Source organism: Emydura macquarii, unplaced genomic scaffold (assembly GCF_026122565.2).
Source record: "Emydura macquarii macquarii isolate MOO-44397 ecotype Brisbane River unplaced genomic scaffold, CSIRO-AGI_Emac_v2 contig_1876, whole genome shotgun sequence".
In the NCBI taxonomy this organism is placed as follows: domain Eukaryota; kingdom Metazoa; phylum Chordata; order Testudines; family Chelidae; genus Emydura; species Emydura macquarii.
Window position 1 is genome coordinate 25,496,949 of NW_027132013.1, and position 144,179 is coordinate 25,641,127.

At 44.6% G+C, this 144,179-nt stretch overlaps 2 protein-coding genes and 2 long non-coding RNA genes across 10 annotated transcripts in view; 3 read left to right on the forward strand and 1 right to left on the reverse strand.

Moving 5' to 3' along the window:
- Positions 1-23,119: 23,119 nt before the first annotated feature.
- BUB1B (BUB1 mitotic checkpoint serine/threonine kinase B) lies at positions 23,120-67,408 on the reverse strand. Its single transcript, XM_067558009.1, has 24 exons — positions 67,280-67,408; positions 66,020-66,178; positions 65,100-65,159; positions 64,676-64,820; positions 62,279-62,475; positions 62,002-62,180; positions 61,653-61,852; positions 59,952-60,046; positions 57,861-58,087; positions 57,153-57,265; positions 55,820-55,965; positions 55,441-55,493; positions 54,918-55,028; positions 54,575-54,659; positions 54,034-54,136; positions 50,434-50,720; positions 48,241-48,428; positions 38,403-38,549; positions 37,398-37,510; positions 36,940-37,101; positions 35,775-35,917; positions 31,374-31,545; positions 30,690-30,796; positions 23,120-23,618 (listed from the first exon to the last, which is right to left on the reverse strand). The coding sequence occupies exons 2-24, from the start codon at positions 66,157-66,159 to the stop codon at positions 23,429-23,431; spliced, it is 3,363 nt and encodes a 1,120-aa protein (XP_067414110.1). The 5' UTR covers positions 66,160-66,178; positions 67,280-67,408; the 3' UTR covers positions 23,120-23,428.
- Positions 67,409-105,870: 38,462 nt separating this feature from the next.
- On the forward strand, positions 105,871-107,326 carry LOC137159699 (uncharacterized). Its single transcript, XR_010921698.1, has 2 exons — positions 105,871-106,041; positions 107,257-107,326. It is a non-coding gene; the product is annotated as an uncharacterized lncRNA (long non-coding RNA).
- Positions 107,327-109,315: 1,989 nt separating this feature from the next.
- BMF (Bcl2 modifying factor) lies at positions 109,316-136,107 on the forward strand. Of its 7 annotated transcripts, none has more exons than XM_067558010.1 (6): positions 109,316-109,451; positions 112,742-113,062; positions 114,269-114,432; positions 115,661-115,914; positions 129,678-129,775; positions 135,827-136,107. In XM_067558010.1, the coding sequence occupies exons 2-5, from the start codon at positions 112,747-112,749 to the stop codon at positions 129,739-129,741; spliced, it is 798 nt and encodes a 265-aa protein (XP_067414111.1). In that variant the 5' UTR covers positions 109,316-109,451; positions 112,742-112,746; the 3' UTR covers positions 129,742-129,775; positions 135,827-136,107. The 7 variants fall into 7 exon arrangements, with proteins under 7 accessions (XP_067414111.1, XP_067414118.1, XP_067414116.1 ...); XM_067558017.1 differs by having other exon boundaries at positions 112,742-112,837; XM_067558011.1 differs by lacking the exon at positions 109,316-109,451 and adding an exon at positions 109,484-111,917.
- A 7,330-nt stretch (positions 136,108-143,437) lies between these two features.
- LOC137159700 (uncharacterized) overlaps positions 143,438-144,179 on the forward strand; it is a 5,931-nt gene continuing 5,189 nt past the window's right edge. The window contains exon 1 of the long non-coding RNA XR_010921699.1: positions 143,438-143,562. This is a non-coding gene — a long non-coding RNA (uncharacterized lncRNA). The remainder of the gene's footprint in view (positions 143,563-144,179) is intronic.

Genomic DNA, 144,179 nt, shown 5'->3' on the forward strand with positions numbered 1-144,179 from the left:
AGCACCTGGCTGGTCCTTCATTGGCCCCAGCTGCCCCTAATTGCCCCCGATGGTACTTAGTCAGTCCACAGGGAACAGAGCCCTGAGCATTCTTGGGCTCACATACCTCCCTTCCACCACTCTCCTGCTGTCCTCTGCCCTCGCTATCTCACAATATACACTTTCTTATCGATTACACAGTACATTTAAATTTTGTATCTATTCACTTACAAATATAGACATTGTCCTATCCAGAAAGAACAACAGTGATAATGGTCGTTACATACATGCAGACACACTTTAATCACTCTACATACATCAAGGATCCTAGGGCTACACTCGAGGTGGGAGTAGGGTGGAGGAAGAAGGGGGGTCCTTACAGATAGGAGGAAGACAAGACAGAATTTCTAAAAGAAAATGTGCTGTTCTCATTGGAATTTAGAATCACTGAGAGGACATCTGGCTTCCTGAGCCATCGGATGTTTACACTAGCCCTTGTCCTTGAAGCTCAGGTATACTCGTTGGACGTTTAAATGAGTTTCAACCTACAACTTGTTAGCTGAAAACAGCCTAAAGCCTTACAGCTCCCTCCTGTTTGACAAATCGAACCCATAAGTGAGATATGATCAATTATCTAGATACTTTGATATTCATGATCTATTTTAGGATTATACGGGGGAGGTGTTATGGAGAGGGGAGGAAAACGGGGGGTGGAGGCAAGAGTAGAAAGCATAGTAAAGTTGTTAAGCATGTGCTTAAAATAGCAGCACATACACACAGGTGAAAACAAGACAAGACGAGAAGCAGCAGTGGCAGCTAGTTCCAGGATAGCCCACCAGGTGGATGAGGCTGTACGACGGGCCAGAAGTCGAATCTTCCAAGCGGGTTACAATCTGGGTGGAGAGTTGGACCTTTACACAGCTTTAGCAGTGTTCTTATGAACGGTGGCAGACACAGAGGTAGCAGCAAGGACCACTTTAGCCAGCAGCTCCTTTGCTATTTGCACAGGGGTATTGTTCGGATATAGATTGCCATACCACCAAGGAAGTGTTGTCATTCCAGTGAAGATGTGGCCGGGCAAATGAACGTCACCCAGAGTGAAGGAGTTTGTAATCAGTAGACACATGGAGGAGTTGGCTGGACACTGCAGTGGGCCGTAGTTGTAATATGATGCAGTGGCCGACACTTGAACAGCAGTCTCAGCATCCAGGAGAGGAAGGATAGTAACAACCACAGAAGAAGGAGTATTCAAAGGGCGGAGGGCAGAACAGGAGCAAATAATATAGTCAGCAGTTTCTGTACAACAGTCTGAAGTTGTTATGAGCATGCCGCAACTTGGGGAGGGAGACAAAGCCAGAAAGTCCTATTCGATAGACAGTGTTGTTAGACACATAACCAATAGATTTAAAATAGAAAGAAGGAAAAACATGGGTGGGGATAACAAAACAGTATGTAAGAAGAAAATCAAAAGAGGGGGTGGAAGAGGTTTCAGAAGGTAGGGGGGAGGCAACAATTATCTGAGCAGATATACTTGCCAAGTTTGCAAGGGCAGAGGAAGAGAGGGTATGGGAGGGGGAGAAACCAAGGTATATATTTAACGTGTTTTCTTTTAACATATTGAACAAATCACGAACTAACATATCACAAGCACATCCCTTAGATTGGGATATAGTTACATTGATTATGATATCGGAGGATTTTTTAATTGCTGTATAGAATTCATCCATGGCTGCATCAATAGCAGTGAAAGAGTATAATAAGCCAACATTGGTGTATTTTAGGGCCTGGGTAGTCTGGCTTTTAACCTAGGCATTGTAAGATCTATCCATATTGGCATTAAGCGAGTTTATCATGGAATTTAAGCTTCCAAATAGTCCCTCAATGTCATTGAGGATGCCTCACTTTTGTCTTTTTACTGCATGGGTGCAAGCAGTATATTGGTTCACTAGTAACTTTAACTGTTTTTGTAGATTAGGGTGGTCGAAACATACATTTTGTAATGGTACAGTAAACTTAGACAAATCATATTTAACTTTAACAGAAACCATAATTACATATGTAGAAGTGTCTTATTAGATCCCAAATGGATAATACCAGCAGGAGGGGTGGAGTGGAGCACAGGGCAGAGTAGGAGAGGGGATATAACCACAGGTAGTCAAGTTATACCATCTTACATCCAAACATCCCAGGCGTCTGACTGGGTTTGAACAGTGTTCTTGGCAATACCATCCCTCCATTCCAGGTTCCCATACCAAAGGTGAAAGTTTTGTCCATCCTGCTCCTAGAATTATTCTTTTTCCAAAAAAAAGTTGTATACCGTTTTCAAACCTGTATCTACAAATACAGGTATAGTTTCCCAGACTGGTGGAGCGACTGTAAATATTCTGGACATCAATAGTATTGTCAAAGGCTATCCAGAGAAAGTGAGGTTGGTCCTCTCGAGGGAGAGGGACTTGAAGGGTTGTTTCCTTGTGTTATGTTCTGAAAATGGAAACATTCGGCTGGGCCTGGTGGACAGTCTATAGTGTGGATGGGCGGGCAGTTCTTAGGGTTGAAGTTCCAGGTACAGTTGTATCCGGCATATTTACATGCAGGTAGTCGTATTCTGCTCCCAGGGGTGGGTAGAAGGGGTGAGGCTATGTTATAATCTGAGGGGTGGATGGGCCCAGGAATTATGATGGATCCCTTCCCCGTTGGGAAGTAAGCCACACATCGGGTTTTTTTACCCACTCACCGTCTCCCCCTTTGGGAAGTTGCATGTATTGGCCAGCCTTGAGGCAGGTGTCTTGCATGATTTGGACTACGGGTGGTTTCCAGGAGTATGTGGCATTTGAGGCCCAGGAGAAGGATCGTTAGGAGGAACTACATTTTCACCTGAAAAGACAAAATTAGTGCACAGAACGCATATTAGATAAACTTTTTTATACAGCTTAATTCTGGTTTTGTGTACCCATGTTGGGATTCCTTGTACTTTCACGGATGTAGCTGTATGGGCCAATACCATATGCGGACCTGAGTATTTTGGTTGGAGTACACCAGGATTGTATGTTCTTACCATGACCTGATCTCCCTCCTGTACGTCCATCCAGGAAGGAGATTCTAGGGATTCCTGAGTTTCCTGTCTGTCTTTGACAGTCAGTCTCAAAGGCTGCAAAACTTCATTTAAACGTTTCATGTATTCCCGTGCAGTATCAGAAACCAGAGGGAGGGGAGCCGGAATTACACATCCTTCCCCCAAAGACATGGTCATTCCAGTAATGAGTTCAAAGGGTGAAACTCCTGTAGTGGCATTAGGAGTTGCCCTCATCGAGACAAGAGCCGTGGGTAGTTGAGCCACCCAGCTAGTTCCTTGTAAAAGTAAGGCTTTTGTGATTTTCTTTTTCAGTGTCTGATTGGCTCATTCCACTAGCCCAGAGCTCTCAGGGTGGTATGTACAGTGAAATTTTTGTCTAATGCCTAGAGCAGAGCAGATTTCCTTCATGATTCATCCTGTAAAGTGGGTTCCCTGGTCTGAGTCCACTGAACATGGTAAGACCCATTGAGGGCAGAATTCATTGGCCAGTAAGCGAGCCACTGTGTTGGCATCATTTTTAGAAGTGGGAAAAGCTTCAATCCATCAGGTGAAATGATCAATTATGACCAGGCAATATTTTTTTCCTCTTATAGGTGGTAGGGGGCCTATGAAGTCAATTTGAATCTTTTGCATAGGACTCGTGGGTTGAGGCTGGTGTCTCATTGCCACTTTAAGCTTTTTGCCTTCATTACATTTAGCACATACAAAACACCGCTGACAGTAGTCATGTATTTCTGCTGTCATCTTGGGCCACCACTATTTTCCCTTGATGTAGTACAGCATAGCTTTTGGGTTCAGGTGGGTTGGTAGGTGATAGAGATCACAAAGGTAAGCCACAATTGATTTAGGGGCTACAAATTGCTGATCCTTTGTGACCCAAGTGTTAGCATTATCAATTTTACAAGCATTTTCAATCCATGTCCATTTTTCCTCTCTAGTGCATTGTTCTTGTATTTCAGGTAGTGAAATTTGCTTCAGGTCAGGAGTTTGGGTGGCTGCCACTTGGAGATTTTCTTGGAGTATTGTTGCAGCCTTTTTAGCAGCCTCATCTACAGCTGCATTTGCAAGAGAAAGGCGGTCATTGTTTCTGGTATGTGCCTTGATCGTAACCACAGCCAGCTTAGAAGGTTTCTGAACTGCTTCCAATAAGCCTTTAATATACCCCCCATTTTTAAGAGGGGTACTGAATGAAGTGAGGTAACCCCTATTAGTCATAGAATCAAGATAGTCATGAACTACCCCAAATGCATAGCGACTGTCTGTGTAAATGGTAACAGTCTCGCCTTCAGCCAGAAGGCAGTCCTGTGTTAGTGCCACTAATTCGGCTAGTTGAACCGGGCAGGAAAGTGGCGAGGAACCCGAGTGCAGGCATATACCTGACAAGTCGCAAACTGCCCAACCGGAACAAGGTTGACCGGCGACATAGTATCGGGATCCGTTAACAAACAAAACAAGATCAGAAGAGGGTAGTGGCTGTTCAGACACAAGTTGGTCCTGTATAATGGTGTCCTCAGAAAGAAGGCACTGATGAGGTTCCCCTGTTGTTGGCATTAAGGTAGCAGGATTAAGAAAGTTAGAATGTGCAATTGTAATGTGGGGGCTTAGAAGGGTGCACTTCCACTTGGACCATTGTGCTAAGGTGACCTTTGAGAAGCGGCCCCTGTCCAAGATTTTGTGAACTGCATGAGGCATGAAAATTGTAAGGGGGACTCCAGAAAAACAGTTGTAACAACAGTAACTGTTGTTCTTTGAGATGTGTTGCTCATATCCATACCAATATAGGTGAGTGCACGCCAGCGTGCACTGGTTCCTGGAACTTTTTTCCCCCTTAGCAGACCCCATAGGGTCGGTTAGGTGCTCCCTGGAGTACCAAGCTCATGCCATGGTATATGAAGCACCGCCAAACCTATGGGCCCTCAGTCCCTTCTTTCTGTCAACTCCGACAGTAGGGACGGAGGGTGGGTGTGGAATGGATATGAGCAACACATCTCAAAGAACAACAGTTACTGGTAAGTAACCCTGTTTTCTACTTCAAGTGATTGCTCATATCCATTCCAATATAGGTGATTAAAAAAGCCATGCCTTGGAGGTGGATAGGAGTTACCGGTGAGCGGCTCTCATCAGCATGGCTCTGCTGAATCCCGCATCCTCTCTGGCCTGCTGCACGATGGCATAGTGGGACATGAAGGTGTGCACCGACGACCAGGTAGCGGCTTTGCAGATGTCCTGCAGCGGTACTCTCTCCAGGAAGGCTGCAGATGAGGCCTGGGCTCCGGTTAAGTGCGCTGAAACAGCCCCTGGAAGAGGTACATTCGCTTGCTCACAGCAGCACTTGATGCAAGCGGTGATCCACGCGGAGACAGGTGAGCCTTTCATCTGGTCTGCCACTGCAACGAACAGCAGCATCGACTTCCGGAATGGCCGTGTCCTATCGATGTAGTAGGCCAGGGCTCGTCTCACGTCTAGCGAATGCCATCTCCACTCCTCCTCCAAGCCGTGCGGTTTTGGAAAAAACAGGTGGAGGAAGATATCTTGGTTATAGTGGAACTGGGAGACCACCTTAGGCAGGAAGGCTGGATGGGGTCTCAACCGCACTTTGTCCTTATAAAACACGGTGTAGGGGGGCTCCGAGGTCAAAGCTCTTATCTCGGAAACCCTCCTAGCCGAGGTAATGGCCACCAGGAAGGCTACCTTCCAAGAGAGGATGAGCAGCGAGCATATAGCCATGGGCTCAAAGGGGGGCCCCATCAGCCTGGAGAGGACCAGGTTTAGATCCCAGAGAGGCACCGGGTCACGGATCTGCGGGTAAAGCCTCTCCACCCCCTTGAGGAACCTGACTGACATGGGGTGGGAAAACAGGGACCGCCCCTCTAGCGGCTGGTGGAAAGCTGAGATAGGGAGGTTAGTGCCAAACCCTGGAGTTTCAGGTGGAGCAGATACTCCAGGATTGCCTGAACACTAAACTATTCAAACTATTCAAACAATTAACAACAAAGTCAGGAAGGGGATTGCTACTTGCGAAAGGCAAGGGGCAGACGTTCCAGCTACTGTCAATGAACGGAAAGAAGGAACTGGGGGGCCCGTGGGTCGGTGGCACCCTATGTACTACGGCATGAGCGCGGTACTCCAGGGGGCGCCTAAGCCAACCCTATGGGGCTTGCTAGGGGCGAAAAAGTTCCGGAGACCAGTGCATGGGACGTGCACTCACCTATAATGGAATGGATATGAACAATCACTCGAAGAGAGAACTGAAGGACATAGCCCACTGAAATTATGCCAAGAACCCAGCAGTCCGATGTAATCTTGGCCCATTCAGACAGGAAGGGAGCTAGTCGGTTGAGGATGGGACGGGGGGAATCCTGGATGCAGATTGGAACGCCGCCCCTGGGTGCACCTTCAAAAGGATTGACACTGGCTATTGGATCACCTAGTCGACCCCTGTTGGCCGGCGCCTCCTAGCCCCCTTATTTCCCTTTGTCTTTAGGGGGCAAAACGAGGAGGCTGGTATCTTTGCAGCTGGTGCTGTGGGCAGAACTGGCGCCTTGAGGCCTGCGGTGTATAAAGGCCCAAAGAGTGGAGTGTGGCCCTTGAATCATTCAGACCATGCAACATCAGTCTGGTCCGAAAAGAGGGCCGACCTGTCAAAGGGGAGATTCTGAATAGACTGCTCGACCTTCTGCGACAGCCCAGAGAACTACAGCCATGAACATCGACGCATGCCGATCTCCAAGGCCATCGTCCTCCCTGCTGAAACTGCTGCATCGGAGGCTGCCTGAAGCGCCACTCTAGCCACCATGCTGCCCTCCTCCAAGATAGTGCTAAAGTCCAATGCCTGCTCCTGAGGCAAGGCCTCCCCAAATTGCCTGAGGGAGTCCCAGAGGTTGAAATTGTACCTGCCCAGGAGAGCCTGCTGATTGGCAATGCAAAATTGCAGGCTTGCCATTGAATAATTTTTTCTCTGGAACAGGTCCAACTTTTTGTTGTCCTTGTTCTTGGGGGTCGAACAAGGCTGGCCCTGCCTGTCCCACTCATTGGCAGCAGCCACCACGAGGGTAACTGGAGAGGGATGGGTGAACAAGTACCCGAATTCCTTGGCCAGGACACAGTATTTTTTCTCTGCCCGTTTTGAAGTTGGGGCCACTGACAATGGTGTCTGCCATAGGGCTTTCACTATTTTCAGTACCCCTCATGCACAAGCAGGGTGACCCTGATTGGGGTTGCTGCTGCTAGCACATTGAAGAGGCTGTCCGATGCCTCTTTTAGCTCCTCTGCCTCCAAACCCAAATTTGAGGCCACCCTCTTGAGGAGCACCTGATGGGCTCTGAAATTGTCGAAGGGCGCTGATGATCCTGGAATGACCACCTCATCCAGGAAGGATGATGAGGAATGGAGGGGCATGGTGGGAGGCAGCATCCCCCCCTGCTGTGAACGGGCCCCAGCCGAGGACCCCTCCTGGGGGTCAGAGCCCTCTTCGGAGGCTAAGTCATGGGCTCTCTCTATGGCCACCAGTGCTGACTGCACCCCAGAGGACTTACATGAAAGGGTCCCTGGATGCACTGGGATACCCCAGGGTCCCCAATATGGCCACTGCACTGGCCACTGTCCTTGGGGCCAACCAGGAGCTGCTGGACCAGGGGGTTGCTCGTGTACCCTTGCCGGGCGGCCATATCCTAAATGGTGACCTTTCTCTCAAGAGGAAGCAGACTCACTGCCAGATGACCATGGTGGGGCAGCTATCAAGTCTCCTGTAGTGCAGTGTCACAGGGTGGGGGCATGATGACCTGATCTCTGGGTACTCCAGCGCTCCAAAGATCATCCTCTCGGCATTGCTGAATTTGAGGATGATGAACGACGGTGCCGTTCCTGTGACTAAACACCAGGGAGCTGGTGAATCGTGCTCCGACAGAGAGCAGGATCGATTGGAGCGGTGTCTAGGGACCGACAACTTGTGGTGCCGCTTCCCCTGTGGTAATGGCTCCTTTTCTGGCGATCAGGTTCTGCGCCACATCGGTGCAGGCGAACTCCTCGGTGCCCAGGAACAAGAGGGGCGCCGGCTGCCTTACTCAGAGGGCCCACATGAGGACGACCTGGATCCGTGCTGCCTTCCCCAGCTCACATGTCTCAGTGCTGGGGATCAGGAATGGTGCCGTGACCTTCTAAAGTGAAGGTGTTCCACCCCAAGGAGTGCTCCGGTGACCGGGAGCATCCCCTTGGAGACCAGCACCACGATGCCTCCGCATGTAGCGACCGAGCTCTTGGAGACGAACATCTCTGCTCAGGGAATCGTCAAAGCCACTGAGGGGGCCCCAATTGCAGGCTTTCCCCTGGAGACTGGCATCCTCTCTTTTGATGGAGCTGGAGGCTGAGGAGAGGGTGGCAAAGGCAGGGCCATCAGGCTCCTTGCCACCTGGAACACCTCTGGGGTCAACAGTGCTGGTAATTGGAGAGGTCCCCGCCCACTCCCCGGATTTCAGGGTGGCTCTCGATGGGGTCGCACTTTCAGGTGGCGAGCCCTTGTCCCATCGACCCTCTGTTGGCTGCTCCCATAGCAGTTCCATGTTGGATCCTGCTTCCTCGGGCTTCAATGTGGGGAAGCGGCCCCGCTCCACATGCTGTTTCTTTTGCTTCTTCCTTGAGGATGAGGAAGAAGTCTGGTGCCGCAGCGAAGCAGTCACCGACTGGGCGCTTTATGCCGATTCCATACTTGGCACCAAGGCGGAATGTGTCGGTTCAGAGGCCAGTCTGAGTGCTGCCTCCATCAGCAAGGCCTTCAGGCGGATTTCCCTCTCCTTGAGTCCGCAGCCTGAAAGCCTTACAGATCTTACACTTATCCTTGTAATGAGCTTCCCCCAGGCACCTTAGACAACTGTCATGGCATTCGCTAAGAGGGAATGGTTTTCTGCAGGAGACACAGGGATTGAAGCCCGGCAATCAGGGCATGCCCCGCTTCTGGCAAAAGTCCTAGCCGGGACTAGCCCTACACTATCTACAACAATTAACAACTATTTCCTACTAATTAAGAACCAAAACAATGAACAATTAACAGAATACTGAAGGATTTGTAAAGCACTTGCAATGCAAGCAGAGCAGTTCCAGCAACCATCAAACATGGAAAGAAGGAACTGAGGCATGAGGTGCTCCATGAGGCACCCCATCTGACCCTACGGGTACTGCTGAAGGAAAAAAAGTTCCGGTAACTGTGCACGGAGGCGTGCACACACACCTACAATGGAATCGACATGAGCAAGCACTCAAAGAAGAACTGATGGCTCTTCAAGATGTGTGGTCCCTATCTAGATTCCATACATGGATACGCATGCACCCCATAAGCCGGAACTGTTTGAAGTAGCCTCAGTCAACCCACGTGTGCATCATGCATTGGCCATGTGGTGCGTCCGAGGTCTTATGAAACCACATGGGTCGACCCCATCAGTTCCCTCTTACCAACAGGCACAGAGCCCATGGCAGAAGAGATGAAGGAGGGTCCAGATAGGGACCACACACCTCGAAGAACCATCAGTTGCAGTAAGTGACTTCCCTTTATTCTTCAAGTGCTGGTGCCTATGTGGATTCCATGCATGGGTAGTGTAATGAGCAGTATTCAGTGTGGAGGTGGGAGTGAGGGCTCAGTAGAAGTAAGAGTGTGCAGGATTGCATGGCCAACTGCCACATCTGCTGACTGAGCTATGGCATAATGAGCAGTGCATGTGTGGATGGAGGACCATGTTGTGTTTTACAAAATGTCCTGCCATGGGACATCTGCGAGGAGGGTGGACATGGTGGCTTGTGCTCTAGTGGAATGGGCAGTGATGCCAGGTGGTGGAGACTCGGGAAAGGGAGTTAACCTGATGCAGAGGGAGATCCATTTAGAGAGGAGTTGGGAAGATAGGGTGTGGCTTCGGCAGTGTTCCACTATAGTGAGAAAGAGTCTGGGCGAGGTTCAGAAACCATGGGTGCACTGGAGATAAAAAGCCAGTGCACGACAGATGTTGAGAGAGTGTAATGTATGCTCCCTGGTGGAGGAGTGTGGTTCAGGGTAAAAGGTTGGGAGATGAATGACCTGACTGGAGGTGGAACGGTGAGGACACCTTGAGGAGAAACTTGGAATGGACTCATAGGGAGACTTTGTCCTTGCGGATTACAGTAAAGGGTGGGTCCGCCCTCATAGCTGCCAGTTCGCTGACTTGTCGAGCAGAGGTGATGGCCACTAAAAAGATCACTTTCATGTAGAGATGGGTGAGGGAGCAAATGTACATAGGCTCAAAGGGTGGCCTAGTGAGAGCTGAAAGGACAAGGTTAAGGTCCCAAGGGGGAGTAGGTTTCCAGACCAAAGGGAAGGTGTTGAGAAGACCACAGAGGAATGTAACAGAAGTTGGGTGGCTGAAGACAGAAGCCATCTATAGGTGGGAGGAAGGTGCTGAGCACCACCACATGAACTCGAATGTAGGGTGGTCAAGGCCCAAAAGGCAAAAGCTGAGGAGATAGTAAAGGATGGTTGATATGGACACAGTATCTAGGAAAGAGATGGTGGGATACCCACTCCATGCAGTGTCTCCATTTGGCTTGATAGCATGCCCTGGTACAGGGCATTGGCTATATGTGAGGATATCGTGTACAGGTGAGGAGCATACATTGTTTATTTGCAAGCCCTGTTCAAATAGCAGGCTGTGAGGTGAAGAGGGTCCAGGTTGGGGTGGCAGATTTGGCCATGTTGTTGCATGAGGCAATTCAGGAGAGAGGGGAAGACAGGTTAGAGGTCAGGTTGAAAGGCGAAGAAGATCAGTGAACCAATAATGGCGCGGCCAGAAGGGGGCTATGAGGATGATGATTGCTCGGTCATGTCACAATTTGCAGAACACTTGTGGGAGAAGCGGTATGGGTGGGAAGGAGTAAGGTAGCTCTGGTGACCAAGGGAGGAGAAGCGCATCCCTGAGAGCACCTTTGGAGCAGAAAAGGGGAAGATTGTGATCGGTAGCTGTCATGAAAAGATGCCAGTGTGGTGTGCCCCATTGGCGAAAGATGGGACGAAGAGTGGGGTTGTGAAATTCCCCCTCATGGTTGCAGTAAAAAACAAGGTTACTTACCAGTAACTGTTGTTCTTCGAGATGTGTTGCTCATATCCATTCCAATGTAGGTGTGTGCGCGCCCCGTGCACAGATTCCTGGAACATTTTCCCTAGCAAGCCCCGCATGGCCAGCTCAGGTGCCCCCTGGAGTGCCGCGCTCATATCGCGGGATAAAGGGCGCTGCTGGCACCGCGGGTCCCCAGTCCCTTCTTTCTGCCAACTCCGACAGTGGGGACGGGGGTGGGTTTGGAATGGATATGAGCAACACATCTCGAAGAACAACAGTTACTGGTAAGTAACCTTGTTTTCTCTCTTCGAGTGATTGCTCATATGCATTCCAATGTAGGTGATTGCGTAGCCGTACCTTGGAGGAGGGTAGGAGTTATCGGTGACCTGCTCTTGACAGCACGGCTCTGCCGAACCCTGCGTCCTCCCTCGCTTGTTCCACGATGGCGTAATGCGACGTGAACGTATGGACTGATGACCAGGTCGCTGCCCTGCAGATGTCCTGCAGGGGAACCCGCTCCAAAAAGGCAGCGGAAGAGGCCTGGGCCCTAGTGGAGTGTGCTCTTACCGCACCTGGGAGGGGTACCCCTGCCTGCTCATAGCATTCCTTAATGCAGGCAGTAATCCACTTGGAGATACGCTGGGTGGAGACAGGCGAGCCCTTCATCCTGTCCGCCACCGCTACGAAGAGCTGTGTCGACTTCCGGAAAGGCTTGGTCCTCTCAAGATAGAAGGCCAAGGCTCGCCTGACATCCAGCGAATGTCCTCTCCTTTCCTCCTCCGACCCATGGGGTTTTGGAAAGAACACAGGAAGGAAAATGTCCTGATTACAGTGGAACTGAGACACCACCTTAGGCATAAAGGCCGGGTGAGGCCTCAGCCGGACCTTATCCTTAAAAAAAAACGTGTAAGGGGGCTCCGAGGTTAATGCCCTCAGTTCGGAGACCCTTCTGGCCGAGGTGATAGCCACCAGGAAGGCTACCTTCCATGATAAAAGGAGAAGGGAGCATGTAGCTAAGGGCTCGAAGGGGTGGCCCATCAGCCCATTGAGGACCAAGTTGAGGTCCCAGGGTGGCACCGGGTCCCGCACCTGAGGGAAAGTCCTCTCCACCCCTTTAAGGAACCTTACCGACATGGGGTGAGAGAATAGGGAGCGGCCCTCCAAGGGTTGGTGGAAGGCCGAGATGGCCGCTAGGTGTACCTTGAGGGAGGCCAAAGCCAGGCCCTGCAGTTTAAGCTGCAGCAAGTACTCCAAGATGGCCTGTATAGGGGACAGGCTTGGGTGCAGCCCTCTCCCTTCCGCCCACCCCGAAAACCGCCGCCACTTAGCTTTATATGTGAGTTGCGTGGACGGCTTCCTGCTGCCCAGGAGGACCTGTTGAACCTGCATGGAACAGGCTCTCTCTCCCTCCATCAGCCACAGAGTCTCCAGGCGGTGAGGTGGAGGGAGTCCAGGTCGGGGTGCAACAATCTCCCATGGTCCTGGGAGATCAGGTCGCACCGTCTGGGTAGCGGAATCGGTTCGGTGGTGGAGAGGTCGAGCAGCATGCTGTACCAGTGCTGTCTCGGCCACGCTGGGGCGATCAGGATGATGTTCGCCCTGTCCCTCTTGATCTTGAGGAGAACTTGGGGCAGGAGTGGGACGGGGGGAATGCATACATTAAATCCCCCGTCCAGGGAACCAAAAAGGCATCGGACAGAGAGCCCGGCTCGCGACCCCTGAGCAAGCAGAACCTCGGGCATTTCCTGTTTTCCGCTGTAGCGAACAGGTCCAGACGGGGAGTACCCCACCGCTGGAAGATGAAAGCCACCACGTCCTGGTGTAAGGACCATTCGTGGCGGGGAGAAAAGGATCTGCTGAGGCGGTCCGCCTCGTTGTTTCGTACCCCCGGGAGGTGAGAGGCAGATAAATGAAACCCGTGTCTCACCACGAAGTCCCAGAGGCGAATAGCTTCCTGGCAGAGTGCCGAGGAGCGTGCCCCTCCCTGCCTGTTCACATAGAACATGGCTGCCGTATTGTCTGTGAGGACTTGGACTACCCTGCCCCTCAGGTATTGGAGGAAAGCCTTGCAGGCTAATTGGACCGCTCTGAGCTCGCGTACGTTGATGTGCAGAGCTCTCTCCTCCGGTGACCAAAGCCCTTGGGTGCCCTGGTTGTGAGAAATATGGGCTCCCCATCCCCGATCGGATGCATCTGTGATGAGCATCACAGATGGGGTAAACTCTTTGAAGGGAACGCCCGTCATCACTTCCCTCGGGTCCCTCCACCAATCGAGGGACGACAGAACCTGTGGGGGAACCAGGACCATTCTAGTTAGAGAATGCCTGTGCGGTACGAATACCGAAGCCAACCAGCTCTGGAGAGGTCTAAGCCTCAATCGTGCCAGTCTTACTACATATGTAGAAGCTGCCATATGTCCCAACAGCTGCAGGCAGTGCCTGGCTGTCGTCATGGGGGACAAGTGGAGATCAGATATGATGGCTGCCATTGCCTCAAACCTCGCTTGAGGGAGGAAGGCTCTGGCTTGTACCGCATCCAGCCTGGCTCCAATAAATTCTATACATTGCACCGGAGTAAGTGTGGACTTCTGCTCATTAATAAGCAACCCCAGTCTAGCACACAATTCGCGTGTGAGAAGCAGACTATGCTGCACATGTGAACTCGACCTCCCCCTGATCAACCAGTCATCCAAACAGGGGAAGATTTGAACACCTCTACGGCGCAGGTGGGCCACCACCACGGCCATACATTTACTAAACACCCTGGGAGCTGAGGAGAGCCCAAAGGGTAGGGACTGAAACTGATAATGGCGTCCCGCTACCACAAATCTCAAAAACCGCCTATGGGCCGGTAATATTGAGATGTGGAAGTATGCATCCTTCAAGTCCAGGGCGGCATACCAATCCCCTGGGTCAAGGACCGGAATAATAGTGGCGAGGGAGACCATACGAAACTTAACACGCCTAATATACTTATTTAGGCGACGTAGGTCCAAAATGGGCCTAAGGCCTCCCTTCGCCTTGGGGATTAAGAAATATTTAGAATAAAATCCCCGGCCCCGCTCGGGCACTGGGACTTCCTCCACCGCCCCCAGCACGAGGAATGACTCGATCTCCTGCACTAGGAGTCGGACCGAGGCTAGATCCCCAATGGGGGACGGCCTTGGAGGGGTGTTGGGGGGGGAGGCTGTAAGCTGGAGGGTGTACCCCTTGGCAATCACCTCCAGAACCCACCATCCGTAGTAATGGCTTCCCATTCTATAAGGAAAGGGCGAAGCCTATCCGCAAACGGCCGGCCAAGATCCCAGAGAGAAGGAAGAGTACTACCCTCCTGCTCTGGGTCAAAAACGTTTATTAGATTGATTACCCCCTTTTGCAGGCCCCTGCTGGCCCCCGCAGAGGACCCCTGACGGCCTCCTCTGCTGGGACCGCGGTAGCGCTCACGACCCCTCCTCTGCTGGGCGGGTCGAGGAGCCGGCCTGGGCGGGGGTGGTGGTTGCCTCTGGGCCTGAGGTCTGGACTGCTGCCTGGAGGCCTGAGGGGTATACAACCCGAGTGACTTCAGGGTGGCCCGAGAGTCCTTGAGTGCGTGGAGTTTGTCGTCTGTCTTCTCCGAAAACAGACCCAGGCCATCAAACGGCAAAGTCCTGAATGGCCTGCTGAACCTCCTGGGTGAGGCCAGAAGCCTGAAGCCACGAACAGCGGCACATCACGACCGCCGAGGCCATTGCCCTACTGGCGGTGTCCGCCGCGTCGCTAGCAGCTTGTAGCGCAGCGGTAGCCACCACAGCCCCCTCCTGGAGGACAGTGGAGAAATCTGCCTCCTGGTCAGGGGGCAGCTGGGAGGCAAACCTCTGCATCGAGGCCCACAGGTTCTTATTGTATTTCCCAAATAGGGCCTGGTGGTTCGCTACTCTAAACTGCAGCGCCGCAGTAGAGTAGATCTTCCTCCCGAATAAGTCCAGCTTACGGCCCTCCTTGTCCTTAGGGGTGCTACCCTGGTTCCCCTGACGGTCCCTCTGGTTGGCCGCATCGACCACCAGGGAGCTTGGCGCGGGGTGGCTGTAGAGGAACTCAAATGGTTCCTTGGGGACGTAATATTTCCGTTCCACCCCTTGGAAGTGGAAGGCAGGGAGGAGGGGGTCTGCCAAAGTTTCCTTGCGATCTTCATGACATTGTCATGTACTGGCAAGGTCGCCCGGGAGGGACCCAGAGAGCTCGAGGGCCCAAAGAGGAGGTCCTCCTCCTCGGACATGAGCTTAAACTCCATGCCCAAGTTCTCAGCAGCCCTCTTTAGGAGGTCTTGATGGGCCCTGAAATCGAACAGGGGCCCCTTACGGTCCCTTGCTGCTGCCTCATCAGGCGAGGATGAGGAAGAGAAGGGTAGGGGTGCAGTAGAGGGTCCCTCCCCTGGGTCCGAATCCTCCGAACCCTGCTCTTGAGCCTTAGGGGCCGGGGGTACTGGGGGGGCCACCACCGATTGTAGTGACACCGAGCCCTGGGGCATAGGGGCATTCCATGGTCCCCAATACGGCCACTGCCAAGGGCCCTGGGTCCACCCGGCGGCCTGCAGGGAAGGCTGATGCAGCCGCACCGCCTTCTTATCACTGGAGCCCCCCGTGCGCCGCTTATGTCGCCGGCGTGTGGAGCGGTCCGACGAGGACGACGTGGACCGGTACCGACGTCTGCGGTGCTGGCGATACGAGGAAGTCGGGGACGACGACGACGATGCACCAGACCTGCCCCTGCGGCGAGAGGACTTGCGGTGCCACTTACCCCCTCGAGACCGAGAGCAGTGCCGACGATGGCGACGCTGAGGGGAGTCCAGTCGCCCCGATGTCAGTGCCCGGGCCAACACCGGTGCCGGGCCCATCGGTGCCGGAGCGGGCAGCGGTGCCGAGCCCATCGGTGCCGGAGTCAGCAGTGCCGCCAGATGTGAGTCGCTGCCTCTCGAGACGGCCGACAGTGACCTGGATCGGTGCTGGGACGGGCTCCGCACCGAAGATTGGGAGCCCGAATTCCGGTCCCTGCTCAGATCGGAGCTGGACCTGCAGCTCCGGCGATGGACTCAGGACCGCCCATGGTGCCGCGGTGCCGAGTCGCTCGACGACCTAGAGTCGGAGCTCGGAGGGGAGCCGACGCTCTCCACCCTCCGTGACCGTCTGGAAGGAGACTTAGATTGGGATCATCTCCAACCACCGGGACCACCCAGTGCGGGTTTGCCCCGAGACGCAGGTCCCTTGTCCCTCGGCCGAGGGGGGGACGGAGGCATAGGCAAGGCCATGAGGGCTCGTGCCGCAGTAAACGCCTCCGGCGTCGACGGCCCTTGCAGGTGCACTCCCCCACCCCCAGGAGTCGGGGGATGCAGCCTGCGCAGAGACCCCGGTGCCAGAGTAATCTCTACGGCCCTTGGCTGGGGCGTCTCCGTACTCCCTCCGCCCTGCGCGGGCCGGGGGGAGTCCTTCGGTGCGGCCAGGGGCCGTGCCGTCTTCTTGGGCCCCTTCGAGGCCCGCGGCGGTGCCGAAAGCGGTGCCGGTGGGGGGGGGCGCTCCGCACCGACGACACACTCGGTGCCGACGGAGACCGGGACGGCTCGGAAGCTGGACGGAGCGCCGACTCCATCAGAATTGCCTTTAGCCTCGCGTCCCTTTCTTTCTGAGTCCGAGGCTTAAAGGACTTACAAATTTTGCATTTGTCTCGACGGTGTTCTTCGCCAAGGCACCAGAGACAGCGGTCATGCGGGTCACTGATCGGGAAGGCTTTACCACACAAGTCACAGTTTTTAAAGCCTGTGGAACCCGGCATGACTTCCTCGTAGAAGGAACCCCGTCCAGGGTTCTAACCTTATCACTATAACTAACTAACTTATCTAACTATATAACAACTAAAGAACAACAACTCTGAAACAGTAAGAAAAAACTAGGGAATGAGCTACTTGCACGCAGCAAGAGGCGATAGTTCCAGCAACCATCACAGGCGGAAAGAAGGAACTGGGGACCCGCGGTGCCAGCAGCGCCCTTTATACCGCGATATGAGCGCGGCACTCCAGGGGGCGCCTGAGCTGGCCATGCGGGGCTTGCTAGGGAAAAAGTTCCGGGAATCTGTGCACGGGGCGCGCACACACCTACATTGGAATGCATATGAGCAATCACTCGAAGATAGAAGGAGCAGTTGAGAGTGTCCTGAAGGTTGTTAACTTTACCCGGTAGATGGATTGTATGAAGTATAACAACGTGTCATAAGCACCAATTCCACAGGTGGATTGCCTCCAGACAGAGGTCGGAGATCTGGCTCCGCCTTGTTTCTTTATGTATATGGCCGCTCTCATGGTGTCCAAGAGAAGATGCACATGTCTGGAATGGATGAGAGGAAGAAGCACTTGACAGGCATGCTGGACCACTCATACTTCTAGGATGTTGATGTGCATCCTTGCTTCTCTGGTAGACCAGAGGCTTTGGGCCATGTGGCCCTCTAAGTGAATGCTCCAGCCCATGAGTGACGCGTCCATGGTGAGGGTGGTGTGGGGCGTAAGAGGGTTGGAGGAGGTGCACGCCATGACCTTGCACAGGTTGCACCACCATGAAAGGGAAGTTAGGGCAGGAGGAGGATCGGTTCCAGTCTGTAGGGTTGGTGATTGATATAGAAGCAACCGAGCGACCCGTGCTGTGGTCAGGAGCTCACAAGGGGCAGAAGTAGTTCTGCCGTAGGTGTGCAAGGAGATAGTCAGCCAGGCATGTATGGTATCAGGGGCATGTGCAGTACTGGGCTTGAGAGGCTAGATGGACCTGGGTCAGTGGATGGAGCCAGAAGCTCTGGTGGTGCTCCAGTGACTGAGGCGGAAGATGACCCTGGTCAGTGATGGTCATGCTTAGTCTTAAACTCCGCTTTAGATTTCTTCGGAGGTGGTGCTGATGGATTAGTGTGACTTCTCACCAGCCTGGCATGATTCAGGAAGGTAACACTGCACTTGGAGACGGTCCCTCCCAAGGACCCATCCTTGTGCCCCTGGCTGTGCTGCTTATGAGCACGGTGGGTCTTCGCTGGTGCCATCAATACCACCCTAGCAGGTGAAGCACTCACTGACAGTGAGGCTGGTTGCTACGGTCGGCCTGAGTGCACATGTGGACACAGTGCTTCCTCCATGAGGAGCTTACGCAGTCTAAGTTCTTGGGTCTCCCAGCTTTGATAGGAAAGATCAGCAGATGGAGCAATGGGCGATGACACTGGTCTCACCGAGACAATAAAGACAACACTGGTGCTCCTCATTCTGAGGAGCATGAGCATGAAACACCGTTCTTAAAACCAACTTGTCTGGGCATAGTCCCCCACAGCTGGTAGGATGCCCCAGACAGGGTAGAACAACAGGAGGCTAACTATGCTATGACCATTCCCTATAAAATTACTAATGAAAGAAGCATATAAAACAATAAAGCTTTCCCCCCACCCCCGATGCAGATCAAAGGACAAAGAGGAAAGATGTTCCAACTCTGGCCATGTGGCAGTAAGAGGGAACTGAGGGGGCTTCAACCCCACAGTCTCGTAACACCTTGGATGCACCATATGGCTGATGGGCAATGCAGACACAGATCAACGGAAACTACTTCAAACAATTCTGGCTCCAGCGCATGGTGTGCATGCGCACCCCCATATGAAATCCACATAGGACCCAGCCCTCAAGGAAGAACTATTACTTCCTTGCACAACTGGGATGAGTGAGCTTCTGCAATAACCTGCACTGCTTTGTTCTGAATGTGAAGTAGGAAATATTTAAGAGCTAGATGGACAACTCTCAACTCCACTACATCTATATGGAATGCCTTTTCTAGAAAATGTCAATGATCTCAACCTGATAGGCTGTTGAGATCTACACTCCCATTCTTGGAAGCATCCAAAGTGACTGTTATATGATGGAGTTCAGGGATGAATGACACCCCTTACAGAACATTTATCAATATGTCCACCATGTTAGAGACAGTAGAAGTCCTTTCAAGACAGACGATATCATGACGCTATCGGTGCTTGATCTGTAATTCCAGCAGCATTGATTAGTGTGAAGTCTCATTCTGCACCTATCAGAAGGTGTGACATATTGTTGCCAAAACTATGAGACTCAATTAACCTAGAAAAAAAAATTACTTTTTGAGGCGGTCTAATAGATAGGGCAATTTCCTGCAATATTCTGGCCACACCTTATTGAATTAAGTATTTTAGGAGCTCATTGTATTAAAAACAAATGTTTACATGGATTATGAGACAATCGTGTCTCCTAGATAAGTTACATACAAATGTAAGTCTTGGGAAGTGTTATGAGCTTTAGAGGATTAGTTGAAACAATGGGCTAAGACAAGAATAAAAAGTTTTAAAGTTAACATGGTTTCCCCTGAAATCTCTAGGAGGAGCTCATTGTGCTCCTCCCCCCATTCCTCAACCTGATAGACTTGCACCCACCCATCTGCAGAGCTTTGATAGGTTGTTTTTGTTTTTAATCTGTCCTTATGTCACAGGTGATCAGCAGACAAAAGTTTACTGCTCAGGGAGAAAGGTCTCTTCAACTTCAGATCTGCCATGGAAGTAATAAATGAAACTGAAAATGGGTCTATAAGCTATACTGCAAAAAAACTTCTCTGAACTACTCAGCTAACCTATTCTAAGTCTAAAATAATGTAAACAGTATACTAAGTATACTAGCTTAGTATACTAAGCTAAGGCACTATTAAGCAAAGGATCAGAATCTGAGGCATCTGAAGAAGTTTGTCCATCTGCTGTTGTGGTTGGAAGGAAGTGAGATGGCAGGATTGCTATGCTGACACCCCCGCCTCACACTCAGAGCTGTCAGAAATTCTGAATGGAGGGGCAAGGAATGTGTAACAGTGTTCTAAGCATTGCTATGAGAAGGTTCCCCCATGTAGGCTGCACAAGCCAGCACATCCCATGAGTGGAAATATGCAGAGGACATACAAAGAACCACCACAGTTAAAAGGCCAGTCTAGTTTCATTGACCAAACTGACTGACACGCAAAATGTAAACAGACAGTATAATGGATGAAAAGTAAGTTTTACAATTGGTTTAGCTTTAATCTAAAAATGCAACTAATAACCCACCTAATTTTTAAAAGGTTTTTATTATTTTATTGTATCCCTTCAATTAAGATAGCAAAAATTCAGTGGCACTAATGAACAGATTGTGCTCTTACAAAAGATAATTATTGTACAGTATGATAAATGAAACTCAGTAGGTCGGAAACAGAAAAATAAGGAACCAACTTTATAGTTAAAAGATATAAAATTGTCTGATTGTTCTTGATGGGCCCTCAAGCAGGCTGGAAAGTGCTGACTAATCTGCCTGGTGATGTCACCCTGTAACAGCACCAGTTTGAGATACAAATATATCACACGTACTTATAACTCACAATACAAAGATGATACATACATACAATCAATATTATCCTACTTAGCATACTATAACTTGTCTAATGATACATTAGATGGCATATCTTCTAATATCCATTGCAATTTTGGTATTAATATTGTAAACGATCACTCATATTTCAGACAGCATCACATTAGGCAATGATTTAGGTAACATAAGTGGACAGACACTGAGCTTAGTTTCCCTAGCCTTTTGTAAAGCCTGTTTGGTAACTAATCCCACTTATTCCACAATACCAAGCATAGCCATACCTGACAAAGTATCAAAAACAATAGCTGCATATTACTGCTGCTGAATTGCTCCATGACCTCTTCACCTTATCATGCTCCCAAATTCACTGAAGATCTCAAAACACCAGTGCTTTTAGAACACTTCTGAGTTTGTGCATATGATGGAAGGACAGAATTTGCAGCTTTATCATGATCTGAGTTTTTGGTGTGTTATTGCACCCTTGAACTATACAACTTCTTTTCAAACCATGCAACAGATAAGTACTACTTGCTAACAATTTTTTTTTGTTTTGAAGTCTTTTGGGATATGAAACATTATCTAATTTTGGGGGTTGCTGCAGGCTCTCTTAGAAAAGATCCATTTCAGTGTTCTAAGTATGCTCTTAGAAATTGTCTAACAAAGTTTGATTTTAAGCTCTCCCAGCCTGTTGGCTTCATACAGCTTCTTTTAATCCCTCTCTCTCTTCTGCTCCTTAGTCACTAACCATGTTTTTACTCATTCATACTGAGATCATCAGATGGAAGTCATAAATGCATATCATACTAGGATTTTCTGCAATACTTGTAGGTTGGCAAACTAATCTGTTCATCATCATTTCACCTGGTTGCAAACACAAGACTATAATCTTGATAGGCCCTAGAAAGGCTGAAAGCAGCATCCTTTAACTCAGTTGCAATTGCCTAAATTTAGGATCAACTTGTAAACAATAGCTGAGCGTATTCAGAGCACACAGAGTCCAAATCACTTTTCAAGAGGAAAAGTAGCTGGAGAACCCAACATATTACATTATTACTCCACTGGAGATTTTTAGACTAATTTACTTAACTAGGTTAGCATTAAGATGATTCCAACTCAGCTTGGTACTAATTTTTATTAGGTTTTGAGGTCTTCACCACACAGAGAGGAATGGGATAGAAAGAGGAATGAAGGGGGAATAACTGCATCAGATTTATATTATATGCTATTTTCCTGGGGTTACAAGTCAACTTTGTCATTCTAGTTGGAGGCCAATAGCATTAGTCACCAGTTTGCACATACTATTGAAGTATTTAGGTGGAAAAAAGTTATTGCTGAGTATAGCCAGACTGATTTACCTTCAATTCAGAGTCCTGAAACTTTGATTTGGACATTAGCCATTTTCAGCTATCTGACCCACTCAAGATTAACACTACTGAGAACTTGGCCTCAGTGCTAGTCAAATGGGCCCTAAACAGTTTTAAAAAGGGACTCTAGTCAAGAAGGGGATACGTGTTTGTGGTTGCTGAGGTAGTTGTTCAGAGGAATCAGACTGACACACTGATACCCACTGGGGATGGCTGAAGAAGTTAGACCTGCTTAGATGGCATGACTCCAGGTAAGACAGGCATGCATATAGATTGTTTTAAAAGCCTCTTTCTAAAGGGCTTTATTCCTACTGCTAAAATGAACAATGCTTGCTTTAAGAAGGCAATTTGGTCACTGCATACACATGACTGGTCAGACTCGAGAAGGGAAGAATCATAGGTAACAAACCCAGTCAACACACTGGGTAAGTGTGCTTGGTCCTCAGGGTGCTGTAGCACAAGACCCAGTCCAATAGTAGGAGAATTGTAGATTTCCACCCCAGGAGAGCTAAAGGCAAGAGGCAAAAGGCATGGTTATAGGGCACACCTGTTTCCCTTTTCCCATCTCTCTGAGACAGGTGCATGAGGGAGCACTCCATATTGCGTTTCCTCAGGTAGCACTTTCTCCTGTTTGTGTCACAATTTGTGTGAAGGTTGAAAATGAGAGGGCAAGGAAGTGAGACTCCAAAGACCTTTACATGGAAAAAAGGTGCAAGTACAAAAACAAAATGAGAGCAAGAACAAATGAATTAGCCCTGCTGTCAGAGACAACTGCTGGTGATTAGCCAACTGAGCAGAGTATAACTCCCAGTGCCCCCTATCAAAAGGTTAGCATTACTCCAGCCTCTCACCAGAGAAAGAAAACCCATGAGGGAGGGGTTAGCTGCAATATCATGCTAGCCACTGGAGTCCAACACAGCAAATAAGCACTCATGGGTTACTAGAGCAGTCAACTTAGCCCTGCACCTTTCTCAGTTGTAACTCATCCATTTGTTCCACTCCAATAATCCATGAGTGTTTCCAACTGGAATATCAGCTCAAACGGGACTAAGAGTCCAAAAAGCCCTGGGTGGTAGTGAAAGCCATCTATAGGACAGACACCTGCATCTAACAAAATCATGAACAATCCCCCAGTTAGTCAGAAATGTCACTCAGATTCAGATCCTATGACTCCAGTAACCAAGTCAAATACATTCTGAAGACCATTTGGCAGTAAAATGTCATGAGGCAGATTTGCTTACAAAAAAACGTATGTTTATTACTTAAACAGTGATTAACAGCAGGTATCCAGAACAGAACAAAAAGACAGGACAAAGGTGGAGGAACTCATCAACGTGCTGCAAGTATTAAAACATACACTTAAGCAATCGTACATGAGGCTGGTTGGCAGAGAACAGTGTGTTAAAGAAAATGGTAGAACATCATCATCTGTACATATCTAGTTAAACTGATGCATTAAGTAGCAACTAGACTAACTCAAAACACATTTATTTAACAAGTTCTATATAAAGTATTGAAACAATTGCAGCCAGTTTCCATGTTTAGAGGAAGTTCTCCAAGTTGAAAGTTTCTCCCATTCTTGCTAAGGCTTCACACAAGCATTCTTGGAAAGAGCTGTCAAACATGCCACTCATTTCCTCTCTTAGTTCCCTCAGCATAGGCACTGTGGACTTACCATCTGCATTCAGAATCCTCCTAAAGAATTTATTCCACAAATCACTGTCAACAGTCCTAAAAACACACAAAGCAGTTTTCAATGAGAACAGCATCCATCCACATGACAGCTCCACCAGGATTCCTGCTTTTATTCAGCTCTGCATGCCCTGTAAAGGCTCTGCAGTCTAAAATAATATTTAGCTCCTCACTCAGATAAGCATGTGTAAAGAAAAGTGAGGGAAGCTGTCAAGCTTGGATACTCAAGCCCTTTATCCCTACACCAATGGACTTATGTGCAGAAACTAGACAAAGCCAACCTTAGCATTTCTGAATATGCCTATGAAACTCTTTCACCTCCACCTGCCCCAACATATTAACATTAACATCTATTGACCATTTTACATAGGGTGAGCCCGAGGATTTTGGGAAAGGTTAGCAAGATAATTCCTTGATGCATAACCAAACTTGGCAGATCCCTTTCATGGAGAAAGGCTGGATGTGACTATTGAGGAACCTCAAAATATTCACCAGCTTAGTTGTAGGAGCAGCAGAGCTTAGCCAGGGCCCTGCATAATTACCAACATTTAACAGAGTTTGCAAAAGGACAAATGTCAAAATAAGCTAGTGGCCTGGATGCTGGTAGAAGCCTCCATTCAGCCCATCTACCAGAACAATGTGAGTGCATTCTGTGTAGCCAAATGTTTGTGAAACACTAGCTAATTGTCACAAGTCCCCATTTATAAAATACAGATATTTAAAAAAAAGGTTGAATGACTTGACTAAGGGCACAGAAGGATCAGTGTTAGAGATGTAATTCAAATAAAGGAATCCTTTGCTCTTCAGTCTTGTGAGGAAGTACACTAGATCATGCTGCCTCATGCTATTGAGGCATTTCCTCCTTCAAGGTAGAAATTACACTGGCTGTTCAAAGGATATGGCTCAGCTGCAAGCAGCTGGCTGGATGAGTTTAATCGCAGCCAAACCATCAGCAGCAGTCTGGACAGCACTGTGCCCCACAACTGTGAATTGACATGAGGTCTTCTAAAACAAACAAACAAAAAAAAATCTGTGGGTATATTCAGCCCAGGAGGTTGGGCCATGGAGACTACAAATAATTTGGGAACTTTAGAAAAAGATCAGTGGTAAATATTCAACCCTAATGATCCATTTAATAGGTTTACAGGACAACCAATATCAGCCTGAACATTTCCAATTTCCCAGAGTGCCATGGTGGGGAGGACAAGGGAAACACACTTCTGAGAGATTCATGGGCCCTGAAGGCCAGCTCCTGAACTAGAAATGCAATTGAAATTTGCTTTTGATAAAAACAGCATTAATTGTACATACTAAAATCTCCTGCCCTTATGTTAATAGTCAACTCAAGGGATTCTTAAAGATGACAGGAGAAGAAATGGTTCAAACTTATAAGTCCTTACCCAGACACTCTAGCAATATAATATATTCCAGCTTTTCCTACACTTTTGTTACCAAATCAAGTCAATAAGTTAGGAATTTGAGTTGTCTATGGTTTCAGAGATTTCTACTTCATTAAGTTTCATTTTTCCTCCAAGTCTAAAATTCTGTGTGGGGTCTGGGAATTCCAAACTTCTCTGTACTTCAAGAAAGTGGCTCCCTCAACTCAACATTTTTACCACATCACTTACCCATTTATTTGGACCGAAGTTTTCCTAATCAAAATACCTCTCCCAGTGATTTTTTAAAAGGGAACTAAACTCTGGGATCTTGTGGGGCCAAGATTCCAGCATTCACCACAAGCTTTCTTGCAAGAAATTCATTTTTCCCTTTTACTTCCCGCTCCCCTACATGGCCAGTGCACTTTTCCAGGAAACCAATCTCTAATTATTTCTCTCTAGTAGGTTCTAAAACCACTTATGGCACCTTTGGTAAAGAGGACAGAATTAATGATGCCTTCATCCTCAAAAAGCCACATCTAGCTGCTAAAAGCACTTGCATAAGCTCTCTCCTCACAGGAGTTAGAAGTATCACTACCACAATGCTCCTGACCCCATGCTTGGATGGTCACATGGGACCATACTCAAGACTAACTAATACCCTCTGCTGAAACTTACTAAAATGGAAGTTTTTCCATCTGTGCAATTCTTTCTAAGGGCAAAGGGTTCCTGCAGTGGGAAACTGGTGTTAACAGCACTCTGCAACCACAGAATGTGTTGGATGGTCCAAATAATTACAGAAAAATGTAGTCAGTATGCAAGAACAGGACATGTTGAGTTAGTCTTCTTTGGCAGATTCTGACATCCAGAGTGTACTGCCAGAATGTCTGACAGCAGAGAGCAAAAGTCAACCTGCATCAATGATTCAGTCATTAACTCCCCTTCTATTCCTTCTGCAACTAAAACACTCAAAAGAAGTGAATTCATCACCAACTGAGGGAGCTGTGGGTAAATGGCACCCATAAGTCCAGTGTGCCTCTCTTCAGAGAAAACAGGGTTACTTACCAGTAACTGTTGTTCTTCAAGATGTGTTGCTCATATCCATTCCAATATAGGTGAGTGCGCGCCACCGTACACTGGTTCCCGGAACTTTTTTCCCCTTAGCAAGCCCTGTAGGGTCGGCTTAGGTGCCCCCTGGAGTGCCGCGCTCATGCCGCGGTATATGAGGCACCACCGACCCTACGGGCCCTCAGTTCTTTCTTTCCACCCGTGACGGTTGCTGGAACATCTTGCCTCTTGCCTTTCGCAAGTAGCAATCCCCTTACTGACTTTGTTAATCATTGTTTGAATAGTTTAGTGTTCAGGCAATCCTGGAGTATCTGCTCCACCTGAAACTCCAGTCAGCCACCCCAAAGAGGGGGTCCTCCTCCTCGGAGAGCTCCTTTAGTTCCAGGTTGAGGTTGCTCACCACCCTTTTTAGGAGATCCTGGTGAGCTTTAAAATCTGGCAGGGGTTCCCTATGATCCCTGGCGGTTGCCTCATCAGGGGAGGAGGAGGATTGTGGGAGGGGCCCAGTAGAGGGTCCGATTCCTCCTCCGCAGAATGGCCCTTGGCTGGCTGGCTAGGTGGTGGTGGGGTGCCGGTTGAACCACTGATGAAGGGACAGAGACGGTGCCCTGCCCCATCTGAGACCCCCCATGGTCCCCAGAATGGCCACTGTGGCCATCCCGGTGCCAGCATCGGTGCCAGCTACAGTGCGTCCCGGCGGTGTGTGCGGGACCCTGAGCCGCTGGAGTGGTACTGGCGGTGTCTATGGCTCCTGCCTGCCTTCGTCAAGGATCTGCTCCGTGAGGACCTCGACAACAAGGAGCGCCAGTGCCGTTGCATGCGGTGCCAACAGGGAGGCGTGCGGCTCGATGAGCTGGAGTACGACCTCCGCCTCGGTGCCGAGGTTTTGCAGCGGCACTTCCCTTTCGGGGACCAGGAGCGATGCCGGCTGTGCCTCCGCGGTGCTGAGTCCGACTCCGAGGAGCGCAAGCGGCTGCGCAGTGCCAATGTCTGCGCCGCCAGTGCAGAGTCTTTCAGCACCAGGATCCACACCAGACTATGGTCTGAGGATTGGGACAGGTGCTGTGCCTGTCTCTGCAATGTCGGTGCCGCTTCCTCCGGCAACGGGATCCGTGCCGGACTGGGGTCTGGGGATCGAGACCTGTGCCATGGCAAGGGACTCTGTGCCGGGGAGCAGGAGCTGCGCATCTCGCGCAAGGCAAAACTGTAGTGGTGTCACCTCAAGCGCGAAACTTCCGGTGCCCTGGACCATCCTCAGTGCCAAGGAGCTTAACGACCCGGAGTCGGAGCTGCGAGGAGAGCCTGCACGCTCTACCCTCTCAGCAGTCCAAGTCTCCCTCCAGACGGTCAGTCTCGACCACCCATCAGGGCCACCCGGCATAGGTTTACCCCGAGACGCTGGTCCCTGCACCCCTGGCCGAGGGGGTGGAAGGAGGCGCGGGCATGGTCATGAGAGCATGTGCCGTGTGGAACTCCTCTGGTGTCGACAGCCCTTGCAGGGGCGCTCCCCCACCTCCAGGAGTCAGGGGGAGGCTCCCTGCATGGAGATGCAGGTGCCGGAGTAATCTCAATAGCCCGTGGCTGGCACATCTCCTGACTTCCGCCAGGCTGCACCCGCAGTGCAGGGGAGTCCTGGCGCTCGGTGCCCTGGTGCTTCTTTTTCTTCGGCGACAGTGACTGGTGACAGGTCGACTCCAGTGCCGGAGGAGCATTCCGCACTGAGGAGATGCGCGATGCAGTGAGCTAACATGCTGATTCGGAGTCCAGGCAGAGCGCAGACTCCATCAGGATAGCTTTCAAGTGTGTGTCTCGCTCTTTCTGTGTGCACGGCTTAAAGGCCTTGCAGATCCTGCATTTATCCTTTCGGTGATGCTCTCCCAGACAGCAGAGGCAGTGGTTGTGAGGGTCGCTCACAGGAAAGGCTTTGCCGCAAGCAGCGCAGGACTTGAATCCAGTTGTGCCAGGCATGGCACAACCCTAAGCCCCTAAGGGCTTCTTATCTAATCTAATGCTAATACTATACTTAACAACTAACTACTTAACTGACTTAATTCAACGCTACAATAACGAACAGAGTTCAAAAGGGGAAGGCTACTTGCTAGAGAGCAAGAGACAGACGTTCCAGCAGCCGTCACAGGCGAAAAGAAGAACTGAGGGCCCGCAGGGTCGGCGGCGCCCCATATACCGCGGCATGAGTGCGGCACTCACTTATATTGGAATGGATATCACTTGAAGTAGAACAAAAATTCCAAGGAATATTCTTCTATGAAACCTGGTGCAACAAATCGCCACTAAGAAGATTAAATAGTGCTTTCACATTGTACATCTGAAGCTAACATAATATATGAAAAATATAAGTACTGAAATATATCTATTGACAAACCATTATATGCAAAGTTAAGAAAAATAACTTTTTCTGCTGTACTACTCAAGAGAAGGATAGATTTTTCAATGCACATTGAGAGGCATCACAAAATCTAGGTGGCTAGAGGCAACTCCTAATTTGAGAACAGGTATTGCAGTATCAGTAGGCGATATGTGAATTAGCATGGCAATACTATATCTAAGGGCTGGTTCACACTGACCGCATGATTCGGCGGCAGTCGACGGGAGTTACGCAAACCACGCAAAATAGTTTGCGTAACTGATGTCGACTGCTCTGCTTCCCTTCTGCGTGCTGTTCTCACTGCACTGAGCCGACAGGAACACTGCTACCTGAGGGGGTGGACATACTCAGTCGATTTCCTGATCAATTGAGCAGGTCTCACTGACCGCTCAAATCAATCAAGAAAGATCGATTTGGCGGCCGCGATTTTGCCACCGTCAGTCTGAACATAGCCTTTGCAATAGTTATGTAAACATATGCAGAGAGGCCCAAGAGACAACCGGTGCAATGAGCAGAGATTTACTTTCAGAACAGGGAAAGTGAGCAGGTGAAGGAAGAGCAGTCTGTCCACAGAAGTGAGTCCTCCAACTAGTCATTAAAATAATGCCCAGGTGAAGGAGATGTTAGGAGGGGGGAACCCTCAGTTCACCAAAAATTGTGACATACTGGTATGAATGACTACCTCTGGTCATCTTTGGAATGGCCTTTGAAGATGCCATGAAATGGACACAATTGAGGTATAGCAGAATAAATGTTTTCCAGATCCCGTTTAGTGGAAAAAGCCAAGAATGCCAAGTGGATAGCTGCTTATCAGCAAGATCTGCAGAGGAGATAGCAGGCAATAATTTAAGTGTTGACCTTTGCAGCAGAAAAATATTTTTCTGCTAAAGAGTAGTTCTAATCAGTGGCAATAGGGACATTTAGTCTTCTGACCACCTGTGCCCAATTTTCATTAACAATTTCTAAAGCAGCAGGCAGAAGAGAAATGGTAACTGAACTAACTCTTCCACAAAAACAGAGAAAAACAAACTAGTTCAAGTTTAAGTTCAAACCCACACATAAGCAGGTCCAAATAAAGAGGGCTCACTGTTAGCTGGGGACTGTGCATGAGACTATATAACTGCCTCAAGGATGGGTACTCTCAGAAGGGCTCTCAAGGCCCAACATAGGAAGAGAAGGACCAGTCACTGAAAAGCGTATTGGGAAGGGATAAGGTGGAAGGCTAAAGAAAACCATCATGGACTTTTTGAACTAATGTTGAGAAATCTCTACTCAGAGACAGCACCTAGGCAGGAAACCATAACTGATACAAAAAGACTGGAAATAATAGCTTGGGACCAGCTCCAATGCTCATAAGACTGAATGGCTGGTTCAGCAAGCTGTAAAGTCACATGAAGGATCGAAGGCCTTAACATAAGCTGCCCCTTTTCCAAGAGACTTGACTACAGGAGGTGAAGAGGAAAGCAGGTTCTTGCTGCCTAGAAGTTAACAGGTAAGTGTGCAAAGGGCAAATGCCCATGCAACCTTATTTCTGCGCTTAGGTGCATGCACTATGCTACAATCTTTAAAATTATATTATATTTCGCCTCCTCCCCCGACAAGACCCCTGAATCAGTCTCCTTCGTCCTGCCCACCCTACAGCATAGCACACTACAGTGTGAAAAGCCAAAAACCAAACTGGTTACAACTCAGAATCATGCCCGCTTATTAATGTGTAATTCCACCCAGCCACACCTTCAAATTTGCCAACCAAATCAGAGGGAGTCTAAAACGGTGTAACTCATTAAGAGCACAGAAAGGGGGTGTAAAATTATGTAACAAATTAGGCCATGCTCTAAATTACAACCTCTTTCAGCTTCTTGGTGAATAAATTACTAATGTGTGAGGGAGTCTAAACTGTTAGGGAGCGTAAAAAGGTGTGAAAAAGTCCAAGAAAACATCATGAGTCCGTCTAGTTCTATTACAATAAAAAAAGTCCACTAGATTCAAAACTGAATCCTCAGTATATGATGCCTCCTATATATGTTACCTATTTGCTGAATCATTTCTACCTACTGCATCTGAGGAAGTGAGCTGAGGCTCACGAAAGCTTATGCCTGCTGAAATTAAATGTTAGTCTTTAAAGTGCCATAGAACTCTCGTTGTTTTTGCTGTAGCACTACTGTTACCAACTAATGGGATAAATTCAATGCTCCAGCTTTGACAATAGCAGCAACGCACAGGTGAGGGAGAACATTAACCTGCCTTTACCTACCCAGAGATTCCTGATGAAACACTTACTTGGAGAAATTTTGGCTGATTTTCCAGAGGGAATCTTCTTGATAAACCTGGAGGTGCTCCCCGAACAACATCAAATGCACTATATCGGCAATACCAACCAAATCTACCTGCAACCACAACAATTAATATTAGAAAATTGCTTTTGCTGATCTCTGCAGCCATTTCACCATTATTCCACATCCACTCAATACAGTGCAAAAACATTTTTAGTCGCTATAGTGCCACTAGAGATGTCCTACAACACCTTCTCTACCCATTAAACCTGCATTATGGCGTTTGTGAGGAGGATTTTCCAGCAAGCTAAATTAAGCAAAGCAAAATGAACTTACTATAGGAAGCAAAATCCTTGTTTAACATTTCAAATTGAGACAGCAAGTCTAGCCATTCATAATGAACTCTAGCTGTGAGATGAATGTAAGTATATAACTGCCCCAGATTAATACTGACAATTTATTCAGCTAAGGTAGAATACACAGGGTCCAGTTGAAGAGTTTTCGTTGAAGTGTTATGATAGTTGTGAAAGATCTTGCTTAAATTTGATAAGATCTATAAAAATAGACCACACGTCCAACGAAATTCAGTTTAGAATACTAGCTCTCTCAGCCTCCATCGCCTCTCTTTAGGAAAGGAAGATACTTGTCAAGGGGCACTCATAGCAATTACTCTGGGTTAATGTGTACTCACCTGATAAGGAAGAGAGCACTTAGCTAGAATCTGTTGTCCGTGTTGGGTCTGAGCTATTGGGAAGCTGTTGAGTAAACTCACTCTAGGCTGCAATCTCAGGTCTAGACTGTGAGAGAAGTCCACTATCTTCAAAGCACTAGTAATCTCATTATTAGCAAATGGATCACACATCCTGAGGAGAGAATTCCAAGGAAATATAAAAGGAAGCAGTATAATTTCCTGGTATTATCTTGCATTGCAGGTGACAGTCTTAGCCATGCCAATGGCCCCCTCTGATGGTTAGTTTAGGAACTGCTACTAAAAAAGGCTTAACTCTCATATCATGTGTAGGGCTCTACCAGGTCCAGTTTAGTCAATTTCACAACTCTAGGATTGGAAAATTGGTTAATTTCATGATTTCAGATGTTTTCATCTAAAATTTCACAGTGGGAGGTTCCAAACCAAAATGGGGTTGTTGTGGGGGGCAGGACAGGGGTGTCACAAATCTGTTGTACGGGGCTGTGATCTCCCCTGTGCTGCTGGGTCACCCCAGATCAGAAGCCTCCTCTGGCTGCAGGAACCTTCAGGGCTGCTCTCCACCCCTGGAGCTTCCTGCAGCCAGGGAAGGTACCAGAAGTGGGTCAGATCTCCGTACTGCTGGAAGCGCCCCAGCCCGGCTAAGACTAGCAGCCATGTGCTCCCAGCAGCACAGAGTTCAGATTTCATTGGGAAGGACCAATTTCATGGTCTGTGATGCGTTTTTCACAGCCATGAAATTGGTAGAGCCCCTAATCATGTGGGTTAACTGGAGGACTGAAACTTAAGTGATGATACTGGCATCTTCAAGCTTGCCTACAAGGGATGTAAATTTCATTTTAAAAAAAGGTAACTGTTTAAATTTAAAATTATATCAGTTAACCATTTAATAATTCAATCATTCATTCACCTGGCTCATGAGGGCAACTTAATTGCACCAGCCCTTAGAGTGTTTGAGGCTAAGGTATGCGCTCAAATTCTGTATGGAGCGGAAATATGAGGATGGAACGATCACACAGGAATGGAAGTAATTCAAAACAAATTTCTTTGGAAGATGCTTGGCTTCTCAACAACATTCCAGCTGCTCTTCCTTAGAGAAGAGACCTGCATGAATTCTATTCTGTCCAAAAGCACAATACTGTAATATTGATTTTTGAGTTCAGATTCATAGCATGCATCCACAATGTTTGCCATGATTATGTTTAGAGGAACAGCTCAGTAGGTCTTTTTCATGCAAGTTTAATTGGTTAGAGTATATGCAAAATTCTGTGTGTGTTCGAGGCTTTTTGGAATTGGAAATGATTAAATTTAAATCCCTAATCAAATTGAGATTAGAGGACATTAATAAGTAGCTAGACACGGCAGCTGTTTTCACTACAAATAAGTCACCTTGGTTTCCCCTTGTTAAAAAGGCTCATGGATACCAGATATTTAGACAGTTTGTCCAATAACATGTTAAGGAGGGCTTTTAGAGCTCTCTGATTTCAATCTATGCAGACAGCTTACTTAGAAAGTCAATATACTGGCACTGAGAAAGGTAACCACCACTATCCCTGTGGCTCTGGGAAGGTGGATCCCTACCCCATTATTATATATATTGTAATTTCTATTGCCACTTGAAGGTCAAAATGGCTTTCCAAGTTTTTGTCCTGGATATCTTTTTCTACCACCTCTCAGAAAATAAAATATTTATTAGGAACTGACAACATATTTGTGATCTGAGCGATTGCCCTATTTGCATGGTCAGACAGTAAAATAAGGAAAAGGGACGTGACAGTGATTATTATATGGTTTCACTGGCTTGGTTTTTTTAATTTGTATTTATGTGTATTTTAATATTTTAAAATTCTGGATTTAGTTTTAAGTTTTACTGTAATATATTGTGATTTTGGCCACAAATAAACTGGCCTATGGCAATGTTGCTATTAATAAATTTGACTCGTAATTATGAGCTCACCCACTTGTGCTAGTGACTTATCAGTTGAAAGTGACAGAGGGGAAGACAGACTTGGGTGTATTGATTGATCACAGGATGACTATGAGCCACCAATGTGATGTAGCTGTGGAAAAAAAGCTAATACAGTCCTTGGGTGCATCAGGAGAGGTATTTCCAGTAGACATAGGGAAGTGTTTTAGCACCATTATACAAGGTACTGATGAGACCTCATCTGGACAACTGTGTGCAGTTCTGGTCTCCCATGTTAAAGAAAGATGAATTCAAACCGGAACAGATGCAGAGAAGGGCTACTAGGATGATCCAAGGAATGGAAAAATCTACCTTATGAGAGGAGAAAGAGCTTGGCTTGTGTAGCCTAACCAAAAGAAGGCCAAGGAAACATATGATTGCCCTCTATAAATACATCAGAAGGATAAATACCAGGAAGGGAGAGAAGTTATTTAAATTAAGTGCCAACGTGGACACAACAACAAATGGATATAAACTAGCCATCGATAAGTTTAGGCTTGAAATCAAAATGAAGGTTTCTAACCAGAGGAATGAAGTTCTGGTACATCCTTCTAAGGGGAGTAGTGGGGGCAAAAATCTTAACTGACTTCAAGACTGAGCTTGATAAAATTTATGAAGATGGTATAAGGACACTGCCTACAATGGCACGTATCCCATCTGCGACTGCTAGCAGCAAATATCTCCAATAGCTGGCGATGGGACAGTAGATGGGGAGGGCTCTGAGTTACTACAAAGAATTATTTCCCAGGTGTCTAGTTGGTGTGTCTTGCCCATATGCTCAGGGTCTAACTGACTGCCATATTTGGGGTCGGAAAGGAATTTTCCCCTGGTTCAGACTGACAGAGACCTTGGGTTTTTTTGCCTTCCTCTGCAGCATGGGACATGGGTCACTTTCAGGTTTAAACTAGTGTAAAGAATGGATTTTCTGTAACTTGAAATCTTTAAATCATAATTTGAGGATTTCAGTAACTCAGCTAGAGGTTAGGGATCTGTTATTGGAGTGGGTGGGTGAGATTCTGTGGCCTGCAATGTGCAGGAGTCCAACTAGATGATCATGATTGTCCCTTCTGACCTTAAGGTCAAGGAGATTTATCCAACATAAAAAAACATCGTCTTAATTTGTTTTGCTGCTAAGGAGGCATTTGTTTTTCCTTTAAATTAGTTGCATATATGGGATAAATACAGACTTATGTTTTTACTAATCATTGGGCCAGATTCTGATCTCCATTATACACCAGTGTGCATCTAGATTAACTCCACTAAAGTCAATGGAGTTACTTTTTTATATCAGTGTAGATCCACAGTTACTTCACTGTGCTGGTGTGACTATTCAGGATTTATGCTGAATGCAGAGATCTTTATCTGCAAAAAAAAAAAAAAAAAAAAAAAAAAAAAAGTTCCACAACAAACACCACCTAAAAAGTTCACAGGTGAAAATGGGGTTTTGCCAAGGAAGCAATCCAAAAGAAGCTGGGGAGGAGAAAGGGACAAAAACTGAAATTGCTTGAATGAGTCATTACAAAGTACAGATGTTCCTCCATAGCTTCCTGCTTTTGAGTTTCATGTGGGAGTTTAGACAGCAAGGCCCAACAATGAGGGGGATGAGCTGAGGAATGTGCAAAGAAACAATTCAGCAACAAGGTGAGGGAACTAAGCAACTGCAAAGGGAGGTTTCCTTCATCAAGAGCTTGAGGAGAAAAACTGTTGTCCTCTGAATCAAGTTAGACCAGGTCTACACTACAGCGGCACAGCTACAGCTCTGCAGCTGTGCTGCTATAGCACCATAGTGTAAACGCTTCCTACGTCAATGAAAGGAGTTCTTCCACTGATATGTAAATCCATGTAGGTGAATAGCCAGGTCAATGAAAAATATTCTTCCATTGACTTAGCTACATCTTCAGTGGAGGTTAGGTCAATCTAACTACGTTGGATTGGGCAAGAAATTTTTCACATTGCTGAGTGATGAAACTACATCAGTCTAATTTTAAGGTGTAGGCCAGGCCTTGAAAGCTGGCTGCAGACGGGAACTAACTAATCTACTTCTAGACTAGAATATTCAGATGTTTTTTAAACCTCTGCCTTCTAAATATCTTTTCAGATATTTAATCTTAATGGCAAGTTACATATCAAATATGTGGAAATAAAGTATTGGAACGCTACAACAATAGTATGTGAACTTGCTAATTTTAAAATAGTAAAGAAAATACTCCATTATATAGTTAGGAATATCCCTTTCCTTCATATATGGCTTTTATAGATTTCCATATCAACTTTCCGAGCCTGCTGCCCTCCTACTCCTGAAATACTGAACCATGTCACTAGTAACCTGCATAGAAGAGAGGGGGTTATAACAGCACAAGTCTCAGGACAGAGACTGAGTATAATGCATTATTTCAGGTATCTGAAAAGAGGCAACCAACCTGTCTCCTAGGAAGACAGCCTCTGGACACAAGTTTCCATGGACAATCTCTGCTTTGTGTAGCTTCTCCACCACATCCAGAAGATTGTAAACAACCAACACAATCACTTCCTTAGTAATGGCTTTACAGCACTGGATAATATCCTAAGGACAGAGAAAACGAATATAAGCTACTGTGGAACCATTCGGCTGCCAAGACGTAGAGCAGCAGCCAGGAAAAATCCTATTATACAAGCTTTCACTTCTTGTCAGCTCTAGGGAGAAGCCAGGAAGCTTCTCCAATTCAGCCCTCTTCTGTCAGGGACATACATGATTAGTTTTCCATCCAGACGACAAACCCAGCAGAAGTTAAGCGACTGCAAGTCCTTAACAGACTCTGCTGATAAAGAATAGCTGAGGAATCTGGGTGGAAAAAATGTTTAACTGAAGGCAGGAGTTGGCCTTTATATTTTAAATCTTGTATATGCTAATGCTCCAATTGTGTAAGTCAAAACCATGTTTAAACATAAGCCCTTCTAGCATGATGCTAACTCTACTCCCCCTGGCCAGCACAGACTAGGAATCTAAACTAGAGAATTCTCAGGGCAGCAGCTAAAGACCTGGATGACACAAACACTAGTTATGGGTGGCAGTGGTGGTGTGATTCATGTCTCAAGTCGCTACTGCTGCCTCTGGGATCAAAAAAAAAAAAAACTTTACGCCACATCTACACAGGAAAGTTAAGACAAGGACAACTAAAGGAGCAAAGTAGCCTTAGCAGGATTAAGCTACAGCAAAATCCATGGCCATTTTACTTGTGAATAAGAGCATCCACATGAGGGTTCAAACACACTTCAATTTATGCATATTCACTTCACACCTTTAGTTGACCTAGCCTAGCTTTCCTGAGTGTTCCTGTGTAGACATGCCCTTCGAAATTGGGGAACTCCTCACACTAGGAAACAAAGCACAGCAGTGAGAATGCTGTTTAGTTACCATCTTTATAACTAGGGATCTTCATATCAAACATGCTTCAAGATTGCATTTAGACAGGGCCCTATGTTTAAACTAACATTCCAGGTTCCTTGAATCTGCTCTGCATCCAGCAAGTACCCAGTTCTCCAACTGCTAGTATCTATGCTACAGTTCAAATCTTCCTAAGTCATACATAGGTTGTTTGCACTGACCCAGAGAGTAAAGCGATTTATCTCCCTATGCAAAATAGCACAGCCATCCAGGTATAAGAAACAGCTGCAGTTCTCACTGAAGTTTTGGTCAAAGTCAGTACTCAGACGCTCTTGCAACTGGAGTGTGATATAGAAATCCCAAGGCACAGGCTGAGAATACACCTATAAAAAAAGGTACATTTAAAAAAAAAAAAAAAAAAAAAAAGCAGTATGAGTTAGGGTTGAAGTAAACTTAAATGCTCATCCACACATACTGCTCAGGAAGTCTCTTCTCAATGTTCTGAGAAATCAGACTACGGAGAGCCAGAACTGCTATTCTATAGCAAGAGCAAGGTGCAAGATCTAAAATAATTTTCTACTCCAAATTCATTCATCTGCCATGACCAGATTTTACTCCACTGAGAGCTGATAGTTCTAACTTTTTAAGGTTCAGGTGTGCATATGGTGACAGGTCCTACCTTTATTGCAAACCCCTTTGCATCTAGCTGGGCACAGTTGGATAGGACACCAAAGAACATCTTGTAGTCTTCATTGGTCCAGTATTCCCGTTTTATGCAGTAAATTTCACTCCCTATTGTCAAAGTTTAAGTTTAGAAGAGATCACTTCAAATACATGTATGGAGAATGTGGCAAATTTCTGTGTTATTTTTATGACAAATATGAATGATTATTTCCCCATTCACTTTTGAATTTGGCCTATTAGGACTGAAGAGGTTGGCCATGTAGGCATATCTAGGTTGGTGTGAAAGAACTGTCAACATATGACTGGGAGTTACAATGGAAGACCAATGACAGGACATTAACCAAGGCAAGTAGAACATTTGAAAATTCTGTTTCATGCCCTAATTATGCTGAACTGGGGTGTTTAAACCGTACTAAGAATTCTGCTGCCCAGTACAGCAGGAGATACTTGAATCCTGGATGCTTGCACAAGACAGGCTGAGTGGACTGCCCGTATGGACATGCCAGTTTTGCTTTTCCATTCTAATCTAAGGACCCTAAAATACTGTTATTCCAGTATTTATTAAACTGGAATTTAAAAAAAAAAAAAAAAAGAGTGCCCTGCATTGCTGAAAATATCTGCTGGTTGCATAGCTCCAACAGGGGTAAGTCTCTGAGAGGAGCCTAAACTAATTTAGGCTCACTGAAGTAACCATGGTGAGAAAGCAGTGTTGAAGTCAGAGGGCCCAGTTTAGAGCTGTAAGTCTCTCCCTTGCAAAAAAAGTGGAGGTGTAGGGCTAGTGGTAACTGGATATACTCCCAGAGAGACTGTACAAAGGTTGCCCATTTGGATCCATAACATGTCCAAATTAAGATCTCTAGAGCAACATGCTACACATGAACTGCAATATCTAACTTCCAAGTTATTTTTCAAAAATTTACAGTTAAGTTTTTCCCTTCAAAGTGGATTCCAAAGCCAGTTTGAATAGAATCCCAGCACAGTAGGGTCTCTTACTGCTTACCCAGCTCTATTTCTTTCTCCAGCTCCATCACAGGCATTGACCCATTCTCTAAACAAAAATATGGAGAATTACTCAATGAATCCGGCAGAGGGTCCAATAACCTTCTGCGTTGCTCTGCATTCCACAACACTTGAAGAGTGTCATCATCTAGAAAAAAAAAGTAATATAGAGTTACAGCTGGGTGGGGTTCAGATGTAGATTCTGTCTACAAAGCCAGGAGTTGTGATTAGATTAGGGAACTTGGACATCATGAGACTTTGCTTATATTCCTACTCTGCTACCGATCTTTTGCAATATCACTTTGGGCAAGTCCACTAACCTCTTACCCATGGTTTCTTCTTCTGCTAAGTGTACAGAGTAACACTTACTCACCTGTGAAGGTACAGTAGACCCTCAGAGTTACATACGCCTTGGGAATGGAGGTTGTTCATAAGTCTGAAATGTTCATAATTCTGAACAAAACATTATGGTTCTTTCAAAAGTTTACAACTGAACATTGACTTAATACAGCTTTGAAACTTTACTATGCAGAAAAAAAGCTAACCATCTTAACTAACCATTAACCATCTTAATTTAAAGAAACAAGCACAAAAACAGTTTCCTTACCTTGTCAAATTTTTTTTGAAAAACCCAAAAAACTTCCCCATTATATTTCTAGTAGTTTACGTTTAACGTAGTACTGTACTGTATTTGTTTGGGTTTTTTTGTCTCTGCTGCCTGATTGTGTACTGCCTGTTCCAAATGAGGTGTGTGGCTGACCAGTCAGTTTGTAACTCTAGTGTTCATAACTCCTAGGTTCTACTGTACTTTGAGATTCTGGGATGAAAAATACTAAATAAGTGCAGATCATTTCATCAAGGCTTGGGTCAAGTTTTGTACTTCTTAAAAACCAAGACTTAAAACTAGGGTTTATTTGAGTTTAGGTGCATTTATCTGAACACCATAAAATCCAGCCAGGACATGTTTCTAGAATAGATCAAGTTTGTGAATTTTTAACTAAAATATTTACTGGAAATTAAACCCTTCTTCCAGGCCATGAAAAAACTAAAAAAGGTTGCAGATGAACTCATTCAGTCACATCTACCCATAACAGCGTTAGTTTGTTTATAGTAAAGTTGGGGCCACTAAACCACTTTGAACGGTCATGAATCTAGACATTTTCTATTCTACAGAGAAAGTATACAGGAAGAGTGCAGAGATAGGGGCTGAGATTCCTCCTCCCACCCACTGGAATATAGAGAAAATTCGGAGGGGGGGGGGGGGAAGGGTGGGGCGCGCGTGAGGAGGAAAGAGATCCGATCTCATTCAATAGTTCTTTTCAAACTGAAACAGTTTGAGAGAACTAAGAAGAGAGAAAAATTGACCATCTATGATTAGGAATAATTCTATACAACCGAAGAACGAGACTGAACTAGATGATTTTGAATAAAGTCTCCCCTGATAAACATGCATAGCCATACAGATCTAAGGGCCTTTTAAATATTAAGCTCCAGAAGAGCATTCAATATTTTTCAGTGTTCTACTAAGCTCACTGGCACCAATTCTAATTTATGCTTCCAAAAAACAAGGTTACTTACCAGTAACTTATGTTCTTCGAGATGTGTTGCTCATATCCATTCCACTATAGGTGAGTGCACGCCACCCTGCATGGTTCCCGGAACTTTTTTCTCCTTAGCAGATCCCGTAGGGCCGGCTCTGGTGCCCCCTGGAGTCCCACATGCATACCATGGTATATGAGGCACTGCCGGCCCCTACAGTCCCTTCTTTCTGCCAACTCCAATAGCAGGGACGGAGGGTGGGTTGTGGAATGGCCATGAGCAACACATCTCGAAGAACATCAGTTACTGGTAAGTAACCTTGTTTTCTTCTTCGAGTGATTGCTCATGTCCATTTCACTATAGGTGATTAACAAGCCATACCTTTGGTAGTGGGCCGGAGCTACCAGTGAGCTGCCCTCAATACGGCTCTGCCAAATCCAGTGTCCTCACTCACCTGCTGGATGATGGCATAGTGGACCACGAAAGTATGCACCGACAACCAGGTGGCAGCTTTGCAGATGTCCTGCAGGGGCACTCTCTCAAGGAAGGCTGTAGATGAGGCTTGAGCTCTGGTTGAGTGCACTGTGATGGTTCCTGGAAGTGGCACCCTTGTCTGCTCGTAGCAGAACCTGATGCACGATGTAATCCACGAGGAGATGTGCTGGGTGGAGACAGGTGACCCTTTCATCCAGTCAGCCACTGAGACGAAGAGCTGCGCCCATTTCCGGAACGGCTTTGTACGCTCGATGTAGTAAGCCAGGGCTCGTCTCGCATCCAGCGAATGCCATCTCCTCTCCTCCTCCAAACGATGCGGTTTTGGAGACCCTCCTAGCTGAGGTAATGGCCACCAGTAAGGCTCTCTTCCATGAAAGGATGAGCAGAGGGCATGAAGCCATAGGTTCAAAAGGGGGCCCTGTGAATCTCGAGAGGACCAGGTTGAGATCCCATGGAGGCACCGGGTTGTGGACCTGCAGGTAGAGCTTCTCCACCCCTTTCAGGAACCCGACCGACATGGGGTAGGAGAACAGGGATCTCCCTTCTAGCAGCTGGTAGAAGGCTGAAATGGCCACCAGGTGAACCCTCAGCAAGGCCAGTGCCAGACCCTGGAGCTTTAGCTGGAGCAGATTCCTATTCAGGCAATCCTGGGGTGTGAGGCGTGGCAGAATACCCCGGGACTCCGCCCAACAGGTAAACTGCCTCCACTTAGCCCGATACGACCTGTGTTGATGGTTTCCTGCTGCCTAGCAGGACTTGTTGGACCTGCATCGAGCAGGCGCTCTCTCCCTCCGTCAGCCACAGATCCTCCAGGCTGAGGTGCAGGGAGTCCAGATCCAGGTGCAACAGGCGACCATAGCCCTGGGAGAGAAGGTCGTGCCACCTCAGGAGCTCCACGGGCGGGGCGATCGAAAGGTCCAGCAGCATGCTGAACCAATGCTGTCTCGGCCAGGCCAGGGCGATGAGTATCACATCCACCCAGTCCCTCTTTATTTTCAAGAGAAAATTGGGCAGGAGTGGAATGGTGGGGGGAAACGCATACATGAGGGCTCCCATCCAGTCAATGAGGAACGCGTTGGATATTGATCCGGCCTCGCGACCCCAGAGCGAGCAGAACCTCAGGCACTTTGTGTTCCAGGCTGACACGAATAGGTCCAATTGGGGAACACCCCAGTTCTGGAAGATCAAAGCCACAACCTCCAGGTGCAACGACCAGTCGTGGCAGGGTAGAAATGACCTGCTGAGGCGATCCGCCTTGTCATTCCTCACTCCCGGGAGGTGAGAGGCACTCAGGTGGAAGTCATGCCTCACAGCAAAGTCCCACAGGCGGATGGCTTCCTGGCAGAGGGCTGAGGAGCACGCTCTCCCCTGCCTGTTTGCAGCCATGTTTTATATAGTGTTGTCCGTCAGCACCTGCACCATCCTTCCCGTCAGGAATCAGAAGAACACCTTGCACACTAGGTGAACAGCTCTGAGCTCCTTCACATTGATGTGCAGGCACCTCTCCTCCCTTGTCCAGAGCCCAAGTGCCTAGGCTGGCACTGATGTGAGCTCCCCATCCCACATCCAAGGCATCGGAGATAAGGGTGACCAATGGGACCTGTTCCCTGAATGGGACGCCCTTCATCACTGCCCCGGGAGTCCACCATCAGTTTAGGGAGGCTAGGACTGTGACCACCTGGTCCAAGGGGTGTCTGCTCGGCACATATGCCGAGGCCAACCACGCCTGAAGCAGCCGAGCCTCAGCTGAGCAAGCCTCACTACGTATGTGCAGGCCGCCATGTGGCCTAACAGCTGTAGGCAGTGCCTGGCTGTTATTGTGGGGCACTGGTGCAGCTGGGAGATGATGAGAGGCCATCGCCTCGAACAGTGGTTGAGGGAGGAAGGCTCTGGCCTGGGAAGCGTCCAGGGTGGCCCCACTGAATTCTGTGCGCTGCACTGGGGTTAGTGTAGACTTCCGTTCGTTTGTGAGCAGTCCCAGCCTGCTGCACATAGAGCAAGTGAGGGTCACGCTGTCATGCACATGGGACCTGGACCTGCCCCGATCAACCAGTCATCCAGGTAAGGGAAGATTTGCATACCTCTTCATCTCAGGTGGGCAGCCACTACCGCCATGCATTTGGTGAATACCCTAGGGGCTGACGAGAGGCCAAATGATAGGGCTGTAAATTGGTAATGGGCACCAGCCACCGTGAAACGGAGGAAACGCCTGTTGCTGGGAAGGATAAACACATGGAAGTATGCATCCTTGAGGTTGAGAGTGGCATACCAATCTCATGGATCCAGGGAAGGGATAATGGAGGCTAAGGAGACCATGCAAAACCTGAGTCATTTGATGTATTTGTTTAGACGACACAGTTCCAATATGGGTATCAGATCTCCCCCCACCCCCTTCACCTTGGGGATGAGGAAGTACCTGGAATAGAACCCCTTCCCTTTTCTGTCTTGGGGACCATTTCCATTGCCCCCTTGTTGAGAAGTATGTCACCCTCCTGCAAGAGGAGTTGCTTATGAGAGGGGTCCCTGAAGACGGATGAGGGGCAGGGGGGAGAGGTTGTCGGAGGGCGGGGGGTAAGATGTAAACTATAGGGCATAGCCCCGAAGGACTATCCCAAAGACCCAGTGGTCCAACATGATGTTTGCCCATTTGGCGTAGAAGGGCCTTAATCTGTCTAGGAAAGGGCGGGGTGGATCCAAGGGGCGGCAGAGGGGTGCCACCCTCGGGCACACCATCAAAATTGCCTTTTCCAATTGCCCAACCCCTTGGGGAGGGCCGAGGACAAGCTGGGGGCTGATTTCACCTTCTAAATCCCCCGTTTCTATCCCTGCTCCTGTAGGGCTGGAAGGGTCTAGGCCAGTGTTTCTCAATTAAATTTGGCCACGGAACCCTTTTGAACTCCATAAATAATTGCGGAAACCCCCAAACTCTTAGCAGTCTTCAAATGTCGAAATAAGCAAAGGTCAGCATTTCTCACTTAAATTACACTTACACTGGATACCCTCCGCCGGAAAATCCGAGACATCTTCCCTTTTTCAGTGGCACAGAGAACAGCTGCTCTCAGCGGCGCGGAGAACAGCTGCTCTCAGAACCCTAACAGTGCTCCCGCGGAACCCCAGGGTTCCGCGGAACACCAATTGAGAAACACTGGTCTAGGCGCAGGCCTTGGTTGCTGCTGCACCTGGGACCGTGACTGCCGCCTTAGGGTGTGTACAGGCCCAGGGAGCGACGCGTCCTTAAGACCATACAGCTTCACATCGCTCCGATCCGAAAACAGGCCCAACCCATCAAAGGGGAGGTCCTGAATGGACTGCTGCACCTCCTGGGACAGCCCCGAAGATTGCAGCCATGAGCACCGTATCATGGCAAAGGCCCTACCCACTGAGTCTGCAGTGTCACTGGACGTCTGTAGCGCCACTCTAGCCACCATGACTCCTTCATCCAAGACAGTGGAGAAGTCTGTGGCCTGGTCCTGGGACAGGGCCTCAGCAAACCGGCTGAGGGAGTCCCACAAATTAAAATTGTACCTGTCCAGTAAGGCCTGATGGTTGGCAATCCTGAACTGCAGGGCTGTCGTTGAATAAACCTTCCTCCCAAAAAAGTCTAGTTTTTTGTTGTCCTTGTTTTTGGGAGTGGACCCTGGTTGACCCATTGGTTGGCTGCATCAACTACTAGGGTTCCCGGGACCAGGTGGGTGAATAGATACTTGAACCCCTCAGCCGGGACATACTTTTTTTGGCCACCCATGATGTAGGGGTGACCGAGGAGGGACTCTGCCACAGGTCCTTGACAATTTTAAGGACCCTGTCATGGACTGGGAGAGCCACCCTTGCTGGGGCAGCTGCTGCCAGCACATTGAAGAGAGTATCCTCATCCTCCTCTAACTCTTTAACCTCCAGCCCTAAGTTAGAGACCACCCTCTCAAGCAGCTCCTGGTGCACCCTGAAATCTTCCAGTGGCACCATGTGGTCCCTAGAGACTGCCTCGTCCAGGGAGGAGGAGATCTGCCAAGGTGCGACCTGTGGCTGTTCCCGCCCCCCCCCCCCCACCCCATGATGGTCGGGGGCACCCAGGGAGGGTCCCTCCATGAGGTCCGATTCCTCGTCTGAGGAATGATGTCTACAGGCTTTGTCCAGTGCGGGAGGCACAGACTGAACCCCCAATGAGAGGATGGAATGTGGTCCCCGTCCCACCTGGATGCCCCATGGGTCCCAATAAGGCCATTGCTGCAGCCATTGGCCCTCTGGCCAACCAGTAGCTGGCTATGCCACCGACTGTGGCACCTCATGGGGGCAGCGGCTGTCCTTACGGCTGTCCCGACAACTGCCCCCCTTACGGGACCCCAAGCCACTGGAGCAGCTGTGCCGAGCCCTCCCTCGGTCCTTGATGCTGCTCCATGCCGGGGAATGCCATCTCGACGCCTCCGACTTCAAGGACGACGAGGACCTCCTCTGCGAACGGTGCTGGTGAGCGAAGGCGTGTTCTGAAGAGCTCAATGTACTTGAACGCCGTCTCGGCACCGATGACTTACAGTGACGTTTGCCCTTCAGTGATTGGGATCGGTGCTGCTCAGAGCTTCATGGTGCCAAACCCAACTCCAGTGACCAGGTTCTGTGTCGGGGACCCCGCGGTACCGGATCATTTGACAGCAACTGGGTTCTGCGCCACGCAGGCGAATTCCTCGGTGCTAGGCTCTCCGACAGCGTCCAGGTTCTGTGCTGCCTACGGTGCGGGCAAACTCCTCGATGCCAGGGATCGGGAACTGGAGCTGTCCAAGCCCAGCCTGGCGGACCTCGACCAGTGCCACCTTCTGGTCTGCGCTGCCTCCGATGTCAGGGACCAACTTCGGTGCCGAGAAGGGGACACGTCCTGAGTCGACACAAACCAGCTCGACAATGCCAACCTGGAGTGACTGCTAGGGGAGCGTCCTCGCTCTACCCCCGGTGGCCATCTGGTGGGAGACATTTCCATCCTTACCAGGGGTCTCCACCGCCCTTCAGGGGAACCCAGCACAGGCTCGCCCCAGGACACTGGCCCCTTCTCCCTCAGTGGGGGGGGGAGGGGCGGAGGTGGCGTAGGCAAGGCCAGCAAGACTCTTGCCGCCTGAAAAGCCTCCGGTGTCGATGGCACTGGCAGGGGCACTCTCCCACTCCCAGGAGTCCAGGGAGGCTTCCTGCCCAGAGATGCCAGCACGGGAGAAGACTCAACAGCCGTACTTGATGCATCTCTGCACTCGACCCTGCCCTTACCGGCGGCATAGGGGAGTGTCCGCGCTCCGTGCGCTGCCTCCTCTTCTGCACCGGTGATGTTGCTCTGTGCCGAGTCGATGTCGGTGATGGCAGTGCACTCTGCACCGAGGATACACTCAGCGCTGAGGTAGATAGGGATGGCTCGGATACCGGGAGGAGCATTACCTCCATTAGCAGGGCTTTTAACTGGATCTCCCGGTCCTTCTGGGTCCGCGGTTTAAAAGCCCTGCATGTTTTGCATTTGTCTGTCCTGTGCTCTTCCCCCAGGCACTTAAGGCACTGATCATGGGGGTCGCTGAGCGGGAAAACCTTCCTGCAGGAGGCACACAGCTTAAATCCAGGTGACCGGGGCATAGCCCAGCCACTCTAAGCCCCTCAGGGGCTTCTATCTAACTAAACTGAACACTACTTAACCACTACTTAAACTAACTAAGGACTACGAATAACAAAGAGTTCAAACAATGGGGAATGGTACTTGCAGAGGGCAAAGCTAGTTCCAGCAACCATCACAGGCGGAAAGAAGGAACTGAGGGGCCGTAGGGCCGGCAGTGCCTCATATACCACGGCATGTGTGCGGGACTCCAGGGGGCACCAGAGCCAGCCCTATGGGATCTGCTAAGGGGAAAAAAGTTCCGGGAACCATGCACGGTGGCGTGCACTCACCTATAGTGGAATGGACATGAGCAGTCACTCGAAGAACAATATTTTTATCACTCTGAAAATAGTGCGTCACAAAGAAAACTTTTGGAGGCCCAATCCTGAGATTATTAAACTTCCATGGGAATAATTGAGTTTTTACTCAACAACTATTCAGTAATTATACTAATAATTCAGGAGCTACCACGCCTCAGTCATTTGGAGTGAAATTCACTTTTTGTACCTTCATTATAAGGCAGTTTTTCAGGTGGACGATCTAAAGATTTAGGCTCTGATCCTGCATACTAAATATGCATGGATGAGCCCTTATGCCCATTCAGAGCCCCCAACTTCACAAGGGATTCTACACAACTGGAAAAAGCTGCTTGTGTGAATCTAATTTACTGTTTTAAGCCACAGTCCTGTATCTAGTTTTAATGTAACTTGCTTAGGAACTTAACAGGAATGCAAAGGTTACAACTACAAAGGTTTTCCTTAGAAAAAAATTGATATTTCCTGGATTCATTTGAAATATTTAAAAAATATATCTTATCTTGACAGGATTCTTTTCCCATCCACACGGTCATCCCACATCCTGGGAATGCCTTTTAAACAGTGATGCCTAATTCTAGAATCAGACAGTGATCACAAAAGGCTTACTAGTAACAGACTTTGGGTATGTCTATGCTGCAGCTAAAAACCTACAACTGAATGTTGTAGATGTTTGAGCTTGGACTGGAGCCCAGACTCTGGGACCCCATGAGACATACCCTAGATGACCTATGCCAACAGAAGAATGTTCCCAATAGCATGCTAGTAAATTTACTACCCACTGACTGAAGAGTAACAAGCAACTTAAATGCTTCTGCCTAAAATCAATGGAAGATATGGATGCTCAACACCTTTGGAAATATAGCCACTTTATATGAATTTAGGTATCTAGCTATCCAGACCCAATTTTGAAAGTTTTGGCTTACTACAACACGAGATTACTCTGACTCTAGAAGTGTCGTTATAGCCATGTCAGTCCTAGGATATGAGAGAGACAAGCTGAGGTAGGGTAATATCTTTTATTAGACAACTTCTGTTGGAGAGAAACACCCACCCACCCCTCTTCTTAAGATATCTTTCCCAGATCTGAAGAGCAGTTCTGTGTGGCTTTAAAGCTTGTACCTCCCCCTCATCCCACAATAGAAGTTGGTCACAAAAGATATTATCAGATATCACAGTTTGTGTTTTCCATACCAACAAGGGAAGAAACAGTCAACTTCTAGTTCTGATTCTAAGAGCACAATAGTTGAAGTGGGACTTAAAGGGCAAGTTTAAGGCCTGAAATTTCCAAAATAAGTTTACTAGATTTCAGGTTGGATGGTGGCCTTTCAATATCCCAAACTATGGCACTTTGACTACTTTCCTGTAAAGACTGTTCTAGAGCCTAAAAGATCTTTCCTATAAGGATTGTCTACCAAGAGTTATTTATTCCAGAATAAATAAACTCTGATTTATTCCAGAATAAAAGGATCCACACAAGGAGCTAATCAGGAATAGTTAATGCACTTCAAATTCACATCTACCTTATTCTGGAGTAGCTTTCATGTGTAGAACAGCCCTACATTTTACATTTCTTAACTTCATCCCATTACTCTTAATTATATCCCATTATACTATCTTAAATGATGATCCCTCTTCCCCCTCAATATTTAGATCTTTCAAAATTTGTTTTATGTATATACCCCACTTACTTAGCCTAGTTATAGAATCGCACAGCCCACTGCATAGACTTGAACTTATAAAACCATAAAGTCAATGAGACATTTACACAAAAAACAGAGCACAATACAGGACCTACATACTGAAGAGACTGTAGATGAGTTCAAATCTAAGACACCCTGTCTCAACTGAAATTCAGACTTGGTACTTACTAGTAGGGTCTTCACTGCCTCCAGTGTCACAAGCCATTTCAACAGGCAGACTCTGAGCCAATTCCAGTTTCTCAGGGATATGCAGGTATTTAATAGTGGAGATGTGTGTAACAGAGGAAAGAGAGGCGCCTGAGGAAACAGAGGAACCAGAGGAGTGGGTGTCTTCCTGACTTGCTTCCATAATTGGGCTGTAAATGAGAAGACTATTAGCTACTCAACCTTCCAGCTGCTGTGGTGCATAAATGCCATGCCCTTAGCTACAGAAGTATGCCAGACATCCCCAGACTACTCTAGTAAACCAGTGTTTCTCAACCTCTTAAATAGCAAGTACCCCCTAACTTATTAAAATTTTAATAAGTACCTCAACACTCAATTTTCCACAGGATTTTATACTTACAGACTAATGTGAGCCATATGTTGGAAGAAGGGCTAAGTATACAAGCCATGATATGACAGATGTCAGATCTAATATGGGTAGGGTTACCACCTTTACACCAGGGGTGCACAACTCAAATATGTACCTGGGCTAGAGGTGATGTTGGCCAAAGCTAGGAGGCTTTGAGCTGCATGCCAGTGCTGGGGAATATAAAGAGCTGTGCCAAATTTCAGGCCATAGATTTGAGAGGAGGAAGGCGTGAGAGAGAGACAGGGAAGGAGGGCAAGAAAGAGAGAGAGACAGACAGGAAAAGAGGGTAAATGGTGAAATCTGAGGCTGCCATAGCTGTCAGCTAGAGCGTGAAATTGACAAGTTTTCTGGGCACTGGGTTTTGAGACAGGGTGGGGACTGCCATGTGAGCAAGTTGAAAGCAGCTGCTGCCTGGCTGCCAGCCCAGGAGGTGGGCAACTACCACCCAATCCGAGCTGAAGCAGAGGAGGCTTCCACGCCAGCTGGGACCCAGGGATGTGGGCAGGCAGCTGCTGCCCGTCTTCAAGCCAGGGCAATGGAGGCTGTCCCTCCGCTCAGAGCCGGGGCGAGGGTGGCTGCCACCCAGCTGCGAGGCCAGCTCGCAAGACGCAGGAGACTACCACTGGGCTCCCACATGGGAGGTGGGACCTGGCAGGAAGCAGAGGGCTGCCGCCCACCTTCTCCAGAAGCTGGGGGCTGCCGCTCGCTTCCATCTAGGAGCTAGGACTGGGTGGGAAGCAGGCTGCTTCTGCCCAGCTTCCCCAGAAGTTGGCAGCTGCCGCCTGCCTCCCCTTCCCTCTGTTTTTCCCCGGGTACCCCGTGTCTCTGGGGGTACACATACCACAGGTTGAGAAACTATGTAGTAAACAATGAATCAATTCACAAGCCCTTCTCATCCTGAAATGGAGATGGGACTAGCCCTCATGAGTGGAACCATTAATATATTAACAAGTATAACATGAATTGGTTATTCTCCCTTAATCATTTTGGTTAATTTTACTCTAGCTTTAATTATTTTAGGCACATAGAGCATGAAGTTAAGCATTCCAGCAAAGTTGTAATTGTTGGCTGAGCGCTAAATTCTCTTTATTGGTGTAATATCTCCAAGAATGGCAAAATGCAACCCAAATCCTGGATTAAGCTGGAAAAATAATGTGTTAAGTACACCCAGCTCTACTAAGAATATATGTTATACCTAATCTTGGGAAAGAGAAGAGAGAGACTCCCAACAATCAAAAAGACTCAAAACCAGGAAAAGAGGTTATAAGTAGAGCCCTGCAAATCTGTGGATATCCACTTTATGTCCGGGAATATCAGTGGACCATTTCTTGCACAGTGCATTCAGATGATGACAGAAGTCAGGACCTCTGACTTCTGGGGCAAGGCTGGAGGAGCTGCCAACCAGGGGTGCAGGAAACAGCTGATCAGCTGTTAGGCTGCTGTCAAGGCCCAACAGTTGATCAGGTGGTAGGCAGGAGGGACAGTTGGAGGGTGGGCTTATCCCTGGTAGGCAGGAGGGCGGGGCTCATCAGCTAATCAGCTGTTAGGCAGGGCTCAACAGCTGTTTGGGATGTCAGGGGCTCAATAGCTGATTGAGGGCTGCTGGCTCCAAAACAGCTGATGCCAATGCAGATAAATCTAAAAGAGGGAGGGCGGATTGCAGGTCAGGTGAAAGTTTATTCCTGCAGATGTGGATTGGATGCAGATCCACATATATTTGTATCCACACAGGGCTCTAGTCATAAGGTATTTTGCTCTTGATGGAGATATGATCCACAGAGAATTACCTCAGTTTCTTAATGCAAAGAGTTTCATTGTAGATAGCCTCACAAACAGGGATTTGCTGGCTCAGAGATGTGCTTTTAGGCTCTGGACACTCTTCCTTCAGGGTACTCTCTGGATCAGTAGGAGGTTGGATTCTCTGTGCCACTATGCCATGGAAGGGAGTTGATGCCAAGTGGGCCGCCCTAACAAAGTCACAGGTATCTTCTGGGCTGGGGCAAAGTGTTTTGTTCTTGTAGGAGCCGGTCACAATTGCATCTTCAGACAAGGGTTCAATTCCATGGAGCTCATCCTGAAACAAGTAAAAAACAGAACAGATTGGGTGACAATTACCACCTAGCCCCTGCATTTTTAGTTTTTGGTCTTGAACAGTTTCCATTAAAAAGCCTGTGACACATAAAAAGCCTCTGAAGGCATCTATCTCATGCTACTCTCCAACACAAAAAGCACTCACACATAATGACTTGTTACTCATTCTTTAGCTTCCTTCCTGAAAACTTACACATGGAAGACTACTAGATGGCATTTGTTGATTAATAATTTAAACTGTATATCATTCTGCCAATTTATTCGCAAATATACAACTAAAGTTTGTCTTCATTTTAATTTTTAAACCCAGATCACCTCCTCCAATGCACTCTGACCCCTTTCTCACGTCTCTTCCACTTCATACTATTCCCATAACCAGTCCAGTCACCTGATCATCCCCTCCTCCCACTGCACAATCAAAATGTGTATTTCTCCCCCCTTCTGGCTCTTCTCATCTTGGATTAAAGGTATCTCTGGCACAGGCTTCATATGCTCCTCCTATATCAATGTTAATTCCAGTTGGGTAACTGAGTTTTGCCTACCTAGATTTATCTCATTTCTATTAGATATGGTATTTTCTTTCTGTCCGGAGCTAGTTTAACATAGTGTTGCTGTGAACGGTTTAAAAAAAACAAAAAACCTTACTACCTTTCAACTCAGAAGTGGGTGAATTTCAATGACTAGTAAAGTGATCACTGAATAAAATTTATTTCCATCTGAAGCGGTGTACGTTCTGTAGACATTATAGAAAGTTAAAAATCAAAAAGTATGTCAAACATTAAAATCCTTCCCAACTCAAAACAAATCAGCACTAAAAGCCACTAATGCCTCCTGATTTCCAAAGTCCTAAAGATCGCCTCAATAATCATTCTCCAGCTCCTTGCAACCTTTGACACAACCAGTCTCCTATTTCTCCTTGAGTCCTCAATTTCTTTGGACTTCCAGGACTATCTATTCTTGGTTCTCCTATCTCGCTGATCAAGCCTTCAAGATTTCCTCAGTCCTCCTTTTTGGACATTATTCCTGAGATAATTCTGCACCACTACATGGTCCCGCACAGATTTCTTTCCTTCCCCACAGAAGAATGCTTCTCCATCAGAAAGTCAAAGTCACAAAACTGGTTATGTGCCCCCCTGCCTCTCTCCAGCATGGTGGTGGGGAGCACTAGCCACTGGCTGCACAGAGGAGAGAGATCACCCTGCAGCCCCAGCCCCTGGGACACAGACTCAGGGGGAGGCTGCACCTGATTCTGACATAGCAGAAGGGCCAGACCTGCCCCAGAGAGCTATATCCTAGGGGGGAGGAAAGACAGAAGGGTGATCTCCCACCTCCATGCAGCCAGCAGCTTATGTTCCCTCTGCCATGTTGGAGCCTCCACATTTATTTACCGACAAATAAAATTTAAAACAATTTTTTTTTGTGGCGCAAAATTCTCTCTGGAGTAGGACATGCCCTAGGGCAGTGGTTCCTAACCTTTTTACTAAAGGTGACCCACCAAATGTATTTTTGTCTTTTGGAGACCCCTATTATTCCTACTTCCTCATCTCCCCTTCCGTCTCCTCCTCCCTTCCTATCCCTCTAGCCCCCTGCTCCTCCCATGACCCCTTTGCTCTTGCTCTCCCGATCCTACCCCCTAGTGCAGCCCCAGCTGGCCCCTTTCCCCCCCATGGCCAGGCCACAGTCCCCACCAGGGTGCTGTCTGCTTACTAGCTCCAGCTGCTTCCCCTGTACTGTTGCTGCTTCCTAGATTCTGCTTTCCACTCTGCTGCCTAGAGGAAGTGAGAACAGGATCCAGGCAGCAGCAGCATGAAGGAAATGGCCTCTAGGCAATTAGCAGGACAGAGAAAGGCTGCTGACTGACTGCTCACTGGCTTTGGCTGCTTCCTCTGTGCTGCTGCTGCCAACACCGCCTGGATCCTGCTCCCAATGTCATTGCCTGCTGCTCTGGGTAAACAGGAACAGAAGGGGACATTCCCAAATTGCAGGTTGTGTAACACTGACCTAAAGGCCAAGCCTTGATCCTTGCCATTAGCCTTCTGGTTGCCCACATCTACAACCATTGTTTATCATTTTTATCCTTTCTGCCTCCCATACTGTACAGGCTCCCATACCTCCTCAGAGATGTCTTACCACTTACAAATGACAAACACTGAAATTCTGATCTTTCTTTCAAAAGTATTCGCTTCCTACTTTCTCCATCATTGGTGACAAATCCAGTTTCATTCCTATTGCTCAAAATTACAACTTTGGAGGGTCTTTTACTCTTCCCTTTCCTTGATATCTTGGTTCTCACCAAATCTAAATGCTTTTTCCTCTATCACACTGCCAAAAAAAAAAACATTCAGCCAAACTCTGGTTCACATCATGGTTCTGTCTCATATGGACTATGGTAGTCTTATCTACTCAGTTTTTATGGATATTCACTTTTCTGCTCTTCAATCTATCCGACGTTCAGTCTGAATCATATGCCATCCTAATTATATTTTCCTCTCCTCAAATCCCTTCACTTGCTCATTACCTACTTCTGCATAAAAGTTCAAACTCACCTTGACTGCTAAGACACTACTCAACTCTGTCCCCTGCCTTATCCTTCACTCCTCACTTCATACCTTTTCTCTTCTCTGTTTCCCTTCTTGCCCTATCACCTTTATCTCTTTTCAATTCCACTTTCTAAGCTCAGAGTTATCCTTCTCATGCATCAGCTGTCCTCACTCTGCCCACTTCTTTAACCTTGTTTTCGGTCACCAACTTCCATTTCTGTACAGTATCCTTCTCCTCCCTTGCCCTGTATCTCACTCCTTACTTTAAAATCATCAGAACTTTTATGATTTGCTTGCAATACAAGTCATTTTTGTTCACTTCAATCCTCCCTTCATCTACATTCCATGTTTGTCCAATTTGACTGTAAACTCTGAAACAAGGGGTAGGTCTGTTAAAGTCTTATGGCACTATTTTAATGACCATTACTTATAACTGCATGATGCTTTAGGGGTTTTTTTTGTTTTTTTTTAAAAAACGCATTCCTCACCCCATAAAAGCTGCACTCATCTCCTGATCATCCACCTCCCAAGATAAGGCTAAAAGAACAAACAAGTCTTGCAATGTGATCTGAAGGTCACTCCAGGGGCTGGCAAACCAGAGAGAAAAACCATGGATCCCTTCCTGAAAGTATGGAACTGCTAGTTCCTATCAACGGCTCATCAGTTCAAACACTTCTATCACACCATCACCAAGTTCGGCAACAGCGCATTCTACACCTCCTCCTCCAAGAGCTGATAGAAGAAATTTCTCCTTACGCAGACTTCTGATGGTATGTTTTCCTTGGCAGTGATACTATCTGAAGGTTTACGAATAGCAAGAGGACGTCGGGCACTTTTCTGTCGGTGGCCTGCAGGATGACTAAATGAAAAGGACATTGCATTAAATATTTACATAAATAACTGTTGCTCTCCAGAGGCTTATTTACTTTGCTTCCTTTTAGGTCAAAACTACAAACCAACACAATAAACTACTTATCAAGGAGAGAGACAATCTTGTTAAGGTGGTATATTGGGGGGAAAGGGGCAGTGCTGTGCACCGCAGGGAGGGAAGACAATTGTGTGAAATTATGAAAGGAAAGATTTAGGATGAATATTGGGAAATTTTTTCCTGAACAGGAGGTCATAGGCAGTGGAGTCTCCCAAGAGCAGTGAAGTCTATGAGATAAAACTAGACAATGTATAAAAAGGGATACTATCACAAGTAATCCTGCTGGTAGAAGGAGTGGCCTGGGGGTAGTCTAGGCAATTAGGTGTTTTACTCCTTCCAACATAGAGAATCACTGAAAATGTATATAACCTGGCATTTTGGTTTTCTGAAGCAGACGATTCATCAAATATGGAGAAAAACTTAGTAGGATCCAGTGAAGGAGGGAGATCTGCATCTGGAAGAGAAAACAGACTGGGTAACAGACATATTCCCCTGCACTGCACACACGATGCTGCTTAAGACCTACCTAAGACACAGCTCAAAGTGCCTGTCCTAACAGGATGCATGCTTAAAAGCACCCTATTTAAAACACAATACTGGCTCATAGCATTAAGATAGTTTGGTTTTGCCATGTTAAAGAAATTCGGAAGATAAAAGCATAATTCTTCATGAGCCAGTCTGCTCGGTCTAGAATTTTCTTTATAGCTTGTACCTTTTTTCTTAAGTCTGTTCTCAACTTTCTGCTCATCCTGGTCATCCTCATCATCCAAAAACACATGGTCTCTCTGGATTTCTGAGCACACAGCTAGAGGCTGGGTGACCTCTGTCAATAAAGAATAGTAATCTCACTTCTGACTGTCAAGAAATGAGTAGAATAGACAATGTTTGAGAAAAGGTATTCTCTCAGCTACTACAGTCCAACTGTAGAATACTATCAACTTCTCCAGAAGGCACTCTAAGGTATCAGTCTCAAAAACAGTATGAAACACTAGAAATGTACTAAGGAAAAGGAGGAAGGATCCTCAGCTACTAGATCTGAAAGTCTCTTTAAATAATCACATCTCTTAACCAACAGAACACTGAGCATGCGAGGCCCTTGAACAAGACTAAAGCCGTTTATGATTAGCATGTACTTTTCATTATTCTAATCCACAGTTATTTGCTATTCATTTGAATGACCACTTCACATCGATACAGCCTTCTCCCAAAATGATATCAATGCAAACAAAACTTACCCTCGGAACAAGGCTGTTCATGCTGCTGAGCATTTTCTGCCAACTGGGACTCACTGTGAACAAGATATAGGCAAGTTTTTATACATGCAGACGTGCCCCAACTAGACTTGGTAGATGAACAAGCCAAACACAGCCAGCTGTAAACACACTAAAATGGTTATTCTTCCTCAGACAAATTATTAAAATCCTCTGAAGATAGATCTCTGTGTTAGCCTCTGCACAGAATCAGGTATCAGGGTATATTTGGAAGGAGGAGATTGTTTTTCCAGAAACTTGGGGAAAGAACTAAGCAGGCTTCCCAGCAAGTGACCCATACTTAAAAAAAATTAGTGAGGTACAATCTCTCCACCTCCTGCTCCCAAAGCAAATCTCACACTACCTTTGCAAGTGAGGTGGTTTCTTCACAAAAGATTCTGTAGTGAGTGCTACTTCGCTGGAGAACACAACTCTTTCGTGTGCTTTAAGAGGCTCTGAAACTCCAATCAAAACCGATTCCATTCTTGCAGGCTTCCTCCTCTCTGTTGGCTGTGACCCTCAAAGGGGGATGGCAGAGGGGAAAGATAAAGCACTCAGTGAGCGAATTGCAAGCCATATTACACCAACTTCCAAAACTGCACAGGATAGCAATAGTTTTGTGTGTAGTTAAAGGCAGGGTTAATTGATCAAGAATTTAAATAATTATTTCAATCAGAAAGCAGAAAGCTGATTTAAAACAATTTTAATCACATTTCCTGTTTGCATTTTATTTTTCTAAAGAAAGGTTCATTCTCATTTGGTGGTATAACATGCTGATTTTATTATTTACAATTAAATATAGTTTTTACACTAAATTTGGTACTTGGTTAGCCAGGAGGATACAGCATAACTACACACATTTATTTGAGCAATTACATAGCTTGATATAGAAATTAAGAGTAAGAATAAATGTAAGTTTTCATTGTTAGAAAGTGTATTTACTAGATAACTGTGTATTCATAATTTGTGTCAAGCTGCATTTGAATGGAAGTTCAAATTCCATTTAAAAATGCACAAACAGCTTGTGTGTGTGTGTGTGTGTGTGTGTTAAAAACTACCTTAATGCATTGGATACATAAAGGAAAAAAAGTGGAAAAAAAAAATCTCTTAAGCTTTTCAGCAAATTACTAACATTTGGAAGAAAGTAAAACACTAACGTTCACGTCACTGTTAGGATTGAAAATTATATAAAATTTAAATTTAGTGCAGCATATGGACATATTATGCCATATTTATAAAGCTTGACACCAAAGGTTAAAGATGTTTTCTCCTAATTCAATATATAAAAAGCAGCCTTTAAATAAGTTAGTGGTGGGCTCTTTCATTTAGTATATTTTTAAAACAATTTTAATAGAAGCTCAGGCCTTAACATAGGTTATTAAATTTAGTTTTACATTAGTTTACTTTTAAAATAATTTTTTTTTTAATCTGATTTTTTTTTATTTAAAGCCATTAATTTTTATCCATCCTAGTTAAAATAAACTGAAAAAGATACAAAAATATTTCTCTCATCTTTCCGTTATTAGGGTGGTGGCCTTATGAATTATTTATACCAAAAGATGTAAGTATCCCTTCAGAGTAAGAGGAAGGAAACAGTACTAGCCAGATAAAAACAGAGGAGTCACTGTTCCATTAGAACTTACATTTGTGCTGATAGCCTACCTGTATAGAGGGCAAATAAACAGGAAAGAAGTTACCTGCTCAGATGGTCTCTGCTGCTGGTCATCATCTTTCTCTTTTAGCTTCTTCTTCAGCTCTTCAATCCTCCTCTGCATCTCTGCTGTCTGCTGAGCTATAGCCTGAAACTCCTCTAAAAAAGGAAAGCCTAATTAAAGTATCATGTATTCCTTATAAAGTAACCTGTAACCAAGTCCAAACTCTGCACTCGCCCACTAACAGACACCACATCCTCTTGTAAAGAAAAAATATTTCCCCACCCTACTTCCCAGGGAGTGGTATTTATTTAGGCTATTAACAGAACCAAAGAGGACTACGTAGGGTAAAAAGCCCATTTGTCAAACAGATCCACTTAAATCTCTGCTTTCCCTGGATAAGCCCCTGTAGTAGAGGCAGATAACACACATTCCTGGGAACAGCTTGAGGAGGAGTGCTTCACCCACAATGGTTCACCTGTTAACACTGAGGAGCCAGCGAACCTCTTTTTCCCCTCCCCATCCCATTAAAGACCTCCACATAAGTCTTCTCCATAGGTTTGTATCTTCTTGGTCCTCTGTTGCTGGTTTTCTAAACTTAGCATCAACAGGTGCTAAGCGACAGTCACACCTGCTGCTTTGCCTTCACCACTAGCAGCAGCAACAAGGGAGGCTGCCATACCTAAGGGAAACCTCAAGTGTAGTTTTCTGAATCAATCTGAAGAAACTTCAGGTCATTCCATTGATTCATACCTTCCCTTTTCTTTTTTGCTTTCTTTCTATATATTTCAGCTCGGATCTCCTCCAAGGAGAACTCCTCTACTCCAGCGTAAACTCGCTCTTTACAGTACATTGCCATTTCTTTCTTCTCCTGAGCGTCCTGTTGATGGTTTTGGACCCGTTGTAGTGGATCCTCTTCCTTCCCAGGCTTCCGAGCACTTAAAACACGATTTATGCTGGGCTCAATTTTGCAGGGAGTACTAGAGAACAAGAGATAGTTAACACTCAGCACATAGCCTCAAGAATGGGGAGCATGGAAAAACTGAAAGGATCCAGTTAAATTCAGTACAGCCTATGGGCAACATCATCAGCTCATGAAACAGAAAATGCAAGAGGAATAAATGGAATGGAACTGCAGAAAAAGTGCAGATATTCATAACTGAGCACCTAACGGTAAGTGGTAATGATGAACAAAAGCACCAATAAGGCCCAGCCAAATAGTATACAATATGTGTTATAGCATGTGTATGTTCTGGATTGGGAGTTTTTGCCTTTAGCCTCCAGAGACCCTTCTGGATATATTTGCCAACTGCAGCTTCCTGTCACCAATCACCTGCCCTATTTTGTTATCTAAACAAGAAAAGTAAACCTTAAAACAACAGCTCCAACCTCTACCACTCCCAGCTAATGCAGATCTATGAACTGAATTTGTGAAATCTGTTTAACTCTGTGCAAGATGATGCTTACTGAAATTCTAGTAGAGAGAGTTCTGTAGAAAAGATCCTAATGTGGAGAGTTAAAATATGTTAGTATCATCTTAATGTGAAAACTTAACTGAGACACAACTGAGGCCAGCATGTAGATTGTGAAGCATGAAAAATATAGGCTCCACAGCTGGGTTTGGGCAATTTGTTAAAAAAATCAGCTAAATCTATTTAGGGCCCTTGACTCAAAAGCTTTTAATTGTGTTTTTCACTCTGTCAACATGGTTCCAGTTAAACTCTTTCAAACTGAGTTTGGTTGACCAATGCCCAAAGCATGGACGGAACAAGACAGATTTGTCTAGGCTGTTCCCATAAGATATAGTCTCATCCAAAATGGCTGGCTAAACCATTTACAAAGTAAATTTGGGTGAAACCATGCTTAAGATGTTTCCCGATTCCCTTTAAACATAAGTGTAGGCAGGGCCATACTGTGCAAACAGCAAAGGTTCAGTTTATACTATAGGCAACAACCATGTCAGGGAACCCAACTATATAGCACCACGTGACTTTCACAACAGGTAAGACATGTTAATGTCTTTAGATAGACAGGACCTTGCCTTGTTAGAAAGGTGTTCCTGGATGATGATACACTTTTGGACACAGCTAGGTAGCATGGTTCAAGGACATGGCTTAGATTCCATGCACAACATACAAAACTATGAGCATAGCTACACAGTGCAGTAGTGCACACCAGGGGGCTGTGAATTCTAATGTGCATCAACATTTTGAAGACCCTGATGGAGCACACTAAAAGTTCCCTAGGGCGCATTAACGCAGTACTGTTCACACCTCTCTGCACCGTGTAGACAAGCCCTTAGAGTCACAGAAAAAATCTGTGCTATAACCAAGCCCTTGATGCGGTTGCTTTTGTATTCTACACAGTCAAAAAAGAAGCAGTGTTCCACCACCTTCCCTATTGCAAGATACAGTTATGCTTGCCACAGCTACCACCAGTCACATTCTCCAGAAAGTAAACATCTAGTATTTTTTTCCTCCTGTATGAAGCAATAAAAACATCAGGGGCATTTACAGGCATTTTAGTGAGCAATGCACAAGTAGCAAGTTATTTTCAAGCCAAGTGACATACTCCACCACACTTGTCATGGAAACTTTTTGAAAGCTTTTTTCAAAACAAAACCTCTTTTTAAGTTGACTCTTAAGTTCCCCAAAAAAACACTAGGAAACATAGCTACAAACCCGGGTAAGACTTGGACTGCTCCCTACCACCACACAGACAAGAAGGCTATAAAACTTACAAAGTAGACTTTTGAGAGTTCAAGGCAGCTGTATCCTTCTCCCCAACGCAGCCAGCTCGCACTACGAGCCTTGTCAGGATAAAAAAAAAAAAAAAAAAACTCACATGACTTGTTGCTGTGCAGACTCCTCCACATATGGGGTAAAACTGGGCAGCATACAGGGCACCTCTGCACCAGAGTTCATGTTACCGTGAGGACGCTGAGTAAGCAGAAACCCAATGTTAAAATAAAATTTAAAGCTGCTGAGACACCTTCCCCCCATAGCCTGATTTGTTCTCCTTATCCTTCTCTGCCTAGACTTTGATGTCTGCAATGACAACCCAGCCTTAATTCTTAAAAATCCTGCATCCATAAAAACCCAATACTTCTCCAGCGCTTCAGTTTCCTTCTGCTATGCAGTCAAGTTACATATTTCCAAATGGCCATCAATGCTTCAAAAAACAGCAACACTTACCCTTTCTCCAGGTCTCCAGATATTCCATAAGGATGCCTGCCCAGCTGGACATTCTAATTTCTACTCCTATCTCATTTCCAGAGATGCTGTAGTCAATACCTTATTTTGTCAATACCTTATTTTTCCCACTTTTCGCCTCAGGTTACCAAATTACTTCAGCAGCAGCATCTCTGTTCTCAGCTAACTGTCTCCTGACTTCCCCATTTCCTCCCTTGCAGATCATGAACAGAAGGACCTATCGAGTTAGCAACCTTTATTTCCCTGGATTTAATTATAAGCTTCAGATTCTGTCAACCACATCCCATTCACTTGGGCAAACAATCTAGCTATGCAACAGCTTTTCTCTTAATCAAATTGCCCTTTAACTAGTGGCAATTCTTTTCTCTGAGTTCCCATAAATTCAGTCCTTTGCTCTTTCTGCTTTTTCCTTCTCAGTTGTTTCATTTCTAACAGTATTCTTAACCACTTTCACACGGATGACGCTCGGGTGGTCATAATTTCTACTGCCCTTTGACTCTTCCACATCTATTCTCTCCATCTGTCCTAATCATGTCACTCTGGTACTGGAGCAACTGAGGTCATAAGTGTCTATATAGACAAACTTTTGACTTAACTTCAGCTGCCCTCAGCTAACATCTGAGACTAAACTGCTTCTTTTCAGAGAGGCACAGCCTGAAACCCAACCTACCACCTGCCTCTCCCTATCCATCTGCAAGCCTCCGTCAATTGCTAGAGTACTGCCTCAATGCAACTTCTCAGACCAAAAGCATCAAGATGGTATCATCATCTTGACTGTCACCACTCCTAAGTCTCAGCTCTCCAGATAGCAGACCCATGGAATGTTATTGACCATCTTCCCATGCATATAAAGCAGCACCACATTCTCAAGCTGTTCCACAGGTTGTGCTGTACTAAACCATTTTAACCACAGCTAATTAATCTTCTGCTTTGCTCTCATCATATATAATGGACTAACAACAACAAAAAACCACACACACATATATACACCCCCACCCCCAAACTTCCTTCCCATCCCTTTTCCTACCCCACCCTGTGTCAGCTTCTCTTTCTTAATTCCGTGCCACCCCTAGCTCCATAATAGGGTATGAAATCTCTTCTGCTGCACCTTCTAGTTAGCAAGAATTAGACACAGCATTAATTTGTTGAATAAATTCACTGATTCAATGGCATGGGGAGCTTTCTTATAACTCAATGGAGCTATGGGGCTGTGAGTAGAGACAGGGAGATTTTATAGGAAGCTATAGAAATAGCCTGGCTTAGCCTCAACCTAAGCTTTCTTCCTTTTGTTTTGTTATTGTTATGCGAGTTACCAATAAAGCGAACTCCTTACCCTGCCTGAGTTCCAAGGTCCTGCCTTCAGTTCGTTCTCCTTGGCCCTTCCTATTGGGGGTGCTGCCCATGGCTGTGGTATATGTATAGGAAGCTCAGCTCCAGAGACTGAAGCTGCGTTTTCATCAAACACAGCAAAATTTGGGCCATTTGACACCTGTTGAGAGGTTGAATTCTGGAGGCTTTGGCCTCGGTTTGGGGCTAGAAGTAAATAGGAGATAAGTTGTAAAAGAACAATGCAATAACACAACTACAAATGTCTGCTATTTGCCTACTATACTCAAGCATATTTTTAGCATCACAAGATTGCTGGTTGTCAATAAGCATAAGGATTGACCAACTGAACTTACCTTTAAGAGCATCTCCTACCCGACTGATTGGGGCTCTGACTTTTTTCTTCCCCCTGCCTTTCAGTTCTGCCAGTGAATTCCTTTGGGGTTCAGTGGTAACAGCAAGATCCAACTCCTCCTCCTCCTCATCTTGCTCAAGTCCCAGCAGAGTCTGTCGAGACACACGGGCCTGAAACTGCCTGAAGTGCAGAAATCAGTGTGAATTTCACTACACAGGGTGCCTATTCAGAGCTATATAAAACAAATAATTTCTCCTCATTCCAGGGGCAAGTTTTACCTGTGATGGGATTGTAGTTTATCCTGAGGCTCCACCCTGCGCTGAAGCCCCTCCTGGAATATTAAATCTGCTTTCTTATAACTACCTCTTGCCTCGAGCGCCTCTGCCCATGTGATGTAGAATAATGCCAATGACGTGCCAATTTCCTGGCTGTGTAAATATGTGTAGAGGTCCAGTGGTTCGCTACAGTAGTTTCCCTGCAATAGCCCAGAAATTTCAGTGGTTTTACTGTACCAAGTTAAAAAATTAAATTAAAAAACAGAAACTAGGGGCCAACTGCTGTCCTTTGATGCACCTGCAAGGCTTCCATTGTTTTCAATTCAAGTCCCACAGGAGCAGACCCAAGGGTAGACATAGCCCTTCATGTTTAAGAGAAATAAAGTACACAAGATGAAGAAAGCAATCCCTAGAAGATTAAAATACAGTGCTGAGCAAGACTGCTATTTTTGCCTATGACTCCATGCATATCTTTGATGGGTGATTGAGCTTTTCACTTAATTCCAGCCGACAAACGTACACAGGCATATTCTCTCTCTCTCTAATTTTTCTTTATAAGAGAGTCTGAAAATTGTGTAAGGTGCCTGACTAAGGGTCCTGGAGGTAGAAGTCCTCAGAACAAGCACACACCACTAGCCTGTCAGCTTGCCATTTTAGGAATGGAAGAGAAGTGAGAATAGAGACAACCTCTAGCGTTAAGAAGGGAATTCAGGATTTATACTCAATTTGGTACCAACTAAGATACAAATTGATGATAGTTTTGACATTGAATTGAATGGGCATCCTACAGTATCAATTGTAAAATAACTCCCGAACCGAGCTAGATTCAGACTGATGACGTACAAGCCACCATTACCGACATTAAGCCATCCAGATCCAGCCCCCATAACAAATGCACCTTGTAAAACCAGCAGAACAGTGCTAATCAACATTTATTTTGTTAAAATAATTTTAGGTCTCTATATTTTGTAATTTGGTTTAGATAAGTTACACAAAAAGTAGAACCTTTCCTTCTGCCTCAGAAGCAATCAAAGCTTTTTACTGGTCTGACATTTACTGCTTTCCTTCCAGAATGGTGAGGAGAGAAGTTGTTATTACTGTAGCACCTAGAAGCCTTAATTATGGGCCAAGCCCCCACTGTGTTAGAAACTGTAGTCACAGAACAAAACAAAAAAGAGACAGTCCCTGCCACAAAGAGCTGACAATTTTACTTATTCATTCTTTTGTTACATTACAAAAATTGTTACATTAGTTTTGGAATTAGCTCCTTTTCATTATAAGGCATGAGTGGCAACCACTCACAATGTAGGATTCTCACTTCATCTTAAACTATAGATACTGGACAGTTTCAGGATCACTCATTTTCCTACTTGAAGGGACCACTGAAATTATCACTCTGAAGGACTGGGAAAAGGATATGAATTTTATGAAGTGTCCCTGTGTGATACTAGCTAGAGGACATTATGCTTCTTCCAGGAGTAAGGATCTTTCCTAACAGAAGGCTTAGTCTCCCCCTACAGGAGTGATGCATGCAGGAGAGAAGGTACTAAGCAGTAGGTATCCAGTTATGGGAAGCACCAAGCACTTCAAAGGATTTGCTGCCTCTTAGAACACAGGGCACATACAGTGGAAAATGAGCCATCAAGAGGGGCCTGTGGACTGCTGTTGCATATGATACACCTGTGCCTTTAAAAAAAAGTAAGTTTATTTTTTTTTTAATGTTTTTACCTACTATTGTTATAAGTTACATTTAAGATGACTAAAGAAAAATTTTCTTTAATTTTTTTCCTTTCCATTTATTCTGTGTTTTCAGTTTCACTGTCCGTTTCCTCTGTTTGTGTAGGCCTTTCATTCAGCAATAGGGGACAGAAGAAGCATGAAAGAAAAATATCAGAGGATAAAAAAAAACCTACAAGTAATTCTGAGGCCTAGGGGCAGATATAGTACTTGCCACTTTATATACCCCTCACCCTTTCTTAAAAAATAGACTAGATTTCAAGTCAGCTATATTCCTTTCAAAACTTCTTCTGGTCTGTTTAATTGATCGGAGAAAATCAAGATCTATCAGTCTAAAGAAAGTATGCAGTTTTTCAAATTAATACTTCTGAAGAAAGCCACGTACAATTTCCGTATAGCTGTTCAAAAACTGAACACTAGAAGACACCTGAAGATTCCATCAGAAGAGCGGTATTTGAATGACAGATTGGTATATGAATCCTATGTTGTGAACAGCTATCATGTGCCTGACTGATGTGCAGAGAACTAATCCTAAATTTGCACTGCTAGAGTCACAGAATGCACTGTACAAAGAAAAACAGTTCAGTCATGTCCAAGTAGCACCCAAAGATTTCAGAAAATGCTTAAGAAAATACCTAAGAGAACATCTAAAAACACACTCACAAACTTGAGCCAGAGACTGAGGTACCGAGGGTCTTTGTAGTATCTTTGCTGCTCATTCAGTGCTTTTACAGCTCGCTCCAGCACCGCTGAGAGATTGCTCTCTTTTCCTCCTTGAGGGAACGTTTGCTCTGTCCATTTGATGTACCTGTAGATGGTATAATAGAGGCATCTTAAGTTCTGTACAGTATGAGGAGAACTGAAGAAAAATTAGGTTTATAGTACTGATTAAAAAAAACCAGCCCATAGGTTATTAGAACAAAAAGCATTTAACTCTTACACCTTTCCCCCTCCCCCATCAATGAACTTTCTGTTAACAAAATGAAGGCACTTTATTTCCTTCTTGTAACATTCCTAGGTGGAACTCTGCAATTTCCAACTATTAGAGATTTTACTGTCCCACTCTAGCAAAATTAAGATAGCCTACCTGTCCCAGACATCCAATGGATCATCTCCAGAGTAAAAGCGGATTTCAGATTCAAATTCCCTAGAAAACATAATGTGATACATAATGTGATACATAGCAGCTGAGTTACTATAAAAATATAGTTAACTTGGCAGAAAACAAGATCTTCACTCCATTCATATCACCATGAATATTTCTTCAGACACAAAATTTGTTGTTTCTCCTGCAATAGGACTCAATCCTGCTCCCACTAGTGTGAAAGGAAGTAAAATTAGACTTTTGGGCACAAAATGTTTTCTATTGTTAAATGTCAGAAATAACAAGGAGAGGCAGTGGAACAATCTTTTAATACACATTTCCAAAAGTTACTAACCTGAGAGTCGCATGGTCCCACCTAACAGAATTCTTGTCTCTGCTGTGGGAAGTTACCAGGGAGTGAAAGATAACGAACTGACAGGAAGCCCATTTTGATGGATTATTATAGTGGAGAGATTTTTTTTCCTGATAAGTAGCCCACCTCACTAGATTATCATGCTAAGAGTTGTGCCTTCCCTGTTCAGTGGTTTCTTTTGGAAGATTACTATCTTGAGGAAAAGCAGACGGGAAAAAGAAGGGACATCCTTCCTGTAATATTTGGATATTCCTCTTTAAAAGAATATTCAGATACAACAAATTTTTCTTAGTAATTGCAATTTAAATGTTCCACTATTGAACCATGAAAGGAATTCCCTCTGACACCAGCCCTTCATCTATACATTGCATAGAAGGCAAATTGTCTTTGATGCCTTTAGTGTGATGCAGACAGGCACAGCAGCACTAGTAAAGATTCACTGATTGCTGTTCTGCTATATCTACACTCTTCTTACAGCCAGGAGACTAGTGGTGGAAACTCAACAGAAGGTATAGAAACACTGATAAAAATAGGTCACTAGTTTACTCACTGTTTTTGCTGCTGAATAGCTGCATGGCTGGAAGTCTCCTGTTGAGCCAAGACTTCCTGCAAGGTAGACATGATTCGCCCCTGTCTCAGGGGCTGCACATTCTCTTTACTCAGCTCCCACTCATTCCACTCCTGTGACATGGTGACCCCTCCTTAAACACTGCAGCAAGAAAGTAGACAATAGAGGAAGAAGGGTCCAGGGCTTAGGGTGCTAGCCTGGGACTTACTTAACAGACCCAGTTCTCTGCCACCAACTTCCCATGATCTCAGGCAAACCACTTACTTCTCCCTGTGCCTCAGTTCCCCGTGTGTAAAACAGGGATAACAGCACTTCCCTGTGTTGCAGGGGTGTCATGAGGATAAATGCATTACAGATTGTGAGGCGCTCAGATGCTACAGTAACAGAGGAAGAGCCAGATAAAATACCATGGCCTCCTGTTATACTCATATTAAAGTTGCAACTAGAGAAGAGTGAGGAGGGTGACAGAGAGGCCCTTGGCAGGGTGCCAACTTGTTTACTTGAAACCTTTTTTTTACTCCTGTTTAAATTTTCACAGTTGCACAAAATGATGGGTTTTAAGCAGTTTGATTTGTATCAACGTAAATGTTCGCAGTTGCAGGAAATGATGGGGGGAGAGGCTCCGACCCCAAGTATTTAACGACACTGACAGACAGCGCTTTGGAAGGGTTCAGACACACACACGCTCAACAATACAGGACGACACCAGCACCACACACAAACGAAACAGCCGTCAGGCACCAGCGCTCAGGCAGCGCTTCTCTTGCTGTGCCTCTCTGTAAGCATCAGTAACGAGCGACGGAGATACAAAGCGAAATCCATGTTTGCTCATTTGGTGGCAATTACCAATACCCCCGCCTCCGGCCGGGCAGGGGCTGCCTGCGCTAGTGCACCTCCCGCGCCCACCCGGGGTGGGTAGCAGCGACGAGCCACCTCAGCAGAGAAGGGAGGGACTGAGGTCGGGACTGGGACGACTCTGGGAGGCAGCTCAAGGGCCTGTATCGCCCGGGCACGCGCAACGGCCCGGCCCTTCCCGAGCGCTCGGCCCCGGCCCACCCCGCTGGCCCAGCAGCAACAGCTGTGCCGGTCCCCAGAGCCGCTCTGCCTTCACTGCTCCCGGGAGCCGCCCTCCCCGGAGCCGCCCCGGCCCCCCCAGGGCTACTGTCGCGCCTGCCGACAGGAGCCCTCACCGCCAGCGCCCGCCCAGCCGGGGCATCAGCCGCTCGAGCCGCGCTCACCAACCTAGCGCGGCAGCCACAGGTCCCGGAGGCACTTAACGGGCCGGCGAAGCAGCGCCTCCGTATCCAACCTCTCAGCGCAGCCAGCTTGCTCGTTTCGAGAGTTTAAACTTCAACTGCCACCACCAGCCTCGGCCCCATTGGCCTGTTCCTAGGACCACAGACACCTCCGATTGGGCCCTCTGGCGGCAGGAAGCTTCGCGCGCCGGAGCGGTGCAGTATGGGAGTTGTAGTTTCCCTGGGCTTATTGGCCCCTTTTCCTTGGGGTAAGAGGGGGGGCTCCCCCAGTCCAAGCCCTGTGCAGTGGGAGTGCGGGTTATTTATGGGTGCTTCTAGCCCCATGATCACAGGGCTTAGGCTGACCTCGATCCTTAAGTCAGCTCAGGCCCCACAAAATCACTGGTCACGCTCTGGCCATCAACTAGCAGGGACAGCATCAGTCTGAGGCTTCCTCGCCACCGAGGTGCAAGCTGTGCAGCCAGGTGGCGCAGCGACCCTCCTTAGCCAAAGTTGTGGGGCTGCTTAGGAGTGGTGGGGGTCACGGGGTGGATGGAGGTGAGGGGCTGAAGCTGCGAGGTGAGCAGGAGAAAGAAAACAAAATGCCTCCACCTCAGCTTTTCTAACGCTTGCTCTGCTATGCAAGCCCACCACATCTGTTACTAACCACAAGGGGAAATGTCAAGAACAACACCAGGAACTGTATATGGTCTTTATTGATCTGACCAAAGCCTTTGATTCTGTCAACCGTGAGACTTTATGGAAAATCATTTCAAAGTTTGGCTGTCCAAGTAAATTTACCACCATCGTAAGACTCCTCCACAACCAGGCGACTACCTCCATCCTGTGCAGTAGCTCTACCTCTGAGCCCTTTGCCATTTGAACTGGCATAAAATAAGGTTGTTTACTGGCACCCATTCTCTTCTCCATTTTCCTAGCAGCTATGAAAATGCTAATCCAAGACCGTCTGCCAAAAGGCATTGGCATCCAATATCGGACTGATGGCAACCTCTTCAACCTCTCTTGCCTCCATGCCAGAACTAAAGTAACATCGACAACAGTAACCAAACTCCAGTACACAGACGACTGTGCTTAGTTGCACATTCAAAGGAGGACCTACAAACAATCCTTAACTGCTTCTCTGAAGCTTACAAAAGCCTACAGCTAACTCTGAACGTCACCAGCCTGCTTCTGGTCAATCATCAGACCCAGCAAGGAAGATCTACATTGACAGAGAGGAAATGGAAAATATAAAACACTTTGTCTACCTTGGCAGCCATCTCTCACAGAGGGCAACCATAGACATCGAGATTCAGCATAGAATTTGCTGTGCCAGCCTTACCTTTGGAAGACTGGGTCACCAGGTGTTCAACAACCATAGCATCAGAATACACACTAGACTCTTAGTATACAAAGCAGTGGTAATACCAACTCTTTTCTATGGCTGCGAGACCTGGGTGACCTACAGAAAATACCTGAAAAACCTGGAACACTAGCACCAGCACTTTCTCTGAAAGATCCCCAACATAAAGTGGGAGGATTGCCGCACTAACATCAGTGTCCTCATGGAGGCCAATATCATCAGCGTTGAGGCCCTGATTATCCAGCACCAGCTGAGGCGGAGCGGGCACTGTGTGCGTACTCCTGTTGCACACCTACCAAAAGAATTGCTGTATGCCCAACTCACCAAAGGAGAAAGGAAATGGGGAGACCAAAAGAAATGCTTTAAAGACATCCTCAAGACAAACATCAAGAGATGTGGCATCAACATCACACGCTGGGAAACAGGAGCACAAGACAGGGCTAACTGGCGAAGGCTTGTCAGAGAAGAAACGATCACTTTTGAGGAAAATTGCCTCGCTCTAGTCACAGAAAAACACCGGAAAAGAAAGGACAGACAACTGTCATGTAGCAATCGTGGCCTAACCCTGCCTCCCAACAACACCTGCAATGTCTGCCAATGAGTCTGCGGCTCAAAGATCGGAGTCCTCAGTCACCAAAGGACCCATATAAAATAAACCTGTGAAAGAGATCATCCTTGACCTTTGAGGGATCACAGACAGGTCCCAATGTCCCTCGATTTGAGATAACTTACTGTCCCCAAAATAATATTGGACTGGAACAGCATCAAGATGTATTGTGGCTTGGTGATGTTGCGCCACCACAGCTCTGTGATATTATACAAGTATGTCCCTCAGGACAAAAATAAAAAGGTGACTACCCTGACATGACTGGTTTTCTCATTTTCCCTAGAACACTGAGCCCCCTTATGGAGTGAAGCATAGAAATTAGAGAAGGAAAAGACCTATGGGATCATCCAGTCTTTCACTCTACCAGTGCAGGATTGCTCCCTACAGTACCTTTCTAGTGTAATATGCTCAATGACATTCACATATATGACAAAGTTAGTCCACTTTTTATTGCTTTTATTTTGTAACCAACATTTTTTTTAAATTTTTATCTGAGATTTGAAAAGCTTGACTTTAGTTCTTTAATATTGTATAACTCCATGCAGGCTCAGGGTTCCGAACATATTCCACTCACTGTAAGTGCTATACTTTGCATAATTATCATAGTGACTCTTTGGATTTGTCTGTGACAAACTAGTAAACGCGAATATAAATGAGCAGCTAAAAGGCTAGATACATAAAGGAGGTGCTATAATCACAGAGATCCAAAAAGCAGTAACATTACATAACAAACCCCACTTTTATCATACTCCATAAATATCCCCCACCTCATGAAGCAGCACATCTCCCATCCAAAAGACACTGTCCTCTTTCTCTCTTCAGCACCCTCCACCATTCCCTGTATTTCAGGGAAAATGAGGCAGTTTAGGAGCCTTGGTACAGATTGAACAACATAAATCCATGTTGTAAACACTCTGAATCACCAAAGATGAAAGCAGTTCTACAGCTTGGCAGGAAAGGGAGATGGGCCTCTTATCTAACCAGTTATACATTGAAAACCAAGACAATTAACCATTTAAGAGATGAGAAATTATGAAAATCCATAATAGTAAAGTATGGAATGTTTATCACAGCAATGTGATTTCACTGAGGTCTTGTCCCAGTATAAAAAGTGATTTCTACTGGGACAGTTTTCTCTGGTTTGAAACCCACAGCAAGATATTTTTACACTAGTGCAGTACATCTATATTAGGGGCCTGATTCTCCACTACTTTGCCACTTGCATAGTCATTTACATTTGTGTAATGTAAGTGCAAGATGGGTACAAAATGCTACCATTCAATCTAATACCATTTTACACCCACCTTGTACTCATTTTATCATAGCTGGATTGAGGCAGTCCAGGACCCTTAACACAACATGACACAGGGCCCCATGTGGTTCCTCACTATGGCCACCCCGCCTATGCACTGTTTCTTTCTTCTCTTAGAGAGGCAGGGGCAGCAGCATGGTACCCTTTCCATCTTGTTTCCAGAAATGACAGAAGCCCCCCTCTTCCCTTGAGAGCAGTAAGGGGGCAGCAGTGGTCCCATTTAGCACTTACCTCAGAAGCTTGCATAAATGGGACAGGCCAATGCCCTCTGAATTCTTGTGCCACACGTAAAGTACTGATCTACTGGGGTAATGTTGGCAGAATCCCCAGAGCAATGAGTCTTGGAGTTAACACCACAGCGAGTTGCAAAGGGAAATTCACACCTCTCAGGACTGTTGTTTCAGGCTGTCTGCAAACTCAGGTAGGTGTCCCTGCATTGGTTATCCTCAAATATTTTGCAAGCTTTTCTTCCAAATGCAAGACGGCTAGAAACTTACTTTTTTTAAGTGACAGATAAGATTATTATGTAATCATAAATCTATAATGCTTATGTCTTAATCCACCTTGCATTGTTCATAGGTGGAAATGAAAATACAAGATGTGGGACAGTGATTGGTATAGCTAGACTGGGTGAAAACAACCTATATTTCCTCCTAATTTATCAGATCTCTTTTATTCTTCATCTCCAGTTCCAAATTGGAGTTTGTTAATTTATCTTGTTTAATTTAATTGTTTGTCAGTTGAAAACAATTGTCCTCAACTAGACTGAAAAATAGAAATGGTCACTAGATGATGCTGTAGCACAGTTTTTCTCTCACATGATAAATTTGGACTAAAGAGATAGAGCTTTATTCTGATTTTAGAATGGCACTACACCATCAAAAACTGAAATTGCCTATGTCTGTGAAAGGCTAGCAACAGCCTTTATATACAAGTGCTGTTCACTGGGATACTGCACTCATCCAAAACAAAAGTTAAATCAGATAGCACATGCCTAATGCTCAGGTACTTGAAGAACTAAAGAAAATATGTAGTATAGTTTGACCAAAAGTAGGAATTTTTACCCCATTACAACAGTTATTTGCATATTTTAAGAGCATTATATGTATATACCATACACTTGCTGGAATAAATGACACAGACGAGCTTTGTCAAACACTAATTACAGTAACAGTACTTTGGACTAGATATTTTGGACTAGATAACCAGAATGAGGCAGATGGTAAATAAAAAAAGCTGCAAACAGACATTTTTTTGTCAATTTAGATAAGGGTTAAACATTAGGGATATGATGAATTTGTATAAAGTTTTATTTGTATTCAAATCCTGCTTTTCAGAAAGTATTTGGAATCACACAAATAATTATTCCCTAAAATGTGTGGATTTCAGATAGTCTCAATGTAAGCTTAAACTACTGTTTATTAGTGTATATCTCTCTTACAAAAACAATAACACCCCACTACATTAATAGAATGTTAAGGCTGAAAATACTCAAAATTCCAGAATTAAGATTGCTTGTACAACCTTAAGTTAGCTCAACCGTGTATGCATAATGAAATAGTACACAAATAGTGCACACCTTTCAAGTCATGAGCTCTCCTCCTGATGCTGCCCAAGATGGCCATCCATTACTCCAGGAAGAGGAAGCTGGATGTGGGGGTACTCTGTGTGAGGGGTCCTGTTTCCATTCCCTTGTACAGTCATGCCTCTGGGCAGTGTATGTTGACTCCCTACATGACTTTGAGGAGTGCTGAGCACTGTCCAGGGTTCTCTGCTCAGTGTCTCCCTCTGGTTCTCTGACTTTCAACCTTTGATTTCACTCCTGCCCAGTTTTTTCTTTGCTGTCCCACATGCTCATTTGTGGCCTAGGCTTAGTAGTTCCTCCCCTTAGCTGAAGGGGTGAGTCTTTAATTTTGCATGGGCCTAAACCCACCTGTCCCAGATCCACAGAGTACACACCTTTCAACTTCTGCAACAAATAAGACGGGGATCCAAGAGACAAAGGCCTCAGTCACTACCTAACCCTGATTCATTCATAGACCACTGTCCATCTGTGCGCTGACTGAGGCAGACACCCTGTGGGAAAAAAAATGTGATCATGTAATTAAAGACTACGTCATAATGCATACATGCAATGGGGCTAAATTAAGGTTGCACAGGCAACCCTTAATTCTGGAATTTCCTAACTTTTGAGTGCTTGACTATGCAACTTTGTAAATTTCTCATTAAAAAAAACTTAGAATTTTTTATTTTTTATCATGTAGAACCATATTGACTCAGAGCCACAGCACAGTCTGCCACCACTTGAGCTAACAGAATAGTTATAGAAGGCTGTTATCTTCTATATAGATCTGCCACTAGAGGGGAATGGAGACACACACCTTATCATGACATTTCACAGCTATTTGCTAGACAGTGAAGAAATGATGAGACTCGGGAATAATGGGCTCCTGGGATGTTCCAGGATTCAACCCAAATCAGTAAGAGTTTGCGGCACCATCTGCCCTGAAATGCTGGGTATGTTAAATGCCATGCTGCAGTGGCTCACAGCCCTGACTCCAACAGCCAGTCTACAAGCATGCAGGTCACACCCTGGCTTCCATCACTCAATTACCTTTTGAAGGGTGACCCCAACACCTCCCCCGGTCCTGAATCTCCCCAGAATTGTCTGTCTGTAGAGTCCAGCCCTCTCCAGGAACACTCACAGAAGTTATTAAGTTTGCTGCTGCTTTAAAGAGACAGCAAACAGCAGCTCATTCATTTAATTGGGGTTTGACAAAAACTTTTACTTCAATCAAAGCACTGAATGGGTTTATAGTAAAAATAAAGCAAGTTTATTAAACAAAAGATCACAGGTTTAAGTGATACCAAGTATGAGGAATAAAGATAGAAAGGGTTACAAACAAATAACCAAAATAAAAATAGGCTTCTAAGACTAAAACTTGATTTCAGCAAGTTACAATCTTTGCCTAAGCAGGTTTCTCACCTATATTCAGTGCCCAGAGACTGTGCCCCTCTTGGTTGAAGGATTCAATGTTCTATGATTTCAAGAGCTCTAGCCCCTTTAATCCTTCAAGTGATGGATACGAAAATGCCTTTTTCACTCCACTTCAATCTTCCCAAAGTTCATTGACCTGGCTTCAAGAGGCAGGAAGTTTTCCTTGGGGTACAGTCTCCGTCCCCAGTTGAGACTGTTAAGTGGTCAACCTTCCCCACTTGCTCTCCTGATGGTTTTGTTTACATTGCATATAAATGTGGATTCATTGTCTCTGCCTGATGATCAGGCTAGACAGACAAGCAAATACACATTCCTTTGTCTAGGGCAGACTGTGCTTGTGCATTCTTGCAAAACACACTTTAAGAACATGATTCTAGCACATCCCCATAACTCAACCCTATACAGATATCATGCAAAAACAAATTAATAACCAGTGAATTATTAGTTTTCCAGTGATATATTGCATGCCACCTTTTGGATATATATCATAACAACAGTGTGTTAGGTGTAATAAGTATATCAGGCCTGACAAGAGTTGCTGATAGAGCAGTGCACCATCAAGGGCATTTATATCACAGCTTCACTTCAGGTTCTGTAAGGGAGTATGTGCTAGTGACTCAGATCCTTCTGCCTCTGTCACTGCCCAGCCTCTCCATGTTGCCTTCTGATCCTCTGCCCCCTCCTGCTGCTCTCTCGCAGTTCCTGCCCCTCCCGTCCCGCCACATTCAACTCCTACATCTGTCCCCTCCTCATTCCTATCCTCCACCATGGCTTCTGCCTTGTCCCTGTCTGCCCCCTCTCCTGGATCCTGCCCCTGTCCAAAGCTCCTGTGCATGTTCTCCCATGTCCCTAGTCCTATCCTTCCTCACTCCACAACTCCTGGCCTTCCATCCTCACTCCTATCCTGATCCCAGATTCCTGCCCTTCTTCCCCATTCCCCACTGTCACGCTGGCTGGATTGGGGGGGGGAGGGCATTTATTATGTTATTTAACACCAATATGTCAAAATCATAGTAATTCATGTGAGATATGCCATGCCAGGGACTGTTAGAAAGGCTATAATGTTCTAAGTAAGATGATAATGTTTATATTCATGTGTTATATGTGTAATGGAAGTTATGGATATATTTGATATATCTGTATTTCAAATTGTGCTGTGTCTGGGTCACACCCCAGACAGGATGGCTGCAGAACAATAGCCTGCTTAATGGCCCATTAAGAGATCCACAGGTACAAGGGGCCAGGGGGAGAAGCCAGGGATATACCTGATGAGTCACCAGGACTTACTCATGTGACTCTGGACTCCATTTTGGTTCCTGCAAAATTCCACAAGCAGCATGGCACAGACCAAAGGACATAAAAGGCAGCTGCCCGGGATCTATTTTGTCTTCAGTCACCAATCTTTAGGCTGTCTTTCAGTCATCACCTACCTCTGGATCAACTCATCTACTGAAGCTGTGAAACAAAGGACTGAGACCCATCCAGGTACTGGATGTACACCAGAGGGACTATACAAGCCTGCAAACTCCACAATTCTTCTAGAAACCTAAGATATATGGACTTCCAAATCAATTGTATGTATCTGATTGATTTAATCCTTTAACATTTCTTTTACAGTTTGTTTCTTTCTTTTTATAATAAACCTTTAGTTTTAGTTACTAAAGGATTGGCTGGCAGCAAGATCTAAACTGATATTGATCTGGTACTGTGGCTGACCGTTTGGGGTCAGGAGGAACCTTTCTGGTAAAGAGCATAGAATTTTAAATAACTGGTCTCTATACTGGACCTAGTGGCTGATTGGGAGCAGAGACTGGAATGCAGTAAAGGGGGCTGTGTATCTTTTTATTCTGGCTTCTTGATAACCAGTGTGGGGAATCAGAAGCATTGTTTGTGGCTGGTTGGGAAGTCTGACTTCAGTGTCACCCACCAGTGTTGGGAGAATCTGCTCTCCTTTCACAGCCTGCCCTGACCTTGGCATTTTCAGGTGGCTACCCTAGGCCCGGAAGGATCACACCCACATTTTCTGACCCCCGGCATTTGCTCCAACTGCCTCCCCAGCTCTTATTCTCCCTCCCCTCCCTGCTCTGCATCTCTTTCTCCACAACCTGTTTCTCAAACTTCTGTATTCAAGACCAATCCCACTGCGTAGGAAAGATAGGAAGTATGAAAGAGACCCCCTAACTTACCCAGGAGATCTTCAGTGATCTGAAACTCAAAAAAGAGTCCTTAAAAAATGGAAAATAGGTCAAATTACAAAGGGTGAATATAAACAAACAACACAAGCATGTAGGGATAAAATTAGAAAGTCTTCTGTCCTCAAGTCACCAGGGCCTGACGACATACATCCTAGAACATTCAAGAAGTTGACTGAGGAGATATCTGAGCCATAACTTATTATCTTCGAAAAGTCATGGAAGACAGGAGAAATTCCAGAGGACTGGAAAAGGGCAAATATAATGCCAATCTATAAAAGGGGGAATAAGGACATCCCAGGGCATTACAGACCAGTCAGCTTAACTTCAGTACCCAATAAAGTAATGGAGCAAATAATTAAACAATCAATTTGCAAATACCTAGAAGGTGATAAGTAACAGTCAGCATGGATTTGTCAAGAACAAATCGTGTCAAACCAACCTAACAACTTTCTTTGACAGACCTTATGGATAGGGGAAATGCAGATGTGGTATATATTGACTTTAGTAAGGCTTTTGATACCTTCTCGCATGATCTCATAAACGAGTTAAGGAAATACAACCTCGATGAGGCTACTATAAGGGGGGTACATAAAAGGTTGGAAAACAATTCCCAGAGAGTAGTTATCAGTGGCTCACAGTCAAGCTGGAAGGGCATCTTGAGTGGGGCCCTGCAGGGACTGGTCCCAGGTCCAGTTCTGTTCAATATAGAATCATGGAATCATAGAATATTAGAGTTGGAAGGGACCTCAGGAGGTCATCCAGTCCAACCCCCTGCTCAAAGCAGGACCAACCCCAATTAAATCATCCTAGCCAGGGATTTGTCAAGCTGCACCTTTAAAACATTATTTAAATAATAGCATTCAGAATACACTTATAAAGTTTGTGCATGATATCAAACTGGGAGGGGTTGCAAATGCTTTGGAAGATTAAATTAAAATTCAAAATGATCTGGACAAACTGAAGAAATGGTCTGAAGTAAACAGGACAAATGCAAAGTACTCCAGTTAGGAAGGAACAATCAATTGCACACATACAAAATGGGAAATAACTGCCTAAGAAGGAGTACTGCGGAAGGGGATCTGGGGTCATAGTGGATCACAAGCTAAATATGAGTCAACAGTGTAACGCTGTTGCAAAAAAAAAAAAAAAAAGCAAGTATCATTCTGGGATGTATTAGCAGGAGTATTGTAAGCAAGACACAAGAAGTAATTCTTCCGCTCTACTCCCTGCTGATTAGGCCTCAGCTGGAGTATTGTGTCCAGTTCTGGGCGCCACATTCCAGGAAAGATGCGGACAAATTAAAGAAAGTCCAGAGGAGAGCAACAAAAATGATTAAAGGTCTAGAAAATATGACATATGAGGAAAGATTGAAAGAATTGGGTATGTTTAGTCTGGAAAAGAGAAGACTGAGGGGGGACATGATAACAGTTTTCAAGTACATAAAAGGTTGTTACAATGAGGAGGGAGAAAAATTGTTCTTGTTAATCTCTGAGGACAAGAAGCAACGGGCCTAAATTGCAGCAAGGGCAGTTTAGGTTGAACATTAGGAAAAACTTCCTAACTGTCAGGGTAGCTAAGCACTGCAATAAATTGCCTAGGGAGGTTGTGGAATCTCCCTCACTGGAGGTTTTTAAGAGCAGATTAGACAAACACCTGTCAGAGATGGTAGATAATACATAGTCCTACCTTCAGTGCAGGGGACTGGACTAGAAGACCTCTCAAGGTCCCTTCCAGTCCTACGATTCTATAATTCGAGATAGGCAGCTTCATTCTTCCCCTCCAGACTACCTGTGCGCCAGCAGGAGGAGCACCCAGCACCGGAGAGATAATCTCCTTACTCTTGGTTTCAGTCCACAACAGCTGGGAGGAGCAAAAGGAAAGTTCTGCTTAGCCCCTGCAGCTAGGGTGACCAGGTATCCCAATTTTCTAAGGACAGTGCCAATATTTGGGGTTTTGTCTTATATAGGCACCTATTACTGCCCATTCCCATCCTGATTTTTCATATTTGCTATCTGGTCACCCTACCTGCAGCCTTGGGATAGAGCATGCCACACTGTGGGGATGGAGCACGCATAGTCTGGTCAGCATGGGGCATTTAGGGGGTAGAGTTTTCTCAGTACAAGCAGAATCTGTGGAGAATGTAGCTACCAAACACTAAGAAGTTTTTACTCCAGTGGTTGCCAACCTTTTTGGCTCGAGGGCCACAAATATCATTTTTACAACCTGAAGGGCCACCAGTCTCCACCAGCAGCTCCCCCACCCCCACTGCAGCCAGACAGAAGGAGTTCAGCGAGGAGACTGCCTCCCTACTCACTGATCTCCCATCTCCCTGACTGCAGCAGGGAAATCGAATGCGTCCTGTAGCCCTGTGTGCTCCACCTGGATCCCTAGGCAGTGGTTCCCTTCTGCAGCCAGGGGGAAGGAAGATCACTGCTCCACTCCCTCTAGCTCCAGCAGGGACCCCAGCACTTAGGGACCCAGGCAGAGTGCTTTACTCTCTGCTGGAGCTGGGGAAGGGGAGGCTGATCTCTCATCCCTCTGGCTCTGACAGGGACCCCAGCACCTATGGACCCAGGCGGAGCGCTTTGGAATGCTCCCTGCTACAGCCAGGGGGAGGAGAGCGTGTATCTCCCATCCTCTTGGCTGCAGCAGGGAGCCTGCACGGGTCTTTTAGCCCCGTGGAAACACACTCTGCCTGGGTCTTTAGGCAGTGACTCCCTTCTGCAATCAACGGGAGGAGAGCCACGGGCTACTTTGAAAGCCCCCGTGGGTCACTTTTGGCCCCTGGGTCACAGGTTGGGAACCACTGCTCTACTCCATACATGCAAATTGAGGAGGGGCGTTTCTGCAGTTTTATGACTTGGCCAAATGTAGGTGAATTTTCACTGGGGAAGCAAAAGGCACATCTGATATCAAGCAACTGCCCTGCAAATTTTCAAGTCCCTTATCCAAATCCTGGAGTCACTAGAGCTTCTCACCAAAACAGCGGTAAGAATATTTTAACATGGGCAAACAACACGTTTTTCTTTAACCTCATTCTTGGCAATGGCTGTATCATTTGTAGCTGAAACTTTCCAACAGAATTCAGGCTTAGACAGACACCTGATATGTAGAATGTCAGCCCAAACATTTTAAGTTTGGCAAAGTTATAAGCAGCTGAAAGCAAGTTCTTATAATGGACGGTGTTAGATGATCTAAGCTAAAAGTGTCACTACCTGTGCCACCTATAAAAAGAAGTGGTCATATTAAATTAGATAATGTTGGAGAATTGAGAGAAGCAGCCAGAGGAGCTGGCAATTATGGGCCTGATTCACCACTATGTTACTCCCTTTTTGCACTGGTGTAACCCAACATAAAACTACAGTAATACAGTGGAGAATCAGACTCTGTATCAGCACCTTTGATGCTGGAAATGTGACTTCTATTTGGATCATTAATTTGACATTTGGATGTCTTATTAGATATTGGGTCCTTCTGGATTCCCAACTAGCAATTGGTGTCAAGGGCCCTTTTGCTCCAGCTGGCATAAAGAGTGCAGCCTATCTTGACAGAAGTGGAGCCTTGCTACAATTATCAAGACCTTTGTCACCTTGAATTTAATTTATTTTGATTCACTCTACACAGGGCTAGTGTATAGTGCGGCCGCCTGCTAATTAATCATTATGCCACGCAGAGAGCACTTCACACTTGTGTTTTCAATGGAGCTACCTGTGTTTCCACCAGCGAGGGGTATGCCCCATTTTCTCCTGCTTTTGCGTTCACATAGCCCGGTATCTCAACTTTTCATTATTTTCTAAATTTTGCTGCCATTTTACAGTTTTACCAACATGACCCAGCAGAGCATGCTTGGCAATCATTCTGTCTAGCCTCCTGTCTCCTATCGTTCATACTTACACCATGGGGTGCAATTCAAAACACATACACTGGGCTGCCTTGTGTTATCCTTGACTAGGTGACTCCACAACCATTTCTCTGTACAGTAATTGTGTGGGGAAATGAAAACCAAAGCCACATGTTCCCTTTATGTTCATGAAACAAAGGATCAGTGGTGAGACAGTTTGCCTGTGATGTGAATTCACTAGGATAATTAGGAAGGCTATTATGTTTAATTATGGAGAAGATTACAACACAAACATGGTCCCCCTGATGTACTTTACTTTTGCTGATCTTAGTCTCTATACATAGCTACCAGGGAGCTCAGACTAACACAGTGGTTCAGTTCCCCACTGTTTCTGATTGTATCCTCCCCTTTGTGACAGGTTGGCACCCAAGCGCTAGTCAGACCCACCCATATCCCACCATCCCCACATGCTGTGCTCTGATGAAGTTGTTGCATCTCATTTCCTTTTTCCTCCATTCCTGCTTGACTTTTTCTGTATGTTCACCTTTTCCTTCCTGGACCATGTTTTCTCTTCTGCTTAAAATTTCTGATTGTATTTTCTTCCACCAGTCTGGCTGTGCTAACCCACCAGGAAGTAGACTGCGAGGTCACACAATATTGTATGTCATACCCAAACATAGGGCCCTATTCGGCAAATACTTACTTGAGTGAGTAGTATCATTAGCTCAGATCCTCAGGTCTGGCCAAGCTATGCTTGGCACAGCTACTGAGGAACCGGGTTGCTTGCTTCTCACACCCTCTGCATGACCCCTAAATGCAGACTCTTTATACAACTTGGCTGAAATTTACCCCCCATGATATAGAGCCCCAGCACAAAGCTCTCTGCACCGTTATATGCAATAGAAAAAGCCTCCATACTCTATGGGGTAGAAGGCTGGGATAGGAGATGCCACAAGCAGGCCATGGGAGGGCCCACGTGATCTATATTTACATGGATCCAGTGACCCCAACACTCCATAGGGCTGGTGCGGAGGGGTTGTAGATGCTACTCCAGAATAGCTGGGGGAGGTGGGGCAGGAGAACAAGGAATCATCCACGGGATCTGGATTAGGATGGTGGAATTCTTCTCCCCAGCTGCTGTACACTCCCTCATGCAGAAGCTACTTATTGTGGCATTCTGTGGATGGAGTGGATTTGACCTTCCCCATTAATATTCCCAGTCAAGCACCTTTCAGTGATCAGTTACCATGATAAACCCCATGTGAGTTAACCCAGCAGCTTGTAATATCTTTCAGACTACTGAATAATGTACTGTTAATCACACAGGCAGCAGAACCTATTACCAGTGGGGAGAAAAGTTCACCTCAAATGAAAAACAGTTCTGTTTTTTTTTTTTTTTTAATTCAGGTGTTTTTTTTAACCGTATCATTTGTCTGTACTCACTAGGTCCCATTAATTTACCCAAACATATATCAAGTAAAAGGTTTGATGGGTGTGAGATAATCCCAAGAATCCTAACAGGCTGAGATCAAAGCAGCTAGAAATGTTGCAGCTAAAAGACCAAAGCTGCTGCCTCTTGGGAATGGAGGAGAATCTCATAGGGTTGGGGGAAGCATCTGTAAAGTTCATAGTTATGGGAGAAGAGGGTGGTTTATTTAGTTGCTTCTCAATGACATGTCTATCTTAGGTGTTTCTAGGATGCCCACCCCAGTAATATCTGAGCTTGATCTCAGCTGTCTGGGAGCTAGTAACAGAAAACTGCTATTTGATCTCAGTCCTTCTCCTTTATCTAATCTCATCTATCAATAGCAGGCGCAGCAGCATGGTATCTGAGCACCTCACAGAAATTACATAAAGTCAACAACCTTCCTTGGAATCTCCTTTTTGTATTGACATAAAAGTTAGGGTTAAAGAAAAAGGAAATCCAACTTGGTATTTTGTGATCCACCTATCCCCATCTCTGCAGCTGGCCAGATGGTGGAGGGCATATTCTGCATGCAGAAAAGGAGCATTGTGCTATGTGGAAGAGCTCTAATGATCATATAATAATAATTCATTAATAACAAGAATAGCATTTGCATAGAGCTCAGCATGTTCAAAGCTCTGTGCAAATACTAATTAATCCTTACAGAACTCTTGTGGGGCAGTCTGATGGGGTGTACAAACCACACACTGGAGAACAAGGGATTAAGGAACAGCTCTGGGTTCGGGCAGCCCCACCCAAATGCATCTGCCAAGCCTGCACAAGCTGGAGGCAGGGCTTTAAAATGGGAAAACAGCTCAAAGGGGGGCAGTGTAAGGAAGCAGACGGCTGCTCTGAGGGGAATGTGCTGCCCAGAAGCTCATTGCCTGAGACCTGACACTATAGACTTGTATCAACCTACAAAGGAGAGGCTGGGAACTGAGTGTGCAGGTCAGAGACTAGATGGAAATGATTTACTCTGGGAAGCTAAAGGAGGTTGGAGTAGGAAGTGGTCCAGGGAGGTGACTGCTTAGCACTCAGTGTGCTGATTGGAGCCACCCACCCATTGTGCCCTGGACCAGAGCCCAGTGGAGAGGGCAGCCCCGGCTCCCCTACCCACTCCAAGAGGATGTTGCAATGACAAAGAGCCTTCACCTATGGTGAGAGGCCAGCTGGAAAAGACTGACTGGTCGAGGGCCCTGTCCCCCATCCCTGTGCTAAAGGGGAGAACTGGAAATCCTTGGGGTGGGGCATTGAAGGACAGGACTGTATTTCAAACGGGAGATCATCTGTCAAATCCCAACTGACTACTAGATGGCACTCTCGGTGGTGATGCACCTGCTACAACTGGTGAAGAACGCAGACAAGCTTGTCCGACCCCTGCTAAAGGGAACAGAGAGAGAGAAAATGAGCAGACAAATCCTGAGCTCAGCAGGCAGACAGAGCTAACAGAAAGATGGAGATGGAGAAACTGTTAAAGTGGATAATGGACAACCAGCAGCAATAGGCAGCATAGCAGCAGCTGTAAAAACATCAGCAGTTACAGCAGTATCAACAAGCCATACAACAGCATCAGCTACTGCGGGAACTGAAAACCCAACAACAACAGCATCTTGTTCAACAAGTGTGATGCAAACAACTGCATGGGGCAACAGCAGGTCCTTCCTCAGAGACCTCTAACTCAATCCCAGCCATCACAATACCAGTGATGCTTGCAAAGATGGGAGCAAAAGACGACCCTGAGGCATTCCTGGTTACGTTTGAACGAGGGGCCACGGCAGCCTGCTGGCCACCTGAACACGGGGCCATTCTGCTGGCCCCAGAGTTGATGGGACCATCCCAGGCTGCTTATAGGGGATGGGACTCAGTCGACACCCAAAGCTACACTCACATCAAAGCCGCTATTTTGAACTATCTGGACATAATGACAGAAACTTATCCCCACCATTTCCACAGAGAGAAATATTCACCAGGGCCTGACCTTGTACGGTGGCTCAGAAACTCAAAGAACACTGCTCCAAACTGAGACTTCTTACATCTGGTTCTGACTCCAAACTGAGACACAAACCAGGGTACAGATGTGACGCAAACCTGCAGCCAAACCAGGGCTGCTTGCTTAGCTGCCCGTCTACCAGGGGCTTTTAGATGTGGACGAGCCTGTGCCCGCCCATCCCCAGATGCTCAATAGATGCCCATCTACCAGAGCTATGGTGAGTCACCATTCAGGCATGTGGCAATAACTCAGCTGCACTAGATTACTCTTCCCACAGAGCCTGCAGTGAATCAGCCTTCAGACATACGGCAGCAGCCTATCCCAGAGTACAAACTGGCTTAGATGACCCCTAGGCCCAGGTATTTCCTCAACCCTTCCAGAGATGTGGATCAGTCTGTGCAACAGCACTACCTGGCCAGGAACTCTCTTGCTGCCTCACAGGGGATCAGACTCTTGACATTACCAGCCACCTCTTGATCCTGTTCCTGTCACAGCCTTGTTCAAGCCCTGACCCAGTCTTCTCCTTGCCCTATCCTGACCTTGTTCCAGAATTGCCTCTCACAGACTCTGACTAGTTAGCTTCAACCTTTGGCCTGGACCTGGACCCTGGCTCCCATATGACTTGGCTTGTTTCTGGACTCTGACCACCTGCCTTTGACCCCTGGCTTGCAACTCAACTCCAGCTAAAGTACTGATTCTGGCTTGACTAGGGGTTTTGACCCTGATCAGATTTCAATTCTAGCGCTACCCATCCACCCATGACCCAGTCCCAACCCAACATCTAGCTTCGACCTCCACTCCAATCATTAGGTCTGACTACCAGGAGGCAGCACCTGACAATAGGTGGCAGAACAAGTGGTAATAGAACAGTTTATCCACATCCTTCCAGCCGGGAGAGAGACTGGGTGTTGAGGCATTGACCTGAGACATTGATTGAAGGAGTAAATTTAATGGACAATTACATGGCGGCTGACTGACCCCCTTCAGAGACACCTGGGAATAGTCTTGCCAGAGCTAGAGGACCAGACCACCCTGAGGCATGGGTTAGACATGGAAGCAGGCCTGGTAGGAACTGTAGAGTGGACATAGCATTAATGACAGCCAGAAGGCCCAGCAACACCCCAAGTTCGTGGTTCACCACGGAACAGAAACCAGCAGAATATCTAGACCCACAGAAAGGATTGACTCTGAAGGCCAAACTCACTCAGGGTGAAGAATCAGCAACCACCTCCACAAGGGGGATCTGTTTTTCCTGTCAGCAACGAAGTCACTTCTAGCAGGATTGCCCCTTTATGGAATGTGACTATAGGCAAGCCTGGACAGCTGATTCCAGGGCCTGAAAACTGGGCCCAGCTAAAATAGTGGTACTGGTAAAAATAATGGGGTACAGATGCCCAGGTTAATTGACTCAGGGTGCAGCCAGACCTTGGTCAGAGAGCAATTGGTAAGTGATGAGGGCACCGCAGCAGAAACTGTCTACCTCTGTTGTGTCTATGGAGATGTATGGTTCTACCCCACCAGGGAAACCAAATGTTGGTAGGGAAACAGGGAACCTCTTTGTAGGTTTATTTTCTAATCTGGTATACCCAGCAATTCTAGGCAGGGCCTGGAAATACTTTAGGGAGGTTCTAAAAGAGTGGGGTAATCATCTACCCGAAGGGACCATCCCAATCCCTGAGTTCCAATGGGCGTATGGCTCTGGTTGCAAAACAGAGAATCCGGGGGATGGGATCTCCTGCCAGGCCAGGGGCTCTAGCCCAATGAATGGAGAAAACCTACATCCATTGGATGCAGAACTCCTAAACAGAGAGGTAGATTTTATAAGGGAACAAAGATGTAAAAACACTAAACAGAGCCTGTGATCAATGGCGGTAGCCATTGTCAAAGCAGTGGACCTTCAGCTGCTAAAGAAATGGTCCCACTTCGAACTTAGACAAGAATGGTTATATTGCCTGGAGGGGAAATCACCAAACCAAAGAGATAAAAATACAGCTACTTGTACCAAGAAAATATTGAAAGGAATTATTATGGCTTGCTCACTCAATACCATGAGTGGGACACTTGGGGAGGGATAAGACCCTTGAATGGGGGGATGAATAGATTGTATTGGCTGGGATTACACAAGGAAGTTAAACGACATTGCACATCCTGTCCTGAGTTATCAGCTGGACCCAAGAGGATCCCAAAAGGCCCCCTACTCCTGCTCCTACTAATAGGGTGCCATTCAAAAGAATAAGGATGGATCTGGTGAGACCACTGGAAAAAAGCACGACAGAGTGTCAGCATATCCTAATAGTCATGGATTGCACAAACCAATATCCTGAAGCCATCCCCCTCTGCACTACAAATGTGGCAACCATTGTGGCTGAGCTTATGAAGTTGTTCGCCTGAGTGAGGACACCAAGAAAGATCCTAACCGATCAAGGGATTAAATATGTCATGCTTGATGAAGTAGCTATGTGCTCTGTTAAAGGTCAACATGATAAAGACATCTGTTTACCATTCCCAGATGGACGGGTTAATTGAACAGTTCATCTGAACACTGAAAAAGATGCTGAGAAAATTTGTAAAATCAGATCCTCATCAGGGGGACCAGTTGCTTCCACTTCTGCTATTTGCCATCATGGAGGCATTCATGATTTTGTGGGATTTTAGACCTCTTCTGAGAAGCATGGGAGGAATAAGGACCAAAGACAACCAATGTGGTACAGTATGTGCTCCAGCTACATGAAAAGCTTAAGGTATTATTGGATTTGCACAGGAAAACTTATTGAGAACCCAACAGACCCAAGAGTGGGCCAATAACAAGGGGCCCACCTACAAGAATTTAAATCTAGTGATAGGGTACTGTTACTGTTGGCCAGGTGGCAGGGGCTGTTTCAGGTGGTGAAATGTGTGGGGCCAGTTGACTATGAAATTCGACAGCTAGGGAGGAAAAAGGAAGCACAATTGTACCACATTAACCTTTTGAAAGCCTGGAAGTCCCAAGAAGGGCTTCTCACAACACCCTATCCACCCAAATTAGGCCCTCAGGTACCCATGACCCTGAACTGTACCGGCAGGAGAGGAGCTTTCACCGGACCAGGACAGACACACCTGACACATCACTATCTAGCCACTGAACCAGGACAGAGGGTCCATGAGAACCCATGATCCTTCCCACAAAAAATGGGGACTCTGTACGAGAGGAGCTGCAAACCCTGTTGGACCTGGGGGTGGTAGAAGTATCTCACAGTGATTGGAGAAGTCCTACTGTGTTGGTGCCAAAACCAGATGGGACCACCCTTTTATGTATTGACTTCAGGAAAGTAAATGCAATCTCAAGGTTTGACACCTAGCTTATGCCCAGAGTGGATGAGTTGCTAGAAAGACTAGGAGTGGCCAAATATATCTCTACCCTAGACCTTACGAAGGGGCATTGGCAGATCCCTCTGACATTGGAGTCGCAGGAGATGACATTTTTCTCGACCCCATTAGGTCTGTACCAATTCTAAATATGCCATTCAGCCTCCATGGTGCAGCAGCCACTTTCCAACAACTCATGGTCCAAGTACTGTGGCCACATGGCCAATATGCAGCAGCATACATAGATGACATAGTGATTTACAGCCATAATTGAGACGAACATGTGCAACATGTCATGTCCATCCTACAAGCCCTCAAGAATGCAGGACTCATGGTGAACCCAGCCAAGTATAGGATGGTGAACCAGGAAGTCATATATCTCAACTACACCGTGGGGCGGGGCAAGTTATGACCACTAATTGGCAAAGCTCAAGCCTTAGCAACTTTTCCCATCCCAACAATCAGAAAACAGGTATGGAGCTTTTTAGGTCTAGTGGGCTATTACAGACTTCACCACTATTGCAGTGCCCCTCACAGATCTTGTGAAAGTACTAATCCCAAAAATATCATTTGGTTGGAAGACTGCAGCAGGGCATTCAGGACACTAAAGGACTGTGTGTATCAGAACCTGGTACTTTTTCACCCAAACTCTGAAAAAAAGTTTACGGTGCAAACTGATGCCTCTGCAGTCGGACTTGGAGCAGTCCTTTGCCAGGAAGTTGAGGGAGAGGAGCACCTCATCTTATATATATGCAGGAAATTGTTCCCCTGAGAGATGGCCTACTTGGTCATAGAAGATGCAGCTTTGGCTGTGAAATGAGCTATAGTTACTATTTACTCGGAAACCACTTTTAACTAGTGATGGACCATGCCCTTCTGTATTGTCTGAATACCAGGAAGGGCATGAACCTCCAGATTATGCGATGGTATCTTTAATTACAACTGTATAGTTTTCAGGTACTTCAATGTGCTGGGAAGACCTGCCAGAATGCAGATTTCTTTTCTCAAGAGGGTGGGGACCCAGTGGCGAAGAACAAGATGCCAGGTCCTGTTTTGAGGGGGTGGCTATGTGATAGGGTATACAAACCCCACACTGGAGAACAAGGGGTTTAGGAACAGTTCTGGCCTTGGGCAGTCCAGCCCAGACATACCTGCCAAGCCTGCACAAGCTGGAGGCAGGGCTTTAAAATGGGAAAACAGCTCAACGGGGGGCAGTGCAAGGGAGCAGATGGCTGCTCTGAGGGGAAAGTGCTGCCCAGGAGCTCACTGTCTGAGGCTTGACACCACAGACCTGTAGCAACCTACAAAGGAGAGGCCAGGGACTCAGTGTGCAGGTCAGAAACTAGACTGAAGTGATTTACTCTGGGAAGCTAAAGGAGGCTGTGGTAGGAAGTGGGTGGTGGTGTGGGGGAAGTGGCTTAGCACCCCAAGGTGCTGATTGGAGCTATTGGGACTGGAGCCTGGTGGAGAGGACAGCCTGGGCTTCCCTCCTACTCCAAGATGATGTTACAGCAGGAGCCTTCATCTAGGTTGAGAGGGCAGCTGGAAATGACTTTGACAGAAGACCCAGTCCCTCAAATCCCTGTGCTAAATGGGAGGACTGGAAATCCTTGGGGCGCAGCACTGAAGTGCTTCAACAAGGAGACGACCTGTCAAACCCCACCAGACCACTCGGCAGTGGGTGTGCACCTTCTACAGGCAGATAGGTAAGTATTATCATCCCCATTGAACAGATGCAGTAGCTGAACTATAGGTGAAATGACTTGCCTAAAATCCTCAACCAGTCAGTAGCAGAGCCAAGGCCCCAGTCCTTGGGCCTGAATGAGCTGTTCTCAGTACAAGCCCTGTAGGGAGAGGGCAAGGTGGTTTTACATCATCTTGGCACTCCCTCACTCCCCAAGGTTGCCACAGGGGACAGTTTGACCCCCCACATAATTTAGAGGAGCCTTGATGTTACTCTGAAGACCATGTGCAACAGCCCCCAACAGGTTGTTGTGGCAGCTGCAAATCACCAGAGAGGAGAGCACTCCCCTTGCATCCCCTACACCAGCAACTGTGAGGGTGGTGGTGGTGTAGAGCAGTGTTTCTCAATGACCACTCCATGGACCAGCGGCACTGGTCCCTGAGATCCCCCTGACCCAATTTAGGAAAACAGCAAGATGGTCCCTGGTATCAAAAAGGTTGAAAAAACTGGTGTAGAGCAAGGGAAATCCCCAGCTGGCTACTCAGGCTAGCTCCAAGACTGCTTTGTGTCACTGGAAGGGTGCAAAGGAGCCATCAGTGGGCTGAGGATCTGGTTCCATGGCTCCCATATACTGATGTGCATTGGGAGACCTGCTTGTTTCATCTCCTATTGCAGCATCCTCAACCTGGTCATCTTATGGGACAAGGAAGGTGTCATATGCCAGGCAGTTTCTCACCATTTTCATGGCTCAGATTCATTTTAAGCTCTTCCATGCAGTGGCAGACCCCAGTGTATTTAGGCCTCATAAGAAATAATAAAACCCTTGGCATATCCCGTTAGTATTTATTCCTTTTAAGAGCAAGCAAAGGATTTGAAGAGGGGCTCTCACTGGCAGAAGCCTCATTCTGGACAGCTTCAGGTCCAGAGTTCATATCCCACATAAACGTTAATATTTTTCCTTCTGAAATGGGTTGATCAATATTTCTGTGGCATAGCCTTACTTCATAATTTGCTGCAGTATCAGCCAAAGGGGCCTAGAGCCAACACTACAATATCTCAAGTCAGGCTAAACTAACAGTGCCTGCAAGTAATAGGGGATCATGTGCCCAAGTCCTATAAATAAATGAAAGGGACAGAGTCATCCTTCGGAGGCTCGTCACCTTTTAGGCACTCATGCATACCTTAGATGCACTGGGCCAGCACGACAGCTCAGGAACAAAATGAGCAATTAATTAAACAAATGTACAGTAACAGCGGTAAGGGAGTAACTATCTACACAGTGGGAAAGTTTCCCAGAGCCACGTCATCTGATTAGAGCAGGCTGAGAGAGGAAAGAGAGAGTTAAAAGGGAAAGAAGTCCTAATAAGTTGAGAAAAGTCCAATAGGGTTATGTCTAAAACACAGGAGGGCCTATTTTTAACCTCACTTATATCAGTAAACTGCTGGGATACTGGATTGTCACTGGTCAGTTTTTGGCTGACTTGACAGCAATTGTATTGGTGATCTGAACTTTGTACCTCAGAGGCAGTAGCTTCATGCCAAACAAATCCTACTATTTAGCACGATGTGCTTTAATACAGCCACAAATCATTGGCCTAGAAACAGGAATTACTGGGCGAAATTCTCTGGCCCGTGTTACGTAGGAGGTCAGATCATATTATCATAATGGCCCCTTCTGGCCCTAAAAACTACAAATCTGTGCATTTGATACTGATGTAGCTCCATTGACTTCAATGGAATTGCTGCTGAGTTGCATCGGAGTGCGATCAGAATCAGGCCCCATAACTTCAGCCCTGCAGCTCAGGTTTAAAGTACAGAGGTGTATGTGTGAGGAAATAACTGAACCCCTTTCCACATTGTTTTCAGCATTTTAGCTTGCAAGAAAAAACCCTGTGCCTGTCGCAACACTTGGGCCTTTCCTACAGTGGGGAATTGGCAGTGTTTGGAAACAGGTTTCAACAACTGATTTTTTTAAAATGGTCAGTCCCTGGATTGATGAGGCAGTCAGGGCTCAGTAAGCAAGAGAATCATCTTTGTTTATTACTGGCGGGAGATACGAAGGCAGTTCCCCTGCTGCTGTTATTACTGCTTACCAGCAATTCCTCCTTCTGCACACGCAGGAAGTACATCTCCTGCAAACACCCTCTCAAAGGTACTTCCCTCCGCCAGCGGGGAGGAGCCACATCTTTACGGGGCCAAGAAACAGCCACTCCCCCAACCAGCACAGCAATTCCATTACAATAATAAGTTTAGGCCCCCAACCACCCCAGAGAACTGCAGAGCTGTATTTCATACATGTATAGCATAGGTATCTCTAACATTTTAATCTGTTGTGCTGCAGGATGCAAGCATTCCTAATGCCATGTCAGCTAGCCCTGCTCAGGGTATGTTCAGATGTTCAGGGGATGTAAGAGGAGATTACAGGATTCTCATATCTCCTGTGGCATCTCTGTAAATCCTGGCATCAAATCCTCAGAGGGAAGCTTCTGGCTGCCCTTGGCATCACCGAACAATCGCTTTTGAGGTTGTGTGTAGGCCTTGGACTGGTGCCTGGTTTTCAAATCCATATTCTTTATGTGCTACTAAGTGGTGCCTCCCCTGACCTTGGCATCTCTGTTCCACAGTGGACTGAGACTACAGAGCTTTGGGCCAGCAACTTCTCCATTACCTCTCAGGTAACAGTCAGTTCTTCCGATCAGATGCAGTCTCCAGAACTCCCCGATAAGGCGGTGTGCATTCCAGATTCCACTTCAATTATTCACACTGGGATTGTACTGCAGTATCTTTCACTCCGTTAGTCTCTCTCTCACTTCTCTTTTAAATAAGACCTGCTCTAACCACAGAGAAAGGTTTCCAGGGCTGACATGTATTTACTCTAAGTGGGGTTCTGTTTCCTACCCTTTTTCAAAAATACCTTCTGGAACCATAATGGATCAGAGACAATTCCTATAACATTCCTAAGGATGGTTTTGGTAAAGAAGAGCAAGAGAAGAGACTTGCCCCATTTCACTGTATTTAGCAATTAAATAGGAGTAAATCTTCAGGTCTCTATAACTCCAACCTTTGGGGACATTAGGATCCAGATCTGAGCTTTGAGGCTTGGACCCAGCTCTACATTTAAAATAACAGCGTAAAATGGTATGTCCTTAGAGCTTCGTTGTAGACAAGAAAGATTCATCTTCATTAACCTGCAGATTCCTAGCAGAACCATTCAAAGCTTCTTTTTCAGTACCCTGGGGATTACTTCTGAACTGCTATAAGAGTTTCACCCTCACACTCACACAGAACGAGCAAACATTCCCCAGACCAGAGAGGATCAATAACTCACATCACTGATTATATGCCAAAGGCAGTATATTCCCCAAATCTAGGCTCTGAGTAATGCTGATAGCAGACAGAATTGGGGGTTTCTGAATGTATGAATAATCAGATGTGGACTCCTCCTTGACTACTAGATGTTGAAGGTCATATGGATATATTAGAGAGATAAGATGGGTGAGGAAATATCTTTTATTGGACCAACTTGGTCCAAGATATTATCTCAAGCACCTTGTTTCTCTAATATCCTGGGACCAACATGGCTACAACAACACTGCCCATAAAGATATGACATTTCAAAAGGGGATTTTCCATGGATTCCCAATAAAGTCTCAGTATTGACCTAGTCTTCTTAATTAGCTAACATGATACTGAATGCAATTTGTCCGGGTCTATACTGATCATTCAGTCCTGGGCATCATCTTGTCAGCTCATCTGATTCTTCATAATTGCATTGAAACACTAACATTTTGTATTGCAGACATGTCCTTAGCTGTTTCAGCTCTGCCAGGCTAATGGGTAAAACTTGCTTTAGTCAGTAAAGTAAGTTGCTCATGCAAATTGGGAGCAGATTCTCTACACTTGGAAGGTGTATTTCTACACATTAAAGCTCTAAGTAGAACAGGGATCACCCACAGAATTGATTTGATGGAATGTCCAGTTCTATTCTGGATGAAGTCTGTTGTTGACAGAGAAAAGCGGTGGGAGCCATGGGTGCCAGATTGTATAATTTTTAGTGGTGCTGAGAGCGGCTCCTGGCCAGAGGCCAAGGAGCTGGGCCCACATCACGTGGGGGGGGGTAGGGCTGGGCGGGGGGGAGAGCGGCCGTCCAGTGATGCTGCTTGGGGCCGGGAGTGGCTCCTGGCCAGGGCACTGGGCCCACATGGGAAAGGGGCAGAGGGAAAGGGGGGGCTGGGAGGAAGAGCAGCTGTGCAGCGCTGCTTGGGGGCAGGGCCGGCACCAGAGCAGCTCCTGGCCAGCAGCTGAGTGTGTCCAAAGGAGGGAGGAAGAACGCTGCGTTCTGCACCTGTACAGCCGAGCACCACTGGAGGCTTTGCGGCCGGCCCTGCAGCACAGAAATATTGGTGGAGCCGGGCCCATCATCTTCAACATTGGTGGAGCCCAGGCAGCACGGGCCCATATAACTCACTGCCTACAGTGGGAGCAAGGGTCCACTTCAGATCAAATCATGGATGTCAGTAAGAGGACAGGATTGTGGGAGTAGCTTGTGAAGTATGGAGAGGGTAGATTGAAGCATATGGCGCGGAGTGCTTAAATCCCAGTAGCACACATCTGCTTCACAGATCTGGCACAGCCTTAGACCTCCATCTAAAGTTTGTTTTAGCTCCCACAGGAGTACCTCAGAGGAGAGTCCAATAAAAGTAAAGTTCACTTCAAAACTGTGTATGGACAATGATGTTGGAATAGCACGAGGAGCTGCAGGAATTTTCCTGTATTTGAAACAGAAGTTCTTGCTAACTCAGTCTTCCCAGACTAAGTAAAGCTCAATCCTCACAGACACCTCCAGCCTACCATCACCTGGAAGCTCTTGCCCAATAACAAGGAATGTAGCATTTGGTAGAAGCCTAGGATTTTTACAGCAACTCTTTCTAATCCCCAGCCTTTCAAATTCTGTGCATCCAGCCCACCCTGCTTCCTTTAGACATAAGAATAAAAAACAAAATATTTTATAACACTCACCACTCACATCTTGTTCACTGACGTGATCACACAATCTAATTGTCTCTGCTACCCCACTTTCATATTTGTCATGAAATGCATAAACAGGGGAATCTTGAGTAGTAGAGAGATTATTTTACTTCTATATTTGGCACTGGTGCAACTGCTTTTGGAATCCTGTGTCCAGTGGTGCCCACAATTCAAGAAGGATATTGATAAATCAGAGAGAGTTCAGAGAAGAGCCACAAGAATGATTAAAGAATTAGAAAACATGCCTTAGACTCAAGGAGGTCAATCAGTTTATCTATTTAACAAAGAGAAGATGAAGAGGTAACTTGATGACAGTCTATAAGTAGCTACGTGGGAAACAAATATTTAACAATGGACTCTTCAATCTAGCAGAAAAAAATAACATGTTCCAATGGCTGAAAGTTGAAGCCAGACAAATTCAGACTGGAAATCAGGAGTAAATATTTAACAGTGAGAGTAATTAATCATTGGAACAATTTATCAAGGGTTGTTGTGGATTCTCCATCACTGACAATTTTTAAATCAAGATTGCTTGCTTTTCTAAAAACTTTGTTCTAGGAATTATTTTGGAGAAGTTCTATGGTCTATGCTATACAGGAGGTCAGACTAGATGTTCACAATGAGCCCTTCCGGCCTTAGAGTCTACGAATCTCTTCCTGTTGTTCTTGTTTTAACTTAGGGCCCATTTGCTCAAACAGTTAAGTTTTACTGGGACAACATATAGGAAAAACAGTATTGCCCCAAGCATTCAACATCATGAGTCAAGTCACAACAAGTCATCAGATTGGTTTGAAGAACGTGAGATTTTAAAAAATACATTTGGGGATCTTTTTATTTGCCTTTTGGAATCTGAGCCTTTAGAGTTCATTTTTTTAATAGAAAGCTGAGCTTCTCACAGAATCACTTGACTCCAAGAGCTGGGCCTTTAAGAAAAACACCAAATATCATCAGAGTTGCAGTAAAATCATGAGCGTTGACAACATTGGGTAGCTGCTTACAAAGTTATACAACCATTTACATCTCCGCAAAGTATGAATGGTCCAGTAGCTAGGACCCTAGCCTCACACTTAGATGTGTGTTCAAGTCATTCATCTGCTACAGACTTTCTGTGTAACCTCAGGGAGCTAACAAGTCTCTCCCAGCCTCAGTTTCCCCACCTGTAAAATAGGGATAATAGCACTTCCCCACTGCCTAAGGAATGTTGTGAGGCTAAATACATTAAACATTGCAAGGCACTGAGATTCTACTGTAAAGGGTAATTGTGGTTTGCTTAGATTAAGCCATCACAGAATCCATAGCCAACCATTAAAAATTCCAGATATTTCATCTAAGCCCAAAACTGCCTATTGTGTTAAAAATGACTTGGGAAAACACAAAGTAACAGGCACTCTTTGTTTTGCATTTTAAAAAAAATATCTCAGCTAGCAAAATCTGCCAAACACTGGGAGCTTTCTGGAACTCTGTAATAGGTTGCCAGGTGTCACAGATGGTTATTGCCTTCAGGACAGAGTCTACTTGTTGGGCCAGATTCAGTGTTTACTCACACTGATGTAAAGCCAGTGTAATGCAACCCCCATGCTCCAGGTGTCCCTAAACCTCTAAATGCTAGAAGCTGGGACTGGTTGATGGGATGGATCACTTGAAATTGCCCTGTTCTGTTCATTCCTTCTGAAGCACCTGGGACTGGCCACTGTCAGAGACAGGATTCCGATCTAGATGGACCATTAGTCTGACCCAGTATGGCCGTTCTTATGTTCTTAACTCCTTTGTTACTCCAGATTTACACTAGTATAAGTGAAAGGATATTCAGGCCCCTTCTTCTTCTAAAGAGTAAGGAAAATGGCTGGGGCAAAATGTTAGAGAAAGCATAGATCAAAATGTAGCAAAATATCCAAGAAACAACTGTGTCACAATGGATTGTAAGGAAAACTTGTTTGTCTTTAAAAAAAAAAAGGTGAACTAAGCAACTGTTCCGAAATATTTTTCTATTGTTGATTACAAAAGTAAAGTAGCTACAACAGCACTAACACCTTTACTGCGCTGCATGGCTGATGTGAATTGGAGGGTTCTCAATTTAGCTTTCTTCCCCTAAGTCAGTAATGACTGTGGGTTACAATTATACTGGTGAAGAAGGATATGGTGAGAAGAGATTTCACTAGTCTGTTCACATGGTTCAGTCTGGCTTCAAAAGCTACCAAATTTAATGAAGGTTAATAGGAAAAATGCCAGCAGACCTTGACAATCCTAGGGCCTGATCATAGGAAGTGCTAAGTATTCCACTGGGCTCAGGGCTATGTTATGGTCTTACCACTCCAAACAGTTCACTCTGTCTTCTTCAAGGGAAGAAAAATCATAGAGCGTTGGTTGTGTAAAACTTTGTCAGTTGAGATTTTGCTTTGCAAAACCAAACCCCAGAGCAATGTAGATCCAGGTCCTGTTTTCTAATCAAACCTCCAAAGTTTTTGTGGATTCACAAAATGGTTCCAGTTTTGACTCATCTGTAGAAATAAGCTTCCTTTCCGTGACTGCCAAAAAAGTGAGCCAACCCAGCCCTGACCTGCAAGCCTCTCTGATAAAGGGCCCGAAACAATCCTGCCTACCCAACTTAGAGGAGGGTGGGGACTGGGCCTCTGCTCTATGATACAAGAACACAGTTTGTCTATGTGCTGTAAGATTGCGTAAATATTCTGAATGTGAGACTCTGAACGTGACAAAAATTCTGAGAGAAATCTTAGTTGTGAAGCTAAAAGGGGTTTTAATGCACCATCTGCATCCATGTCTCTCCCTCTGGTTAGAATGAATCCTTGGTGCTGGCGCTTCTCACCAGTCACAGATGAGCTCTGGAGAAACAGCTCATTTGATTGACAGCTCATTAGAAATTGCAAGACCAGCGAAACCCAAACTACAGACCATCTCTCTCTCTCCCTCCCTTCCTCCCCCCCGCTCCCCCGTCTGTCTAGTCTGGGAGTCGTGCTGGTCAGCACTGGCCTGAGTGGAACAAAGAACTCAGAAGACACAGGAGGAAAACAACATCAAATTTTAATGGTGTTCTAGAAAGGCCGGGTGTAATGGATCAGGGCCAAGGACTCTCCCCCCCCACACACACACTGCCTAGACGTTTATATTTACTTACCATATGTAGGCACACAGAGAGCATAGATTGTGCCATGCTGCACGTACACACGTGTGCACACACGTGAATACACAACATTCTAGTTTATATATTCTGGAAGGCACAGCACCAAATAAACACACTTAAAAATAAAGATTTATGTACAATATAGGCATTGAGCACATACAATGTTAATAGAGGAAGCAGGGGTAGCTTTGGATGAGGTCACACAATGGACCAAATTCATCCTGGAGGTAAATCTGCGGAGTTACACTCGGGATGAAGTTGGTCCAGAGGGTCTGTCTCCAGTATATTATCAAAGCTTATTTATGTAAATCCTGTTTATCCATAATGAGATCATATCCCCCATATTTAGAAGATTTCTACTAGTGATAAGCCTATCATGTCCCGAACTCATTAACTAGAATGCCAGTTTCTTCACCTCTCTCAAGAATCCTCCAAGGATCTCCCAGCTCACTCTGAAGCTTCTGCTTTTCAGGCAACATACTGTCCTTCCAGCCAACCAGGGGAGAAGGAAGCTCCCTCTGGAATTCATCAACACTAAAACTAAGTGAACAATTCATAACATATAATGTGATGCATTTTTCAATTTTTTTCCATTTATGGAATGTCATTTTGCAATGGCCTCAAATGGATGTGTTATTTGAAATTATTCAGTAGCATTTTCCACAATTTTCCTCTACTGCATAGCATGGTATTTGAGTTGCATTGCTTAGTTGTGATTGGTTCCCCAACATACATGGCATGGTTTCTATTCCTGATTGGATGAGTGTAAATCATATAGTCAGGTTTCTGGTATAAATTCTCAGAGAAAGGGAAGTTGTGGTCCGCTCTCTATGAGTATTCAAATGTGTGAGCTTCAGATTCGTCTTCTGTGAGTTTTTGTGCTAGTAAAACTGAATCATACAAATATTTGCAGACAAGAATTAGACATAGAAAGTAGACACAAATGGGCCACAAACACAGCCAGACTGAATTTGTTTAAAAATGTTAATGAAGGTTTGCAGGGTTTTGGGGTTTTTTTTTTTTTTTTCCAGGATTCTCTGATCTTTAGTCAACACAAAGAAAACTGAAAGAACTTCAACAAAGAGCATACAAGTTGAGCAGAAGAGAAGGTTAGTGCTGTAAGACTATTTAAACTTAGAAAGGCTCTGACTTTCTAATGGAATTTAGGTAGAATATTTGCACAAAGACTACACAGAAATAATAGAGATATTAGTTTGTGAAAGGGATGGGGTGAGAATGCATGTGTTACTGTGGCATAGCATTCATTGGTAAAATCTGTGATCATGAACCTGATTCTCCTCTCAAACTAATGTAAATCAGGATTCACTGAAGTTAGTACAGTATAGTTAGCCTGCTATAAAAATGGGGTAAGTGAGATTATCAGGCCCTATATTCCAAATCTAGGAAAAATTACCTTTCCAGTAACATAATAATACTACTAATAATAATAATTAATGTTTTGTGCTTATATAGCACCTTTCATCTTTAGATTTCAAAGAGCTTACAAAGATGAGGAGGTAAAATTATCCCCATTTTACAGATGGAGAAACCAAGGCCTAGGTCTCCTAATTCCCACTGCCTTGCTCTAGCCACTGGACACACTGGACCTGGTTCTCCCCTCACCTACACCAGTGACCTCCTATCTGACTGTTCAGAATCATCTCAAAGTTATTGTACATTACAAGTAAGATAAAGCACCAAGTACTAAGGACTTGGGTGCTGTAAGGTCTCCGCACACAGAACTTCATTGACTTCAGTGGAAGCTAGCCAGGCAGAGGGTTTGCAGGACTGGGCCCTCTAAGAATAGCAGTTGGTTGATAACAATTTTTAAAGGATTTATACGTGTGTTTGGAGGGAAACAAACCTTCCAAAACTAAGGGTATAGCTACAGTATGGACTCAATACAAAAAGACAGCTTAGCTTTCTTCCAGTCTTAAAATACACCTCTTTCCTTAGAAATGCTCCCCAAGTTCATGTGAATCAGAAGCAACTATTGAATCAAACTGCAAGTGCTTTTGAATTTTTATCATTTAAGTTTCCTAGAGAACTGTGCAACAAAAAGGAAAGTGGAATTCTACTGGTACCTGGCATTTCAAATAGAAGCCATCTTATTCCTCAATTGTAATGTCCCTTTAAAAATAATATCTCATTCTACAGTAAAGACCCAAACATTCCAGCTTACAATAATGTTGCTACAGCAGCTTGGACCAATAGAATATTGGCATGTTTTTTTAAAGGTTTGCTATTAGAAGCAACGTGGCCTATTGAACTGAGCACAGGGATGAGTGCCAGGAACTCCTACGTTAGTGTTATTATTTATGATTTGTTTATGGTATCACGCACAATTTGCTAGATGCTTTCCAGACATTTGAGTGCTTGCTCCTGGAAGCTCACAATCTAGGGACAGACAGATCCTTGATGGAGGCTAGAGAAAGAGGAATCACCAGACCCTGTTTACTTTCTAATCCTGGTTCTACCACAAAGCCACTGAGTGGCCAAGTCAGTTAAATCATTTATGGTGCCAGGAATTTAGATATTAAGGTGATAAGAGCCTTTAAAAATTTCAGATAAATACTGAGATTTTCAATTTTCAAAATTTTCAAAAGTAGCTAATTATTTTGGGTGCCCAGCTAAAGTATCTCAAGTTGGCTATCCAAAAACTGAGTTACCCAGAATAAGTAGCCACTACTGAAAATTTAATCATAACCTCTCTGCCTCAGTCTCCACATCTGTAAAACGGAAATAAGATACTTGAGTCACTATCTCCTATGGATGCTGTGAGGTTTCACTAATGTTTGTAAAGTGCTTTTAAGAGGGAAAGCATTATCATTAACCCAGAGAGTAACATTGGAAGTGAGCATCTCACACTCCATCTCTGGAAAAATTATTGGGAGTAAGGCAAAAGTTATGTGAAAAATGGGAACAGATGGAGGGAGGAAAGGGAGATGACTGAGAAACACGGAGGTTGAAAGGACAAAAAATGTGAAAATGTATCTGGCCAGAAATAGCCCCTAATGTTAGTCCCCAAGAGTTGTGCTGCTTCATGATGGATCAGGTCAGAGTCAGTAAGTGCAAGAGCAAGCAGGGAAGCCAAATTGCTTCACAAAAGGCAGGGAAACTGAACAAACAAATTGTGGGTAATAAAGTGGAAGAAGTTGCTACATTTCTATTGTCATTTACAATTATCTTTGCCCCCACATTACCACATAGCTTTGGGATTCAAAACACCATCTGATTCAACTTCTCCCTTGGCATCACTTCTTTCCTCTCCGTCTATTTCCTCTGGAATCAGCTGTAACTCCACAGTCTGTTTAAAGCCCCCTGCCAAGACTTTAGTGGACATAGCCTAAAGGTGCGTAAGCAGCTTTCAGAACTGTACAAAAGAGACAAAAATTTTCTTGTTTTGTTCTAGGCCTTCTTGTGACCCAGAAGTTCAGCAGTGTTCTATATTGTACCACGTAGAGGTCTGGAGTATTATTATCAGCCCCATGTTGCAGATGGAGAAACTGTGGCTCAAAGTGATTAAGTGTCTTTTCAAGGTCACAGAGAATCATCGGCAAAGCACAGAATAGGACCTACATCTGCTGACCCAGGGCCTTGTATTTTAACCAATGGACAATGCTTCCTGTGTGGGAAAACATCACTTCCAGCACTGGACTGCTTTCTAAGATTTGCATGACAGAGACGTGAAAATGAAATGAGATTGAAAGAGAAAAGCAGGCCCAGTGAACATTTCGCCAGATTTAAGGAGGAGTCTTTACTTGCGTTTTGTAAGAGGATCTCCTCTGACTCTTTAATAAATAAAGAATTTGGGTGACACAGGACCTTCTTGTCTCCAATGGAGGACATTTTTTTCCCGGGGAACCTGAAGCTCAGTTATTAAAAATGAAAATCTGTCTCAGCCTTTCAACCCACTTCCTAGAAACATCAGGTAGTATAAAGAGAAGAGGAAGAAAGGAGCTAAAGCGAAGGACCCTTTCCCGATGAAAGCATTGCTGCCACGGGGATTTCAGCATCAGAACTGCTGCGCCTGACTACAGGGAGAAATGGGTAAGCTGTGATGTTTAGTATATTTCATGTAAGAAATATTCAGTTTCCATTTGTATGTATGGTACAGTACCTGGGCTGCTGATAAGAAGTTTCAGGATTATAATCCAAAGAAATTCTTTTTCAAAGAAATGTCTGATGCCACTCTCCAGCAAATCTACTGCTTATTCACTGTGGTCTACATGAGGATTGAAGTTTTCATGAAGGGGGAAGGTTTCATGAGGATTTGGTGAATATTAGCTACAAACACTAAGGCAGGAGAATTCTGAGATTTCATTTTTAATTTTTGTTTTTAATTTTGTTTTTCAAGTTTATTTTCCAGGTTTGGGGATTTTTGTAGGAAAACTGTTTCCTCCAAAAATGTATGGCCTGATCCTTCTCACTCAGAAGTTTAAGGGGAAACTTCAGTGGGAGCAGGATCAAGCCCCTAGTTTTTGTGCTAATTCCGTCAATTAGCTATCTGAGAGGAAAATTATACTCAATTTACATTGCAAATAGGTGGAAAAAATATTACTGTACAAAAAACTTCAGAGGAACAAAATGAGAATCTCTCCCTGTCCCCCTGTAGAAATAGGTTTAGTGTCTTAATAATCAACCTTTAAAACCACTATAATAAAACTTTCTACACTACATAGAATAAATACTACAATTAGCTAAAAGGAATAGCACTTTTAAAAAAGATTCTAAAATATGCCCAAAGGTCAGTGGTTCTCAACCAGGGGTACACGTACCCCTGGGGGTATGTAGAGGTCATCCAGGGAGTACATCAACTCATCTAGATATTTGCCTAGTTTTACAACAGGCTACATAAAAAGCACTAGCGAAGCCACTACAAACTAAAATTTCATACAGACAATAACTTGTTTATATTGCTCTAAATATTATACACTGAAATGTAAGTACAATATTTATATTCCAATTGACTTATTTTATAATTATATGGTAAAATAAGTAAGCAAGCAATTTTTTTCAGTAATAGTGTGCTGTGACACTTTTGTATCTTTATGTCTGATTTTGCAAGCAAGTAGTTTTTAAGTGAGGTGAAACTTGGGGGTACGCAAGACAAATCAGACTCCTGAATGGGGTACGGTAGTCTGGAAAGGCTGAAAGCCACTGCCATAGGTGATGAAAAAGAGGAGACAGTTTTACATGGACAAATATAGGGCCTGCTCCTACAAACTCTTAAGTAAGTTCTCCCATGACAGGTTTTCAGCATCAGGCCCCTAGACTATTCAAGAGGCTGGATGCCCTCCTATGTGAAATTGTCAGGAAAACACAGGATCATCAAACCCTGATATATTTCTCTGCATATTGACTTTAAAGAAATAGATCAGAAATGCTAATCTGCTGGCATGTATCAGAGCTAGATGATCCCTTCAGAATATTAGCAGTACTGGTAATAATCATTCTAAATTTTCACTTTGCTCACTTTGGTTTTGATTTTATTGTCTCGGAACCCAATCCTGCATGGGCCAAACACCCAAAGTGTTCACAAGCTTCAACAGGAAATTAGGGTTCTCAGCACTTCGCAGGATCAAGCCTCTATGATTTCATTTTAAATGTACAAGAAGGGATTTATAACAATGCTGTCATTAATACCCAAAATATATTTTCTGGCACGAATGTATCATAGTCAATCTTAAAGCAAATGCTTACCAAAAAATAATAATAATAATACCATTCTCCTGATTTATAAAATATAAATAACATTTCCCTACCCTCTGGGGGGTGAGGTGGAGTTTAATCCATTAGGCACTGATCCTTCAAACACTTACCGGTATGCATTTTACACACTGTGAGTAGTATTGGAACTAATCAAAATGCATAGAGTTAAGCATCCAGGTAACTGTCTGCAGGCAAGAGCTATAGATATGCAAATTATCAGCTGTTATTGTTGTTAATTGAACTGGGGGGAAATAAAGTAGAATGGGGAAATTTAAAAAATCTATTTAAAATATACCAGTTGTTCGTTTTAAGATTGTCACTGTTATTAAACTAGATTCTTCTCTCCAACAAGCTTGGTCTGCTTTTCAGTTAGAAAGAATTGTTGGAGCCCCCAATTCTACAGACCTTATGCAGGCAAATCTCCCACAGAAGTCAAAGTAAGGAGAGCAGCATCAGGCCCCGAATGTTAAGCATTGTTCAGACATGATACTTAACAACACTGTATTTTTCTATGTTGAGAGTTAAAGAGGCTGATCCTGCGATGTGCACAGTGCCTCTAGCAAATGCTAAGCATCTATCACTCCCATTTTTAATTTATTATTATTATTTGTTCTACAGTATCCAAAGTGTGCGAAGCATATTAGAGCCTGATCCACTCGACAGACATCAATGGGAGCCTTTCCACTGATTTTAATGAGCAGAGTCGGATCAGGCTCCTAGAGTGAGGCTCCATTCCTGCAAACATTTATGCACATGCTTATCTTTAATACCAGAAGTAGTTTCTTTAAAATCAGTGGAGTGTCTCATGGTAGTAAAGTTAAACACTTATGTAAATGTTTGCAGAATTAGAGCATAAAATGAATTTATCTTGCAGGACTGGATCCAGATAACAGCAAGATGGGATCAGAATAGGCTGTTGGATAAAGGAGAAGAGCTAGTAAGAAGGAGAAATGGGAAGGTAAAAAAGGAAGAGATGGGGTAGAGAAGCGGGAGATAAAGACAGGAGATGGGAAACGGAAGGAGGTAGATGGAAAAAGGGGTGGGAAAGAATAAACTGCAGTTTATATAACAGTAAGTTGCATGTAAATGAATCATTTTCTGGTTCCATATTTTTTTCAGAAGTGAAATAAATGAAGAGAAATCCTTACTTTCTATAGAAATCAGTATCATGCTATAGAAATTTGACTCTATAGAAAATCTCTACAGAACTGAGCCAGTTCCCTCTAGAAAGTGGAATTCTACAGCCGAAGTCTCTGAGAATAGGGAGGAGAAAAAGAAAAGAGGTGTGTGTGTGTGTGTGTGTGTGTGAGGGGAGGAGGGGGAAATTAACCTGACTGCAGGGGGCAATGAATGACATGTATCACCGTGACACACACAAATGCCCACACCTCAATCAGAGTTGTAGAACTTCCTTCAACAAGTTGCTTTTAGGTTTCTCTGTGAGCTTGCACTGTTGCAGAAGAAGAAGAGAAATGCTGAATGGACAATACAAGCTTATGTTTGCCCAGCTGACAATGAAAACTGAGGGCCACTCCTTAGGTCTCATTTACCATGGAGCTTTCTGCCTTCCTTGGGACAGAATGAATTGCTTGCAAGGGGATTTCCATGCCCTGGGAAGAAAAGAGTGTTTTTCTTTTGCTGTCAGAAGCATTTAAAGAGACAGAAGCTCACTGAGACCTATGCCTTTTAAAATGTGGCTGCATTCAGAAAAAGGCCCAACAGAAACACCATCTCAGTGTTTGTTTGTTCTCCATAAGCGACTTCATTATCAAATTTGCTCACTTCAAAGTGAGCAACACTTTTTTCTATCTATCAGCAAGGCATGCTGAGCCCAATGAACCCTGCAGTCTAATACAGGTCAAACTCCCTTAGCAAGGATGGAAGTTTAGTTTGTGTGAGGAATGCATGATCAGGGACAAAACCTGAAAATCAAGCTGGTTTTTTCTGCTTCCCACAACACCAGTAATAAAGATTCTGCAGTGACAGAACTCAGATGGCAATTTTATTGTGATGAGGCAGAGCATAACAGTATTTGCCAACCCCAAATTACTCTAAAATCATGATTCAGGCCCCTGCAAAATCATGAAATTTCCTTAAAAATCATGAGATATTTTTTAAAAATAATTGGGGAGTGGGAGGGGAAAATAGGTATTTACCTTCTGATTCCTGAGTTTTTAAGCTACACTCAAATCATGTTTTCAAGCTTCTCACCACTGCCGTGAGGTGAGGACTAACAATGTATTTTATGTCAATGAAAGCTGAGACGCGCTGCAATCTCTTGATTCCAGTAGGTGGGGCTTAAAGAACAAACACCAAAGCACAAAACTTGCAATAAAATCATGAGACTTGGCCACACTGATTATTTTGTGCAGACAGTAGTCTCAACATGTTTTGGAAGTAAAATAAGCAGAAATGGCTCATAAGACACATTATGGACTAGATATGGGCAGTAAATACATAAAAAAAGCCATTCTCCCACCACTTTTCTGAGCTTCACAGCAGTCTACCACTGAATGATTGTTCTCCATTGATCAGAATGGAATGTTGGGACATTTTTTCCTACAATTGTCACAGGACGCCATCACACATGATTCCAGATAAACCTCCGTATACAAAAATACCATCTTGTACGTTAATGAGCAGAAATTACTAGCAGAATGTCTACCCCAGGGGTCCAGTTCCCAGGTAAGGAGCTTGTCTCAGTGCTATTGTGGCAGCTCTATTAGCAGAATGCAGCAAGGTCACTGGTATAACTTGCCCTCAGTTCACAATTTTCCATTTCAGACTCTCTGTCTCTGTCTTGGTTTCGGTCTATTTACTCGGAGCCATTTCTTAACAATGTCTAATTTCCTCAAGGAATCCCTCTGAGTCCATTCTCTCAGATATGCTGCCATATCTTTTTTTTAAATCACTGAAAGGCACAAATATCCTTCCTGAGCTCTATAACCATCTAGCTTGATTATATACATGGATTTCAGTTACCATACATTTCTGCACAGCAGGGGTTCGGAAAGTGTGCAGCTTCGGGGATCTAAAGTGTGGCCCTTAATTGCCTTCGACCACAAGATGAGGGTAAAGCAGACTGAGTTCTGTTTTTTATTGCTAATGAACAGATCCAACAAGCATTTTTTTTATCATGGAAGATACAAGCTATGGGAATTGTGGTGCATTCATTTTTTATTTATATCAATGCACATGCAAATTAGAGGCATCCCCTCAGGTGTCTGGCAAATTGCCAGTGTCTGGCCATTAGAATCACAAAGTCTGCACATCTCTAATAAATAGAAAGCTTTATGCTAGTGTTTTGCAGCCATTTCCCCCAGGTTGTCTGATTTTCCCTGGTGGAGAACTAGGCTTAATTAAATTAGGATTCAGCCCTTTATTGAAAATAAAAGAACCAGTCCTTTTTCTTTCTTACTTGATAAGGATACACAACCCAAGCGGAGGTGCCTTAATCCCTCTCTAATGAGGAGCAGGATCAACCCTTCATCAGGCAAATAAAAGATTGGGGGATGGATTTTGGAACTGGAGCCATAAAGAAATGTATCAGTGTTTCTTGGAGAGAATGCACATTATTAGCACATAGATCTAGTGATGCCAATTGTAAATAGCCTCTCACAGACCATTGTCCGTCTGGAGTGTTAAACTACAGAGGATCACAAGGACCAGTCAGGAAGAATGTTATATTAAGATCTCACAGTAACTTGCCTCACCTTTGTGGTAATCAGTTCCAAATCTAACCCCTCTCCTTAGTTTAGGTTACAAACCTCAATAACTCTGTGGCAGTCTTGACAGCAATTAACATTACTCAGCAGCCAGCTGGGTTTTAAAATCTCCCTTCCAAGTGATCTTGTTACCTAGGTTTTAAAGACAGCATGACACCATCATTCTGTATCTAGGGGCTTGATCCTGCACTTCTGAAATCAATAGGAGTTTTTTTTATTGACTTCCATGGAAGCAGGAGCAGACTCCAGAAAAGCAAACCTAGAAACCAGTAAAACAACAGTAAACTTTTGACTGGTTCCCAAATCATTTTCCTACCTGGTTTTGATATTGTTACGGGAAGCAGGAGATGGGGTATTGCACAAAGGTATTTTCTGAAAGCTTTCCCTTCCAAATTAACCCCCCTTTTTCCTCCTGATTATTTAATTTGGCATATTATGCACATATATCACAATAGTGTATATCAGTGTTTCTCTTACCCTGCTACTAGAGCACTCAGACTTCAAAAGCCTATGGGAGTCTCCTAAGTCATTTAAAACAAACAAACAATGGTTTTGTTTGAAAATAACTAGCTGCTGTTGGACTTTTACATCAGTTTCAAACCCAGCCAACAACTTCCCAGCACAGCTGTTATAATGGCTCTGCTCTGAGTCAGAACCACTGCCATGGAAGTGGTGGGCAGTACAGGGTCCTAAGCACAATGGGGTTTGAACAGTAAGACTGAATGAAGTTTAAAATGAAAACATACTTTTCGAAAAAGAATTTCTCTGTAGTGTCTCTTCTCGCACCTCTTTCCCCCTAAAATTACACTGTGTATTTATTTCTTCACCCAAGTTTGAGATGGAATATAATTACTAATTGTAGTGACTCCCTTCTCCCACTTAACCAGCACAGAATTGTTCTCTACAGTGCAAGGGTTCTCAACCTTTTTGGCCTCAGGACCCATTTGTAAATGTTTGTGTAAGTAGTCTGGGGGTGAGGCCTTGGAATGGTTATGGTCGGATCCTGCCCCTTGGGGGGTGGGTTCTGCCCAGCACTCACACCACAGTGGTGGCTCCTGCAGCTCCTGTGCTGTGGGGCTAGCTGAGGGTTGGCTCTCCACTCTGGGCATTGCAACTTCCAGGTTGCAGCATTGCTTAGGTTTTGCCCACTCTTCTGACTAGACCAAATTTGTGTGTGGAGTTTTGACCTGGCTCATGATGTTGCAGCGCAACTCACTCAAATTTGGCCTACCCGGACTCCCACCATCATGAAGGCTAGGCTAAACCTGAGTGGTGCTGGGCACAACCCAGAGGTTGCAGTGCCTGAAGCAGGGAAGTGAGCAGCGCCAGCCCTGTGGGACAGGAGCTGCCACACAACCCTTTGAAACATGCTGGCGACCCAATTTCGGGTTCCAACTCACAGGTTGAGAAACCTTTCTCTAGAGACTATTCTTGAGTAATCCAGTCTAGCTGGGAGGCAACGTGGCCTAGTTGAAAGGGCACTGAACTAATAGTCAGGAGTTCTGTATTCTCTTCCCAGCTCTGCAAATGGTTTGCTGTGCTACTTCACTTGCAATCCTTTGTCTGTCTTGTCTATTTAGATTGAAAGCTCTTCAAGGCAGAAGCTGTCTGTTACTAGTGCCTGTATAGCACATGGAACAATAGGACCCTGTTCTTGACTGAGGCCTCTAAGTGCAATACAAATAATAATAATAATAGTTTTAAATGACTCAGGTAGTAGGGCTTCCACCACTTCCTTTGGGAGATTATTCAAGACTCTAAGAGATCTCATTCTTAAGAATTTTATTGCTGATGTTCAACCGAGATCTGGCTTTGGTTTAATTTCATGTCACCGGTTTGAGGTTTTTTGTTTTTGTTTTTTTTTTGGGGGGGGACTTTGTTGGGTTGGAGGTTTTTTCAAGATTGTTAAAGCACAGTAATACTGCCTATTTCTTGTGTGTGAGTAACTCTTGTAATTTGGTTGTAAGGCATTTCCAATACAAATAAATGGGAGAAAAATAAAATCCCCAAATAACTCACTGCATGATGAAAGCTTCGTAAGGAATTCCAGATTTCTCCAGTAGGTGAAGAACAGGGCTTCAGCCTCTTGCCTCCACAAGATACAGATGGTATACAGGCTTTTCAGTGTAACTGCAATATGTGGTACGTCTCATTCTGATCTCACATCACTTTTACACTGTAAACAGCAAGATGCAGCCTGGCATATATTATTTACTTACAACTCATGAAAATGTATCGACTTGGAGGGAGTTCCCCTTTCTGAGTGGGTAGACTAGTTAGGATGAGCATGATGAGAGATAAAGGAAGTGGAGCCCTCTACACATTGACCTGAGAATCAGCAGTGACATTTTGTACTGTGCAGTGTATTTGGGGAGTCAAGTGCTGATTCAGAGCTCAATCCCTTGCTCCCAGATCCAGCAGGTGGTGGGAATGTTGCCCAGCTGACATGCTCCATTTTGGAGGGAGGCAAAGGAAGAGTTTCTCACTGATACCATTGAAGCCTATTTACTGATATGGGTGGAGGCCACAGTTCTCTGCAGCAAGCCCTAACGGCTGATTCTCCATTGCCCTCTGGCCCCTAGAAAATACCCTCAGCACAGAAGACCATCCAAGTCAGCATACCAGGCGGGCTGGGAGGGAACAGATGTGGCCAAACCACTGCTGCACACCAGCTGTTATTCAAGAGGGCCATCATCTACATTGGGAGTAACGCAGGCCCCCAGATGGGCCTAGAATAAAGGGAGTGCAATGGTAGTTTGAAGCCACCTTTCCCCTGAACTTTGCTATGCTGAATTAAGTGCAGGAATAGAATAACAGACAGTTGGTCCCCTAATTCCTATCTTTGGCTAGAAAATGCTGCTAAAGGGACAGATTAGTTCATACCTATGGCAGAGAGTGTCATGTCTTGGCACGAAGGAGGTCAAAGGTTCCAAAAGAAAAGCACCACATATCAGAAGTCCTTTCATCACCTCCACTCTCCAAGGACCTGAACATTGTTTTTGACTAGAATAATAATGTATATTTATGTACCTTTTTATAGTGCTTTAACATCCTCCGACAACAGCAAGGTATCATTGTCCTAGCAACCCTTCCCAGCGTGATGCTGTCCCCTCATTTTATAATCACACTCTCTGCTCCATTATCTAAGTCATATTGAATAGTACCAGATCCAAGACTGGCCTCTGGGGGGCCCCACTAGATACAGCCTCTCAGTTTGACAGCAAACCCTTGATAAGGACCTTTTAGGGATGGTCTTTCAACCAGTTACATACCCCCCTTTTAGTAGTTTCAGCTAGACCACATTACCTTGCTTTGCTTATGAGACTGCCATGAGGCCCTGTGTCAAACGCCTTACCGCAAGCCTTCCTCGCCCTGCACCCCATAACAGCGGCCGCCCAGCTAAGCCGGAGCCTCCCTTCATGCACCTTGCTGTGCATTGTGCGCTTTATGAGGGGCTGGGGATTTGCCCTCCCTCCCTTACTCTGGTTACATGGAAGTCGCACATTACCGTCGGTCCCTGCTGCTGCTGCGGCGCTCTTGGGAGGGGGGGGTCTGGGGCGGAGGCCTCTTCCCGTATTGGCTGGTTGGCGGGCGCGTCACCTGGGGGCGGGGCTCCTATCAGCTGTTTGGGGGATGCCAGGAAGCAAGTGTATTTTGGAAACAATGCGGCGCGGCGGCGCCTGAGGCGGCAGCCTGGGGACTCCTCACTCCGTCCGGGCTCGGCGCCCGCACCCCTCCGTCCCCGCTCGCCCCGCGGCGCCCTACCCTGTCTCAGGTAAGTGCCCGCCGGGCTGGGGGCTCCTGCCGGCCGCCTCCCCGCTGCGGGCACGGAGCGGAGCGCGATCCGGTTCTGCCGCGGTCGGCGGGCCCGCGAGGAGCCCACTTTGCACCCCGTGCTCCCCGCTTCTTGCCATCCCCTCCCCGGTGGGGCAGAGACCCCGCACGCTCATCGCAGCGGCTCCGGGGCTGCTGCAAGTGGTCTCGGTCCCGGCGCGTCCTGACCTAGCAGCTAGCTCGTCTTTGGTCCCAGCGGGGCTGGAAGGGGGCCGTGACTCAGGAGCCCGGGGGCGGTGGGGAGAAGCGAACCTGTGGCAGCTTCTCTCTCCGCTGCCTCTTGGCTGGGCTCGGAGCCGAAATCGAGCCTCCTCGGTTGCAGCAACTTGTGCCATAGGAGGGCCGGGAGTCAGGTAGGGAGAAAGGTCGGGATCCGCACTTAGACGCATGGGGTTTGCGGTTAACAGCTTAGCCGGGTGCCTCACTTCAACATGGAGAAATCCGCTCCCTGCTAGTGTCATTTAGTTCTAGTTCACTCTGCTGAGTGGCCCTCTCCACATCTAGGAAATTGTTTCCCCTGTTGGTATCAGGGAGATGTTTATATTGTCCCCAACTTTTCCTTGGTTACATCTGTTTCTCTCTGTACTGTGTGAGCTCATAAATTCCAAACTGATGAGGGGGAATCTTCTCCCCTGTTACTCTTCTTCTCCCCTGTTACTCTCTGACTATAAACTCTTCCTTAAACTGTAAGTGGCAGAGTCATTAGACTGCTGGGAACTAAAAGGGAAAGACATTTATCATGAAACCATGTATCTGTTCACTTCATCCCCTGCTTGAAAGGGCCCCCACAATCTTATTGTTTTTATATCCTTTCATTGTACTGTCTCTGCAGCTCAGTTCCAGTCCGGTAAATAAGCCCCTCCTTCCACCAGAAAAATACTTGTAGTATCCTCATTTAGTCCTAGGACTATCTGTTTATCCAAGTTTTCATAATGATGTCCATCATCATGGTATCTGAGAACTTCCCAAAAGGTTTACTTAAAATAAATAAAACTCCTCTTCTGTTGAGTTTCCTCAGCCTGATCTGATCACTTCCTTATAGTTAGATTCATGCAAGTAGCTGTTGAAAAATACTTGTGCCTCTTTGAAAGTGAGCTAAATCAGTGTATTGCCCCCACAAAGCAATTAGGCACTTGCCAAAGGCAGAGACTTTAAATTGGCGATTTGCATAAATATTAATGATCATAAAAAAAACCCAAGTTAGTGCTAGCATTCCAAAAAGCAGTATGCTTTGGAATAAACAGCTACCTACAAGTGAAGTGCCTCATACGTACAATGCTGAGAACACTTGTGATGCTCAAATTATGGTAGTGTCCAATAGCCCAGATAATGTATTTCCACTATTAAATCTCTTCTGGGATTTAAAGTTTCTGTGTTAAATCCTGCTGACCTCAAACATTGTATTTAAGTCCTCTGTACGGATATAACTTTGCAGTACTTAAGCCCACAAAGGGAGCAAAATGAAGAAAAGGAATATGGTAATCCTAAACTTAGGCCAGCCAACTTTGTTTTGGGAAGCATGTGTATGTTGAACCCTCCTTCTGTTTTTCCTGCCTGCTCCATCTTTAGAGTAGGCCTGATACTGTCATGAATAAACATTCCACTATCAGTGTGCTGGCTTTCTTAGATAGCAGGTTTTCTTGTCGTCTCATGAGTATGCAGTAGGTAGACTGACGGTATGACACTCCATGCATATGTGCTCCCACAATCATAAACAACCCTAGCAAACTCTGACATGTTAGATGCATCTCCCTTTGAGAAATTGTATTTTTGTAGTTCTTGTTTTTGAAGGAGCTAGCAGACTTTATTTTGGAGTCATGAACAAATTAAGTGGTGCTTAGGGTAGGTGACACTCTGGACTTGTCACACGTCTTGTTCTTCTCTGGGCCTCAGAACAAAGCATGATCATACCTTGGCCCAACAGAATAGGATATGGACTATCATTTCCCTGCATTCTGAAGCCCATTTTGTTAAATGTTTGGTCTACCTAGTAAACTTCCTGGCTTGGGTGTTTGTCACATTTAGCTTTTTGTAACACACGTAGCTATAGATCTATGCATACATTTTAATGCTATTTGCAGTTGTAATCTCTTTTGGAGAGTAGAAAATCTTATTCTTTCCTGCCTCTGCACCTCCTTTAGGACAATGGTGTCCTGAGTTCATATTTACATGGGGGGAGGTACTTGTGGAGAACTGTGAGGGAAGTACTGGATAGATCTTGTTAACAGTTGTCTTTTTATCTCCTTCAGGCCTAAGATTCCTTTTACTAGTCTGCCATGATCCATCCTGTTGAGTTGTGGTCACAAACCAGAGCAAAGGAGATGTGAAGAGTTGAATTTCACTTCCTTGTTGAAAACTGGGTGGAAATCCTGGGGATGGATCTCTTAGGAGACTGTCTTCAAATGGGGTTAGATGAACAGATAACAGTAAGGGATTGCTGGATTCACTGACCAGGCTACTTCTCCTATCCTGTGTTTGCAGGAGTTCTAAAATAGTGGTTTTCATTTTCCCACACTCTTTTGCCTGATGTTAGGACCTAATGGGGCTCAGGAATATACTTTGACATGTCTAAAAGCCCTACTTGAGCTACTGACATGACCAAGCACTTGCTGACTCCTATAATTCTAGGGTGAGCTAAAGGAAGGGTATTTCAGGTAGATTATGTAATAGCGAGCATTACCCGGTGGTGGTGGGACTGCATTAGTTCTAGGCATTTGCTTGGTTGGGTTGGGCGGGGAATGAAGTAACCAAGGGTTATGGAGAGTTGGACAGAACTGTTGCCAAGACTTGTGGTTTGATGGAAAGTCTCTTACTATTTGGTGTAACCTAAAGGCTCTGAAATCAGAAGGCAAATACAAAGATTTCCAAAATGGGAAGGGGATGGTTGTTTTAAAAAGCAAATGCAACATGCACAATGTCCCTCTGTCTTGCTAAGACTCTCCTTTTTTTGGGGGGGAGGGTCTTTTAAGACTTCGAACAATAGGTGGAGCCTTTTTGGCACGCTGAATTCAGAGCTCTTGGTTTAAGGGTGGCAGAACTTCACCGCAAGACCTTGGTCATCTTATTTCTGATCTTTTCAGGCCATGTAGGCTGGTTTTAGGTGTGTGAGAGGAAAGAGCGGGGCGGGGGAGACGGGAGACCTGTATGTTCCTTGAGGGAATTGGAGGGGGTTTTATTCTGGACTGCGCTGGTTGTATCTGTGCCATTTTCTCAAGTGTTCATTTGTTGCAGGAGCAATGGATCCCCCCAGCTACTTGGAGGAGGACTATTCCAGCCTGGACGGGCTGGATGATGACGTGTTTCATTCTGATGACTTTGGACTCACAGGTCAGCCTGGTGAGATGATCCCTACTGGCATTTTCACACAGAACCAATCCTACAGCTGCCTCTTGGGGAGGTTTCAACTGTTCCCACTCTCACACTGCTGTGGTCCAGGTATCAGACATGCTGAGCAGCAGGACAAGGCAACCCAAACACTCAGCCCATCCTCTTCCACTCAGGATGTCATGTTGCCTTGTGGAGTCACTGAAGAGCCCCAGAGACTCTTCTATGGTAAGAGCACTCCAGCATCACTAGCTTTGCAGCAGGGAAACTGCCCCTCTAGCGCTTCCCCTCTTTCTCCCACCAGACAAGACAGGGTCACTTATTCTGCTGCTATGCTCCTGCACCCTGAAGAAAGATAGTTCTCTCTTCTTCTCTCCCTGGCATTCTCAGTGCAAGGGCTGTCTCTCTGCTCGCTGCTTCTGCAGTCCTTTTTACACCAACTCCTTTTTCCCCCAACTTCATTATAGGGCAGTTGACGTTATTGCTAGACAATTACAGCAGCACTTAAGGCTGAGTCCCTCCTGCAGGCTTTAGATGGTAAAGTGCTTCCCTCACCACAATACATATGCTGCTGATTTGCCTGAAAAGAGTTAAACCTTCTCTTTCTCAATGCCTCTCAGGTGAATCTTCTCATGTGGACCGGACTGCATGAGAGTTTTCTGTGCAGAGACGGTAATAACAAAGGTTCAAATGTTGTGGGTCTTTTGTTGGGCTCTTTGCTGGGAAAAACTTGTCAGATAAATAACACGAACAACCAGTTTTTCAGTGGTAAAGTGGTAATAGACAGGTCTCCAGGCTTGAATTTCTATTGGAGCTGAATTGGAGACATGAATCATTCCTGACTTTCTTTCAGGTTTTAAAAAAAAACAAAAAACCCGAACAACTGAGTCAAATTCTGCCTTTGAATCCTCTCATGTGGCACTTGTTAAAATGGAGAGCTGTGCATGTGTATCCAGGGGTGAAACTTGGCCCTAACTGCTGGGCAATTGTGAGTGATGCCTGGTTTGGAAGCTGCAGCAAGTGTTAATGCCAGGAGATTATTGGTGTGTAGGAGGGACATTGGTACTGCATAAATGTAAGACCATCATTACAGATAAAATCCCAACATTGACTGAACGATAAACAAGCCTGATCCATGTGTGAGAGCTTTTCCTATCTCAATGTGGTTTCTTTCTTTCAGGTCACTCGGTTATGGGAGGAACATAATACACTCTGCTTGATCAATGTAAATCTACTTAAAAGTCTGAGTGAATGTTTTACTGAATACTTAGCATGATTAGTCATTGTTTAGGCTGTAGAAACTGGACTTTAGCCTGAGTCCGAAGTTTGTAATTACACATCTTTTTCCTCATGATGCATAATGGTGAGAAGGGGAGCTATGCTTTATGCTGGGAGACCAAGCCATTGAGCCTTCTCCTCTCTAATGTCTTGCAGGGAATGCTGGGTACCGTTTACATGTCCCCCCAGTTGGCTTTGCATTGAATCCGCACCTCCAAGAGGAGCCTCAGGAAGGTCAACGGGAAGCGCGTGCTGAGGTTCAGATTGCACGGAAGTTACAGTGCATTGCAGACCAGTTTCACAGGCTCCACATACAGCGGGTAGGCACTCTTTTGGGGGGAGAAAGGGATCTGGTTATTCAGATATGGCATCCAGGTGCATCTGGCTCAGCTGACCCTTCACCTCCCATTCTCTTTGTAGTCATTGTCTATGCTGAATGTTCAGAAATACACCTTGCGCCACTCTGGTGTTGCTAGGCTCTGCCCTATGAGCCAGTCCTAATCAGTATCTGTCATATTTTGGCTAACTTCCTTGCAGCAAAAGGCAACTGAATGACACCATCAGGTCTCAACCTTGCCTCAGACTTTACGTTGGTTAAAAAACAAACACACAATCTAACAAATTCACACTTAAGAAGTTCAGGATTTTAGGATTTTTTTTCCTTCTCCTTTCACCTTGCCCTCCAGTCTCTGAGTAGAAGAGAACTAGAAGTCCCTGATCGCCCAGGGTTAAGAATCGGCATGTCCAAAGTGCAGCCCAGCGCTACCCTCCTTTTTGATGTGGAGGTAGCTAGCAGAGGGCACAGGCTCTAACATACAATGCCTCATCTTGATTTGGGCAGACTTCCATTTAGATCAAGGAGTGCTACACGCTGGGACCTGTCATTGATGACACCCTCCTGTGGGCTTCAGAGGGCGATGGAGTGCTTCCCTCACCCCAGTGGAGTCACTGTGTGCTGCACCTCTCTATTAAAGATGGGGGCTGCTTCAATCTTACTCAAGTGTGGTGAGGAACTCAGCTGCCAGAGAGTTGCTGGTATGGCCCTTGGTTGGGCAAAGTTTAGGTGCGCTTAACTTATGGAGATGAAGGGTCCCAAAATTTCCTTCACATGACCCAACAGCAGAATTGCTAAAGGGAATGTTATAGAAGATCAATGGAAGAAACGTGAAAGTTGGCTGCCCGGTCTCTGGGATGTCATTCTGACTTCAGAAATACCATATAAGAAGTTATTTTTGTGCATTGTTCGGTTTTTTCCACCCCCTTCTAAATGGCACTCTCTTGCTCGCTGTCCCTAGCTACTCACTGTAGCTAGCTTCTTACAGCAAAGGGAAGGTTAACAATCTTTGCTGTCAGGCGTCCTGAAGGGAAGCAGTGGAACTGGTTGTAACTCGACCCTTTCCATCTGGGGAGTGTAGCTATCCGATGTCTTTGTCAGGGAAATGCGTCCAAGAATACACCCCCACCCCGCCCCAACACACACACACACACACACACACACACACAAAACTGAACAGAAAACCTTGGCCTGTCCCCTCCCTTCTCCCCTAGGCAAGAAGCGTGTGCTGCTGTGGCACTGAGAGAGCCATGCGACTGACTGCACTGCAGTGCAGGACGGCCGTGGGGATTGAATCGCGTGTCAGCCAAGCATGTGGGAGAGTTAGTAAACAAAAGCATCCGCCTGCACTACCAGCTCATGCGGCCAGCCGAGGAGGAGCTCTCGTGTCTTTGTTTGAACTGGAAGGACAGACGGTTGCAAAGGAGGGGGAGCTGTTCATCTATTTAAAAAACAAAACCAAGAACAGGTATGAAAAATCTTAGCCAGTGGTTCTGCAGGACTGGACTTTGGGATAGGCATTGGCATCTAGAACTGCTCAGGGATTCTTTTTCTTGTGAGGGAAGTACTGAGCCCTCACGTTAGCGTGGAGCTGTGCCTTGGACCACATAGGGTTTTAGCATCATATCTGTGCTAATGCACTCTCTCCCCTGCCGTCCCTGCCTGGAGGACTTCCTTTGGCTGTTGGCACAATCCACAAAAACAGTCCTATGCAATGGCTCTTCCCTCCCTGCTGTTTAAGGGGCAGTCAGTGCCTAGACACACATGAACTGATTTATGATGGGCTGTGGTTTGTCCTTTGGAACTGTGAAAGAAGCAGTCTCTGAGAATAGGAAACCTGAGCTGTCATCTGTGTGTAAAGCTTCTATCTTACTGCTTTGTAACTAACCCCAAAACTGGGTGCCCTGTTTCAACAACTCAGAATCTTGGTCACAACCCACAATTCCAGGGATGTAACAAGAAACATTTAGAACGTCGAAGTCATACTCACGGCCACACCAGAGTGGCCTCCTGAACACCTGAAACAAAGAGTGGGCCTGGTGACCAGTGGGACATTCCTCCAACAGATATGAGAATCTGGGGAATATATGGAGTGTCTGGTGGGTTCTGAGTTGGCAAAATAGGTACCTGTCCTGTTAGCTGTTGGCATATTCAGGTTTTTTATGCCTTTATTTGATGCAGTGATGTATTCAAATAAAGTATAATAATTGTGTCTTCATCCCCAGTACAAAGTTAGAACAATAATGTAATATTATGTAACAATTCATGGTTTTACTGTTCAAAGTGCTTTTCAGATGTAGTCTGCTACAGGAAATATTTCCACATGCAATCCTAAATAGCAGAGCCTGCTATGGTCAGTCCATGTTCTGCAGGGCCCTTTTCAAACTGTATACAAGGGATCTTTAGTTCTCTCCTAACACTTGCATTCCCACAATGCCCTCAACTCTTTGAGGCTCCATACTTTCTGGTAATCTTCCCTCTCACCCCCAAGATCCCCACCATGTACCAAGAAGCCAGGAGGTGGAGCTAAAACACAACTTTCTGTGAGCGGGGGATGCATTGGATATCTCTACTGTGGCTTTTAATGGAGGTAGATTGGATATGAATGGGAAATTTGGGATGTTGCTCTGACTGGTAGGTTGCGTGCAGGCATACATGCTGTGCAGACGGTGTGAGCACCTAAGTCACTTAAACCTGAGTGTTTCTTGCTACAATAACTCAAGGGAATACTTCTGCAATTTCCCAGTGAAAAGGCATTTACTGAACAGGCTGCAATTTGGGGGGGTCAGTTTTATTCATCCTTTAAATCCAACACTGGCTACTGTGCACAACTGTAAGATCATGTCACAGAAGGTAAAACTGACTCTTTAAGAGTAAAGTCCTGGTAGCTCAGGATAGTTCTGGGCTTAAATCCAAGTGCAGCCACTGACTTGCTACATGTCCTCAGACAAGTTTCTTGTGCTTCAATCAACTCAACTCAAATCAACTCTGGAAGACTGGGTTAAAAAAAGCAGAACCTCAATGAGAACCAGATGTTGAATCAGAACTGAGCTATCTTGGGTAAATAAGTACATTACAACCAACAACAAAGCCCCCTTCAAACACATCGGAAATCCCACAGTTGATTTAGGTGCGCTGACCATGTTCAGAAAGCAATGGGATCTAGCAATAGAAATTTATTACTACCTTATGTAGAAATTCCCCATGCAGTTCAGCAAATTGTCTCTTGCTATAATTGTGAGGAAGAAAAGGGTGACAGGCCTGAGCATTGGCCCTGTGTATGAAATGTTTAGGACTTGATCCATGCTACTTGTGGGCAGATCTCTGGAAATGAGCCCATTTCAGTAAAATTAAAAACAGCAAAATAAATTCTTACTCCTGAAAACTTTCCAATTGAAAGTGAAACTTGTCATGCTTCGCCTATGTTTGTCCTTATGCAAATTCATCAGCTGAAGCCTCCATTGAAACATTTTGGATCTCCATCCATTAGGGAGTGTGTGGTCTAAGACTCTCCAGTATAGGCTGTGGGAACAGGACATTGTCCAAGAGTTCTCCATTCCTTTCCACAGCACACTTGTTCCCATGTCTAGTGATTTTTTTTTTAACTAAACGTTTTTCGTTAAAAATCTTGATATGTCAAAACCAAAACTGTTCTGTGTTATTTTCAGTGAATTTCCCATTTTGTGAACTTTTGGGGAAAAAAATGCCAAGTTATCAAAACATTCTGCTTTGCCCCTTCCAAAATGAAAGGGTCCATTTTTGGTTCAAAATGACATTTTGTTTAGAAATTGAATATATAGTATTAAAAAGTTGAAATTTAAAACTTTTGAACTTATCAAAATCCTTCAAAATATTTTGATCTGATTTCTCTTTTTGCAAAAATTTGAGATTTTGATTTTTGTTTTGCTTTGGGATGGGGGAAATTTTAGACATCTCAAATTCTCTTGGGATGGGAAAACTTTCCTGCTCTGTTCTAAGTACCAATGAAGCAGTGAGTGGAGGGGATAAGAAAAGGCCCAGATGTGGGGAAAATTGAGAGTTCTACATAACTAACTACAGCTTGGGTTTAGCTTGTGATAAAAAGGGCTTTGAACGGGTGCCCTGGGGACCTCTGGCATAGCAATGGGATTGCAGCCTAAATATATGGTGATTTTCCCCACAGTAAAGAATCCAATGAAATAATTGTTTGAGATGTCCTGCATTATGTGGGATGAATTTCTGTTTCAGAAAGTGGAGGAAGTAACCAGCGGGACAGCTATTTCAGAGTGGATACTGGCCAGCCGAGAGGAATGATTGCAAATCTGAAGCTGAAAGGCAGTTTAGGTAAAGTGATCTTGATATGATAGATTTCATGATTCTAAGAAAAGACAGGAGTGAGAGCTGCAGAATAAGGACAACAGACTTGAAAAAAACAGACTTCAATAAACTCAGAACTTGTAAGTAAGGCCCCGTGGAAAGAAAAATCTAAGGGATAAAGGAGTTTTGAAAAGCTGGCAGTTTCTCAAGGAGACCATATTAAATGCACAGCTGCCAACTATTCTGATGCAAAGGAAAGATAGGAAGAAGAGAAAGAGGCCAATATAGCTCCATCAGGAGCTCTTTAATGTTTCCAAAAAGTGAAAACATGGAAGAATTGCAAAGGAAAAGTGCAAAGGAATAGCATGTAGGGACAGAGTCAGAAAGACTAAGGCACAAAATGAGTTATACCTAACAATGGACATTAAAGGCAATAAGAAAAAAGTTATTTAAATACATTAGGAGCAAGAAAAAGATGAAGGAAAATGTAGGTCCTATACTTGGTGAGGAAGGAGAGTTGTTAATTGGTGATATCAGGAAGGCTGAGGTGTTTAATACATATTTTGCTTAAATCATCAGTAAAAAGGCTAATGATGACCAGATACTCAATACAATGTTAACAAGAAGAGGGAAGGAACGCAAACCAAAACAGGGAAAACAGGTTATATAAGATAATGATTTGAAATCTGCAGACCCTGATGAAATTTACTATAGGATACTTAAGGAACTAGCTGCCACAATCTCAAAACCACAAATCTTTGGGAATTCATGGAGGATGAGTGAAGTCCCAGAAGACTGGAGTAGGGCAAACATAGTATTTATTTTTTAAAAAGGGGACCAAAGAGGACCTGAGCATTTATAGAGCAAACAGCCTACTTTGATACCTGGAAAGATACTGGAACAAATGATTAAATAATCAACTTCTAAGCACCTGGAGGATAATAAGGTTATTTCTTATAAGTAATAGCCAGCAGGGATTTGTCAAGAACAAATCATCCTAAACCAACTTAATTTCTTTCTTTGACAAGATTACTGGCCTGGGGGGGAGGAGGGTGGTCTGTAGACATGATAAATCTTGATTTTTAGTAAGGATTTTGACACAGTCATACCTGATGTTCTCATAAGCAGACTAGGAAAATGCAGTCTAAATGGAATTACTGTAAGGTGGGTGCATAACTGGTTGAAAGACCATACTCAGAGTAGTTATCAATAGTTTGCTGTTTGCCAGGGGCTGGGAAAAGCCAATGGGATGGATCACTTGATGATTACCTGTTCTGTTCATTCCTTTGAAGCATCTGGCATTGGCCACTATCAGAAGGCAGGATACTGGGCTAGATGGATCATTGGTCTGACCCAGTATGGCCGTTCTTATGTTCTAACTGGGATGACATTTCTAGTCGGGTTCTGGAAGGGTCAGTCCTAAGTCTCATACTAATAAATATTTTCATTAATGACTTGGATAATGGAGTGAAGAGTGTTCTTATAAAATGTGCAGATAACACAAAGCTGGTTGCAAGCACTTTGGAAGACAGGATTAGAATTCAAAAAGACCTTAACAAATTAGAGAACTGTTCTTAAATCAACAAGATGAAATGCAATAAAGACAAGTGAAAAGTATTACAATTAGGAAGAAAAAATCAAATGCACAACTACAAAATAGGAAATATCTAGGTAGATGGTAGTACTGCTGAAAAGGATCTGGGAGTTATAGTGAATAAAGTGAATATGAGTCACCAATGCGACGTAGTTGTGAAAAAGGCTAATTTTCTGGTGTGTATGAGCAGTGTCATATGTAAGACACAGGTGGTAATTCTGCTCTGCTGTGGTCTGCAGGGTGCAGGAGATCTAGATGATCACAATGGTCCTTTCTGACCTTAAAGTGTATAAGCATGGGTGAGGCCTCTGCTGGGGTACTGAGTCCAATTCTGGGTGCCACCCCTTAGGAAAGATGTGGACAAATGAGGGAGTCCAGAGGAGAGAGACAAAAACGAGAAAAGGTTTAGAAAGCCTGACCCATTTGGAAAGGCTTAAAAAAACTCGGCATATTTAGGGTTGAGAAAAGAAGACTGAGCAGGGACTTAATAAGTCTCCAAATATGTTACAGCTGTTTTAAAGAGGATGTTTTCTATGTCTGCTGAAGGTAGGACAAGAACAAATAAATTTAATCTGCAGCAAGGGAGATTTAGACTATATATTAGGAAAAACTAACTATAAAGGTAGTTAGGCTCTGGAATAGGCTTCCAAGGGAGGTTGTAGAATCCCCATCACTGGAGCTTTTTAAGAACAGGTTGGACAAACACTTGGATGGATGGTCCAGATTTACTTGCTCCTTCCTCAGTGCAGGAGGCTGGAGTTGTTGACCTCTCAAGGTCCCTTTCTGTCCTACATTTCTATGATTCTATAACCAGTGCAGGACACCTCAAATGATGTGGGATGAATTGCACTAGAATTGCCAAGAGCCTTGTTTTGTGATAAATAACTTACAACACTGTTTGTGCTACCATAGGATCCCAAGGCACCCTTTAAGACTCAAAACAGCACTGTTGGGGACAATGGTCACCAGTAACTCAGTGCTTTTCATCCGTTACCACACTGTGGCATCTGAGATCCTACAGCTATTTCTTACCCTAAAAGTACTAATATTCCATTTTACAAATGGGGAAACTAAGAAACAAAGGTTGTGACTTGCCCAAGAGGGCAGAAAGAAAGGATTCTTTCCAGTGAGACCAGTGAACAGGAATCAAGAGCCCGGACTCCAGTCCCTTGCTCTGGCTGCTAGTTGGAGAGCTCCCTGGGGATTGGAGTGGGGGAGAGGAGATGTTTGGGTTGATTATTAGTAGAAGGAGGGATAGAGAAAGGAGTGCATGTGTGAGTGAATGAAACTTTATGATGGAGCAACAAGAAAGTGAGAAAACTCCAACTTAATTCCTCCTTGCACCTGAAGGAGACTATCCTATTAACTCTTTATAATCTATTCGTAACTAGTCTTGTAATTGGCAAAGGGAACTTGGTATACTTAAAAACAAATATTTTCTTTACTCTCTGCTGTATGCTTTCCCTTTAAAGCAGCAGGCTGCTTTTATTAACCCTGATTAGGTTGTTTGATGTAACACAACCCTAGTGATGAAAGGGGGTTGCACAATAAAAAGTCTCTGGAGCAGACAGCCTCCCCTTACAGGAGGGCTTGCAACTTCCAAGAGTTAGGAGAATGAGAAGGAAAAGGTTCAGAGAGAGAGAGTGCGTGAGAGATGGATCAGTTCAGCAGTGTTTGCTCTGCGGCCAGCTCTGTTTATATCATTCTCTATATTTAGCCTCTGAGTCATCAGAACTGCTGACAAGAAGCTGAACTACCCACAGACTCCAGTGCTGCACCTGATTGCTTGCCTTTGTGTGTTTCCAATGGAGTGGGGGTGTAGCTGTGCTCAAAGACCACTCCATTTCAGTCTCTCCTTGGGGATTTTCTTGCAGGAGATCTGAAAGGTTTACTTTTACCTTGTCTTTTAGTTCATGTAAATATCTAGAAATAGGGAGACAAGTTCCGCCTCTTCTTCTCAGTGCCTTCATCATATATAGAAACTGCTTTGTAACTTCACTCTTTGTGAGGAAGAGATCTGTATAAAATAAAGGTCAGAAGGACCCTACTGCATACGCAGCAGAACAGATTATGAATAAGGTACACCTAGACATCAGAGCTCTACTAGCTAATATTTAAAGTCTGGATTAAACCAAACGTCTCCTGACAACTAGCACTATGTCTCTAAATGGGAAGTTTAGTTTGTTTCACCCCAACTTGATTAAATGTTTTATTGCAAACTTTTAGTCAGTTTAGTACTATGTAAATTAGAAAATCTGCCTCCACTTTGACTGAAATCCTCAAGGAGGGGAGGGAGTGTTCTGCTGATGTGGAGAACAAAGGCAGATAGAGCAGGCAGCTCCACATATGTTAGATTGGGACACTTTGTCAGAGAAGAGAAATTTTCCCACATCTCCTATGGTTCAGTTTGGGGAAGATTAGGTGGGAGTGTCCGTCCTTAGCTGACACTTTTCATTGGGGGAGGAATTTAGGGAGGGTGTGGACCCCTGTAACTGATTTAGTGATTTATAAAGGATTCCTTTACGACTTGGTGGCTGTGACTTAGTTTTAAGGGCTATAAGTATAAAGCAGCAGCAGCAGCAGATGAACAGATCCAATGAGTCTTGAAGAACCTTTATTCTTCCTCCCACCCCAAATGGAAAACACAACTAAATAACCTTGCCAGGTTGCACAGGATAGGAAGCACTGTGGCCTGGGAAAGTACTGGCCAGCAGTTGCCCTTTCCAGGTTGAAAGTTAGTTGGTTGTTGCCATGGTATCTGTCTGCCTCCACTTCCTGTCAGCTCAGTTCAAAGAGGAAGGCACAAGTAAATGGTGGTGTTTGTTCTGAGTAAGAAAAACTTCAAGAAATGATTCACCTGCCAGACCTTCTCCCAAGCTGGAGAATGTCTCTCAAAAAAAAATTTAAAAAAATAAACGTAGTTACTTGCCATTCTTGGCATCACTGTTGTGGTGAGTGTCTGTGTTATTCCTTCTACTGCTCCTGTGGCCAAAGGTCTCTTCCTCTCGTTTCCATGTCTCCTCTGTTCCCAGCGTTCTGAGCCCCAAAAAATTTAGTGGCTTTTTCTGTATTTGGCTAACTGGCTTCTAATTTAGACATCACCAGAACCAGATGGTGCTTGTGACTACTACTCCCTCTTCCACCAGTTTAATTTCTGCTCAATGGAGCTGTAGTGTCCATTATAGGAAGGATCTTTCTTACCTTCCTTTCAGAAATGTTGTATTAATTTAGATGGAATAAACGGGCCAAATATATTAACATGACTCAGTCACTGTCCAAAATTAAACAGTGTTAAACAAAGTTCAGAGTTTGGTATACAGAGACCTCAGCCTGCTTAGTGGCACGGTAAATGCACCATTAAAAATCTTTTAACCCTTTTATTAAGGATAGAAGGAAAAAGAATAGAAGCATTTGAAATGTAATGTATTAAATAAGGCTTTATTTTAACAACCTTCCTTTTTTCCTGTTAGCTGGAGAAGTTTTTAGAAGGAAAAACCTGTCTGACAGTCTCTTAAGTGGTATAGAAGATGGTAATAACTGTCTTTGGGGAAAAAGAGAAGTTATTGAGATGTTGTAGTTGCTGCTGCTGTTAAAATCCGATCCTATTTTATCCCAGATGGTGTTTGGGATTCACCTGGAGCCAGTAGAGGGGGTGATGTCAGCTGGATCCCTCTCTGGCCCGGTCTTGTCAGGACATTTCTTCACATCAGGGCGATGAAGGCCCGGGGACCCAGGAAATGGTGGCAGTGGTAGTCATGATGATGAAGCTTGCTCCTGTAACCTTCATCTGTTCTTCCTTATTTCCCTCCACAAAGTGTGTTTCTTTAGAGAACCAAAAAGGGAGTGATGGGTGAAATAGCCCATTCTCTCATTACTTTGCTCACCAGTTAGGCCTAATATCTGACACACCAATTTTGGTTTATTAATTTCTGGGCACGCATGTTCTTGTTTACCAAGCGTGATTTTAACATAATCCTTGAGTTATATCAGTAGCTCTTTTTGTTTAGACTAATTGTCTTTGTCTTCTTTTTGTACCTTTTCCCGCCAGCATTTATTATTATAGGTTATTGTGATGTATTATGAACTTTTACATACTTATTACATACTTGAGCTCATAATTAGAGTAAATTTGCAGGCCCTATTATCACAACATAATCCTATTCTGAATGTGAATCCAAGAGAATGGAGCTCCTTCTAAATCACTCTCTCACTCTTCCACTATTTTTACTTGTTTGCAGGTGTATTATTCCCTAGTCATTAGGAGCCCTTGAGGTTGCAGTATGACTTCCTTTGTCCCCTCCCCTCAAATTCTAGCTGGGACATCATCCATGATGTTTATTGCCTTGGGGAACATGACTTCCCAGTCTTAGTCAACTCAAGTCTGTTTTGTGGAAGCACAAATGTGCCTCTAGACACCTGGCACTAAATGCAGCTTTCAACAATGAATCAACAACTGCTTCTGGGTTGCAAGTGTTTTTTGTTTCTTTGGAAGAAGCAGCAACTTACTGCCAAGATTTGTATTAGTCGTTAAAAAGAGACTGTCTAATACACCTGCATGCACATCTACTGGCGTTCCTCTTAGGCTACAGTATTGCCATTTAAAGCCAAATCTTGGTTGCATTGACTTCAACAAGAGTTTGGCCACTGACTGTGATGGGACCAGAATTTGGTCCTTGGAAAGCCTTATGCAGTAAGAACTGTGAAGCAAAGCAGAGAGCAACTGACACCAATACTGTGAACAAAGGTACATTCTCTTGTACAAAAGGTACCACCAATGGTACTGTGAAATATATGCACTCTCTATATAGAAGTATATATGTGTGACAGTTTGTTTTGTAAGGAAGGAATCCACAGCTCCTGTTCCAACAGGAAGAAAACAAACCCCTTCATCTACTAATAAACTACTACCTGTGATTTTGGGGGCTGCATCCAGAGGGACACATTTTATCTTTATCTGTGCATCACATCCTCTGAAATCATCTTAAGCCATAAATTTGTATCCAAGGGCAGAGTATGAATAAAGTAGTTTGACACAAGAAGTGGGATGCTGATTGGTTGGTGACAGATTTTTTTTGTATATGAGACATATCGCTTATTGTACACAGTGTGCAACACACAATAGGAATATTGATGATCAAAAACATATTTTGCCAATTCTTGTCCCTATTCCATTTTTTGCACACTTCTTCTCTCTCATCATGGCTCTTATGTTCTTTATTAACTTGTTTATGTACCAGCATCATGGCTGATACAAGCACAGTTCTGGGAATAAGATTTAGGTTTGTTAGCTAACAGTTGCTGTAATAGGATGTGTTTCTTGTAAAATTACCTTTCTTGTGACTTACTGAAACATCCATATTAACAGCTTGGACAGAGAGTCTCATAAGGATATCCTCCTTAAAAGATTGCAGCTATAACAGGAAGCTGTTTCATGTGCCTCAAACTTTGTGTGTCACTTGCTGACTTACTATAGTTTACAACTCTAGTCTGCTTTAGTCACAGGCTAGTTCCCTTCTAGAGTCATTAGCAATTTATACTTCCCTAATATTTCTCCCACAGTAAGATTATGAAATTAATTGCTTTTGGCAGGGATATTGTGGGCTAGAATCAGCCTTGGGAAGAATATAAATCTGCACCGCGAGGTAGCGATGGGTGAATCTCAAGGCTGTGTGACTTTGATACTTGTCTTAGTCTCTTGTATCTGAGAAATCGGACTGGAAATCTCATGAACTGTCTCTCCTGATATTTCTGGTCCTTTCTTGCAGGCAAGCAATACTTTGGAAAATAATCGTCTCTTGCAATATTTGAGTATTTTGCTCCCAGTCCTGGCAGAAGCATAGTGGGGAAAAGTTACTTGAACTTATTGAAACTTCCAAGAAGGTCCTGTTCGGGTTTGGGTATGTTCTTTCTCTGAACTGGCTTTTCCATCCTTACTGCTAAGATCATCTGCCTTCTTCCCTCCATGTCTCTTGTTTCACATTAAATTGGTGCCATTGATTTTTATCTGACATCCATCTTGTTAATGACTGAGGAAGTCATTCCTCCTGCAGCTGACTAAATAGGAAAATAGAGAGGAAGTGAGATCTAGAGGACTGAGACTCTAAAAACCTGGGTTCTGTTCCTACCTCTGCTACTGGCATGCTAGATAACCTTGGACAAGTCACTTCACTTCTCTATGCCTTAATTTCCCCACGTGTGAATTGGGAATAATTATACCAACCTTCTATATAACACTTTGAGATCTCATGATGAAAGCTAGGCATTATTATTATTAATTTTATTAGAGGGAGAAAAGTAGGTAACCTGCAGTGATATTAAAGGTGACCAGCAAAATAAGAGAAGAGGGAGAGTGCAAGAACTAAGTAGGTGCCCTTTTTTCCTGCTTTGACACATAAAGAAGGATTGAGAGTTTTGTTATATTATTTAAGACAGGGGTTTTTGCACATTACCTAGTCTGATTTTTTTTTCTCCTCTGGTTTGCTGAAAATCTCATAGGGGATCTCTGAAAAATACTGGGGAGTTTTCTTAACCAAAGAGTGTGGTGGGTATCAAATCAACAAAGAGGGCTTTTTCCAAGTGTTTAACTCAAACAGGTGTCAGTGAAAACAGACACAGAACAGATAACATTCTTTCTCAATAAGGTTTCACTTCTTTAGTATTTGTGATGTCAGATTCTACTAGCTGTCCAGTGAATCCTCCAAGGTAGATAAGGCCTGAATTTCTGATGTATAAAAAGTAAGTAGGAAAAACTTTTTTTTTTTTTTTTGTGGGATAAACATCAGACTTCCTTTATCCATCAGACTAAAGCACAAACACATTTTTTCTTTCTGAAGTTTGCCTAAGCTTTGGGAAAGTGGGAAGATAAACATTTAGAAACATCTTATAATATATTGCATAAAAAATTCAAGCAAAACTCAAGGCAACCTCCTACCGAAAATCCGGCAGCAATGTATGGGATTTGGTTTCATAGGTTCATTATTTGCTCCCATATAAATGCGTGCAATTTATACTGCTACACTAGTTTAAAGTGTATATCTTTTCCTCTGCCTTCCCCAAAATAACCACATTGACTAATTTCACTTAAGTGGATGGGAAAGAAGTGCCACCAATTAAATGGCTGTATGTTTCAAATTTAGTTTTAAGACAACTTAAGGCCATCTCTTAAATTTCTCTCCAGATTTCTTAAAGACCAGCCAGTTTGTTTGGTCTCAAACACAATAAAGTAATAAATCTTGTTGAACATGTGAAATGTGCCTGCATTTCCTTTGGAACATCTTTAGTGTTTGCACCAGCTCTTTCCCATAGTTTGCTAAGTGGTGGAGATGAGGAAAATCTATTGCACCTTCAGAGTAGCCTGCCATAAGCATACTGCGGTGTAGATGAAGACCTTATTTATTATGCCTTTAGGTTGGTGGTCTCAAATGAGTTGGTGAAAACATGTTTTCTGGATACTCTGTGAAGAGTCATGGTTGTACATGCATGTCAGATTAAGTTCTGAAATCTGTCTTGGGATAAGGGGAGGAAGAGAGTGAGAGATCTCCAAGGACTCTGACAAAAAGGAGTGGTTATAAGAATAGAGGGAAACCAAAAGCATCTGCCTCCTTAAGAGGATTTTAAGGGTTCAGTATGGCACTAACACAACCCTAGAGGATAGTATTTTCAAGAGTTGCATGGTGGGAATAGTTGTTCTCACCTATGAATGTAACCACACCCTTCGACAGGTTGCTTGTGGGTATAAAGGCTGGAGCTGTTTGGAACAAATAGACTCCCGAATGGCTGCTGAGGGCCATGCTCTGAACAGAAAGATGTTGGAGAATTGTAATTAGAACAGTATAAACCCTCCTAAATCTGGGGATATGTTTAAGTCTTGAGGACAAGAATAAAATATTGAACGAGCTGCTGCTGGGTTAGTGAATACAGTGCATATCCTTTCCAAGGTCTAATTTGAGTGCGTATGAGATTCACATTGTACCTTTTATGCAGTTGTAGTCTCCAGAAAGCATGAGCACGATTTAAAGAGTTTATTGGAATGTTTTGGATATTTTCTCTTGAAACAATTCTAGTATGCAAATTACAGCCAAGGCTCTCTCTTTTTCTCCAGTTCATGATTACATGGAGAATGCCTTGAAATCATGTGGTTCTAACCAGTTGGGCTAATCCAAGTTCAAACACCTTGTTTATATAGTGTGCTTCAGTACTCTGTAATGCACTCATGTGTGCTAAGGTGAAGTTGCTGTAAAACAGTCTTCTATTCCCTGTCTTCTGGGGATATTTTTAAGAGGTCACTAGCCTGGTTTAACAAATAGGGAATTCTGGATGAGAAAACAAGGGCTGGCCTTTTAATTGAGGGTTGGTTAGGGATGTGAAACAGTATCCCAGACTGTGCAGTGTAAAGAGAAACCCACCTGCTTGTATGAGATGCCATTGAAGAACAAGAAAGTGGGGGCATAATGGAGAACACTTTCACAGAGATGATTACATATAACAAAAGAGGGGACAGCATTCCTTCCCAAAAGCAGCATTATGTGGTCTGATGTCCCCCTGAAATTCAACTTACAAACTTCATTGCTTGACAATGGGACCTGAAATAACCTCTTGCTTTTCTCTTTTTCTTTTTTTTCCAAGTATGTTCTTGCTTAAGGTTTAATTGGCTCCAGTCGGTAGGAAAGGGCTCCAAGGCTGATTATTTATGGCTTACTGTCAAAAGTAGCTATAAAAAGGGCAGTATTATCTTGGAGATGCTGGGAAGGAAAATGAGGGGAGGAGGGAGTGTGTGCGTGTGTATGTGTGCACGAGTGTTTTCTTGTACTGGATGAAATCAGAGTTTTGCTGCCTCAGCAGTGTGGTTTAAATTGAAGATTAACCCTTTGACCTTCACGGTGTCAAATCACTTACAGATGGATCACCAGTTACTTTTTTTTTCACTTTTGGGGTGAAGAAGGGGGGTAACTTTTTTTTTTTTTTTTTTTTTTTTTTTTTATTTAATAAAGTTGTTTGTTCATGCAGCTGGGGCTTTTGAGAGGCTCAGAAGCCAATCTGATTAAAAACAGCACTTGGCTAAACTCTGCAAAATCCTGCAAGCAAAAAAAAGGTTTAATCCTCTTGTGCACAATGCATAAGGGTCTGCTCTTTTTTTATAATGTTAGAGCTATAATTATTTCTGGAGAACTTATCATTCTCCCCACTCCCTATCTCTCTCTTTTTTTTTTTTTGTCCTTGTCATGCTGATGGGATTAAAGTGTCTGCTCTTGAAAAGTAACTGACTTTTTATTGGAAAAGATAAGTAGTATGTTGCAATTGTAAAATATAAATAACCTTGTTTCAATCATTCTCTTTTACAGCATCAGCAGAATAGAAATCAAGTGTGGTGGCAGATCCTTCTCTTCCTACATAACTTGGCCTTAAATGTGGAGGCAAACAGGAACCGTGCAGGTCAGAGGTGAGACTCCTCCACCTGTTCTAGGTCATATCCAGTCTGCAGGGAGCAACAAACACTGGTCTGGGGGAGAGAGACATGCACACCGCCGGCGGATGTGAGGACTCTGTCAAACTCTTACTCATCTTCTCAATTTTTTTTTTTTTTTTTTTAAAGACTCTTCTTTACTACTTCCTGCCTGATGAGGCTGGGAGCTCTTGTCCAACACTGTTGAAGGAAAGTCTTAGAATTTGGATGTGTTTGGTAAAGCTTGCTGCTGATTCCCCAAATCAGTAATCTCTATGCAAGTGAGGCAGGTAGTAGACTAACAGGTTCCTCAGCTCTTTTTTTTTTTTTTTAATTTGATAGAATGCAGCATTTTGTAATTTTGGCTGCTGGTTAATGAGGCTGTCTGGGACTGATGGCTCTCAATGTACTTTGGGCAACTTCCAGATTAGAGACACTTGACTCCTCTATGGGATAATTTTGAAGAAAGTTCTTTTTAGAAACAATTACACTTAAGTAGCTTACATACAGCAGCAGGTGAGTCACTGTTTATTTCCCTGCATTTTAATACCAGGGAGAATGTAAAAATCTAGTTGTGTTTAATGACTTAATTGGCTCAAGTTGGACATTCTTCACATGAAGTCACTCTTTGTCATTGCCACCAACAGATGGAATTGTTTCTGTTAGAAGAGTCTTCAGAATCTTTCTGAAGATGTTGGTGACTTTTCAGTATCTTTGTGCAAAGGATTGTTTGGTCCTGTATACCATATACTGTGCCCATAAACCAGGATAGAGCTGATAAAGAATGAATATAATCTAAACCTCATTCTTCTGGAATTGTTAATCTGTATATTTTTGTTAGTGCTCTGGTGTTTTTTTTCCCCCCCTCCCTATCATGTGCGCTGTTAAGAAGACTCAGATCCCAGGCATCTGATATGTTTGCTTCATGATTTGACTAGGAGATTAGTTAATAATTAGTTTGAACCCATACACTGCAGGTTTGTACATGTGATTCATCTATTATTCTAACAAGTAATACTGGAAGTTGGTATTAGTGTACACTGACAACTGAAATATTACTTAGAGTGATAGCTAATTGTCATTGACTTGTGACTCTTCTGGCATTTTTAAATCTGTGTGGCTGCCGCTCTTGGAACAGGGTAGCAGAACTGCCTATCCCAGAAAGTTTGTTTTAGTTCGTTTATGAAGCCTTAAATACTAAGGGAAAAGGATATAGCCTCTGCTTTCCGCAGACTGTTTCCATACTTGCCCAGAACTAGGTCTAAATCACAAATTATAAAACTAACACTAGGAAAAATCTTTCTGGACAGTTGCCCTTCAGTCCTGTTACAGCTGTCAACACAGAGGGGTTCTGGAGCTCCTGGTCTGCTTTGAAGCCTAATAAACAACAAACCATCACTGTATTGGAAGAGGAGTTTTTTTTCACCTTCTCCTTCCCTTCCACTTCTTTCCCTCTTTTTCTTGGCTTTCTTTAAGCCTGTTTCCATCTCTGATATTTGTAATGATCCAGCTCTCATGTATTCTCAGTGCCCCATTAAAGTGCCTGGTAATGATTTGTAGCACACATTTGTATTTGAACACTTCCCCTCTATTTCTCAATCCCGTCCCTTGACTGGCATTCTGCTTTTCCATGGCAGAAGTTGTCTAACCCCCTGCAAACCAGCTCCTAGGATCTTCTCAGCTTACACAGTTCTGCCGTGATCTTTCAGTACAAATGGGATTCCTCATGCAAACTGACCACCCCCCCCCCCCCCCCCCCCCCCGCTAAAACTACATTATGCAGAGTAAAATGTTCCTCTGGGATGGTCAGGAGTTCAGAACAATGATTCTTAAGTTAGCTTTGTTTCTTTTTAGTTAAGCATGTGCACTACAGTTACTCAGTGGGACATAAGTGGTCCATGTCATTGATTATTTTGCAGCAGTACTGGAAGCCACTCCCTATTTACTGAAATACCTCCCATAGCTCTGCAAAGCAGAGTCACTTGGGGGTGCGTGGTCATTGCGGCACAGGGATTTAAACAGAAAGAAAGCCTAAGGGGTGGGGAGGCACAGACTGGATTGAAGGGAGTGACCCCTCAGAAGCTGGAGCTTGGGGAAAGTCCTCTTAGAATTGAAGTTGTAGGTCTGGTCAAGAAAACTCTTAAGGAGAGGGAAGTGGCACTTTAGCGGTTGCAGTGAGAAAGGAATGAAATATGTCAGTTAGCCAGCATGGCAGACTGGTGGGTAATGCACACTCACTTCCCTTCTGATTGGCTGAAATCCCTTCATTAATCACAGAGGGGTCAGACTAATAACTACTTCATAACAGCCCTATGAAGTGCACAGAGATTGGGCAAGCCTATCTGACTTTAAAATACTACTTAGTCATCATATCAAGAAATCAAACAAGATAATCTTTCTCCCTTCAATTCCAGCCTGGTCAGTTAAACCCAAAAGCAAAAAGTCTACCTGAACTTCTCAGCCAACCACAGTAGAAACATAAGCTGGAAAAGCAAGTTTTGTATAGGTACTTGATAGTCTGCCCTCACTAGCTTATTCTATAACAACACCTTTCTTAATGGGGGAATAAATTGCTGAAATACTGTTGTAGACCATCTAACTGTACAGAATCGTTTGGCTTGTGGAGAGATGGCACCTTTCTTGACCATGATGTCCACTGCTAGCAATGGGTTTATCAAAACTGTCTACGCCAAGATCTTAAATTGGAATCTGCCTGTTCCTGTATTTGCAGTGAAGGCTGGAATATAAACAAGATTTCACTGCAGATACAGGACTAGTCCTAGACAAAGTCTGACTTCCTGCAATATGTGTGCTGCCGCCTTTAGCCAGAGGTTTGACTGCCACTCTAACATCTCATATTTGCATATCTTGGTGAAAGGAACCAGGGTTTTATCAACCCTAAACCCAAGAATCTTAACCTACATCTTTGATGTGGAGGGGAATTTTGCTATTGACTTCAAAGGGAGCAGGAATTGGTCACTGCTTAACATCTCATCTTCTCCAGGAAAAAGTGGATTGTTATGTAGGGTTGGTCCCCTTCCTTTGCCCAACTATGTGGTTCTGTTACCTCCATATGAATGGGGGAGTTGGGCTACTATTAGCCTCCCCTTAAATTTCTACAGAACAGTTTAGCGGTACCTGCACTTCATCTGTGACTGTTTGTCACCCGTTTTGTCAAGGCAGGGTCCATTTCAGTATGTACTTCTGTTAAGAAAATCCTCCCCTCAAAGTGCTTATTACAATCTGACCACAGTTAGAAATATGTGGATGGGTTAAGGAAGTATTTTCAGTTAGCAAGGCCTAAATTTGGTTGTGGGAGGGGCAACTCTTGAATGATTTTAATTGGTGGTTTGCTTTGGTGAAGGGGTGGAGTTTCAGTTTTCAGCCCCTTTTCTGTATATTCAAACACTAGTGATGAAGTGTTTTAATAATTTAGAGAACAGTTGGCTTTCTCCTAAAGTTACTTCTAGTTTAATGGGGAACAGTCAAGACAACGTGCATTTCACCTGACAGCACCTAGAGTGTTTGACGTCTGTCTCCTTTTCCAAAATTGCTTCTGACCCTGAAATTCTTGACTTGAGAGAGGAGAGAATTTATTATTGTATCTCTCCCTTCTGCCTCTTCAAATATCTCTCTTGTAACCCAAACCTTACCTGGATTCAGTTAGCCTGGTGCTAGTGAGTATTAGTTAGTCTTACTTTGTTTCCTGCAATTCATGAAAGCTGAGCCAGTAATTACAAAGTGACTGCCCAGGGTTAGCTGCAAACTGCCATAGCTAGGATAAGGTGGAGGTAGATGAGGGAATGGACTTTTTCGACAGAAAGGGCTGATATTGGAAATGGATGTTGGCCTGCAGACTTTTCCCAAGGTGCTGATCGACTCTGCTGGTGGTGAACTGCTGTGTAACTTATTGCATATATTAATTGCTACTGCTTTTTTGGTTTCTGTGGGATATTATATTCTATTGCAATTTTCCCATTGTACAAATCTGCCTGTCTTCAGCTGCCACCTGAAATTTAGCTTAATACTTGTCAGTGTTCTTGAAGGCTGGAATTCTTGTTTGAAGACTGACTCTTGAATGAAATGCTCTGCTCAGCTTTTCCTTTTTAAGCTTTGCTTGTATCAACACTGGAGCAGGAAAAAGGAACCCAATCCCCTGTGAGGAAGAGTCACTTGTGAAGACTTGTTTACTTTCACTGCTACTTTCATCTTTGCTCCTTCAGGTTTGAACCAAGGTTGAATAAAAGCCATCTGAGATGTGACCAGACTTAGACACCTTGAGGCCACTTCAATTGCAGTCAATGAAGTTATGCCACAGATGAATTTGGCTTTGGGGGGAGGAGGGAAGTTGCCTCCCTCCCTTTGGGAAATTGCAGATTCTGAATTCTAATAGACTAGCTGGAGGTAAAACAAAGGCTCTAGGCAGTTGCTGCAATCTGAAGTCTAAACTCTGCAAAATCACTTTGATTCACTTTAATCCTTCCTCTGTTGATCCTCAGTAGCATCTACTGTGTTTTCCAATGAACCTGTAGAAGTGGTAATATTGGAACATATCAGGTACATTCCAGGGGTGGTTTTACTTACACCCTTCCTTTGGTTAAAGGGAGGGCTCATATTACTATGAGCAACCTTAACAGGATGTTTTTGGGATCATGAACTAAGGGCCATATAATGCCCTTGATTCATCTCTGCAAGGCCCATTCACACTAATGGGAGTTCTGCATGTGGGTCAAGTACTACAGAGTATTAAAAGAATTGATAGCAAAGCTTTTCATAGCCATTCTAAAGAATATTGTTTTTAAATTGGCGGTTGTGGTCATTTAAAAAAAAAAAGGAAAGCCTTCCTGTTGCTTTTGATTTGTTTCAGAAAGAAAAAAATACCTCAAGGAATTGGTAAGAGATTGTCCAAGATCTCTTACAACTCCTAAAAAGCTCTTATGGGATTGTTTTTTTGGTTTGGACATGTTCACACAGCTAGTACACAACTTAGTTCTTACCCATAAGGAAAAGCAGAAAAGACCAAACACATCAAATGCACTGGAATGTAATTGTGTGTGCATGCACGTATGCATGTGTGTGTTTACATAAAAATGCAGTCTGACATCCCCCCTTCTTTCTTCCACACCTCCCACCCTCTTCCTCCACAGAAGGGCAGGTCTCTTCCTATGAATCCCATGCTGGAAGTTGGTTTCTGGGAAGTGAAACTTAAGTCTGTGGAGTTTTTTAAAAGCCATTTTTTCAGTTCTGTCTTCAGACTATTTGCTGCCTTTGGGGAATGGAGGGAGGGGGTAGGAAGGCTAGATCTTTAAACTGTTTTAAATTTTATTACGAACATTTTGCATGTACAAAGTTATCTTTAAAAATCTAGTGGAGTCTCCCTGACTTGTGGATTTAGCCCCAAGAGAGCATCGCCACAGACACCTCAGCTCCTAGGAGACAACTTTAGGTCTAAACCCCTCGGAAGACCACTCCAGTTTGGTCAGACTACTATGTGAGGAAAAGTTGAGGGTGCAAAGAGGATGCAACACTTCTGTCTTCTCACTGATGTGTTGTAGTCACATGATGTAAGAAGACAAACATGGCCAAGATCTTACTAAACGGGTGCTTAAAGTTAGGCTCCTAATGTGGGTTTTCAAAGGAGCCCAAGCGTTAGGTGCTTTTGAAAATCCTGACATTAAATATGGACTTTGGATGCCCAAAGTTAGACTACTTACAAAAAACAATCAAACAAAAACTTGGGCATGTATCTCTTTTCCAAATCCTCTTCCTTTTCTTCTGTGGTATCAGAAATGTATTCAGATCTCCTCTGCATTTTTTTCTAAAGATCCATAGATGAAAATATTTTGACATGCAGCTTCATCTCCCCTTGGACTTTTCTACTCTTGTAGGAGATGTTTCATTTTTAAACTTTGGAATAATTAATTGCCTCCAGGGGCTGCCTTGGAGAATCACAGGATGAGGGGCAGAGAGGTTCTCAATGTATTGTTAAAAATGTTCTTAACCTTTCATGGAGGGTATCCCTACTGAATGAATTTTATGTTCTCCCAGCTGAAGAAGGACAGCTGATGCTCTCCTGTGAAATCTTTGTTTTGACCAGTCCTGAAGTGCACACACCCTCTGCCATGGACTGAGACCCAGTGAGAATGTAGCATTTTGTTTATCTTGGCTGTGTGCCTCCAGGACTCCTGGCTGTAGTGATGGTGACTGGGAGGAGCTCCTTTTTTGTATCTGTGCAGTATATTTGCTTTGTGCTTTCTCTCTGGTGCTTTTTAATACTTGGAATATTTTCTAATAACTGGTACAATTTTTAATAAAACTGTTAAATGCTATGTATGCTGTTCTTTTGCACTTTTTTTGGTAGGATTTAATGACTGTATGACACTCCATTTTGATGTCCTGAACGTCCACACACTGACTAACTCTGTAATTTAGTACAATATGAAAGTACAACTTTGGTAAATTTTGTAAATGGCTGGTAGATCCTTGTGTATATTCTCTGTTACCTAGCCTTTATCAACCTCTGCAGCTAAACCAAGATTTTCCTTTAATATTCTGACCTTTGTACAGAAAAAAAAGAAAAAAAAGAAAAAACCAGGTATTTTCTAGCCCATTGGCGACTGCATTATGAAATAAGCTTTTGAGGCTGTATTCTCACCACAGTATACTGGACTTTACAGGGCTGTTGCTAAGAGGAGTTGCACAGCTAAACTTTCCAATTCCATCCATGAAGTTGAAAATTGTATCTTAAAACATGTACCAATGTGCGGCCTCCAGACACTTAAAATGTGGCTTCTGACTGCTTTTTCTCTGCGCTTTCTAGGCAAGCTCATTCAAAGTTGATCAACTGCTGGCTTTTACTGATGATGAATGCAATTACCATTTGTTCATCTACCTAGGAAGATACAGGTTCATACTACTTGCTTGTCTTCTAATTATGTATAATTTATGTGAAGGAGCTATGGCTCTGGAGGATAGGCTGGTGTCATCGGTCCTAGATGAACACCCCCTTTAGGCTACTCCCTAGATTGCTGTGAGGGAACCAAGGCTCCAGCTTCCTGGGTGTCTTTAAGTCTTCAGAGTCTGAATGGAGCTGAGCTGCTGCCCCATGGCACATACAGGAGGCATAGGCCCTTTGTCTAATATCCCCTTTTGAGAGCCGGAACACTGATTTCCAGCTGCCTAGAGTGCTGACCCTTCAGATTCCCCTGTAGCTTACACACCCTTATCTAGAAGCCCACCAAAAGTGAGTGTCTTCTGGGTTATCGTTTAACTCTCTCAGGAGGGCAGGTGGCAGTTGCGAAGCATATAACACACACAGACGCTTTGCCCAGAATCTAACACATTATTACTCTTAATCACCTGAGAAATATACAGAGTACAGATCATTTAGAAAACAAATATTTTAAATGCAATGCTCCTCACTACTTCTCCCTTCCCTGGGAGTCCTTGCGGGACCATCTGTGTCAGTTTGTAGGAGAGTCTGTCTCATCAGGCCACCCACATGTTGAGTTGCTTCTCCCTCCTCTTAAACAGGAGAAAAATGACCATTGAGTAAAGCAGCTCCTGCCCTTTTATAACTTTTCACCCCCTTTGTCAGATGATGTCCTGCTCAGCCTCCTCAGGTGATCACAGACCCATGCCAGGTGGCTTTGTTGCCAAGGTGATCTTTCCTTTGACAAACCAGCTCTGTACTGCATAGCCCTTTGTCTAGGGTGCTTTCTTTCTGAGTAGGGGACCAGCATGGCTTAATGACCCTCTCTTGTTAGGCCTTCACCACTGACACTGTTGGAATTTTGGTCCAACATGCAGGTGCAAAAACAACAGAAGGCAAAGAACCACTTTTAAAATGGAGTTTTCAGCTTGGTAAAGATACATACAGAATTCATAATCTCTCAGATAATTCATGAATTGTACAGATTCCCCAAGTCATCACAGATGGTAATGCACCCCCCAGTTGCAAATTCAAATCTCTGATTTCGCTGAGATAGCAAATGCACACTTATACTTAGGACCCTGATGTTTACCCCTTTGTGGAATTCAATGTTGAGTTACTGTAAATGAGTGGAGGAAATATCTCCATTGAATAATGGTAACCAATCAAGATAGGACAGAATGTATGTGTTTAATAATTTTTATATATATTAAACTCTGTTAAAGCAATGTTACTAGTGAGATTTTAATCTCCAAAGGGTTTAGCAAACTGAGTTAATGTTCCCCCTCCAATGTTAAGTTGCCTTGTTTTGGTGTATGCATTACAATAGGCTCTTTCATTCCATGAACACATGATGTATGCAGTAATATAAAAAGCAACATGCACATCTAAAATTATAGAAAAAAGTACAATTTCTTTTCATTGTATTACATTTGCTGAGAAGTGTGTCCCCCTTACCCAGTGTCATGTGATTATGAAAGAGCTTATTGTAATACACTCGCACAAGGGGACAGAGGTAAGATTGATGCAGCTGGGGGAATTAACTCTGAATTTCCTGATTCTTGCATGATTAGAATCTCAATTTTTTTCATAATTCTTTTATTAAAGTAAAATGTGGCCTTTAAAAACTAACTGAATGGTGTTAGCTCTGACATTTAGCTGGAACAGCTGAAAGAGCTTTCACCTAACAGGAAATATAGGCTGGTGCACAAATGGTTAGAACACAATCCTTCCTTGGAGATCTCCCAAAGGACTAAACCCAGCCTTGCTTAACATATGAAATTAGATGCTATCACAGCCTCTAGTCATATGACTGCAGCCAAGTGAGGATTTTTTAAAATTGTATACATTAGAGCCTGGGGTGAAGAGAGATGATAGGATCGAACATCAAAACCAATCCAACATGCTCTTACACGCTGCAGTGCTCCCACTAGGATCAACAATAACAAGATGGAGGTTTCCACGTCAGATCCTAACTTAGACTCAAACGAGCACGGTGATCAAAATTAGATAGGAACAGGGTCCCTCACACAGTCTGCTTCCAGCCACTGTTCCTCCAACTGTAATGTGGTGGGGCAATCATTATGTGTCCTTCTTAGGATGAATTTGCACCATAGTTATAGCTTTAAAAATGTATTTGAATTTCATACCATTAACTTTTAAATGGTACGCTGTAGTGAAGAGGTAAAATGTTTAAGTTGGGTTAGTGCTGCAGGAAAAAGTATTTATTAAGAAGTGTTCAGCTATCTTTCAAATAAAATAAAATTATAATAAATGAACTGCTCTGATGCTCAAAGTTCTTCTCTCATTACACAATGAAATACATAAAGCACTTTATTCTAGTACCTCTTTCTGTTGAAGTTAAGGGGAAGAAGTTATTGTATATGGTTAGTGGGCTATGATTAAACACCCGGAAAATTTCAAAATTAAATACCTTGATGTATGGCAAAAGTACCAGTCCTTGCTGAGCATTATGTATATGAAAGCTTGAAAATGGCTACCCAAAACAACATTCTGTCTGCTTTCACATGCGAATCATTCAGAAATAGATTGGTATTGAAAAGACACTTTACAAAATCCATTCATTTCTGGTCTAGCACCAAGTGCCTTTTGTATTTGTTTGGTTTCGGAGGGTCCAAAAAGTCATCTTTTGAGCTAGATCTAAGTGGTTGGGAAATAGTCGCTTATATGGGAGAGCTTCAGCAACATTGTGTCATTCAAACAAACAAAACCCCACCAGGGACAATTTTAGCCATGTGCAACAGAAGTGACTGTTTGGGCCCATGTGCTTTTGGGGGGTGTCACACAAGCTAAGCAATTTTCCTACAGATGAGGAGCAGAGGCAACTTGCCAACTAATTTCCTCCTTTCTGGCAGGTCAGGACAGCTGTTTCTGTCTGAATAATTATATATTTGCTGAATAGTAGGACTTTGCTTGATGCCACATAATAAACAAAGTCCCTGTCTCAAGGCGCTTGCAATCCAAGATAGGGAGCATCCAATACATATGCAATGTCATATGATTGGCATATGAAGTGATATGTCTGAAAATGGAACAGACTTATATAAACGTACCTATATTGCTAGTTAGCATTAAACTGTTGCATGAAAAGAAATGTGTTTCCAACAGGGAACTGAATAAAAAGTGGATGATAGATCAGTGCTAATAGCTACTTGCTATTATAACACTTGCTAGTGATGTGTTTGACTTCCTTCCCCTATGACAGGTATTGCTTTTTTTTGTTATTGCAAGGTCCTGATGTCTGTCTGTCCCTTTAACAAAATTAAGTGTCTGACATCAATATAAATGTTCCATATGAAAGGTCTTTAAACCTTGATTTCTCCTAAATGAATTAATTCTCTCCTCTCTAGAATTATAATGGTCTCTTTTCTTCCCCATTGAACTCTGTGTCAGCATTCTCCCTCTCTGTTTTGCCTCAGGACTCTTGATGTATACAAAGGATCCTCTGTTTTTCACTCTTAGTCACATGCTTTTACTCTTAACCTCAATTCTGTAAACTAAACATCCACCCTCTGTGGCTGGAGATGACCCTCTTTATGTCTGTAGCTCAAATCAAAACAGCAACAGTCGTGAAAACTGTGTTTGATGGAGACAACTAGCTTTTAGTAAATGGACAACAAATCTTCATTTTTGCATAACTTAATAAGTTCCAGAGTTTATGGGAAACTTCAATATGGGAAAGGAAATAATAAGCAGGAGATGGCTAATGGGTTATATAAGGAAAAAAAAATTTTGAGCCATTTTCCTTTACCACCACTTGCATTTATTGCAGATGATTTATTAGAATCTGTGTTTGTTTTTAGGCAGTGTGAACTCCATTTGAGATAGTGAAGTGACAGCCATGTTCAGGGGTGACTACTTTTAAAATCTTTAGTTAATTAACCACTGGTGAAAGGTGCCAGAACGATAGACCTAAAGCATGAAGGCTTCTGTATCAACAGAGCAGGCAAAGCCCATCAGTTGTAGTTCAGGTTTCCTCCTCAGACTGTCCTGCTGACGTGCCTCTCAGCCCCGAGGTGGCAGGGCCATCTGTGTATGTGAAGGGATTTGGTTTCAGACAGTACTCATTCACTCTTCAACCTTTACACTAAGACTGCCAACAAGGGTGACAATTGTGGCAGGGCTTTTCATAAGGTGTACACTTGTCCATTGGGAACAGGGCTGAGATGACAATCACATTTCACAAAGGCCATTCAACAGCCAACAGATGGTAACGTTTGGGGAGGGCTTGAGTGGGGAAAGAAACATTTTAACATTTTATACAGGAAATGGGTCGTTAACAACTGAAAAGCCTGAAGTCATGTTTGGTTCCATGCAGAGAGAGCACAAAGGGACTGATAATGTGCACAGCCAAAGAACTTTTTTTCTCTGTGTTTAATTCCCATTCATATTAATTAATAAAACCTCAAAAATAGACAGAGATCCTTCTCAGTGAGGAGTTCTTCTTCTTTTGCTACAATCTCAAAAGGTAGTGGGGAAAAGAAACATTCCTACAAAACATTCAAAGTTCTTCCAGTGCATTCCCTTTCTTCCTCCTTACACTCACCTAGAATGCTTCACCTTTTCTTTCAGAATTTGGCATACAAGGAAAAAAGTGCCTGGATGTTATTTTAGAAAAAGGATTTCAACATTCTCCTCAATATCTCATCTCTGTGACCCCATACACAGTTGCTGTTTTACAGGCAGATTTTCTTCGTCACTCAGAATTTGTACCCTCAAGCACAATTCTCAGACCTGCTTTTCTTTAGTCAGGAATTCCTGAGGCTCCTCAGAAGGGTGAGAACAAATAACTTACTCTGTCTTCTCTTCTGAGTCCTGATACAGACAGGCCGCCTCTGACAGTATTAGGTCATGTAGTCCATTCGCCTGTCAGTGCAGGCATGTTCCCTAGAGCATATTCTCCAGTGCTTTGATTAGTTTAATTTTAAATGTCCTAAGTGACTGGCTTTCCATTACTTCCCTAGAGAGACTGTTCCACAGACTAATAAATCTCACTGACAGGAAGTTTTCCCCAATATTCATCCTACATTTTCTCTTTCTTAATTTTGTTCCACTACCCTAGTTATATGCCCTTGTATCACCTTGGGTGTACACCAAGCCATTGTTATAGCTAATACATAGTAATGGCCTGATCCAAAGCCCACTGAAATCTTTGGAAAAACTCTCATTAAGGCCAATGGGCTTTGATTCAGGAGCTAGAAAATCAGGATACCACCTGGCCTATTCACCTGTGTGACAGATCAGTGTATGTCTGTCTATGTGTGGAGAAAAGAGGATTTTTTGTAATAGCGTTATGAACAATATGCATGACTTAGTTTTCCCACTCACCTTGTGCAGCTACTTACTATGTCTGCAGGGGTTAAGTTCTCCCTGGGGAAAGGGGTAGTGAGGCATGACTGTATATCATGTGAGCCTGTCTGGATTGGAATGGGTTATGTTTTTGAGAACTAACTGGAATCAACACAGATGAATGGAGTGTACCGGAGAGACAACAGAAGCTCCAACAACCAAACATTAACTTTTAACGACTGGGGAAGGAAGGCAAGCTGCACATGAGCAGACAGCAGGGCCTGCGGCTTGGGACAAAGGGGCCAGGTGTGAAAACAGACTGTGTTTCAAGTTTCCTGCTACCCAAGACAGAGAGAGACACAAGGAGACAGAAGATGAATCACAGGAGATGGGACAGTGGGGCAATATGCGGGGCAAGCTGACTTAAACTTTGCTTTACCATTCAAACCTGCACTCTTAAATACTTTATTACAGTTGACTAATAAATGCTGACTTGTTTTGAAAAGATGTCGCTGCAGATACTTACTGGTTGCATTGCTCCCATAAGGGGTAAAATCTGTAGCAGGAATTTGAACTCATTTGAACTTGCTGTAGAACCCCAATGAGCAACTGAACCCAGAAAGCCCAATCTTGAAATAATGTAGCCAGGTGGCTTGCCCTCATAAAAAGCTACGCCAAAAGCCTGCCAAATAATAGGAGCATTGGACACCCTGTAATTCCATGACAATATGTTTATATCAAACTTCAAATCCCATTTTGTTTTGTGAACACCATTTTAACTGTTAAGTACACTGTACTTTCACTGTTGCCGTTTAATCTCCATCTTGAATTGGGCTTCCAAGAGGTGATAACAGAAGGCTAACAATGGAGAGCAACCAGGAGTTGTTAACCTGGACGACATTCCATTCAAATTCCTAGGACAGTGATCTTCACTATTTTTCAAGCGGGGTGCCACTTTGGCAAAAAACCTTCAGTGTGAGAGCCACATTAACTACTAAATTAACACGTTGGTTGCTATGGTAATATTACAGTTATTATACAACGGATATACTTAGATGTACTTATTGGCACACATCGTACCATGTGGTCAATGTGACATGTAAGGGAGGTGGACTTTGATAGGCTCGGTATATATTCTAATGTTAAAAATAAAATAAATTGGAATTTAAACAGAAGGGAACTGCACTTAGGATCGATGGGAGCTGCCACTGGCTCCCGGGCCTTGCAGTGAGGAACACTGTCCTAGGACAATGAGCTGGCTACCTGCCCCCTGGGCCCTCACAGGACCCAGCTGTCCCAGGTGGGCTTGTACCCAAGCAACAGATTACCTGATGATTGACTTGAAGCCACTCAGGAGAATCACCTGATGAGGGTCTGGAACATTACAGAAGGAAGGCTCTCTCAGTGGCCATTTGAGAGGTGATCAGAATACAAGTCTCTGAAGGAGGTAAAAAAAGAATCCTGGACTTCCTAGAAGACACCGACTGAAACCAAAAGGTCTCTCTGGATGGAAAGGCCACTGGAGGGAAGGTTTTGTGTGCAGGTGTTTATTATTATTCCCTACATCTGTATATCTCTTGTGCTTTGTGAGTCTAGGTGTGATTGGTTTAGAAATTCCTTTGCAAAGTCTGTGCCCCCCTTTGGTTTCACTGACTTGTAGTTCCAGAAGGCAGTTACAGTAATCCTTAGGGCTCACAACTTCAGTGGAGCTCTGGGAACATGCAAGAGCCACTGGGAGGCTTGGGAGAGCTGGTGCTAGTTTCAGGGTGTAGGCAGTTGAACTGCGGAGTCCCATCTTTCAGGAAAGCATGCTAGATGCAGGCTTGGCACTCTGAAAGTTCATGTTGCGGGACAGAGACAGAGACAGTGCCTAACTTTTACCCATCCCCAGCCAGCCTAAGAGCATGTGAGCCCCAGTAGTGGGATCAAAGAGTGTCCACTGGGAAGCGCATCTTAATTGCCCGTTGTCTGAAGCTTTCCAGAACCTGTGCCTCTTTTTCCCTTGTGGTTGTAGTCCTACCTGGGTCTAATAATATGATATCCAATACAGCACAAGGCCTTCATTCTATTTTCTTAGCAATCATGACTCATAATTCACATGAGCAGAGGGCTCAAGTGAAACTGAACAGCCCTTCAAAGTGTGCCAACAAAAAATGGAAA

Coding starts and splice junctions, on each gene's coding strand:
- BUB1B (XM_067558009.1), bottom strand. CDS start 66,159: ATGTCACAGGAGTGGAATGAGTGGGAGCTGAGTAAAGAGAATGTGCAG. Junction 48,429..50,433: donor CTTTGCATTAAGAAACTGAG/GTAATTCTCTGT, acceptor TCTCATTTACAG/CCCAATTATGGAAGCAAGTC. Junction 38,550..48,240: donor AGGCAGTGAAGACCCTACTA/GTAAGTACCAAG, acceptor TTTTTTTTCTAG/ATGATGACACTCTTCAAGTG.
- BMF (XM_067558010.1), top strand. CDS start 112,747: ATGGATCCCCCCAGCTACTTGGAGGAGGACTATTCCAGCCTGGACGGG. Junction 114,433..115,660: donor ACAGGCTCCACATACAGCGG/GTAGGCACTCTT, acceptor CTTCTCCCCTAG/GCAAGAAGCGTGTGCTGCTG. Junction 115,915..129,677: donor AAAAACAAAACCAAGAACAG/GTATGAAAAATC, acceptor TCTCTTTTACAG/CATCAGCAGAATAGAAATCA.